Below are 122,738 nucleotides of genomic sequence, written 5' to 3' on the forward strand. Positions count from 1 at the left end.
TTTATTTGACATTAACATAAAATAGGCAAAGACTGGGAAATGTTACTTGAAAATTCTCATTTACTGAACATGAACCACCTAGCATGTACACTGCTCTGAATGTGTGCCACTCTGTCAAACGTATATTTGTCAGTTGTGTAACCAGATACAGAGGAGGAAATCTGGGCCTGTAGTTCTGTGATGAAGATAATTACATTTGAACTTCTGCAGAGTATCCCTTCAGACATAACACATTCAAGATCAGGTACAGAAGTACTACGGACATCCACATTCCATAGGGTTGAATCATTCAATCCAAGAACAGACATCATTGGGCTGCAAAGTCAAAGGTTTAATTTACATTAAGGTATGAAGTTTATCACAGTTTGTCCCCAGATGGGAAAGTGAACGGTCTAATCCCAGGCTCTTCATGGTCAATAGCCTACTTCTTCTTTTTTCCTTTTTTCGCTCCTTTGTTTTTCCCACTGTCTTTCCCTGTCTCTTCCTCTCCACCTGACATTGCTTTGATTCTCTTCTTTCCCAGAGGTGTTTTAGCGTACCATGCCTGTAATCAATAAACAGTCACAGTTTACATGTTTATGAGTCAGTTTACAAGTGTGGAAAAATGGAAGAAATTGTCTATTTGTTCCCTTCATTATCCTTCAAGTCAAGAGTAGTAGAGAGAATATGCACAATCTTCTATCTACTGGACAGGTGCCTACAAAGGAGTGTTTTCTTATATGTGTCTCTTTGTCAGCAGTGGCTGAAGGTATTGGAATATGATGCTATACCGTCATTACTGCTCAGACTAGAATGGGAGCTGAGCTAGAGAGATTAATACCATAGGAGCCACAAACCTCACTGTTCCCTTCAGCTAGATGATAAAGTGGAGGACTTGACTACAGGCTTGGTTGTAGATGAACAACCTAATAGCTTATGTTGTTACAACTGGTTTTAAAAAAACTGAACAAAGTTATACAGTTACTAGTAGAGTAACTGTGATTTTGAGATATTACGGCTAGGAGATAGAATGCTAGATTTCTGAACACAGTGCAGGAACACCAGAGAGAATGGTTTTCAGGTCCATACCTTAAATGCTTCCTCCTCCTCCTTGTACACAGGCTCCTGCCGAGACAATGAACCAAGAAACTCTGATGCTACAAGAGGCTTGCGGGGGATCAGCCTTATCCGCCTGTCGTTCAGCACGGTCTCAACTGCTTGGACTATGTGGCTGGGAGTGAATCCATCGGTAACCTTAGCAAGAGCGCTGAAGTTCAGGGAGTTGGTGGCATTGTCCACTTTCTGTATAATCACGTGCTTCCACAAAGCTGAGGAGGAAAAAGAGGTTTGAACACAGGGTGGCTTGGGATAAAAAGTTGGCAGAGGATTAAATACCAGTGTGGCTTGCCTATGGTCAGTTTAAATTATTTTATAACTTTATTGGTAACTGAGTAATTAGAGCTATGTGGATCATATGTAATCTGGGTGCGTGTTCAGGCCAATAAACTGGTTTGTCTGTCAAGCGTGTAATGCATATAATTCAAATAGTAACATATGTTTCTTGAATACAAAAGATACATTTTCTAGAAAATAGAAATAATGTGATTTTTGGTTGCACTACATGTATTATGTATAATAGATAAATTATTTTCCTGGAGCAGACCCACAACTCCAGCCATCGAGGGCTGCAAACAGACTAGGAATTCTGTATATCATTTTCTAAAGAAATCATTAAAGTACTTGTTTTCAGATACCTGTGCTCAGGCTAGCAGATCCAAAAACTTGTTTTGCAGCCCTCTTAGAGTTGTGCCCCCACCCCCCCAAGAGCATCTTCTTACCTAACCGTGCTGCATAATCCGGCCTTGGGATCAGAACGATCTTCTTGTATATTTTACAGAAAGGTTTGATTTCAGCATCAAATGGTCTCAGACTGGTTCCCACAATAAGGATACGATCCTCCGATTTTAAAGATTTCAGGATTTTTGGAAGATCTTTTTTCAGTCTCTTAGGGTCAAACTGTGAGAAGAGTAAGGGTGGGTTGTGGGAAAGGGAAGGAAATAAGAGAAAAAAGGTATATTAGATACCATGCAAGATGTTATTTAAAAAGATGAGCCAGAGCTCAATGGGCAGCAAAATCAATGCCTAATGAAGCTCACTCTGCTTTGGAAGGCTTCCTTCAAGCACTCTTTTATCTCGAATACTTCTGTTTCTCTTGGTTAATTTAACCGTCAGACACCAGAGGGCACCAAACCACTGAAGCAGAAAGAATGTCTTACATCGGGATATTTACTAGATTGTAACCCGTTTATGATTTAAGAAGACAGCCTATAGAACCGAATCAACAGTTTAGTTTGGAGCGATTAGAGTTATTGGGCCAGAAGCAGTGTGGGTGTTTATATCACAGCTATCTCTACAACATAAGAGTTGCCGGTCTTAAAGCAGAAAAGTTACTTTCATAGGAAAAGTGACTTACCTGAATTAGAAGATCAATTATATAGCTAGCATTTGATGGGGTATTCACAAAAAGTGGAGAATATGGTATTTTTTAAAAACATGAATAAGGGCCACCTTGGCGAATCAAAATTTGGGATGAACCCTGGTGATTTACATGCAAAACCTATGCTTCAATAACTACCAGTGGTATTAAATCGTTTTATTGTCCGTAGAGCTACATGTTGCACGGCACAAGATGGGAATAGCACACTATTAAGGGTGAACAGTAGAAGTGAAAATGTTAAAATTAAAGGATTTCATAAAACATTATTTTAAAGGCTTATAGCTTCAACACCTTCAGTGTAAGACTCCCTAATGAGCTCTACATAATGTTTCCATGTCGGGATATTAACCACACACCGTGCAAATAATAGCATTTATGGTAAGGTAAGTATGGATAAGCATTATGTGGGAGCCGAGAAGGTTTATCTAACATCGAAATGCTTTATTGAGTGACTTCTACCAGAACAGGCAAGCAATTTCCCAGAAAAACGCCTAATTGAACCATTTCAAGAACCTGTTTTAAAAATTAAATCATACATGAACATGTATTATACTGGAATACTTACTAGATCAGAACCAGCTTTTAATTTTAGCAGGTAGTAGTCACTTGACAAGCGTTTTATTATTATTTCTCCATAACCGGCGCCCGTGGCCCTCTCTTCCCAGCAGCCCTTTTTCACAACTTACCAGAAAACACTGATATGTGGGATCTTAGTAAATAGGCAGAGTTTGAAGATCATGTTTTTACATATAGACAGTAGAATACCTGTACCTGTTTCTCTGTCTTTGGCACCTTCTTGTAAAAGGTTTTCTCTGCATCTTCAATCCATATCACTGATGGTTGTAGCTGGCGTGCCACCTGCGTGGATCACACAATTACAGGGAACATTAAGCAGGCAAAGCAGCTAAAAGGAATTATCCATACAATACATATTTTGTAATAGAAACCATTATATTTTATTATCGCCTTGGTGGAAGAAGGGCTTGGCAACTGCTAGCACCCATCTATTGTTTGACTACAACCCCTACCACTCACAACCTGCCAGAAGCTCGCTGGGAGATGGAACCAAAACTGAAATTACTCAACTATGTGTTAAAAACAAATACGCACTGCTGTATATGACCCTCTTGCATAGCATAATGGTATTACTAGAGATAAAAGGGCCCAATTGCTCTGCAACTCTTTTCCAGCAGGTGAATTGTAATGGGTAGGCTCCTGGAGATTGGCCCCATAATGGGTAAATAAAGAGCAATGAAAGGAACTTTGTACAAGTATTAATTAGTAGCCATACCTATTAGGATGTGTTAAGGTTTTGAAAACAAAAATCATAAGCATAACAGCAATCAGGATGTATCAGGAACATGATTCACTTTAAATGAAATTCTCAAGAAGGTCCTTTTATAGCCATTTTAAGGTTCATAAGCACATAATGAATTACAGGATCTGGACAAACGGAGTTCTGCTACTTATTCTTACCAAAATGACTAAGAAAGAACTTGCAATATTGTAACAGAGTTAAAGTTTTGTCCATATACTTTATTATAGTTTATGGGAACGTCACGCTCTTACCTAAAATCCTCCCAGCATGCTATACACAAGTGTGACCACTAGAGGATCTCCTCCTCTCACTTCATTATACTGAACCTCAGAACAAGACACCTGCAACCATAGCCTTCTACTGCTGGTCAACCCTGCAAACCTATGGCACAGCATGGCAAACCAAAATCTAAAAAGTATATAAGAAGGTGTGCTCTAGAATTAATGCTCTTACTAACTAAAGGCTACACAAAAATGGCAGTTACTGATAATAACATAGCTCGCCTTCAATGGAGTGTCTACTGGCCATTTGTTTATGCCACCTCCATCCACTTCTGACACCTCTCCTTCCTCCCTTCACATTCTTTTTAGCTCATTCCTTCTTCATTCCTTTTAACCTCTTTTCCAATATCACATTATTAACACGCAGAATAGGGTATTGTGAATATCACAGAAATCCATAATCTGCTAATAATCGGCTATATTGCTTTTGCACTCTTTCAAACAAAATTACCAGCTGTCTAAATTGCTTGCACTACGAATACTGGCACAGCGTTTGCCCCTAAGAAAACATTGGTGAGACAGCTGTCCTAAACGCAGATAACCCGAGAAGCCCATGTATTTATAAAAAGCATGATACTGCACAAAGTGATAAAGGAATTGTTTTCCTTAAATATAAGTAAATATAAATTACACTTGTAATATGGTGGCAATTTTAATTAAAACTACATTTTCTAAAAGTTATACAGTTAATTATTCCATTGCACTGGGGCCTGATAACCTCCAGAAGGCACAGTTTCTCATAATATTAAGACTGGGCCTGACTGCAGGTCTCCCATACTAAAAGCCCAGGGTCGCACTTCTTCTATGGTTGCGTGTCAGCAGTTCTGACAGAGTCATGACTCCCATCTCTTGTGCTAGATCACGCTTCTTCTTAATATGTCTGCATTTACGTCTGTCATGGACGTAGACTCGTGAAGTAACTCTAACTTGTGGGCTCCATCTGCTAAGGAAACTGTAACCTCTGTTCCTGGAGATCTATAAAAATGAGATTGGTGTCTCTTTTGGACTCCATTGGGGAGAGTTTCACTAAGGGTGTATTAAATAGCAAATTCTATTAACTGGCCTCAAAGATAAACATACTCATACATTCACAAAGGCATACATTCTTCCTTACAAAAACAATCTCGCTGAAGCATTTGGGGCTGGTTGCATTGAATCCATGTCTGGCTCTGAATTCCACCCCTCCCCAGAATTTTGGGGTTCCTACATTCATAGGTGTTGCTCACACATCTGTGTTTTCCTGATCCTGGCTGGTCGGCGTGTATGCTGAGAAACTGTACATCAGAAATGCCAATGGAGTTACAGATCACCCGTGACTATGGGGCCTATGACACTCTTCTTCAAATAGATGAATTCAGTGGGACTACACAGGGATGGACCAGTAGTGATATGTTCTCCTCCATCTCCTAGTTACATGTACTGTATCTTGCTGGGTAGCAAAATGTCACTGCATGAAATCTGATGTCTTGGGGTCTTGATGTCAAGGGGATTTGAGGGCACAGATCCTGAGTGTCCAATTCTCTATGTTGATGGATTAGGAAAAACATTTAATTTTAGAAATAGAGCAACCAAATACATTGAGTTAAGTGGCATTCCTTATCATGGGAGCTATAACGTTGCGTGGTTGAAAGATTTTGATGCTATTATTTATGAATAATCCGGGAATACTCTGCCCCAAGGTAGTCATGTCTCAATATGTCGCACCAGATCTACAATTCCATTTGTACTTCTGAATATTTTTCTAATGAAAACTGCAATTAAAACAGTTTGATTCGTGCAAGTTTGTTTCTGCAGGGTCTGATTCATTTTTAGCACAGGCTCATAAAAAGAAAATCGGGCCTCCTAGAGAGAGGGCAGTTGTGCTCTTTGCACGAGATGTGACCTCTGGATAAGATGTACTAGGATCATGCAGAACGATATAAAGCTTTCCCAGGTGCGCAAACTTCTTTGTTTGCTAGGGTCATGGAATGTAACCATGGTGCTCCAGGAATTTACAGATAATCTGCAAATTCTCAATACTCTTTACCAAAACGATGTCTTTAGTGCTATATATTTCAGCAGTCTAAATTCACATTTTATCCATGGAAGCAAACCTATGGAGATGTTGGCACTAAATATCTTGCTAGCTAGCTGCATAGATGCCACTCAATATACCGTATAATATATTACAGGATTGTAAAGGCATTGAAGATGCTTGAGTGGACAATATAATTGAATATTGCTTCTTTGTACATAGATAATTTGGTGTATTCATTATTGCGATACCTACTGAGTGTTTGCACTAGTGTTGTGTGCACAAACTTTGTGTCTAGATAAGTCTCCAACTGAGTACACCTCACATACACACTTTAACTTGAACATTGTTCGAATTTTCATTTTTTTTATGATTTATGGCAAGCATGTCTGCTAAGTGTTGTCAGATTTTAACTTTGTGTTATTGGAGTATTGTTTGGGTCATGGACATTGAGCAATGAAGGACTGCTAGAGGAAGAACAACAAAGTAAGCATAGATTGGGAGGAATAGAAGAGTAATGCAGCAGGAGGGATGAAGGAGTATAAAACATAATTAAGGATTAATGCTGAGGTGTGTTTATGGGATAATGGAGGGTAACATGGACAGTGATAAAGGAAGAAGAAATAAATTAAAGACTAATCTGTGATGGAGGAATGAAGGAGTGACGGAACAGAGGATAAATTAATACATAATAGATGAAAAGAAAATAAGCTGTGTCGGAGGAGTGAAAAGAGGCAGATGGAAGAGTAATTGAGTATGGATGAATAGAAAAAATGCAGAGAACAGATTAAGGAATAAAGCAGGAGATTAGATGATGTGACTGGGGTAAATGGATGATGAGTGATGGGAAGAAGGGATCAAGGAGTGGTTCAGGTGAACGGATGAAGGTGAGATGAAGAAAAAGTAAATGAAAGACTGATGGGGAGAATGGGTGAATGAATGATGCAGGTGAATAAATTAAGGAGTGATGGAGAAAAATTATTAAAAAGAGGGATGTAGGAAGAGGTCAAGGCATGTGAGAGTGATGGGTAAAAGTAGCAGGATGCAGGGATTGTAAAGTATTAGTTAGACGGGTTTATATTATCACTGTGGTCTAAATTGTGCTACATTCCATGAAACAGTTTCTTACTGGCCAGATAATGATCTAGTGGTTATTTGTAAATATAGGAATGCTTTCCCAATATAGTGAAAATCCACATTCCTAGTTTGTTTTGGAATCCAAAATCAAACTATTTTCCCATAAGTATATGCAAGTGTAAGATAAGATAAAACTCCTCTATTTTCACTGCATTATCAGTTTTAAATTCATTGCATTTTTGTTGTAATAATTCTGTCTGTATTCTCAGTCTTTGCCTGTGATGTCACTGTATCTCATGCCTGCACCCTGCCTGCTGTGGGATCACGTTCCCATCTGGCAGATAATAAATCAGGACTAGTATTTGCCGGTGATGAAGCACACATCTGCTCCAGGCTGTGTTTGGCTAATTAATTATCCTGAAATGTTATAGTATGCAAAACTGGGCATTAAATAAACATATCCATCGTGTTCCGGAATACTTAGTAACAAAGATCCATGAACTTAAAGCATCCTCTGCCTGTCCAGTGGGTGTCATTAGGTTAGGCCACCCCATTCATTCTAATGATCAGGTATGCCTGCCATGAGTGTTTGAGGTGTGTGTGAGAGGATGGAGGCTGTTCGCACTATTCTGCGTTGCTAGTGTGTAGGAGACATTGATCAGGCTGTACCTGTATATTTAGGTGTATTTATCCGCATCCTCCTTCCATGATATGTTGCTTGCATGCGTTCTAATGCTCATGTATCTACTAGTCTTCTTATCATACTGCCTTGCTGTAAACAATAGACTGTCTCAGTCGTAATCACCCAGACACTGAATCTGACTAATGAAAGTCTATGGAGAAATGGATTTCCCTCGATAAACAGGACTTTACCATTCTTGTCAGGAATCAGCTCCGTTTGGTGTCTGAACAGGGAAAGTTGTATACATGAAATACCACATGACCGACAAGAATGAAACCTCCAGGTAAAAGAAGTTCATTGTCTAATGTTAAAATACATTACTGTATACAACACTGTATTAAATTAAGCATACTCTTTTCAGTTGTATACTATTAATTGTGTTGAATGTTCGTGCTGTACATACAAATGTGGGTGAATTTAAAGCTTTGACATTCTCATATTGCCCAGGTTTTTACCTATTCTACCTTACATTGCTCAATGTGTAGGTTTGTGTCTGTACTATAGCTTTCATATTAGTTATTTGCGAGAAAAGATTGGTGCTGCCCAAGCCATACTTGTACTATATATAAAATATCCAAATTAATGTTAGTGTATTTAGGTGGGAGTTAAGAAAAGAATGGCTGTAACCAGCTTGTGTGCTTAGAAATGATGCATAGGAGGTTGGCAATAAACATCAGGTAACTGTTTTGTCTTATTTTAATGTGGATGAATGAATAGTTACCTTCACTCACCAACTTGTGCATTTACAGGTGGGTAAATTGTTATCTAGTAGTCCCATGTAGATATCCCAATCTGTGTTTACCTGTGTGTAAATGGGAGGCTGGCACAGTCTATGCTGGGAATAAGTTTACCACTATTATTGCATTGATCCTATAAATTTATTAACCATATATCTTTTAGTGACCAAAAGGAAGCTGGAGCTGCTGCCAGTATTTATCAGGTCTGTCCGCTTGTATGAAGTACATTTTACATGATAGGATTTAGACAACGCACGGCTCTGCCTCTTTGAGGAGGATATAAAAAGGCTTTTACGCATCCTAAGACATACCTTCAGCACCATGTGTAACATCATCTGCAAGCCACTCTTGCCTGGGTATTTGCCTGCAATGTTAGCAGGTGACAGGTTAAATAGGTTGGCTCCGGTCTCATTACAAATGGCGTGTACAAGCATCTTCTTTCCCACTCCAGCTGGTCCTGCCAAGAGTAGGGCCTTCACCGGTGGAGCCTTCTCATGCACTGAATCACAGCCTGTGGCATTGGGAATAAACAAAAAAGAGATCTTACAAACTCCCCCAAAAAAACATGCTTCAGGCAATGTGTCTTCACTCGAACAAGCTGTTATGACAATGCTTACAAAAGTTTGGTTTAACTCTGATCCCCAAAGGAATGGAAGCAGAACACAAGTGTTGGATATCCCAGCTTGAACACAACTATCTCCATTCAAAATGAATTAAACAAAATCTGCAGCTACCACTACAGAATCACAGAATGTACCATTTTGACCAGAATGTTTTCTAACTACCCTTTCACTTTTAACTGTCATTTCGACACACCTATCTAATACAGAGGTATGTAGTCTATCTGCTTCAAAGTTTGACACATAATTTCAGTACTTATGGCCTTTGTCTCAGCTTTAACGTCTAGCCATTCTGGCTTATTTCTCATAAAAAATTTGTTTTCTCCCACAGAAATACCCCCTTCATTTTAAATGACCATCACCTTTACCACATCACAACTAATGGAGAAAGCATTGTTCATGTGGTGAAAGTGCATGTGTTATGCTTTATACAGTTGAAATTGCTCAACATATAACAGTTACATGCATCTAATCATTAATGCAGGTCCTCTCCTACAGAGCAGCCTGGTAACACCTCGGTTACATGATAAACATCCCGCTTCACATCTCATGTGTTTATTAGCTGCACCGGCTGACACCGGAGAGTCACATCTGCCTCTCATTATCTTGGAAATGTCAAACAGGAAAAATACACTAAGAACTGCTCTCTGATAAAGTATAATATCCCACCCACACCTGACCTGCCCCTCACCATCCACCCCACACCCATGACCCACCAGGAGAAGAGACCCCAAAGCATTCATTTATATAATGATTTGAGCCACACGGATAAGACTTGACACTTTAACTAGGACTTCACAGCACACAAATTATCCTTGCAGTTAATGCAACTGCTGTGTATCAAATAGGGTGTGTATAATGTCAGTACTGTGAGCAAGAATGAAATATTTTTTGGGGGAAAAACACATTCCTTGATTCAGCACATCAGCTGTGTGTGCCAAAATATGCACTTTCAATTGGAGCAGTATGTAAAAACAAATGCCTCCTCAAAGTAATAAATGGACCCTCTGATATGAAGTGGACCTGTTTCCCAGTAATTGCCTTACATTACTTGGCAGAGCATAAGAATATTGTATGTTGGGTTTATTTTTTACTTAAAACTAATTTGGAAAATCACTAAAGTATTATATCAACAAGTCAGATCAAGTGGTTGGTCTTTGCTATCAGACAAAAGTGGAGACCTTTGTAGAAGGAGGGATAAATAATGTATCTGTACAAGGATACTGGTATCCATTACACGGTTTGTGGATGTTCTGGGTGAATAAGAAGCATATAGTTAAAAGTTCTGTTTCTAACACTATTGAGGAGTTTACAGAAGTCACTAAATGTTTTGAGCATTTTGTCTGATGAGCGGATGAGGAGATGCCTTGACGTGGCATCATCATCAGTGATGTCACTGGCTATTACATGTTCATCCTTTAGATGTTGGGTAAGGAGAAAATACAATCAGAAGGTTTGATCTGGGGTGACTGGTGTGTGTGTGCATTAGTATAGTATAGTAAAGTGTATTATCTTACATTTTTATTAGTATATGTGGGAACTTCCCATGGTAGGATACCTAGAGCTCTCCATCTTCTAAGGGATAGCTTCAGGAAGGTGTGAAGCTAATCACACATAGGCCAGGGCTAGCCCAAGAGCAGGGCTAGCGTTTAGTAGGAGAGGAGGGGCAAATAAACATAGGTCCCTGTCTGGAGAAAGGAGAAGTGAAGCCTGTGTCCAACTGAGAGAGATCCCACCCGTGTTTAGCAGTGTACAAAGATTAAAGGTGCAAGCGCCGCCATTTCGGCAGAATTTCCCACTGGGTTATGTCCGCGAAGATGCAGATAGATTGAAGAGAGAAGAGAAGACAGAACAAGGGAGAAGATAAAAGATAGAAGATGAAGAAGGAGAAGATGCGGAGGTGGTCAGTGGAGAGGGTAGAGAAAAAGTGAACAAGAATGAGAGAGAGACAATGTATTTCGGACAAAATTTTACTTTTACCCAACATGTTTTCATGTTAAATATTATTGTGGGCCTTCCATAGTGGGTAAATGTAATACCATACTTGGATAACTTGCGTAACGTGAAAGGCTCACCTAGAGGAAGCACTCCGTATAAGATTAGCAGCTGTTTGACATCGCTTAGCGAAGGCATTGGTTCTATGTCAGCCAGACGCAGGGTGGTGCCCAGGTAGCTGTATTCACCTGCAGCAAAAACAGAAATGGTCAGTGTACAGGGAAGAAAAGAATTGTTGGCAGCTTAAACCGGTTGATCTTTTACTTCTTACCAACGATATCTGACAGCTTCACTGGCCTTGGTTTTATAAGAAGGCCTTCTGTGACAAGCTCCTCGTAGAGAGAATCAATGGTCCTATGACATAAAAATATCACTGGAAATCATGTCAGATCATCTTTGTTTATCTTTATGGCAGGAGACGTTTATGTTCAAAGCAGTGGCAAATCCTGGCATAGGCTGACTAGGCCTAAAGTGGCAGTTCCAGGGGGGTATTTCCAGGTGCAGATTGTCCTATTGGGTTATCAGGCTCCATGTGCATTATTGAAGTCTTTGTCCAGCCAGCACAGCCTCTGTAGAAAACTTTCCAACATGCATGCTTAAAAATTTAAATGCAGCATGCCATATCCCGCCGCTCAGCATAGAAGACAGCAGCTGAGAAGATAAATGTTCGAGGATGGCCAAAATATGCTACTAGCCTGAAAATATTGATTGCTGCAGCTTGCATTTAGATAAATTCAACCTTTGGGACATATATTAAGGAAGTACTTACTAACCTGGGAGTCTGCAGGAGAGTTAAATATTTAAACATTAAGATGGGTCAACAAAACAGTCTGAGTTCACCGTACAATATCCAGCAGAATGTTCAACCTGACCTTCAAAAAAGCTTCTCCCTTTAACTGTGGATATCGTACGGCCAACATTGCTGGCTTTCTGGCATCCATGGCTTTGGTGGAGTGAAGCATGGTGCTATCAGGAGGTGAAAAGTTTCTCTCCTCTAAACTCTACAGCAACTTTGGGTTTAGTGAATACCTATTAAACTGTGTTTGGAATTACAAAAACATGGCTTTCGAGTTAGATTACACTGAATGTGCTCTATAATGGGTAGTGAATGATGAGAATGTAACTGGTCTTGGGAATGTTTGGTTTTCAGGTCAAAAGTGTAAAATATCCCATACTGAGACACAGTTGATTTTGCTACAGAGTTTTCAGCTGCATCAGCAAGCTGGCTGACAAAAGTATTACTTTTTTTGCTAAACACAAATTCGACATTTGCAAACAATAACTGCATCTAAAAAACCCACGCTTTTTTGTTTTTATTTAGGTCTGCGTATCTTTAAAATCGAATAATAAATGAATAGCAATAAATTAATATATTCGGGGGGAAAAAAGAAAGAGTTAACAAGAGAACCGTTTGAAAAAATAATTTACATGCCACTTGGTGGTAAATGGAACTGTGAGGATGTTTGGACACTTTGGCTTCACAAAAGCAAAGGTTGTATTCAGCTCTGTGTGAGAAATACAAGGCTTTCATAATGTAGTTATCTGACTAAGACTTGTCTTCAAGATAATAATAATAATACTGTGTGTTTCTACCTGTCTGGAGTCAGATCCTTCTCCTTCTTTTTCTTCTTTTTTCCACTCTTTTTACCTTTCTTTTTTTTCTAAGAAACAAATTGAGACATAACGTTGTACTTTTCCTTTTTGTTCTAAAATGTAATAATATTTTATATACAGTGAAAACCATACTACGACAGGTGAGATGGCTAGTCTGGTAGCTTCTGCCATCACTAGTGTTATATCAGATTGTGTAGGGGCCAGGCCAACAATAATATATACCTGACATATATATATTATATATACATACACATGTGTACACACACTGCTTCCTATGTCTTACCTTCCCACCTTTCTTCCCTTTTTTCTTTTTGTTCTTCTCCCTGTCCACTGCCAGCTTCAGGTTCTGCAGCTCCTGTCTCATCAATTCATCAACCTACAGATGAAGAACCCAAAACTGATGATTATGGACAAGGTAACTTCAATATGCACACATGATTTTCATGCACACAAACTATGTGTATTGTACTTTGTATCATACATGCCATAAAAAAAAGAGGAATGTCAGAATAGAAAAGACGGGCCAAAGGGATTTGGATTCCATAGAAGAAACAGTGACATGTAGAAGACATGGGCTGAGTTCTTCTGGCACACCTGTATTCTGATTTCCTCCTCCACTTCCTTCCGCTTGCTCTCTTTGATGAGTTCCGAATCATGCGTCTGATGAAGGTTCCAGGATTCATCACGATGTTGCCACACATCTGAGGAGAAAGAGCTTGTCAGCATGGTGTATGGGGAACAACAAAGATGATGACTGAAGGAAAACAGAAAAATAGAAGATGAAAGTGGCACACTGTTAAAAGAAAGTACCAAAGAGACCGTACATAGAACACATGAGAAGGCCAAAGAAAAATAAAAGTGAGAATTAAAAGCTTACGAGCTTATAGTGTGTTCCATATTTTTCTATACAGAGCACATCTCCCTCTACACATTAAGGTGTTTACTTAGGTTGTTTATCAGACCAGTACAACCATCTCTATACCATCAATATTATTTTCTAAGACTGAATCCATAAATACATATACTGTATCTGCAAGTATATCTTCTGCACTTACCCTCATATGTCTGGTTTGCAGAGGTAATGTTGGGCAGAAACTGGCTTGGTTTCATCCTCCATCCTTCATCTGCTTCCTAGAGGAGATGGACCACAAAAGGAAACTATCCAGTATGCAATATTGTTAAATTGAAAAACTGTCCATACAAATTATCGATACAAACAGTGTGCATCTGTTCATTCACCAACGTGCTTTTGTGATACTGATCACGAAAACAAGCAGGTTGTAAAAACACACAGACACATACTTCTACTCTACATACATGTCCTGTGTGTCCAAACTGCTATTCTAAAGAAATATTTAGTTTTACCTATGTATTGAGAATAGTGGCTTCAGAATTGTTGAAGATCGGTCCAGTGGTGCAAACGTCACGGTAACTCCCTGAGACTGAGGACATATGGGGGTAGGTTTGAGTTTTGGAGGGGGCATAGCAGATTCATGGGGAAGCCTTTTTCTCAACTTCCTAGTTGCCTCTTATGTCTAAGTCCCCCTGTGCGTATGGGAGGCCACAGGGTGACCTGGGAAGCCTGTCTGATCAGCCTAGTCCAGACTTCTACAGACTAACTCGCTATGAGGGCTGTTACGAGACTGTCCTTATCCGCATTTCCCGCTTGCTGCAATTGCTCCACCTGCTGGCTGTGTCGGGAATTGCAACTTACGCCTGACCGCAGGACAGCAGGATTCCCTTGGAACTCTCAGGCGGATTGCGAATCAGCTCCGGTCTGCTAAAACTTCGAGGGGTTGTCACTCCCCCCTTAAAGCCTCTGATTTCTGAGAGGCAAAGTTGAGAGGCATCCAGGGATATAAAGGATTTTGGGTCGCCCTATTGGGGGGACTGGGGAGACCCTGTTTTCTGTATAGTGGGATAGGGGGAGCAACAGATATTATATTTCTCGAAAATGAAAGATGGAAAAGTGCTGAGCCTCTGCTTCTTTATTCTAGATATTATATTTCAGCACGGTCTATGTGTATAATGTCCTGGAACTCAATAAAAAGTCTTTGTTTTTACCCTTCATTAAGTCTCGACTGATGTTTGGGCGATGAGCTATTTTTCACTGAATGCTCTGGGCAAAAACGAGAGACTTTGCTTGAGTATTGGAGCTCCGCCATAAGTCATGACTGTGCCTGTCAATGAATGAACGTGACTTTCAGTTATTTCTTTAAATATCTCTTGGCTTCACATTAGGATTGAGCAGCTCCTCCTGCCACCTTGGTGTCTCATTAATGGTGTCCAGAGAACGCTACAATTGCATGAGAGTCTTGTTTGGGTTCAAAATGCAAAGCAGTTCTGCTGATTCAGCTCCTTGGTAAGCAATAACGCCATGAAAAATTAGATAGGACTCGCCAAGATTGGGGTATTTTGTCATAATGGCAAGATCAGCAATATACTGTATGGCCATATAATGTGATAGAATCCCCAATATTTATGCCTTAGATAAGTGTTTTTTGAATGGTATTCGCTGGAGTTCTCGCTTTGTTTTGTTAGCTTCACATGTGCATGCCATTCCTAGCACTTAATATCTGGTCCTATGGTGAGCCCCTTTGTCCACTCCATCTGCATATAAGAATGAAACCACCTAGGGCAGTCCAGTTCTTGAATGCATAGCAAATTCTTCATTTGCAAGAGAACCAATAAACTAGAGTGCGACAAGCCAGTTTCACATTTCTGTGCTTTGTTTTGAGCATTTGATGGTTCTCTGTCTAAAATAAAATAGAATAATCTGCACTTTCTTACTCCCTGTGCCTAGAGGTGGACACAGGTAGCGGTATATCACCAACAAGCCCCAGGACCATGCAACATTGGGACTGTTGTCTTTTTTTTGCACAGATTACATTTGCTTTGTGCTCCGGCTCTGGACAACCGATACCGATGGACATGTTCTTCTGTTATGACACAAGTGTCCATTGCTCCTCAGCTTTGTCTCAGCTGGGCCTGCAAATATTTTACAAGCTTTTTTCATTTTTGTCTCCAGCGATTAAATGTCAATAGTTGGCTTAAGTTGCTATTATCTAGAACTAAATGTGACTAAATGTGAAAATACATGGTGCAAATTGCCATACTGGCTGACCGCAATGTCAAAGTTTCTTCTCTAAGCTTAGACTGAATAGGCAAACTCTCACTGATCTTCAGTCTCATAATACCTTTTTCTTATTTTGCAGTCACTTTATAGCAACACAAATAGAACTAATTGCCTTATTTATAAGTACCCTTTGTAAAAATACTTAATTCAACAGGAATATATCTACATCCTGGAAAGGTCTAATGTTGGCTACCCAGAGGCAGGAGAGCATAGAGAAGAGCAATTTGTTAGAACAGTTTAGTAGCTAAAAGCAGTAAGATATAGCCCAAAAGAAACCACACAGGCATATGTGATGGATTGAGCTATAACAGCATTCACGGTGTGACCTGACATACAATTATTTCTAGAAGAAAAAAATCAAATATAGCAGAATTTGTATGGCAATCAGAATCCTAATCATTTTTCAATAATACCCCTCCTGTGTATGGAGCCTGTATTTTGTTATTACTGGGGCCAGAGTGAAGGGAGGTTGGTGTGAGGATTAGAGGAACATGTTGATTAAATGCATATTTCTAGAGATTACCATCAAACTGTAACCACATCTTTTCTCCCTGACCTGCGCGGCCCTCTCGCTCTTTTAGGTGCTTTGGCTCAGTTTCCTTTCACCTCCCCTGAGTCAGCATCTACTCTGCGGGTAGTTTATATCATTAACCCTCTGTATGGCAGACAGAATGCGATGTTATGCTTAGCTGATTGCAAGGCACAGAATGGCACCATGTCTTGCATAGTTACATTACATGGGGAATTATAAACACAAGTAAATATCAGTTTTCTTATTCTTCAATTTGACACAATATCAACATTTAACATTTAGAGGTATGTAACTTAAGAGATTTATTTTGACGTGGTTGTCAAGGATGTTTTCCAAGGAAAGAATGATCCATGTGCTTTGGGAATTTTTACATCGGATGTCTCCACGCATTAAGTGACTTATCCTCACCTCCTCCTTTCCTTTTCCCTTCTTTCCTTTGGATTTATCCTTCTCTTTCTTTCCCTTTTTACTCCCCTTCTCCTTCTTGTTTCCTTTATCCTTTTTTTTCTTGGCCTTGGCTTCTTCCTTGGCAGCAATTTCTGCAGCAACCTGCAAAAATGGAGCGAATGCAAGAGAAGAAGGTGACCGGAATGAAGGTTGTGACGTGTGGCATTAGTATCCCCTAGCCAAATAGCTGTAGTGCATAAAGCATTATGCGGTTTCATAGAATGCAGAAACACAATCAATGGATTCAGACTTCAACTATGCCTAACAGAACATGAGTCCTTCCCGACGGCATGCCTTTTTCATATAGCACTCATTGCAATACTATTATAACTGTATCAGCCATAGCATTGCTCTACTCCAATTTCAAATCAAATGTCACCAACAACCAGTACACAAGAGTATGTTCCTGTAGGTCGTGCATTCTTGTAAGAATGTAGCTCGAGTAGCTAACTCGAGATCCAGGCCCGATTTATAGGTTCAAGTACAGTTCTATCGCACAGGAACCACTTGGGTTCTGCCCCTGACTGTAGGTTGATGGAGAGCAGGCTGTCCACAAAAGGATGCTCTACCACAAAGAGGGAATTATTTGCTGACCTTGCTTTCTGTAAGGTAACACGAAGTACATTTACTAGCAATTTATTTGCCTGAAGAAGAGATACTTGATCCCCTTTAATTAAAAACAATTGCTTCTACCAATGGGTTATTGTGACAGATATGTTGTTCTATGTAAAATGCAGGATATAACAGCAGCAAAACATGGAGGTAACACGATAGTCTTTTTTTATTGGTCTGGACAATTGACATTTGTTAACATTTTTCACAAACAGAATAAAGATATCAAAACCAGAGTCCTAAATCAAATTTTATGTAGACACAGGAACTGGGGTTTCAGAGAAAGGAGCACAATCCTGTGGAGAAGGTTGGACTATGGCTCATGTGGGCGCCTCGGTCCCGGGCTGCATGGTATAATGTGTCACGTTTAAACATTTGATACTTATTATTGCTCCAAAGATCAAACAAAGAACCGAAGTACAAAGACCAGGCAAAAGCGGGACAGGGAGATTAGGATCTGTTTCCATGCAGCAGGAGATCCAGTGACAGGAATAAAAGCACAAAGAGGAGAGCGGTGACTGCAGAAGCCGGAGATGGAAACATTACCAAGTCTCTGGCCTCATTTGCAACCTTTTATTGCACAGAGATACAATGTGACTGCTGACAGCTGCTATAAGGCTGAAAAAGATCAGCTCCTCATAAAGATGGAGACCTACCCCCATTCTGCAACTCCTGGGACTAGGCACAGAGGTGTGTGCGGTGGAACATAGTGGGACTGATGTTGCTAAAAGCTTTTTATAATTTCATTTGTACTTTGATGTTTATTTCCAAGGATTCTGCAGATTTATGCAATAAGGAGAGACGCACATTAGCGATACATTAACATCAGATGTCTGTACCTGCTCTGGAGTCTTCTGAGCAAATATAGCACTGGAACCACCATCGTCTTCATCTGGAAAATCAGGGAACTTTCCTGTTGCATGCCTAAGGAAAACAAAAATGAATTTGGATACTGATGTAGCATGTCACATCCCTGGAGTGGACACCTCACCAAAATTCTTCATTCAAGCACCTTCCATATATACAACATGACTCTCCCTACAGATAATTTATCACTTAGCTTGTTTTATACATTTTAACTGCACTTGTATGATATATATATATATATATATATATATATAATGTATTATGATCATATCTTATTATGTGTTCTTAGCTTTTAAGTTACAACTGGAGAGAGACACAAGCAAGCATGGAGCTTCAAGGCTGTGCTTCTAGTGATGGGGACAATGCAGCTTGTATGTCTCAAAGAAGAAGGTCCAGAAAGTTTAAAAAATCTCAACTATTGTATAGGAGAAAATATATGTCTGTTATACCAAGTGCAAGAGGAGAGATGTCACGTGTAGGCAGAATGCATGTTAAAAGTCTGGTCATTAGGAGGTGAAAGTGTTTGACATTTAGGTCTACCATGATGGATCTACTGGTTGGAAATGCAGCTGCATCCTTGGCAGGGAACCTTTATTAATGGTTAGAAGTGACCTAACATGACTACGAAGACAGTAGTGAATCAGAGGGTATGCAAGACCCTGGGAGTCCCCTTACTAATTGCAGGGTTTGACATAACATGGTCTGTGATCTGCTGCAGCCCATCTGCTTTCCATGGGAAGTTAGAGGCAAAAGGACAAGAGAGGCATCATTATTTATCATCACTTCAATCAGCACCTCCCATACTGATCCTGAACCAACATTCCTATTTGCAGTATATCATACTCCTGATAAGGTGGCTCAGTTGTGTGCTGTTTGAAAAAAATAATGATTCACTTTATAGAAGAAATGCATCATATACATATTGTAAAAGTAATTATGTATCAATCTTCCAAACAGAAAGAGTACTGCAAACTTTCAACATGTAAGATGAGAAATGACCCATTGATTAAGATGCACACGGCACCACCCAGAACTGGAAAATGCTTTACAAATGTCCGCTGGCTTTAGTGGGAATGTTGTCCTTTATATATTATAGGATCTGTGGAGTGGACACAAGTTCCATGTCAGGAACTTGTAACTGTAGGTCAATCTCAACACTGGCCCAAGTCACCATCATCCATCCAATGCCACCAGCGAAGGTGCAGCCTACTGCAGCAGGGCGATGCATCCATCACTGTAATGCTAATCCCACACCAACTAATCCTGGTCTGGATACTATTCTGGAATTTTAAGATGATTGTAAGTAAACTTCTTAAGAAAAATATGCGTGGGATTACTGTGGTCCAAAGGTTAGGCAGCTTCCTATAATTAATTTGACTGGCATAACCGAATAACAGGTGCTGATAAGTATACATTTGTAACCGTTTTATGCAACAAACTAGACAACAACTGTGTTGTCGACCTAGATCCCCCCAGCAAACGATTCATCTGATATACAGGCCATGTTTATGTTGAATATAATCCGTGTACACCATAGGCAATGAAACATGCTGTAATATACCGGTAGTTTGTTATTTAAATAGAAGCTATTTTTTAAAGATTGAGAATGACGGGGAAAGACAGAAATGAGACAGGATCTGAGTCTCCCTCCACCCTGTTAATGCTTGAGGAATTACAAGAGATTAAGGGAGATACCTATTATAATCACCATGTTCCCTGGATGATTCCACCCCACTGATTGCATGCAGGAAGCAAAAGGTTTCTGATATAGATCCCTGTGCCATCATCCCCCCTACACTAATGGAGTCTTGATTTACTGCAGTTGGGTTTTTGTACATCTCCGTCTTGCACTGAGATTTATACTCCGTCTGTCTCTGAGGCCTGCGTTTCTTTTCTTGGGATTAGAAACCTGCCCCGGGGTAAATCAAACATGTGAAGAGCGTGAGACATTTAAACTCGAAATTTGATGGAAGATAAGAAGCTTTCGACTCACTGGGGTTAACCAAATTCCACTTGTGTTTTCTGCTAATCTCTATCACCGATAGTAAGAGCTGGGAGGAAAGAGTGCCGGACTGAACTTTTATGGAACCAGTGTCCTTAAAACAAGACATTACATTCTAAGACTGGGCGCAGAAGTCATTCTTTACTGAAACTACAGCCTCTAGGCAATGGTGGTCAAAAGAAAATAGATGGAAGCAAAATAAACCTTAAACAAAACCCCAACAAAACAGGATATTAAGTGTAGCCGTGGCTTTGTGGTCAATGGGGAAAGTGATATCAGGGGTGGGCCGCCTGCTCTTTTATTCGTGGTAACTTTCCATGTTTCTGGCTTTCCCTATACAAAGAGGATTAGCGCATTGGTTCCACCTCGTATGGTATACTGAAAACGCAACACAGTGAAAGCGCTCACCCACATAACCCTTTCTGTGCAACATCTCAGTTGAAAACACAAAACTAGAGAAAACAAGAGGAGCAAATTCCAAATAATTCTCCAACCACAGGTGCGGCTCTTTGCAAAACCCACTGCTTTTCTGAAAAGGCTCGATAATACCTTCTCATTTCTATGGTTAACTGAAAGGAAAACATCCCCCTGGATTAATGAGATTTCGTGCCACGTCTGGGGCATTTCCTTCCTTCTGACCATGGCTTCATTTTTTACTTCACTGTTCATTAAACTCACACCTGTAGCAGCCTCCTTCCTGCCCTCCTGGAGCTCTGCACAGGAGGGGCCACGTGGCTAGAAGCCCGGCACGCTCAAAGCACCACTGTTAGCCAGTTCTGGGCCAGAAATAACACGGCTTCATGCATAGCGCTTTTATCCAAAGATTAAATGTATGCTATGCATATAAGACGCACACAGGTTTCTGGATGCCCCCCAATTGACAAATTCTGCATAGAAAGCAGTGTTTGGTATGAAATTCAATATTACAGAAACATATGCGTAAAAATGCTTATCTGTATGAAAGGTGTCTGCTAACTTCTTATGTAACAAAGAGTTCATTTTTGCAGAAGACAGTTGCTGACCAACTCCCATTTTACTCAGCCAACCCGTACCCATACCTTTTGTCTGTAAATCATGGGAATTTGATTTCAGTTAAAGTTAGACAGCTACCTGCTATATAGCAATCAATCACTAACTGCTATTGGCAGATTACAAATAACACTCTCATCCCCAAGTGTATGTGGCAGAAGGTGGCAACGAGCGCTCATGGCTTTGAATGAAAAAGCTGGTTTTGTTGATATTTGGGACCGTCGGCACATGTGTAACATTGTATTGCATTCGTGGAAACAGGATAAAGCAGGTAGCCACAGCAGTAGAGCTTTCCAAATGGCTTTATTTATGCAATGAACTCTTACACATGCAGATTTACCCTTTGTTATGCAGATGCTTCACACGCACGCTGTACTTTCCCTGTGACACATTATAAATGGCGGTTTCTTAATGCATAAGCATTGTTAGAATGCTCCATTGTACAGTCCACCTGCTGTTATCACACTTAATATATATTTACAGTGACCCAAGCACTGAAGATTAGTTTCATGAATCTAGAAACCAATAAGTCACAAGATTCTGTAATCAAATCTCAAACATATACAGTATTAGGGTCAAGGTGATGGACTTCAAGGATATGAAGCTTTCTGAAGAGAAGGTTAGAGGAAGCTACAGATGTCACAGCGATTACATCCAAATGTTTACTAAGGAGATGGAGGAACACTGATAAATGACCCTCAGGGCTGAAGGTTCACTACTCATTTACACATCTGACTTAATCATTCTGATTTATCCCTATCCAACTGAGAACCTAAACAGAGGAACTTTGGAGTTTCCGTCTGGACCCCAACTAGACTGCCCCGACCTGTTCATTAGTGTCAAGAAACCTATAAATCTTGATTCACAGAAGCTTCAAAAGGGTCCCTTTCCACCTACAAATCCACTGTCACCCCATAAAGGGCATTCAAGCCAGATGTTGGAAATTCCCCTTTGGGCTAGCTTTAGAAAGTTAAACGTCCCGTTTGTGTCACCCAACCAAGATGGTTGTCGTGCTAAATTTTAAAAGCTTCTTATTAGACGTGTCTCAGAATGTGTTTTGTTCTTGCATCTAACAACCAAAGGGATTTTTAAACGATCAAATCTTGAAGAGCACCTCGCTTCAAAATATTTGGGGTGAGCCACAAAGAAGAATTCTTTTAATAACTCAATTTCTAAGACTTGGATACAACTGTATATTTCCTTTTGTGGGTAATACACTGCTGCCTTTTTAAACTATATTACAATATCAAAAGTTTACAATGTAACCAAATAACTCTCGCCTCAACCAGCGGAATGTCTGAAAAGTCAGGCATTATACATTGATGGAAGTAATTGTATTGCAATGTCAGTATGATAACACATTTGGAGCTAATAATGAATAGAGATTTTTATGAACTTGTATACATCATTAAATTAATGTAAAAAACAAAACAGAATTACACAAAGTACTCTGAAAGGCAAATAAACATCAATTTACCGGTATATTAAATAGAGGTCCTACATGCTTTCCATGTGAAATGGAGCTTCTCTTAAAAATGCTACAAGTAATAATATGTATGGCAGGAAAAACAATCATAGCTGGAATTGGAAGAATTCAGTAGCTCCCCGACTCCAAGAGGTCCTAAACCTAATCAACTCCATAAATTCATCCGAAAGAGTTTTTTACAACGTGTATTCCAACTAGTTTGGAAAACATGGCTCAGCATGTCAGACGGGAGTACAGTCCTCCAAAAGGTCATACTTCTTTTTCATTCTTTCCTTTATTGTTCACTTTAATGGGAGAATTGTAAAGTTTGAATGCAATTTGTTGTAATCATTCATTTACACACATCCCGTAAACAAGCTTCCACACTCCATTCTTTTCTGTACCCTAATGTGTTTTTATTTACTTGAAAAAAGCAATAAAAAATCTATAATACCAAAAAAATGCTACATGTAAAGACATTTATTCCTTACCCGTCACGTGGAGAGGGTATTGCTGGGTACACTAGGCAGAGAAAATGTACTGAAATTACATTCAAACACTGCAATATGCTGTGAAAAGTAAAGTGGCACTGTAGCATTCAGATCATCATTAATATAAGGCATAGCAGCGCCCCTTATTTTGTGTATTTCACCGTTATAAGTTGTTCTATACCCGGAGTTTAACAGAATAAGCTACTTTGATTAAACGCATAGAACGGTGTACCTACAGATGAATACATCCATCTGCACTGTGTAAGAAGCATCAATCATCAGTGTTTTGTAAAGTTTTGTTTACATTTAAACACCAATTGCTATTTCCTACTTCAAATAAGTGTCTATTTGCACAAAACCCTATGTTTTGGACAGTTGTATTTAAATGATCTATGAGGCTCAGTTTGAAATTCTTGTCTCCGCAGCCCACCACCACGATAACTCTCTCATCAGCACACTTTACTGTGTTTCAAAACAATGGGAGGTTATGATAAACATGAGTTAACTTCTACTGCTGAATACTTTCCTCCAGGATTGTCAGACAGCAGGCCCGTAAGCTGGATGTAGCTACAGGGCTATCATCACTTTCAGCTTGCCAATGAACTTTACAGCCTTCTTCTGTGACATCATTGTTTTAATTTGATCTCCAAAACCAAATGTTTATCCAAAAAAAAATAAAAAAAAGCAATGCTCAATGAAAAAAATGTCTTATCCAACTGAAATTGTGTTCTGGTTAAACCGATCATGATTTAAGACAGAATGTTTTCAAGGAACTGCCCGCCATCCCTCTTGAGATGAAAAATAGAGATTTTCCTCTTTTATCATTATCGATGAAATATTTTCATTCTGTGATATAACAATTTTATAAAAAAAAACAAAAAAAAAACTGAAACACAGATATGTGTGGTGGGGGGAAAAATACAGTATAGGCTACCAATTTTTCTAGTAGGGGGTTTTATTGAGAACTTTTCCACATCATCAGATCAGACATCTCAGAGAGCTGTCAATAAATATGCATATTCAAATTTCTTCAGCACTTATTGGTCATTGTGAGCCAGCTGATCACTATTGGCTACCAAGTGACTTCCATGTTTTCCGATATGGCCACGGATAGTTATTGGATCAACCCTGGTGGAGTTAACTGGCTTTGTAAAGCCAAAAACCCCATCTATTTTGTGTACACAGCCATAGCCACATTCTCCCTTCAACAGAATTTTTAAGTCAGATCGCTTCCTAATTCACATCATTTTGGTTTCCACTGACAGATGCTAGGTCCGTAAGACGTTGAGGGATGTTCTGATGAGGATTTGCTAGACATGCTTTCATTAACCTACGTAACTAGGGCAGGACCAGACATTAATTAGATTTTGAGCTAATGTTCTCCAAGGACATGGGGTACTGGATCTTGAATTTCTCCCAGCATAAAGTCACATAGAGGAATTAAGTAAACATATTTGAGTGGCACCTCATTAGACGGGGCTGGCGCTGTGCTATCCTGTCTCGCTTATTAGTAGGGGGTAGGCTATGGGCTATCCGGGTTCACTCATTAGCTCTGTACACTAGCCAGCTGGGACATGCATTATTCATTCATTAGTCTTTTCCATTTATAGAAACATGTCAGGAATTCTTTCTCTTTTGTCCTGCGGTTCGTGTTTTCTTTTGCATGAGTACCTATGTAAAACCTCCTTATTATGCTGTGAGTGTTGGAATAGTTTCGGCATTCACTACATCGTTAACCCTCCAACTGACAAAAATCCACATGTACCAATCTATATGGATATGTATAAAATATGTAGTGAATATATTTTTTTTTAACAAAAAGAAGGGCAGAGGAGAGTTTATTAGTTACAAAAGGGTCATTGCTATACAGCTGTGTCAAATTGAGTTCAGTAAAAGTATAGAGAACTATGTATCTTTATTCCCCAGATATACATATGAATGACATCCTCCAAGTGTCTGTAATAATGTGGATTTATATCCAGGACAGAAGTATATTATTGTAGTGTGCAGAGCTGTTTCTGCCTTGGATTTCACATAAAGCAGTCACTGCGATTCCTTGCATTGTCCATTCATAACTCCAACACAGAAAGCATGTGGATATGGTTTAATGGTCTTTAGGTACTAAAGGTCCAAAGGTTAGGTAATTGAAGGTCTAAAGTTCTGATCACCTTCTCCCCTTTCACTAACACGGAGCGCTGTACATGGTGCAGAGGACAGAGAAAACAAAGGGGAATTGTGCAAAAAGCTGTCAGAGATACGTAGCTAAACTGAAAATGGCAATAAATGACTTTCCCCTTTTACCCCTGATAGTGGTAGGATGGAAGGAAAATGTTCTCTCTTATTTTCCCCACCGCTTGGAGAGTTGAGGTGAGATGGCCTTATGCATGTGCTCAATGCTTGGGCGGGGAGCTCATCAAAATGGAAGGAGTGAAACCTGAATCCAAGCCATGGCCCCATTTTGAGTTTGGTTCTTGTGAACTAGTCAGGCTGTGTTTATGAGCCACTCTGTAGGGTGAGCATGGGATATGGCTCGTCCCTGCTTTGACTTGTACTATGTCATGGCTGACTTACCCCCATAACTGGCTATGAGGTTTAATGACTGGTCTGCATGACTAGCAGATGCCTGGGATGCTGGGGATGTTATACACCTTACCTCAGAAGCCAGGAAGTGGGAAAATGGAGGCCCAGTAATGCTGAGTGCAAATTGATTTGCCTACCACTGGGCAGTTTGTACTAGTAATCGGCTGGTTTGTGCATTGGAACACGGTGTAGTATGTTTTGAAATCCAAGATGTCCAGGTTTCTGGCAGTGTATGTATGTTGCACAGCAGGTCACTGCTAGGTATTTATTTAAAGCTGCACAGGGTTTCTGTGGATTTCTTAACATCTAATAGATGTCACAGCTCTCAAATACAGCTTCAATAGTGGCCAAATAAAGGTATTTTAATTTATAATGATTACTTAGGTATATGGAAACAGAGGGGCTGGGGAGTTGTTTCTCTGAAGCTATGCCCTAAGGTGGAATTTGGACCAAGGACTGTAAATCAGAATAACATGTCCTTGCAATCACGCCAAGCAGAGATTAATGGAAACTGGAACGTATGTTTCCCAAAAAAAAGCATCCACCCAGCCTCATAGGAAACACTTAACCTTTACAGATGTCCTAAAACCAAAGAAGAAAACAGAAACTTAAGACGGATGCTAAGATCATCAATAATTCTCTGTTTCTGTAACACAGGGATACATGTAGCAAACAGAACACTGCAGTCCAACTGGTGGCCCGTGGGCAACATTCAGAAGAGATCTTTTGATGGCATCCACCCTACATGAAAAGGTACACTGGGTGTACACATGAGCTTGTCTCTAGAGCTGAAGCGTATAGTCACTAAGCCTGTCACAGAACTAAGTTTACAGATAGGACTCCCAGTGTTTTTTGTGGAAAAGCAGCTTGGTTCATTGACAAGCAGAGACACTGAACCGAGGCCGATCTGCTTCACTGTAGGGACCACTTTAAAAGAAAAGTACTTCCCCGTTAAAGTTCTATTACTCTTGACATGCACTCTCCCTCTTCCAACTAATGAGTGCCATTCTGCTTATTCACATCAATACCATGACTGGTGGTGATTGGCGGGGGGTATTCCATGGTGTGCCGGCCCCATGGTATATGTGCCTTTAGCAAACTCTGATGACTTGAATTTATCCCTTTGATTTTTTTCTATGAAAACTGTAATGCATGTAACTGCACAGCAGGTCTGTTTATAATATAAACAGTCTTTGTTCTAGTATTTTTTGTATTACAGCCCTATATGCGGCTCACAAATCATCTCTGATGGATGGCTTTGCGGTAAATCAGTTCCCCTTGCTCTCACCGAGCCTCTGCAAATAATCAGAAAGTTGATTGATAATTTATTATTCGATCAAATGTTAACTTTCTACATTATGATATGAAGCCAAGTAATGCGAACAAAACTGCTTCCTTTGAAGTGGGTGATATTTTCATTAGTTAGAACTAGCCGTACGTCATTGTGATTCCCTAAAGTTTCCAGTTGTTCTTAGGCAATAAAAAGCCAGTGTGTAATGTCTTTAAGTCAGAGGGTATTTTAAATGTTCTGCATGTATTGCAGTGGAGTCTATTCACTAAAATGTGCGTGTTTGCAAGTTGGAAAAGATATGCATCAATTGGACAAAAGCCCACTTTGCAAATCCACTAAAGCCAACTTGCATTAAGCACTCGTAAAAAATCACCCTCAACTTGCATGCACTTGTTGAGTGGATGCAAGTTGTAAAAAAGTAAGCAACTTGTAGTTCACAACTATGACCTTGCTTCTCCCAGTTCAACCCCTGCATACAAAAAATGTACAAAATGAAATGAAAAGTGGACCCAAGACCTCTATTAACCAAAGGTAGAGCCAATGATTGTACCCCTCTTTCCCCTTTCAGTTTGCGGTGGGGTAAATAAATCAATCTATGGGTATGTTTGTTAAGTGTACCCCTCTTCACCCCCATCCCCTGTCTAGATGTCCCAACTTGTGCCTTCCCCTCATCACACATTTATTTAAACGAAATGTGCTTCCAGTGTGGGCATGGAAGTTTTCATCCAACGTGCATGCACATGCTGTTATTGGAAACCTGAAAACTGTAAAGTTGCAGGCACTCGTATGCACTCACAAACAACAAGCATTTAAGTAATCATGCAAGTTGTTTTGAAAGTGTTAGAATGTGACGGCATTCAACCACAGTCAAGATTAGAGTCAAGTTCTCAGTGAACAGACCCAAATGTCACCAAAACGGGGGCAATATAGTATGTTTACAATTATGGCCTGGCCTCTAGTATAAGCCATTATGCTTCACTTGATCATTTCTACCTCTTGACCTTTAGAAATAGACATCAATTCCCACTAATCTTTCACTGGCTCTCATTCCATTATCACTGATTTAAATCGTTAAAATCAAGTGGTAATGAGTATGGCCAAAATGCTAGTTATGGCCAGCACCTGGAACTCATAGATCTTTTGCTAAGGGCAAAAAAGGAATAAAAAGGAATTGAATGCACATGATTTAATGTTACCTGCACTCAATGAACCACTGCCGAATCTGGTCCTGTAGAGTCTCCTTCATGTCTAGACCCTCTGTCTCTCGTATGGTGTCTTTTATCTGGACCAATGCAAGCTGATACTCTGCCTCATGCTGTTCTTGGACCTCGGAGCGTATGGTCTCTGACTTCTTGGCGATAACCTCTGCTAAGCTCACCTTGTGAAAGTGAGGCGGTGGCACCTGGAGACAAGCATAGAATGAATAATCAGCTCAATAATAATTATTTTTCTGGTTCCCAATACATTTACTTTTTGCTATGTTATGAAGCCAAACTCCAATACTTTCCTCATGTAACAAATACCAATTATCAATATCTTACTAGTTATAACACTATTTCATGAATCTTTTTAACCAATTTCCGCAACTTTGTCCTATTAAGTCATGCCCAGGGTCTAGTAAATATTGTGGCGTACGACCCCCCTGGAACAATTCCACCTAACACATGAACTCATAGCACAAAGCAAGTTAATAATGTAGAAGGACAAAAGACCTTATACATATAGAGCATCAATACAATTCTTGTCTATTGATATGGTATACGTGGTAGAAGAAGACTTGATTATCTCATTTTTTTATCTACCGTATCGGGTGCCCATAGAAAACTTGTGGTATCTGATCCTAGCCTTTAGGCATGATCCATGCTCTGGGTGAATCCTTTCCACATTTACCATTGGCTTTTAAGCAGGGCTGTGTGTGCTGCGTATAATGGCCAACTCTGCTCAATGTGAGCTCAATGTGATATTGGCCAAGAACATGTGGTTAAAAGTATCAAGGAGGCCAAGAGCTGGCATTATGTGTCTTGTATTTTTCCAACCAAAGAAGGGGGCTTGTTCTTCTTTCAGATTCACAAGGGCCATACTGCTGTACTTTACTTCTATATATGATAATGTCTGCCCATGTAAGTCATAACACGTAAGCAGAGGCGGATTCATCAGGTTAATATAGTAGGTTCACCAGAACCAATGTTTGTTGTATTTGTGTATGGACTGCACCCTTGGGGGTCCCAACACCTACACCATAATGACTTAAAGGAAGTAGTGACACAAAGGTTTAATAGGATTATTGGTTCCTGATGCACTGTTGTTGTTTTTAAGTTTATTCATCCTTTATTTTGTTGATATTTATTTAATCACCAAAGACACCTGCTTTGTAAGCACAATACTTGATTGTCTAGGAGGAAAGCAAATTAGCAGGGAGCTGTAGCAGGTACAGATTCCTCAATCAGGACTCAGTTCCGCCAGCCTTCTTCTGTTCCAAGTGGGTTTGACAAGGAACTGAAAGCTTCCTAACATGTGCCCTTCCCACGGCTCAATCACAGATCCACGTGTTATTGTCTGGATATCACAACATTCATTGCCATTGCTTTGTCCCTGGTTTCCTGATATACAGATGGCTATGACTGTGCTGCCTACTCTTCCCTCTGTGCGCAGCTAGGGGAAAAAACACAAAATAATAAACACGCATTGGACGCATAGCAGCGGCTGCTAATATAATGAAAAAATAACTAACAATAGGACGGGGGACCTCCTCTCATCATTGTTTAAAAGCATGAATTCCCACATACTGTTTTCAGATCCTCTGACATTGAAATTCTCTTGACAGGAGCCAAATTTCTGCATCCGACAGAACGTGGCTAAAGTAGGTGCCAGAATGAACAGCAGCTCTGGTCACAATGGGCTTCCATGAATGAGCTGTTTATATATTGTCTTTGTAAACTGTATTAGGACTTCATCAAAGATAAAAACCATAAATGTGCTTAATAATGGCCATAAATGAATAAAAATGCACTATAAATCCAAGTAAAATAACATATTTGAAATCCCATTTTGTTACTTAAGGCATAACGTCATAATGAAGGAGACTGTAAATCTAAGGAATAACAGAGAATTGCTCAAATAAAAAACTAATGTAATTTGACCCCGAACAGGATCAGGAATAAGACTATTTATACAAACTGTTGGCCCAAACGGAGACACATCAGAGATTAATGCCAAAGTGGAGATACCCACTGATTTTCTCATTCACACACATCATTTTGAATGCGTTCATCTAACTGCTTTTCTTTTTTACATCTGTAACATAGTTCTTACATAGTCATCTACCCAGTCCCTTAACACCCTTGAATTATTGTTTTAATAAAACCCGCTCTCCAGTCTCCAAAAAATATATAATAAAGTTTTCTTGGCCGATACCCGGTGAGGCGTATAGCGTCTTCTCAATAAAAAGCTTCACATGTAAAATTTATAAATCTAAATATATATCATTTTTTTCATTGTTTAACTTTACATAATGTAAGCTCGAGGAAATGTAACCGATCATTGTATTTCTATATTATAAAAGTATAAAACGGACAATTTGAACACAGAACAGCAGTGTTTGCTTGCTAAGTTTATTTTGTAACGTAGTCACAGTCAGACGGGGAATCTAGAACCATTTCTTTCGACTCCTTTTCCCAGAATATCCGCCACCACCCATTTTACTAAAAAACTGTGTGTTTTGTGTAGAAAAATAAGCACAGTATAATCTGTATGATTTATTTTTTGAGAGACAGCATGTTCGCCGTACATGACAAGTTAATTCTTATCCTTCTTAGTGTATTTTTACAAACATTTTTTGCACCCGCATTTCACAAACTAAATGTCGGATCCAGTCCATAAAAGCATACGCCGAGGACGGGGAAACATGAACTGGGAGGCCGTTTTGGTAATGTTTAGCTAGTGGTTTATGGAATGCTGACTCTTTTTTTTGCTGGTTCCGACATTCTTCAATGTAATTAACCTCCTCTTGCTGGCCATTTTTCAATACTCTCATCAGTATGTGGTGACCTAACCTATATAAATTAAGACCCGAGGCTTTATATATTTTGTAACCGGATACTTTGTATCCTGTGCATCCTTTTTCTCCCCTCTAATCTCCGTGAGGACTGAGATTAATCTTTGCATTTTATGGAATCCCTGACAGTCACGGAGAGCTGCGGATCTTTGGTAGTTGCACACGACTCACTATTTATGTAACATTTTTATAATTTAGAGGACTGGCACAACGAATAGCCCACTGGAATTCATCTAATGTCCCAGATGGGTCAAGAAAATCCACATATTTATCATATAACAGCAGTGTCAGCGTTTCTTTAAGCATATTATTTTCACGGTGTGGAAACCAAACGTATACATTACAGTTACATATGACAACTAATTTAAATAGATTTAAAGATCCAGGTTTTGAGTAAGATCAGACTCCTTTCTATCTTACTGAAGGTAAATGACCGAACAGCCAACAAACCAAGTTTCTTTGTTGTATTACACATGCCCTGTAGTAGTACTCGGGTCCCGGTATATTCATCAATCCCGCTAATTAGATTTGTGATACTTTGAGGAAGACTGGAAACTTTATCCAGTGCAGGACATACTTGGGTACCCCGGAGGAGGAGAGCCAGGTTGCAGGAGGCACGGATAGCCACAAGGAGGCATGGCTAGTTGTGGATAGGCGAGAAAACATTCTGGAAGTAGGCACAGGTCAAGTTACCACTGCAATACCAGACAGTATATCCTATAATAATAACAAGAGTGACATCGTAGAGGCAGAAGTCATCTGCACACCTTATATAATTACTTGATTGGATAGTTACTATGTTTTTTTTAACTATATTTTTAGAAAGGCATGACATACAGGGCTATAAATAGAATTAATATTTTAGAGCTTCTTAACCAAAGGAGAAATCCAATTGACTTTTGGAGTCAAGAAGGAATTTCCCCCCCTGATGGCGAAGTAGCTTAATTAGGGGGTTTGTTTTGCCTTCTTTTGGATTAAGAATAGGAAGGTTAGGTAGAAGGGTTGAACTTGATAGACTTAGATCTTTTTTCAACCTTATGTACAATGTAACTATGTACTATAACACATGCTTTTCCCATAATTATTATACCCCAGCAGAAATTAAATTGGTGGCAGATGGTGGCAAACATGCGTTAATAAAAGTTTACCTGTTATTTCTTCCCATCTAAGTCATAACAGTCATACTCAATACAAAGGAAGCAGTAATAATGGTGAGGAATAATCACAGGTAATATTTGAGAAGTATGTGATAAGAAAAGGTAGATCATTGCTCTATTGGTATAAACATTAAATCTTAATCTAGAAACATAACTCTACTTATTAAGTTTTCTGCACTGAAACATGTAGGAAATGGAAAAATATGGGATTGTGGCCAGTTTGACACCCTATTTATTTACTCAAGCCTTGGAGTCTTATCTTCTTCCTCAAACATTAAAAAGTAGACAGCATGGAAGTAGACAGCATGGCATGTGTTGGTATCATAATTTCCCTGAGAAATAACAATTTCTGTGCCAGTATAAATATTATTCTACACTTTTTGAAATATTATTTTTTAAATATTATTATTTTAAAGTGCTTTTTTTCTAAAGTTTTTCTTCTACATCACGATGACTTCTGAAAGTACAGATTACTGTTTGCTCAAAAACTTTTCTGCGCTAAAATAAAACGAGACTTGTCCATCTTAATTTCAGTAAGGGCTACCTTCCTAATTTTAACTCCATGAGGAATGCAAAGCCTGCGAATGATTACTCTAGTGTTTACTAAGCCAATGGCACTGACCGTGCAATGTTATAATGAAGATGGCTGAGCATTGACCTGGATCCTGTAAGAAAGAGAGGCAGTCATGCCACATGGTGGAGTATTGCAGTGCGAGACCATCTGTACCATCCTGTGATTACATTTCTTTACAGAGCGCCAGTATGTGACTGATATGGAGAAAATTACCAACAGCAGTGAAACTGACAAGATACAATTTGACGTTACGATCAACATGTTAAAACATACTGGTACAAAAGGAGAAAAGGGCCCCTTACAACCTACTGTAAGAAAACACCCCAAATGGATGGAGATTCTTGGACAATAGGGGGATATTAGAGCATCACTCAAGTGCCTTAAGACAGGATGTAATAGTCCAAACACGATTTCTCAAAGCTCTCCAGGCATCCCTGAGTCCTCTGTGCAAAATAAATTCAGTTTGCTTAACAAGATGAGAAATGTTGAATGGAGTTCACTTAGGTTCACTGCAGTCTGAGGTTGCAAGAGGTCTCCCCTAGCACTGGATGCTTCCCTTCAAGAAGGCACAAGTTGGCCCTTCTAATGCAAATGAAACATCCAGTGCCTTCTCATAGACTCTTTGTAAAAATAGGGTTGGAGACACAAGAGAGGGAGCGACCTCAAGAAAAAACACGATTGTATGCAGACTAGTTAAAGGGTTCATTCTCAAAGATCATTACTGAAAGTAATTAAGATTTATTTAAGGCCGACAAGTGGGTTGCGCCTTATTTAAAATGAGTTCACAGACTTTAGCCAACACTTACTCAATGTACTGATATGGCACAGCTGTGATAGCACTGCAATGCACACTTTATTATATGTATTTAAATATATATTTAAAGATCTACAAAGAAAACATTTCACTCTATTTTACAAAAAAAAAAATGTATGCATACAAAAAAATCAAAACTCGAGTTTGCTGGTACAATCAATAATTATATCCAGAAATCTATCCAGTAATCAGATAACTATATACTGTTGTATGGACATTTTGTTCTGTAGGCATTTGTTAAACATACAAACAGTATTTAATTACCCATTAACTGGGAAATACTCCGCAATATGCGGTTCTATTAACAGCGACACATCCTGGGTAATATATCTGCTTGAATGAATGTCATATAATGTTGGCAATATGAGCAGACCCCTTAGGGAGGGTATTAACGAGCATGAAAGAAAAAATGAAGGATCCACATTTGCAGCACTGTCAGAATGCATTCCAAACATCGTAGAATGTCTCTGTACCTCTCAGGGTAAGAGCAATAGACTCTGCAGATGTTAACCCTAGAATCAGTGGGAAAAAAACATTCAGACCTTCTTGGATTACGACAAGGACCGGGTTTAGACAAATTAATGGCGGGGAAGTTTTGTGAAAAATGCATATTGTATATTTGTATAAAAAAGAATACCGTGGGTTTAAAATTTGTTTCATATGGTCTAAGGAATTTAAAATCATTTGCGTATCCCATAACATTTGTAATGATTGCATGGCTAGACTGGATACCCCTAAAGAATATTGTCTATCTGGCATCCTTTCTTCCTGTGAATCTACAGTTCATAATGGAATGAAGAAAGATTGGGTAAATAGAATCTAATCTTTAGCTGTGTTATATAGGGTTATATAGGTAAATATGGAATCAGCTGGGCATCATAAAGCATCAATGGTAAATAGGCATGTATCATCTACAATGAGAGCTGAAAGCACATGGGACGCCATCGCAGATACTTAATGTGCTTCTGTATAGAAAGCAGCGATTGGATGTGCTGGCTGGCCAATCACTCATTGTGAAGGTACTATGGTGCCCTTTAATTTCATTGCTGCCCTGGCAAAAGCAAGCCTGATTGTGAGCCACCGTATCAAGAGACACTGTTGTAGATAATATATTCCTAAATTTGGGACATTGTTTTGTCCGTATCCATATCAATAGATACATTCAAACCAGCTATAGTGATTTTTTATAATTTTGATATCCTGTTGAAATAGATGATGGATAATAAGGAATAAAACAATGTCTTTTTTTTCCAAGAGAACAGATAAACTGAAGACCCCAGAGAGGTTCCTCCAAAGAATGATAAAGTGACCAGGAAGGCAATTTGTGAAGAAAAATATTTGTGAGAATTGGCCTGGTGCATTAAGTAAACGTATGTGGAAGCGCTATGCCATACATCATACCTCCCCACCGCTGCATGTAATGGCTGGAGAGGTGGGGGGGACATGCCGATGCGGGGTGCATGTTAATGGACATTCTCCAAAGTGCAAGCCCAATGCTACTCTTGCATCCGTGGGCTAATGACCCAGAACAGCTGCTCAATGTGCGTGCTGGGCGCAGACAGAGAACATTAAACAGAAGAAGGCAGTTATGGAGGCACATCTCTGCACAAGCAGGAAGCAGGACGAGGGGAACGTCAGGGAGAGATGAAGCCCATTAGCTGTGAAAGCCAAGCGATTAATGCACCCACAGAGACTTCATTAATAAAGCATCTTCAGCCCAGATAAGCCATCCTTAAAACCTTCGGGGCTGTGTCATAGTGCAGCAGTGTCAGACACTAACAAACGTGCTCTATGGACATAAGCTGGCCCCTACAGACCCACAACCAAGTGCTTCTTTCTTATCTACCTCACGTCCTTCCCAGTGTCAACAATTAAAATTGCTATACATTTAAGTGCAAATCGTTCAGAGATTACAAATAGCAATTAATTATTTGGTAACCTTAACACGGTAGAACTGCGTCAAGCAACATATGCAAGACAAAAACATAGAAAGCATCCAAGATCGTGCCACGAAGATTTGTTTAACGTTCATTGGATTAAATCAGCAATTACTGTCATGATACGGCCAAAATCTAAACATTTGTCGAGCATTACGAAAGAGTTGTATTAAATACTAGCACGGAGGTAGCATCTTCAGGTCCAGCACAACTTCATTACTTTGTACAAAAAATCCTTTCCATAGAGAAGTTAAAATGTTTAGCATTCTGTTACTAATCAACCTGGCTTATGCAGCCAATCAAGTGCGACTATACCGTATCTATACATTTGGTAGCTATTTCAGTAGCACAATGTATATATACACATTGTATTATACTTGAGGTGTAGATTTTATGGATCACAGGTCTACTTTCACCCACGGATATATCTAAAACATGATTTGGTTTCTGGATGGTCTTCTAAAGGACAGTGCTAGTGTGGAAGGCTCCATATCTTAAAATCCATCTTACAGAGTCATTTAAGAAATGATCATTACCCTAGTGGAGCCAACTACTATATACTCTGTTATTATTCAGAGTGACATTATTTAAGTATCACGTTAGCCGACACTAGTCCATTACTTTAAGATAGCCGTGCGTGCTGACCTGAAGACTAATTGTTCCTGACTTTATTCCCCATTAGAAATTGTAGATAAGAAGCCCGGGGCAACAAAGAGCTATGGGAAGTAAGCTACTAAAAAAAACAATGAAATCTGCTTTTCTGGGGATTCGCACAGACCCACAGGACTAACATCAGAGTTCAGCCTGCTTAACTGAAATAATGTTACATAATGATGTTTAATTAAGTCTACCATTACTTATTGCTTAGGGGTGCATTTAATTATTTAAGTTATTGCTTAGGGGTTGATGAGCTGATAGAGTGTGTAGGGGATCTCATGTAAAAGAGAAAGTAAATGGTAAATCCAGAGCAGAATTAGCAATAGGATGTGATGTGAAATGTTGGTTTTTAAATGGGATGGCTCGCACAATAAAGTACATTCTAGGGTCACATGAGGTAAAAAGCCTGTAGGAACATGAGGAGCCAACATGTTTCCAAATCTAATTAGAGGCAAAAATAAAAGAACATCCTGCAGATTATCTCCAGCTACAAGATTCCAACAAAATGCTTTACAGATCATCAGGCGGTATGGCATTCCAAGAGAAACGTCCAAGGATCAGCATCAGGTATATGATTCCAACGGCAAGCTCCATAGAGTACCAGGTGGTATATGATTCCAAGTGCAAGATCCATAGATCTCCAGGTGGTATATGATTCCATATCAGAAACCTCTGTTGTTCATCAAGAGGTGTAGGATTCTAAAAGAAACCATTAGCTATAAGATTGTAATATAATGCGCTACAGGTTATCATGAGGCATCAGAATGCTAGCAGTCTCATTAGATGGACCTGGTTCTACTTGGCTCCTAGGCTATTTGCATGTGCTATCAACATTGGTTATATCCTATAGCCACAGTAGAGATCTGCCGATTGTGGAAAAAAACAGCATCTCGAGGAAAAAGCAACTTCTTTTATCAATAAAGTAAATACTTCATATTGCATGGTCCCTCCAGCATCATATGTACTGTAATGCATATGATAGATGAGTGCCCTCTTTCCATTGTAACTTTCTCCTCCTTGTTGGAGTTGATTTATGGAACAGTAAATGCATCCTTTAAATAATTTATATAAGTATTTGATTAAAAAAAGTAAATTTATAACAATAACTTAGAGGTCACACTGCAGTCTTCTTATAAGTATTGCCCACAACTAAGACACAAACCAGAAGACAAATGGATCAGCCCAGGGTCATAGCAGTAACTCTTTAGGTAATGTGTACCACCAGAACGGGCAGCAAAACTACATCAGGGAGGAAAAAAACAATGCTCTCCAGAGCCTCAAGAGCCATAGAACACCACCAGAAACTGCAAATATGATTTGAATGTTCTGCACAATATCAGTACAAAACAATCACTTGGCACAATTGATATTTTCTGCAGAAATTCATAATAAAAAAGAATACCAACTGAAAATGACAGAGAGCCCCAGGAGACACGCTGCCTGACTAGCAAGCCAAGAGAAAGTTTGGCTTGCACCATTCTTAAACATTTGAGCATCTGCACAACACGATCTGTCCACTTATGGGAGAATGTGCCACAAAGATAACCGGAAAATGCCTATTAACATAGAAAAAAATGTTATCTGTTCCCAGCTTCATGAGTACAGGGTACAAAGATAGACAAGAATACACTTTTTGGACACAAACAACTTAAATATTCACTCAAAACAATTTTTACCCTTCAATAGTATGTTGCTGGACTAGATATTTATAGATTTTACACCACCCACCAAACAATTAACGCAGCTCTTCTTACAGTCCATACATTCAAAGAGAACTGACCGACAAAGACAAACCGATACATTAGGTTAATAGGGCCCTGCTCGCATGTTTAAGGTTGTTTTGGAGCTCCTAGAGCAAAGGGACAGGAGGATTTGGGGCCAAACTCCCTTGTTTCTTCACATCCCCAGGCATTGGTTCTTCCTTTCTCCGCCAGCAGGCCAGATATTTTATCAGGATGCTAGCCTGGTAGCCCCTGTTTCCTCCTTTGGTCCTGTAGAGGAGTAAACGGCTGTGGTCCTGTTGGCAACAGGCCACAAAACTGATGCAAGCTCTAAGTGATTTCACTATACTATACCTGGCTAGATTAAAGAATGGCGTGAGCCAAAAACACTTTATGCACTAAAACGTTTCTGCAGTGTATAAGTGTGAAAGCGTATAAGTCTGTGCCTGGCCCAACTACCTTAACCAACAAAGGTCTCTGGCTACAAAGCATGTGGAGGTCCTCCAGATGGAAACCATATGATATTACATAATATCAATTTTAATGGCCTGTACATAGCTAGAAAGTTAATTTGTAGTACACAAAAAAGCAGGGGCTTTTATGATAGAGCGTACCAGTGGGGGGTGTCACTCTTGCACACAGAGGTCCCTCTCTCTCCTACCTTCTCAGCCAACCGCTTGTATGTTCCTGTCTCTTTTCCCGCAGCTTCTCTTCTCCTTTTGCCTTCTTTTTCATCCACTTCTCCCCGGTATCAGCTCTGTTGACCAGGCCTCCTGGAATACTTGCCATGGTACGCAACAATATGGACGGAGGGCGTGTACGGAGGCTCTGCCTTTTTGAGGAAGCGCTCAGTGAGGGCTGGTTAGCAAAGCTGATATTGCGGAGAAGTCGACAAAGAAAGAAGACAAAAGAAGAGTGAGAGAGAGTGAGAGTGCCAGACAGCATAAGAGTGAGTGAGAGTGTGAGCGACCGTGAGGAAATTTGAAGTAGGGGGCAAATATAGGATGTGCCCCTGGTGCCAAATACTCCAGGTACACCACTGGAGTATACCGCATTCTTTGATTCCCTATATCATCATATCCACACCGTAACTTCTTTCACTGTTACATAAAATCCAATTTCTTTCCATCGCCCTAGGAAATGTACACAAGATTTTGCCAGCGGAGGAGTAGTTAAGATGGCCCAGCAGAGCAAGGAGAGGGTCTCTGCGTGTTATCTTTAAACACGCAGTATTTTTTGATATGTGACTTTGGCTCTGTTAAGAGCAGAAAGTGGGTCATTAAACATAACATTACCCTGTAAATCAAACTGTTCTTCCCCCATGCAAACAGAGGCATAAATATTTATGCAAAGTGTCCATAACATCTAATTTATCAGGCAGATTGTACAGATATAAATAGAAAGTATTCACAAAGGCTGCAGAACTGGAGGGGAGCTCCCCGGCTGTGTACAGGCCCATTATACACAGCGCTGCTGAGTCTCTGTCATTTTCTACTGAAGTGACTATGTATCACGCTATATTAATGCCACACACTGAGTGCTTTTCTATTACATTCTGAGCTGCTGCATTAAGTGCAACACATTAGTTTTCAGCATATGCACATCATTTTTTTCTTTTCGGTTTATATCCCACATATCAGACGGTGAAAAATGATGTTGAAAGATGCAGAAACAGATAAGAATAATTACTGTGCAAGTCAAGTAACACTTAGTACTTATTATTATTATTTATTGTTTTATATAGCGCCATCAAATTCCGTAGCGCTGTACAAAGGGTAGACAGGACATAACATGTGGTATGTAACATAGCAATTTGACTACTAACCTTCTTCAGTCCTATTCTATAAAATAAATACCTGGGGGTTATCCAATAAAACTTTAATTCACCCCAATTAGATACATTGGAAGCTTGTTTGAGCAGTGTGCCTTCACCCTTTTTGTTTCTGGAAGTCCAAATGATTACGCACTACTTGGTGTTACCATTGTACAGCGCCGTGGAATACGATGGCGCTTTATAAATCAATATACCATAATAACGAATGGATGACAACCCTATTCACTAATGTGAAGTTGGATGCAAGTTGCATGGGATACTAGTAGGTCCACCACCTGGCTGAGATCCCTGGGGCTCAGCTGTGCTGGATGCAGTAGGGTTGTGCGTTGTCAGAAACGAGCTCAGCCGAAGAACGTCTTCGTTAACACAGTAGCACAGAGTACACCCGCAGTTGGTATGATTCAACACAGAAATCAACCTTAGTACCTGGCTACTTCGTTTTGCTCACAGAAACCTGACCCTAGGACTCTTATCAACAACTGTGAAGGCTTTCATCAAAGCCCTGCAAGAACATTTAGCATCTGAATACAAAAGCCATTGTTATATGTATTAATAGTAAAATAGAATAGAGCAAAAAGTTAAAATATCACAGTATTCTTAGATTATTATCATATTAGCATATGCGTCAGACCAATCACGTGCGTCCCAAGAGATCCTTTTTAGACCAAACCATTGGAAGTGTTAATAAAATCCATTAGTCTTCTTCTAAATGCATATTCAGCAATATAAATAACTATAACACGAAAACATGAAAGTAACATGAAAAGTCTTGGTAAACCTCTGCTCTCGAGCCACACTTCCTTAATCAAGGTGTCCCTCTTTGGCCATTTGAAATGTCGGGAGGTATGCAATCAGACGAAAGTAACGCTGCAGCTCCGCGATTTATTGCCAAATGTGTAGATATTGTTTCACTTTTTTTCCAAGTGACAGATTACAGAAATAAAACCAACAGCACCAAAGCCGAAAACACATCCTGCCCAGAAAATATCTGAGGCGGAAAGGGGCAGTTAAATAAATAAGTATCCACAGATATCCTCATTCAATACTACAAAAAGGAACAACACAAAAATGTAAAAGGGCCACACAGTTATCATATGCTTTAAAGTGCAGACAGAGGGTGGAGGGTTGTTATAAGTGATTAAAATAACCATTAAGCCACTTTTCTGCACAATATCTCAGTGAGAACAACCATCTAGAAGATTTGTGGCAGGATTAGTATGACTACGTTTTGGGAGAAGTCATGTTATTATCTTTAGAAGAAGAACTGGGGAGAGGGGTGAGCTAAGGACAGCGACATAATAAGGTATGTACGTTATACCATACATACTGCAACTTAGCTACGCTTAGAGATCGGGACAAACTTTGAAACTGACCGAAAAACAAAAAAGGAGAGTTTGTATAACAGTATATAAGGGAAACTCCTAATATACTTTCATATCAATTTGTTATCCTTTACAAAAAAATTACTGAAGTAATACTGCAGTTCTTTGGACATGAAAAAACTGCAATACTGCACTTTTACTGCACTATTACTGCACATTTACTGCACTTTTACTGCACTATTACTGCACATTTACTGCACTTTTACTGCATTTGTACTTCACTGTACTTCAGTTTTCCTGCAGTTATTTTTGTACGGAATTACAAATGCAATAAAGCTGCAGTACATTGAAGTACAACTGTAATATAAAAAAGTACAGTAAATGTGCAGTAATACTGCAGCAAAAGGGCAGTACAGTGAAGTACAAATGCAGTAAAACTGCAGTAAATGTGCAGTAAAAGTGCAGTATTGCAGTTTTTTCATGTCCAAAAACTGTAGGATTACTTCAGAAAAACTGCAGTAATTTTTTCGTAAGGGATTGTCCTATTGTTTATGTAATATTTGTTGCAAACATCAGATACATAGTAACTTTATAATTGATTTTTACATTTTATGCAAGTACCTATGATCTTTTGCTATTTAACCACCTGGAAGGATCAGAACATGGTAGTGGTGTACCTCGGGGGGGGGGGGGCATGAGGGGCACAGACCGACCTGGGTGCCACTCATTAGGGGGCTAATGGATCATCCTCTGTATCCTGCTTGCTAGCAATGCGAGCAGGCTTCTGATGTTGAGCACTGGGATATGATGTCATATGCCCCTGGAACATGGCACCGATTATATCACACATGACATAGTGTGCAGCATAACGAAACAAAGTACATATTGTCACAAAGTAGTTTGGCTTCACAGGAGAACCTCCTTAGTACAAATCATTAGCTACCCTTCTGACAATATAAATATGCCATACAGGACAAAGAGGTGTGAGATTCCCATTAAGGATGCCAAGCGCTCTGCACAAACTTCACAACTCTTCTATTTATTTCAAATGATCATTGGTCATAAAATAACCTGGCCTCGATCGCCTATCAGTCACAGAGATTTTAACATTATACCATAACATTATCTATTGATTTATATAGCGCCACCATATTCCACAGCACTAGATAAAAGGTAAGGAGGGCTCTGCTCTACATGTACCATGATTAAGGAAGTAATACTCCTAGAGGGCCGGCACCACAGCCCGCACAACTGAAAGTTAAAGCAACGCCAGATTTAAATGTAGCCGGGCCGTCTGTATTCATTTGGTCTGACTGCCAGGTGAGAATCTGTTCTCTGACATTTTTATAATAGGCTGAACGGGTAATCTGCCGAGAAATCTAACAGGTTTATGAGGTCTGCGCGTTTGTCACTAACCCTCACATTCTATTGAATTTTATTGTTGTAAATGCAAATTATTGTTACTTTGACAGAAACTTGGATTGTGAGACACAATATAAATCACCGCCAATGACCTCAAAATCAGAATATACAAATGTGTTGAAGTAACCATATTTAGCTCGCCACAGCCTGTTATACATTATCCTGAAATGCTTCAGTCCGCACGACAAACACGGAACAAGATTCTTTACAGGGGCCTTTTTCACGAGTGTGCAGAACAGGCACGCGCTTTTAGGACACTTTTAGCTGACGTCTGATCTGCAGTTCTTCACAACTATCGGGAAGCACTAAATCAAGTAACACCGTAATAATTACAGCCTTGTCTCATAATGCAGGCCACATGTAATACTATGACTGTACGACATATTTCATGCCTTCTATATTCCTTACCTAGTCTCTGTTTGTTTTATAACATGTGTTGACAATATTACAGTTATTTCATGTGAGTCCCTACGGGGTTTCCCATTTTGAAACATCCCCCCGTAGTTTCTGTTTTATTGCAGCGCTGTTCTCATCTGCGGCGTTAAATATTTCTAACATACGTGTTGGTGTTAATTCCAAAGCAACCATGTATTATTTTTTTTTGCAGTAACACTTGCTTACCTGCCCCCATTTTGCCTCAGTAAGTGTCAGTGAAAAAATAATTCCACCCTTTTAGTATAAATAACACCTTCGTTATTTCTGCTTCAATACCTCAGCACAAGAAACATAAAATAGTGTTTGGCCTTCTGCATATCACACGTCCCCCACTTTTCTTGCCGTCCTCTCTTTCTTCACTCCCACCCATTGCCTGTCAGAGGAGATTAATAGCCAGGATAACTCTTCCAAGCAGAGTACCTGGACTGGCCGAAAATGTCCCTCATTCCGGATGAGGTGTGTGATGGGACAGATTATCAGTAAAAGTGGAGCAGCTGACTCCCAATCCATCATCGCACACATACACACACTCCTCAGATATTGGCAGCCTGTTATGTGCATCCCACAGGGTTTCTGTTAGGTTTATCTCGCAGCAGGGAGGCTCATAACCTCAGGATCAGCCTCCACTCACAGCTGCCAAACCACTTTCCTCTTCTCACGAAGGCCTCGCACTGGACTGTGCAGGGAAAAGCCGAAATAGTTTAAAATCTGAAGCCTAATCTACGGCTCTACATAAATAAAAGAAAGCACTCAGGCAGGCAACGCTCTTATAGTTATAGTTTGTCTCATAATGTAGGCCACATGTATACCAATGAATTCAAAAACACACATGTGAGCATGGAGGAAAAGCTCACAGACAGATGTATCCACTGTTACCTTCAACTTTTTGTTGCCGTGAAAAGGTAAAAATCCTAGAATTCGCGGAAACCACAAAAAATAAAGGCTCTTGACTTGTGTTTTGTCAGAGATCAAGAGGCACCGGGTATTTTGTTTCCAAAACGAAAGCAGTAACAGTATAACAAGATGGCGTTGGAGCCCTGTGAAGTAAATGAGTAGTAGGTATAAAACTCACGGGCTACTTGAGGTCTGCAGGTAGAACACTCAGAAGCCTTTACCAGACGTACCATTGAAGTGTCCACGTTCAGCCATCATATCTCTTACCATAAATTGTGTTTTTTCACAACAATAATTATCCTTTGTTTAAAATGTATTATACTATGGTTGCTATGTCTTGCTTAAAAAAACTTTTTAAAAGTTATAGAAAAGATGGAGCACAAAAAGAAGAAGCCAGTTGGGCTGGAAGTGCAGAACTGGTTACTAAATACTTCCAGGTGCTTTCGATAAATGTGGAAATGAGTGTATAAAGTTGAAATTGCAAAGCAATACTACAATACGTACCAACCTACCCTTTCAAGTGCTCTATAGTGTCTTTATAATAGAATTACTATAGTGTGACACAGAAAGGGAGAAAAGGCCAGAGTGGTTGAGCATAGATAATTTACATTTACATGGACTGTTGGAAAGGCGGGAATAGTATTGGTCGAATGCCAACCATAAAAAAGGCAATTCATTTATACAGGGGCAAGTAAGAGGAAACACTGCACATGTATGCCACAAGGGGCTACAAATATATTAATAAACATGTCTTAAAATAACACTCTCAAAATGAGCATATGTTGTTTTAAATAAAAAAAAGGATATACTCCTACTGAAAAGAAGAGATGTTTATAAATTCATATATGCAACCATATTCCCTGATGGGGTCAGCCCAGAAAAATTTACAAAGTCCATTCACTAGTCTTTCAATAAATACTTGCTTACAAGGCACAGAATGATAATAATGGGGTCCAACATTTCTTACTTTGGACATTGGAGGAAATAATGTTCCTCTTTGACTCAATCAACATGAAAAGGAGAAAGTGAAGCGTACGTGTGGAGCATGAATGGAATGTTTGTGTTGTACTTGGACACTGTAATCTTCATCTACAGAGGCTTGGCCTCCAGTCAACCTACCATGCCCAGGAAGATCATTTCCTCTTCTCTGTGTTGCTTGGTTTTCTTCCTTTGGATATAGCCTTTCCAGACCTGCGGTGCGAACGGAAAGTCAGTAAGAATACAGCAGTAATGGAGGCCGTTTCCTGAGTTGCCACATGAACAAGGATGTCAGAACACGCACAGGAAGGGAATGTGAGGTGAAGAAGGACAGGGATGAGGTTGATTAAAGAAGCATTTTTCACATTATGCTTCCATTATACATATTTTTTTATGAAATGGGTTTATATTGTTTGTTGTGGTTAGCTCTTCATTTGGTTCATGCTTTTAATGTAATAAAACGCAAAATAGACAGTGGCTTCCCCATTCTCTACATCACTAACAAGTCGTTGTATTGCAGCATAAGGTGAGCTGTAAGTTAAAATACACCTTAGTAGAGCCACATTTACAAAACACTGAACCAATGAGTCATTTTGGGTTATTCACTTGTTCAGACTTTGCTGGTGGGTTATGGTTTAATTTCACCAACTTCACTATAGACTGTCAAGGGCCAACCCCAGACAGCTTTCCTTGCAAGAAGGGTTGAACTCTAAGGTATAATTGGAGAGTATAATGAGAGATTCCTTGAAAGCCATCTGATATAACTGCACATCATCCTGAGCTAATAGCCCTTAATGCGGGATAAGCTCACTGGGGTTGGCCTGTCGTAATGTATAGTGAAGTCTGGCAGTTGCAATGTTCAGCCCTCCTGTATGCCCCAGTTTAATGAATAACTCAAAATTGGGCTGTTGGAGAAGCCTTCTTCCTTTAGACAAGTAGACTACCAGTAATTGCTCAGCTCACTCATGAAAGGACACTGTTTTAAAAGTTTTCATCATAGAAACACAGAAACATAAAGTTTGAAGGCAGGTATGAACAATTTGGCCCATCTAGTCTGCCCCAAACCTTATTTGCTCCTTGGCCTCACCTTATAATCCCCTCACTGTATTAACATCTACTACATCTGCTGGAAACCTGTTCCACTTTTCCAACACACTTCCTTACGTTACATCTAAGAATCTCAGCCTCTAGTTTAAGACTATAACCTCTTTTTAGAAGATCAGAACATTCCAACTGCATACATGGTTGGTGAACAGCGGGGTTCTGGCCTACTGCTGCTGAGAAAAGCAATAGGATTTGCACACCTGTCTCTCACTCTGCCAGTGAACTCTTCTCCACTCATACACTCATACATTCCACACATTCACTTCTGAAGTTTGGCTCTCTAACCTTTGTATTAGGTCCCCAGTGGGCAATTATATGTGAGGATTAGGTCAATTAACCATTTAATAATAATAATCATAAAAATCCCACTACAGGGCTGCCATCACTCTTAGTGGGATATGATTTAAATATCTGTAAAAATATTCACACACTAAGCTGCACATGGCACGCGCTTGCTCTCAACAGCTCTACAAAAATGGGTCCATTGTATGTCAATGGAAAAATAGCATGACACTAGTGACTGACAGAGGGTTATTGCTGCTGATACAACGTCAAAAAATGAATGAGGTGAAAAACACATGCGATATGTAACACAGAGTGCCAGAGAACCCGTCTCACCTTCTGGATGCGCTCTGCAGCCACCTCAGGGTCTAGTGATATCTCTCCTTGCAGTTTGGCAAGTCTCTCTCTCTTCTCTTCTTCTTGTATTTCCTTCATGAACTTGGCTCTCAGACGCCCCTGACGAGCCCTCTCTGATACCTGGATAACACGTATAGCTTCTTCCAGAGACATCGCCTTCAAGGCTTTCACCTGAGAAAAGGACGCAGGAGATGTAAACGCTAATGCCAGAGACCACATTCACAATCAGCCATATCGTATAAGCTATGTAAGAGTCCAATAAGAGATTCAGGCACAAATATCTCCAAAGAAAGAATTGTGTGTCCCTTAGGACTCTATCTCTGGGAAGGTAAGAGGTAGGTCAGGTATGAGTGGTATGTTGCCTTGATGCCTACATCTTTAGCTGATATATGTACATTAGTTATGGATTGAAAGTACATTTGTCTAACACACTGTATGCTACAGATTATTTTTTTGATAGTCTTGTGTAAATTTTGAAAGGCACTACGCAAATCCTTTGTGCTACATAAATGTAATGACAATATTATTAATAATAATCATTATTATTTATAATATTGTATAATTATAATTATTGTTTATAATATTGTATTAATTATAACAATAATAATAGTAATCATATTAAATTAGTATAATAATTATTATAAAAACAACAGCGATAATTAAAATAAATTATCATACATTTTAATATTTGTATAAATTTATAATAAAAGCACATAATAGAAGTGAGAATTAAATACAAGTAGCTTTGAGAGACGTGGACATATAATACCCATAATCAGCCACCAAGAAGCATGTCTGTACACACCTTTTACGTCCGTTAGGAAAAAAGCAGAACGTCTATTTATGAGTGTGTTAGAAGAGATTGATTTGGTTTTTATTAGGACTTGGTTTTATTAATCATGTTTGCTTCACTTCTCATTTCACCCTTTCCTCCCAATAATAAAACAGTGGAAGATATTTAAACAAACTGACACAAAATTATAAGGAGCGCCTGGAAGATCAGGGATCAAACCGATATTTCCTGTCTTATGCCAGGGGAGTTATTAGTACATAGGATTCCTGAAACAGCGGAGAGAGGATTAATGATCAGCCTGCTTCCCTGCAGTTACAAATCTTTACAAGGAGTCTCACTGACCTGGGCTCCAGACCTCTTTAAACCACTTAACCCCTGCACCACCAGGTGAATTAATGGCTTGTAAAGCACTTACCCATAAACCTAACTCCCTCTTTTAATGAAAATGATTAGCTCATTTAAGAAAAATGTCTCCCGTAACGTGCCCATCAGTGGCACAGGTCTAAACGCAAGCCCCGTTAACAGGACCTTATGCATCTCCCATACCGTACATATCTCCTGCGTTCATTGCCTGCTGATAAGGCAGTATGATTGGTATGTGCGTGCTGGTTGTTTGTCTTGCAATGATTTTTATTGATGGTTTTTCACCACTATAATAGTCTGAGCTTCTGCTGCCATGACTATGCTGGCCATGTAGCTAGGAGTTCCCATTGCGTTTTGTGGCGTGTTAGTTTCACGTATGTAATCTTGTTTTTGTAGCTTGTTTCTGACGATTTTCCTTCCAATATACGGTAATGATAGCCTGCAATGTCACTGCCCAACAGCAAAGGCTCCCATGAATTTTTATTAAATGCTGGTAACTGCGAGGGTTCCGGCTGATAATGAGCACCAGATGGGAATGGAGTGAGAAAGTACTTGGTAATAGACCTGGAGGTGAGTGGGCTCTAGTTTTACAAGAGAACTGGCCGGCAGAAAGTCTAGATTAGATAATTAGAGGTATGTACAAAAAATGACTTGGGAAAGAGGTCTTATCACCACAGCCTAGTCTGTTTTATGAAGAATTGGACTGATTGCAGTTGTGGAGGAGAGTCACTATCTCAGTGGGCCAAAAGTAAGCAATCCCTGGTACTCTAAGTCTAAAAACTACAACTCACATCATCCTCCAGCAAAACGGCAAACTACAGTAGTTGCCGTTTGCACAATGTCAAGGTCAAAAGTTGCCGCTAACACAAGTAAGATATAGCAGATTTCCATCATGATTTACTCAAACAATGCTGGCTCGTAACATATACAATGTGAAGAATAATGATATTATGCACATTCTGCTTATATTTCAAACATATTTGCTACCCTGCCAGTTTATATACAAAATGCAGGTTTTGGCATCACACATATGCTTTTAGTATAAAGGCTATAAATAGGTTTTCCTGAGCTTTCTACTACAGAATAATAATAATGTGCATCTTTACACTTCCAGCGCTCTTATTTCATTCCAGCTTTGCGGTTAGTTCTCTGCAAGCTGTTATCTGTTAGTGGCGCGTGCAAAACAAACCTAGCCGGCAATTAAGTTATTCACTAATCCTCGAGCTGGTCTGAGTTAACGTCATGATGATGAAAAATACTTTGCACCCCCGGTGACCTCATACTTGTGACACTGAATGGTCCCTTTGACCAAAGCTTCACTGGTTTAGTTTTTACGGAGAACATTTGATTACGGGTGAACTTGGTATGAACTTGCTTCTACTGTGTTCACTGACAGCTTTCTTCCAAGTTCATCTTAAGAGACATTAAGATACTGAATTCATCAGCAGAATTCCTATTGATCAACCAAAATCTGCCCCCCGAGGACAGCATCCTGTTAACCCTTTATGCGGAAGAGTTTAACGTTCTAAGCACCCCTCTCTGGCCCAGATTTAGTACCAAGAACATCAATCTTCAAGTAGAATGCAATAGTGGAAAAAAATGAGATAAAAACTGAAATATTTTGAAACAGATTAATTAACTGACTTAAATGTATCACTGCTGCTTGTTTTAATCTCATTTTGACCACTGCAATCTACGTAAGGATTGCTATTCAATTAATTTGGATCGAATGCCACGAATTTCCTCTGCCATACAGAAAATGGGTAGATGTGACTTTATGTTGTATTATAACGTCTCAATCTGGAATCTGATGAAGCTCTGTAACTGTAATGGAAGGTAGGCACATATTGTACCATTTAAGTAGCTACCACTTTGAGATTATAATAATCTGGAGAACATCAGGGACAGAAGGCATTTGGGCCAAATATCAAAAATCTGAAAATCTAAGACAGGTGGTATGCATGCACCGGCAGATCTGGAATCATTATACCAATTTAATTTATGCCTCTCCAGCAGGGAACATCAGTAAGGTACAGAACACATGCTTCTTCAAAGCTTTCCCTGCGGCATGGATCTGCCCTCCAGCATAACACAAATGTGGAAACACAGAAGCATCCCCCATTAACACACATAGTTTTCCATCTAGTGCATAAATCTTCCCTTTAAAGGGAAACTATCACCTTCACAGCTTTTTAGCATTGATGGATGCTACTCATAGTTTGTGCTTTTTGGTTTTTTTTATTGTATTTTTATTTGTATTTGGTTTAGAAGCATTGAACAATCTTTCCTGTGAAAGATGAGATTTGTGGCATAAAGGGGCAGGTTTAGCATATTTATTTTCTATCCACTCAAACCAACCACCTACCACCAAAGAGGAGCAGTAAGTTTGCAAAATGGAATCAGATACTTTGGGTTTTGAGAGTAAATGGAAACCTTTGTGGCCGTTTTAACAAAGAGTAGTTTCTCCAAAGCCAGAAGTACCTTTGAAAACCTCTGGGGATTTCCCGCTCAAACTCTATAAAGGCCAATTTGCTTTGTTATCCAAATCTTGTACCCTAGTGTGCTGTATCAGCGTTGTGTGAAGCTCAATGAGCAATCAGGGCTGTGTAAAGAAAATATGGCGACAATGCTATATATCTGTAGCTATATATTTGAGCAGCTTAACCCCTTAAGGACAATGGGCGGTCCCTAAACCCATTGAAAACAATGCATTTTGAGCCCGTACATGTACGGGCTTTGTCATTAAGGGGTTAAGGAGCTCAGTGGGGTTATAAGATGTATTTGTGGGTAAACTTTGTCAATGGTCCATTAGTGTTTAAGTAGTTTGATTAATATTGTTGTTACCACTACTCAATAGCATATATTATTTATTTTCATTACGCTATCACTCGTATCAGTACCTCTAGACCAGATGCCCTGAAGGGTTTTGTACACCTTTTTTGCCTGAAAAGACCGATAGGTTTATTTTATTATTTACATTACAAATTCAAAGTGTAATCAACTGCATTCGCAGTCCCCACACCCTGCTCTAAAATGCTATAAATTGTACTGTACATCATAGAAACATAACATTTCATGGCAGGCCAGAACCAGTTTGCCCAGTCTATGCCCTATAACCCCCAACCCTTAATCAGTTCTTGGTCTGGTCTTGAATTCAGGAAAGCTTTATGCCAACTCCATGTTTGTTTAAATTCTCTCACTGTTCAATTTATTTACCACTGTCTCGGTAAAGGCATTGCATAGGAGTCTGACCCTCTAAGATTAGACTATGATCTCTTGTCCTAATGTTTACACTCCTTGGAAATACACTTCACTCTTATACTCAACGTATACCAGATTGTGAGCTACCAAGAGCTGGTGCCTTTCTCCTCTTCCTGCACCAGTATCTATCTATCTATCTATCTATCTATCTATCTATCTATCTATCTATCTATCTATCTATCTATCTATCTATCTATCTATCTATCCATGTTAATATTCACTGTCCCCTTGTAATAAGTGAATCTGGTGACACTCTATAAGTAAATTTAAGTTCAATTTAAATGGATCTGTTTATTGTATTTAAATGTCATATCAATTTGACTCTATCCTCCCCCAAGCTATTTTGAGCTTATTTAGTCTTTCCTAATAAATTTTATCCTGAAAGCCGTTTCAGCCGAACTATCTCCAGAATATTGAAATCCTTCTGGAGATGGGGTCTCCAGTACGATACACAATACTCTAGATAAAATCATTGCATGACAGCACACAGATGCCAACCTGAGCTTCTGCATGCTAGGTGGACCTAAGCCTCCGGTGGGACAGATACTCTTCCATATACTCTGGTCCTCCTTGACTGTTTCTAGCATGATGTCACAGGACATAACTTTATCTACTCCGTTCCATTATTCAGTTCTGTCCCAGCAGTGATATGGGGTAGAGATTAGAGTGAGAAATCATGGGGCCCACTAAAGACTTTCGCTCACTTACTACATAGCTGAATACATCAGAAAAAAAAGAGTTTGTTTACGTGACTGAGAAGAATAATTATTTTTATTATTTTTTAGCTTACTGCGTCCACGTCCTTGGCTCCATTCCGCTCCAGGATCTGGGAGAGTATTCGTTCTCGATCCCTTAGCACTTTCATCTTTTCTTTAATGAAGTATCTTGGGATGGGAATATCAAGACATTCCTGGGGGAAGCAGAAAGAACAGGGCTGCCGTTGGTGCAATAGTAAATGAATCAAGGGAGTAAAAGTTGCCGCAGGACATGCCAGTGCATGGACTTCTGCGCGCTGAGCTAGATTATTGCTATTATAAATTTATGGAGGTTGTATTGAAAACATGATGAAAATAGAACAGTAGCCTAGAAATTGGCAAAAGACATGGACTACTGCTACTTTTTCAATATGGGATTCACATCATGTCTGTCCAACTAATTAATTCCCATTCTCTGTTTTGTGAAATTGCCTCAAAAATAATGTATACAATATATATATATATTAATAATTTATTTATGCACAGTTCCATTTTTTCATTACTTTGCTGTTCTTTCTAGCTGAGCTGTTTCTCAGCCTAGGGCCAGCCATAAGGTTTCTAGTCCCCTGGGTGATCTATATCATGCCCCTCCTGAACACACTTGCCTGAAAAGCTATAAAGATAACATAGTAGCTCCGAGCTGTCCTACAGATGTGGGAGAATACAACTAACCCCATTACAACAGCTGATGAAGGGGGAAACTTCATACTACAAGATTATTTAACTCAACACTCACAGGTCCCATTTTCAAATCCTGTAGAATGTCATCAAAGTACTGAAACTCTGAGATCTCCAGCTCCACCAGCTCATTCTTTAATTCCAATATCCGTCCCATCACACCATCCAGCACAGTCCTAATCAACCGTCTCTTCTGGGGATGTGCTATCTGATCGTGTGCCAGCTCCAGGTTACGGAAGATCTGCACATATCGAATGTACAGGGTGCCAAGCTGCTGGGCTACTGCCATGCGATCTTTCTCTGGCTTTGCGGGCACAGCTGCCATCTCCTGCTGGAGGAGCAGCCCGAGGTCCTGCTGGGCCTCAACCCACATCTTGTTGTAGAACCTAATGGCAGAAAGACAGAAGTTGCGGCTAAGAGTATGCATATTAAAACAGAGATCAATGTTTTTCAAAAAAACTTTTTTTGGTTAATGTTTTCATATGCCTTGGTAGCTATGGCTCAAGAAATAATACAGAATAATGATTTTCATATTACACTATTAAAGTTTATCTAACCAGTTTATATCCAACTTGTAGTTAAAACTGCTTATCTCATCTTACTCTGTATGTGACTTTTATTTATATGCTTTTTATTTACCGTATATGCTTCTTAGGAAGTGGAATTTTATAGCACTCAAGTGCCTCAAACAACTGTACATCTCTGGTTTAGAAACCAAGCCCTGCTATCCTCGGTTGTCCTTTTGATGTGAGACTTTTGAGTCATACTGACTGTGTATGCCCTGCCTGGTTAATCAACATGCCTCATATGCTAACGCATGCTAACATTATATATAACAGGCATCCTTTGTTGCACATTTAGAAAGTTAAGGGGTAAAAGATTTCATCCATCTGAATATTTGGGCCAAGTAAAACTTTTATTGTCGTAACTGGGTATTTTGTTCTAGGTTCATTTGTATTTCAATGTTTGCTATAATTTTATACATTGCTTCCGAAAGTGTTATTTATTAGGCTTCCAAAAACCTTATTCTTCACAAGAGCTTTTATTGCATGGATGGGAGTTTATAATCTGGGGATAAGAAAGAACAAATCATACATCTCTTGGGCACACCATGGGGGTATGCATGACTGCTAAGCCATGCACATTAAGAAGTCCAATGTCCAATGTGCCATAAAAAGGTCCATAGTCCTGTTCAGGATGGAACCGTGTGAAATTGAGTGTGACCGCTTGCATGATTATTTAGTTGCATGCTTACGGAGCACAAAGAAGCACATGTGAAGATCTGTGAAGGCTTCCCAGGCACATGCATACAGATGGTTCATTCTGGCAGCAAATAGTTACCCCCACTGATCTGCTGGGACATGCTTCAATGAAGAGCTGGGTTACTACTTCACTTTTATGTCATTGACATTTAAAGGTTAAAGATGTCAAGTTTCTGAAGTGTAAGTGACCCTTTAATAAGGTCAGCAGCCAAAAACAATATTTGAACTCCATGTCAGGTAACTCTTTAATCCAGCCTGCAGTTCTGGCCTCTTTGCCACTTTATGTTTGATGGACCTAGGCAACCCTTGCTCTACACATACTTTGCTTAAAGCAATTCACATGTACTCGCTGCCAAATTATATTACCTTCTCGTTATTTTGGTTTCAAAAAAATAGAGCTGCTCCCTGTTTCTTACTTATGGAATCACACTGCTAATCACAATAGACGTTATATAATTCTTCTCGGTCTGGTTGGTTTATGCAATAAAGTTCCATGTGTTGCGTGCATCCCAGCTGTATCTCACATAAGACTCCACCGCCAGACATTGGGATGACCATAGAATGGTCCGACTAAATGTTAATTCGCTGAACAATCTGTTTAATGTAATGATAGACATTTTATCACAGGTATATAACTGAGCCCTAGGTGTGATACGGTCTTACATCAGGAGGAAAAAGAGGGTCTCGGGCATTGGAGCTCAGGAGCTGCCACCACTGTGTACCTAGAAAGAATATGCCACTGCCTGATGATTTATAAACTCTGCTACTGACCACAGGATGTCATCAAAAAAGAAGCACAAAGAAATAATTGCATTTAATATTATCACGTCAGATGCTCAAATGATTATTTTTCTCTTTTTATTCTAAATCTATATAAAGGAATTAATATAAACAGCAATTTGGGCCAATGGCATTTATTTAATAATAAATCCACTTAAACGTATGAGATTAAATCCTGCATTTTGGCCATAAAAGTTAAACGGGGCATAAAGACAAAAAGACTAATACAGATGCATTGTGCTATTGTGTGCGATTAGTGCACATGGCAGCTGCACATATCCGAACTCAATAGCTAGGTTGGAAGGGTAATTTATGGGCACTAAACATCTTGTGTTGAGGGGGGCTGAGAACACATATCTGGAATGGGCCCTGGTATCACCATGGCACCAGCTTTGTTTAAGAATAATAATTAAGCTGGCACTGCCTCAGCTAGGAGGGTCTTTGGGCAGCTTTAATGTGAAGACAACTTGCCCTGCCAAACACCTTCTCTCTTAGCGCTGTGAGGCCGAGAAGGCTGGCTGCTTCACCTCAACGTACCCTGGCAGAGGCGACCTCCTCGGGCACTTTGGATAAATCTTTACCAACATTTGCCCGAGAAGACAATGACATGATTAAGAATACATCCACAAGTGTCACCCTAGAGTCATCTTTCAACTGAGCTATTTGTTGAAGAAAATGGTGACAAATGGCTTAATTCTATGCAATTAATTTTACAAGAACACCAATGAGAGTGAATATGCAACATGTCTTTTCATAGTGAAGAATTATTTATAATTATTATTAGCCGTAGGATCACTTTGTAGTAATTTAAATATGGGCTTTTTTAGCAAAGAAGAATAAGTAGTAAAATAATTCACTATGAGCACAGGATTAGTTATAGATTGTTTATCCAGTGAGAAATCAGATTGCCTTTTGAGGAGCATTTCCCCATTATGAGACACAATTGTGAAATTGGTTCAATGGGGGGGCTTTGCCATCCTCAGGAAACAGATCAAGGTTGAACTTGATGGACGTGTTTCTTTTTTTAACCTAAATGACTATGTTACTAAGTAATATTTAAAGAGACCAGGCTCATTCAGTAGGGGAATAAAGTCAAATGCATGAAGAGATCTGGATACTGTTGTGCAGGGAGGACATGCTACCTCTTGCCTTGGGCCAGTGACGATAGTAACATATAAGCATTCACATACAAGTTATACACAAGAAGCATCAAATTATTTATCAGTAATTTGTTTTGCGCAAGCTGACCAACAGAGGACCCAGAGAAGTCCTCATGAGGTCCAAAACACTCTATGGCCTATTTCAATATAATATACCTTGTCCAAATGTATAATTGTCTTGGGCTCCTACACCAAGACCCAGGCTGATATAAGCCAAGGTCCAGCCAACCATTAATGGTATTCACCAACAATATTTCTGAATTTAACATTGCATTTATGAGCACAGCTAAGCACTACCAGACAGGGCTGAGTTTCACAAAGAACACCAAGGCATGGAGAAAAGCTTGACTTGTGGGTAAGTAACAGAAACCACACGGTAGGAAGGAAAAAGGCTTCAAATGTGGGATTTCAAGCCCGGCCAGGAATGTGCAGCCTAGCGCGTTCTCTCAATGCTTTTATGAATGCACCTGCTTGCACAGAAGGCAATCCGTGCCACGCCGTGGAACCACCAGACTGTCGGTGCAGTTACTGCTGTTTTAAAAGTATTGGTTTCATGGCACTAAAACCAAGTCGTTATCACAGAAACTTCTCAGATTACCCATGTTATTGACAGCACAAATACAAATACTTAAATGCTAGTAGTATTCCTGACTTTCACGGACAGGATCAGACACAGATGCCAGACATATAAAGAAGCAGTAAATGTTGGCATTCTGTGATTCGATCCATATTATGTTCTGGTGCTGCTGATCCCACCCCAACTCTGTCAAGCTTATACCTCGGTGAACCAGTCCTGGCCACGAAACAGGAGAGGCACAAGCCAGATTGCTGAAGATGCTATTCTACCTACCCATTGTACTACCATGATTCCTTTAAGTTTCACGAAATAATTATTTAATCAAGTTGGGTAAATGCTTTAGGTCAGCAGCATGGGGAACATGATGAAGCCAGCTTGCTTCCGGCGAAACGCATGTCAGGTTTATGGTAATAATCTCCGGGGTTAGCATAAAAAATGTAATATACGGTCTTTCCCACCCCAGAGATGAAACACTTTGCTTTTTATTAACCTTGGCAGACTGGATGTAGAGCCGAGTTAATAGTATATATTTTTTGCCAGAGTTCATGGTTAATGTCGTTATATTGGTATATAAAATGCAGAAATTTATTTACATAAAATGCAAAAATCTGGTTACAAAGAAAAACCATTAACCACATCCCTTGATCTTTTTAAGCAGCATTATAGCCACGGATCAATTGCTAGTCCTTTGTGTTTTAATAGCGAATTAATAAAAGTACATTTTTATATTCAGATTTTTCTGTTTGTTAACGGAATTCATTTCTGGCATAGAGGTTTATTCACTAAACGGCGAACATCAGGTGAAATGCCGTCCGATAAAAATTCTTTACCTAAGCGTATTAACCATGAATTACAAAAGGCAAACCCATGACCTTTCTGTGGATTTGGAGAAAAGGTGACTCTGCATGGACAGAACACAAAAAAAGAAATTCCTCCGGATATTGATATAAATAGCCTTTTCCTTCACGTCTATAAATATAACATAAAATCGTTAGACATTTACAAGCTTCTGCTGCTTTTCCAGAGGTGTTTGTGAACACAGATAATGTAAGCATCGTTATCTCCTGCTAATTATTCAGTAATAACTTCAGTTGACACTTCCAACATTTGCCGTCAGCTCAGAGCCAATATACATTAATCATGATCTTGTAAGAAATCGAAATTATTGGGGATTTGCAGCCTTTTAATACCATAGACAGCTTACCATCTATGTAAAATGTTCAAATGTAAGATGTTTAACATCTATGTAAGACTGCGAGGCCAAGGTCATACTAATAATATGCAATTATTTCATTATCGCACTTATAGGGTATTGGTTAAAACTGATGTTTTTTTGAATAGTTAACTTACGTTATCGTTTATTGCCCCCAATGTCTAGGACATTATGATGCAGTTACATTTTGAATCAGTATACACTTCGGCTTATGGTGTATGTGTGTATATATAATACGTATGCAGTTATGTCCTTTCCAGCAATAAAGAAGTAATAAGTACCTCTGCATCACTGCCTATTATAACCCATAGAAAAGAGCCGTTTAACAGTGAGTGCCCTAATGATCCATAATTTCTCCAGGTTAGACATAATACAAGGCTTATATGCAGGGAAGATTAGTCATAAAGGCTTAATCTACTGATTCTTGCCTATTAAACAAATCTGGCGTGTCGCGGAATTGCTGTCGAATAATGAGGCAGAACGCTCCTGATCGCTAGACACATTTCACCTTTAAAAATAACTCTGGCAAATCTTTCTCGGCTCTCGTTGAATTAATGGATGCAGCATGCGTCCCGTGTTCAAATCTCCTCATTCCCAAGAAGGATGAGAGAAGAGTGGAGTCTTACGGAAACATAACCAGCGTGAAGGGCAATGAACTTATTAAAAGCCCCATTGAGGAGTGTGGCTGCAGCACATTAGATCCTCAAATGCCCAGAGAGCCTAGTGGACGGTGTCTGCTCAGTGAAACATAATGTTTTTAGATAGTCTGATAAAGTGCATCAGATGGTTATAGAATTGAGTGATTGTCAGTATAACTCTATAAATCACACCTGTACACCACGCTAGGCTGGCAAATTCCTACCATGGAAGTGAACGTACTCTCTGTTCACAGAAGTGTGTCAGAGGAGATGAGATTAATGATCATTGGATTTCTTGGTCCAAATGTAGTCAATCTGTTAGGCGAAGGTGCAAAGTGTGCATATGTAGGGACTAATGGCCCAAACACAGCAGTTTAGTCTACTTTATGCCGTCAACACACGACGTTGGTCAAAAGGATCACAGCTGACACGAGGATAGCTTCATACCCAACATGACAGCATCCTAAAGGGATCATTGTCTCTTTAAAAAGAATGGTTCTAGAAAATCTTAAGTGAATTGTTTGGCTATACGTAGACCTAAGGCACATACCATAGCTTAAGGGTCTCTGTGTTCCCTTAAGTACTCCCTTGGGACTTTTTGGAAGAGCCGGAATCTATCTTGCTGCCCCCAAAACGCATGTGATAAATGACAGCAACTTCTCATGAAGTTACAATTATCCCAGCTCCTTCCGCTACATGGTCTTTGTTACACACCAGTCTGCCCGTTCATTCCAAGGGCTGTATGTTCTGAATGAAAAAGCAATTTTCCCATATTATTTATCTGTCATCATGCAGGACTGGAGTGTGTAACGTACGTGATGGAATGTTAGGAGAAGCCTGGTGGAAAATGATGTCCCAGATCATCAGTTACCCGTAAATTCACATCTCTGGCACTAGAACGTCTGCTCTCAAATGTCAGGCCAGCAGACACAGAAGAAGTTTAAACTTTTAATCTTGAAAGATAGACATCAGGTACCTCTATCCCAAATCTAAAACAAGACCAAGGACTGATGACGGTCTGAGTCTTTCCATCAGGAAAATGGGCAGACCAGATGGGCCAAATGGTTCTGTTTCCATCTTACTAATGCCATGTGGATTTCTTTATTTAAAGTTATGTTAGTAAATTCAGTTAACCGAGTTATGAAATGATGGGAGCACAGACAGGGCCCAGTCAGGGCGTAAAAGTGCATGACCATTTAGCTCTACACACATAGTGGTTACATACAAAACTATGGTCTTAGGCTAAATATTTTCAAATTGCCCTCTTTGCCAGCCCTCCTGTGCCTGGGACCTCCAGTGAGCTCAAAATCCCTTTAATTCCATGCTTTGTGAGTAGCAAATGTATCAGTCAATTTTATTTTTAAATTCTCCTTTTATTTACGTTTACAAATAATTCCATAGAGGACTGTATACAGTAATAGAATTTAGTATTAAAGACAAGGTGCTTTTATTACATCTTCTTCCAATAAGCCTCATTTATCCGCTGCCACCTTTTCTGTGCGTTTAACTGGCAGTTCCACATACATCCGCCAGGGTTCAATACCAACACGTTAATTGGACGCTTAATCATTCTATAAATATAAACCAAGCATATAAAGTCAAACTTATTTTTAGTTCTCCTATCAGTTAATGACATAAATGTGTATTTAAATAAATGTGTATATGTTGTAACATAAAAGGTCACACATGATTGTTTCAGGAAGATGAAACACATAGAAAGGCTTATGCTGTGAACTATAATTCCCATCATGCTGGAGCTTTACTAGCCTAGACGTTTGCTTTCCTACTAATGAAGTTGTCCTAAAAATGGATTTATAAATAAAATACCATTGTGTACATTTTTTTTGGCCATCACTCTAATGATGCATGGCACAAACTATTTTTGCTACATTAATTTTGTATTACAATACCTTAAGGGGACAGAATATTCTACTTGTGTCTTTTCAAAGTGAAAGTTGTATAAAGTGTATAAAAATAATAAGACATTATGACATTATAAGACATTATGAGCTGTTAGGAATGAAATACAGAGTTGGACTTTAAAGCTGAAAGCTTCTCTAAAACATATAATTACAAAAAAAGAAAAAAAGTAAGGGCATGTACTTACCTGTGAGACATGGCTTCTGCATTAGATTACTCAGATTTCCAGGAAAAATAATATATCAAACACTCCAGCTTCAACTGATGAATAAAAAAAAACAACAAATCAATGCGGAATTATGGAACTTTTCTATAAAACTCCCAAAAATCGATGTAATTTATTGTTTATAAAACAGAAGCAGTGGGACATCGTATGCTTTTGGTATCACTGTGCTGCTGGAGTTTGTTTGTTGGTTGCCATGGAGACAGGACTCTCTTTGCTAATTAGTAGTACAGGCAACCACAAGGCATTGGAAGGGGCAGGAACGTGATCTATGACTTGGTACACCTTGGTAGTCGTATTATGGGCGCGTGGGTATTATTATGGGTGCTGTAAGATAGGTGATTAGGAAAGGGTTAACTGTTCCGATCCTCGGACTTGGAAGGGTTTTAGAAGGAAAATACAGTGGGGATCGTGTGAATATTCTGCTAATGCGATCAGGGGCAGATACAGTAGAATAGTAATAGTATATTTTGCGTTTATATGCCCTTCTAGAATGCTCCATGTTTTCTTGTATAGCTGTTAACCGGGAATTATTCGGATACAGATCGGACCCGAAGCATTATTGCGGAGTAAACAGTGAATTACGTGGTGTAGTGCCTTAAACTGTACATGTTAGTAGTTGATGCAGGGATCCGGACCAGGTTAGCTACGGAAGTCTCAACCTTACAGTATGCGATCAATTGCGTCTAGGGGGGTGACTCGGCTTACTGCGCATGCTCATTATGGAGTTACGAACTGTTTCTATGGACTCTTTTCCCTTAGCAACGAGCTGGGCCTAGTTAAATTACTAATAGGGGACGCTGAAATGTCACTTTTTGTTTTGCTAACTAACATCACTGCAGAAAACAAGTGTTTTGTGGCATGGTGTGTATATTTCTCCTGTGGGCAGAAATAGGAAACAGGGGACTTCAATACAGAGTTCAGTTTTGATCAGTTTTATACCAAATTTTTGTTTTAAATATAAAATGAATATGATTAATGAGTCTGAGTTTGTAATTTTTCAACTGAAAATGATGCATTGTTCATAAATAGGGTACACTCCATACTATAACTTAAAACCAGCATACGTTTTTTATTCTAATACCCATAGAAAAAAAGAAATGAAAGTTTTAATGTAGTATTTTTTACATCCCTCTCGATAGTGTCCAAAAAGGAATACTTTTTGCTGTGGCCTTATGTGAGTTCCTGAGAATAGCCGGTTTTATAATTGGGGAAAGGCATCTGGAAAAACGGGGTTTTTTTTTACATAAATGCATTTATTAACATACGCTACATGCTCTTTGGTGTTTATGTGCACTTTATTGTGGTTGTTAGGGCCCGGAGACACTTTGATATACATTTTGAGATTCTCTGCTTCAGAAGGAGAAGAGACAGTCGATTTGGTTGCCAACGAGGAACTGTACATCTTAAAGTGGTGCACTCTGTGCACATAAAAAACAGAGAATCTGAGGTAGAAAGAGGTACAGAGCAATTTTGTTCCCAAAAGAGGGTCTTTCCTGATTTTCAGGCACCCTCCTGGTGTCTCTGGGGTCTGTTCAACAGCCCCACCTTTACAGGCAGTGTGGAGCATGAGCCGGGTGGGGAGATCCTCTCATGTGGCCCGACCACCCAGGGAGGTAAAATTCAGTGGAGGTCTGTGCCTCCATTGAAGCTCCCTCTTGGCCTCCTCGCAACTAGCACCATGAGGTGGCTAATTGGGTACTTCTGGGCTGAAACTTTACTGAACCATATTATGCAATTCTTACAAACATCTCCAGTGTAAGGGGACATATGCGTTCCCTAGGGATCGGTTGCTTCCTAGTACTTGAAATCTAAATTTATAATTGTATAATGCCTCAAGTTGCTTGTCAGTATTGGTATTGCCATTATTGGGCACACACAGGGTCGTGTCATTTTGGTTGGAAGATCACATGCTCCTCGTGTATTGCTTTAGTTGGATCAGTGGGGGTTCCTTCGAGAGGAAGAATGAAAGCCAGAGCTGGCAAAACCAGCTAGCCCACTCCCAAGTATTGCCTATGGTAATTTCAACAGCAGGTGTTAATTGCCGAATTTGTAATTCATATCAAAATTGGGTTTCTTGGAGATCTGCATTCTATGGTGAATTCCAGATTTCAGCAGTATAATAAAGGTCAAAAAGTGAATGAAATACTGTTGAAATAAAACATTGTATGCACAGCAGATTGCAAAGATCTTATGAAAACACTCAGTGAAGAGTGTACATAACAAACTGTGCTGTAGAGTGCATCATAAATTATTAGAACACCAAATGGATCAACACAAGACTTAATGAAATCCAGGATAGAGGACGTGAGGCTCCAGATGTTCCGTGTGGAAGACAAGAGGCTTTATGCTGAGCATAGTCGATGGATGGGTCCCAAAACATTAGCAGTCTTAGAATTACCTGAACCAATTGGATTTTAGATCATTATATCTCTGGAATGTGCCGTGGACCCATCCTGGCAGCAGAACTGTTTCAGCAGCTATAATTTTCCCTTTGACATCTGGAATGTGGAAATGGGTGCTTTTGGAGAAAAAAAAGTGAGTCTGCTTGCCAAGTTATACATGGATTGCAAATCCATTTTAGCGGTTTAGCACTCCCTCTGACATTTTAAAAACTTCAACACAATATAAGATTTTCTTAATAGCTTGTACTATAAAGTATGTTTAATAGCTCATAAAATGTGGACATTGAAAGGTACCCCCAAAAGTTAATGTCAAATGAAGTGATACTCAATCATGGCTCTGTAGGGGGTAAACAAAGGAAAATTTTTCATCTATATATAGCCTGGGACAGTGTGCCCTGCTAGCACCCCACTTGCGCTGATCTGTGTCATCAATGATGCGTTATAAGAGTTGCAGGCTACAGGAGCTGGAGTGTTATGAATCACTGTAGTCACCAGGCTCTACCAGGCTGACCACATCAATCATGTTTTCTGGTCACATATCATTTTCATATATCGCTGACCAACACTTGTAAAATGCTGCCCTGCAGCAGGCCTGGACTGGCCATCTGGCTCACCAGGCAAATGCCGGGTGGGCCGCTGTCCATCATCACTCTATACGCAGCCGATATGCTTCTCTGGCTGGACATTCACAGCTGCATGCTTTGTAAGCATAAAACCATAACATGGAGTCTGTAATATCCAGCGATTGTCTGCATTTATGTCATTAGGTGCCCAACAGCCTTATTCCGAGTCCTGCCCTGTCCAGCAGTATGCAGGTTATTGTGGAAGGGAACCAATTACTTCACTTATGCTTTCAACACCCTGCAGGGCAGCACTTTATCTATGCTGGCTTCAATATGTGAAAGATATATGAGCATACCTTGTAACTTCCCAGGTCACGCTGCCCGGAGCCCTCACTTTTTCGAGGAGCGTAGCTTTCGATAGCGGCCACGCTAGCCCCAGATAGCTGTATGGGATTGGGTGGGGAAAAGGACAGGGACTCAGTGGCCCTAAACGTGAAGACAGATCCCAGGGACATGGAGATCCATTAAATTAGCACTTTGGAGAGTTCCCAGGAGTGTAGATTCCTGAAAACAGCTGAATAGCCTGCCCTTAATATTGGGATAACAGTAATACCTGGGAGCTCCCAGGGTTTGAGACAAGCTAAATTCCCATAATAATCAGAAGTAGCTTAATTTGGGTGGCAGACAGCACATTTAAGAAGAAAAAAATAATTTTGTAGCTAAACGGCATGTTGGATTGAATGATGGATTAGATCAAATTGAACAGCTAAAACAATAAAGGTCTTTAAGGTCAACTCAAAAAGTTTTTTGGGAGCAGGCATGTACCTAGAGTATTTGGCACCTGGGGCAGATCCTGTATGTGGCACCCTCCCCCTTTAAAACTGTCATTATATACTGTGGCAGACATTGATGGTGGTACAGGATAACTGCCATCATTATAAACTGAGACTACGGTGACCACATCAGCCATGTTTTCCAGGACACATACAATTTTTACATATTGCTGACCAGACCAGATAAAGTGCTGCCCTGTAGAATGGATGATGTATAACTGATGGATTGGTTCCCTTCTATAAGTCTATACATCTGACATTCTGCAGGGCAGCATGTTACCTGAGCTTGTCATCAATATGAAAAACGTATACATGTACTGGAAAACATGGCCGATGTGGTCACCGTGAGACAGATATTGATGGTGTTATATAGTCATAGGAGTTATGCTGTACCACCGTCAACTAGATTGTAAGTACTTACTAATGCTTTCTCACTCACTAACTCACTCTCACACACACTCTCTCTCCCTGAATGTCTCCCTACCTTTCCTCTGTCACTGTCACATTTCCTCCTCCTCCTCTTTGTTCTTCCTGTTGGCTCTCCTTATTCTGTCTTCTTCTGGTGCAGTGGGCGCAGCTTCTGCATCATGACATTAAATCCTGACGCACAGCATCAGTTGCCGGCGCACATCGCAAGGGAGCGGGATCGGAGATCTGTATTAACAGACCTCCCACTGCCTTGATTGATTTTAAGCTGGCTAGAGGTAGATCTTTTGATCTACCCAACTGAGCCTGCTCCTCAAGCGGCAGACATTATAGCCCGTCCCTGAGGGGTTGCACAACTGGTGGCACCCCCCTGAAGAGTGGCACCCAAGGCGGACTGCCCCCCAATCTCCCCCAGGTATACTACTGTTTGGGAGCCATCATCTATGATATGTTTAAATATGATCAGTATTTATTGATTGAAATAATACCACCATACATTTTGGACTTACAGAAAAGGCTCTGCTCCAACAAGCTTACAATCTAGAATCTAGTTATACAGTATTATTATATTACATAATATCATATTATACATACTGTATATTATATCATTTGTTTGCAAGAAGTTTCTCTTTTGCATTTGAGTTGATGGCCACAGGGATCAATGGAGTTCTTAAGCAATTTTCTTGAGGTCTTAATTGGTAACACAATCTATCTAAGAAAGTCGTAAGCATGAAACTGGAGGTTGCGGTCCGCTAGAATCGTCAAAGTCTGTATGTTCGTCAAGAATTCAGAGCCTATGGAATTCTAAAGTGAAGAGAATTAACCGCAGAGGAACGTAGCGTAGTGTAACTATAAGATTTTGTTCAGTATTATAACAATAGATGCTAAATAATACAGTAGGGGATGGTTGGCAGCTATGAATATTTCAAGCTCCTTGCTTTGTGGGCACTATTATTCTCTATAAATAACAGAAGTGTACTGTGAGAAAATAAAAAGGAACTCATTTAGTGTCAGGTGCCGGAGACAGGATGTTTTTTGGGGGGATTTTTCCTGTTTCTGGTAAACATAAGGGAAGCTTTTGTACAGCAGATGTAGGAGAAATAGCAAAAGGAGGGGGCTCATTATATTGTTTGAACACCTGCTCTGCTCATGAATGCAAAGGGAAAACTGTAATCCCAGTCCATTGACATTATTCAAACCTGAACGGGAGGGATTGAAGTCTCATGATTAAGAACTTCACAGTGGAAACCGCTTCAAGTTTTTAATTATTCTGTGATAACACAAGAGAGAAGAAAAATGACAATAACTTCCTGTCTTTTACGGCTTCCTGGAGGGTTCCTGTGCGTACAACATTCATCCACAATACTGTAACCAGAACTGCTGTGTTATTTACGAGGGATATAAAAAATAAACGTTATGGAAAACAGAATTCTTGGCCTATTTGAAATATAAAACACGCGCAGTTTTAAATCCTGAAAAATAAATATATTATTAAACGGATTTTTTCCGTAAGGTGAATTTAAATCACGCTTTCTCCATATAGAACAATAGATAATATGAATTAATTCTGGGAAAACAAAACTTGTAACAAATATTAAGTGGATTTCCATATTACCATAGATTTTTTATTGGCAAATTTTATTTTTCCTTACGAATAGTGTGCAGATGTCAATATATATATATATATAAATAATATATAAAACAATGTTATTAAACACAATTTTAGCTTCAGTGCCAGAGGGGATCAGGTATAAAGATTTAATTTCCGAAATACCAAGATTGTGCAGTTGTAAACCTTTCTTTATTAAGAATTTCACCTCCTTTTTGTTGCCAAGAATGTCTGTTTATTAAAAATCTGATTGAAGATTCAGCCGCAGGTTCCTGAAAAAAGGTTTCTGCCAATGTCAGGCGTTGTGTCTCTCGTGCAAATAATACATATGTCATGTTGAGATAAAGAGGACCGTTTTCGGCGTTCTACATCCTGAGTTCTGCCTTTCTTTTGATTTAGGCCTTTTTTGATCTTTCAGTGCTCACAATAAAAAAATAAGTATTGCAGTATGTGGTAATGCATTTTTATTGAACTAACATCTAGTTTATAGGGCAAGCCTTTTCACAATGAAAAAAAAATAACTTGAATGCATCTCAGGGGTTGATTCTGTTGCCATCTAGTCATTTTTTTTTTATTACAGAAGCCGGGGGTGCTGGTGCTTCATTTCATGTCCTGCGAAGAGCCACAGCGTAAATTGGACACTAAATTTACGCTGTGCACTAAATGTAAAATGTCCTAAAGGAGGCCCCGGTGCTTAGGGTGGCATTATAAGAATGTATTTTCCTCACCTGCCAGCCAAGGAGAGTGGAAACAAAAATGCATTGAAAGTCCAAGTACATCCCAAGGACACACAAAGGGAAGCTCCGCCATGTTGGATCTCCCTGTGGGCTCCAGAATGCACCTAGGGCTTCATGCTGCCTCGCCCTCTAAGCCCGAGTGAGTTTCCCTCTCTTCCGGGTAATACACTTGATCATAGCCTAAACGCCAAGAAGTTATTTTTTAAAACCTAATGGAGCTTTATTATCCACATGAAGAAGTGCTCAAAAAGCCATAGTGGAACCCAGACCGTGAATTCTTCAAGGAGAGATGAAGGCAAAAGGCACCACAGCCAGTTCCAACAAAATGCTGAATCTTCTATGATCAGTATCTACTGTGACGTTTTCATTGAACATTTAAACCGTGTCTGTGTCTTTCAATACCGTGTGTCTGATTAAAAGAAAAAAAATACATCTGTCTGGAGTTGTTTTTGTCATGAGGGATGTTTTCCTAATGTCATATCCTCTAAGCGTAATAACATTTTTTATATTCTTGGAAGAAAAGTGTTCATTTATATGAATTGTGTTTCCCATCTTAACCTAATCATCTTAATCATCCACGATATTAGTACAAATATTGTTTTTAGTCCATTATCTCTCCCCCTGTAGCTCTGTCCACCCCCATCTTGCCCTTGCACTCTTTCACTATCTATCTTTCTAGCTTTAAATCCCTATTCAGACTCCCAAACGTGACTTACTACTGATTTTAGAAAGGTAAAGATGGGTCAGCAAACAGCCTGCGCAACATTAGCAAAGTGACGTGTTTTAACCCTGTTGCTGATGAATTTAGAAGTTACATAGCAGATAATGGGCAATTTGATACATTCATTGTTACTCTTTAAGTACAAAGTTTCCTGCCTGTTTGGATTATAATGTATTTTCCATGCCTGCTTCTCCCACGTTTACCAGTCCTCGCCAAAACAGATTGGATTATGCCTGATGCCAGGGACTTCTGTAACTCATGCGCAGAAGCTACGTGTAGGAGCTGTCCATGCCACGTATCTCCTTGCCCCCACCTGTTAAGCCGTTCACAACAAATATATAGAATTGGGGGACCCCAAATGTGTCCTTGTTCCTATTATTTACCTTTATAACTATGTCATGCTAGGTATGGAGCAAAGATAGAGAACATCCAAAGCCAGAACATGATGTCCTTGTATCCTCCATGAATGGGCCTGGTTGGTTCATGAATGACAGAATCCCCACACTCCAATGGTTTGACAACTGTGTTTTATTAAATCAACAAGCTTTATGACGGATGTATATAGCCGAAACATAGCCATCTATTTGATGGTGTAAAAAAGCATTGTTGTCTCAGCACTGGAGTAAATGACTTCATTGTTGTATCTGAAGTTGGAGGGGTTGGCAGATGTCACCCACTTGGTGGCTTTCACCTTGCCACTCAGTTGATGTGATGTTTACTCCTGAACATGTGGTTATACTTTTGTCATCGCTGGACTGAATAGGCAGGTAACTATTTGCTTGACAAATGAGAAGAGTGTTATAGAGGACTTACTATGAAAACCCCTTGTTTTTCTTACCTTTAGAAAGTTCATCACTCCACATTCTTGTAGTCCTTCCCCCTACCCTGTAAACTTCTATCAGATCTACTCAACCACACAATTCAAATAAAACAAACTGTTAAAGTTTGCATATTGGTTGATTATGCGGTATCTGCGTGATGGATCCACAGTCCTTAAACTTATTCTGTCATTAAACATATCGAGCTATAAAACAAGACTCTACAATGCAATGTACAAGGTTAACTAGAGGTTAACTAGTTCCTTATGAGAAAAAATAATATTGGCAGCTGCCTACATCCCTTCAAAAAACAAACACAAATAATGGTGATAATTACTACAGAGCACCACTAGTATTTGTTTATGTAGTATGTAGTACAGGTTTTTTTATGTTCAAAGTCTAAATAAAATGTGATACTTGATTACATACCATCAAAGTAAACCTAGTTTGGGGTCTATCTTGTAATGCTTTAGTATGTTTCCAAAGAAAGTGTCATTAGACAGCCCAGTATTATGTATGCCCTTAGCTTGTAAATTGTGAACGAGAACACACTTTTGTTGTTAACCGGTAATTTAAAAAACCCTCTGTTTTAGCAAGGTATGGTTGGCTTATCTTAAACAGATGAGATACAAAAGTACAACTTGGATGATTCCTTGGAAGCAGCGTTTTTTAAATTTACACCAATTAAACTGAATAGCAAAGTTTTTTATGTGTGTTTTACTGCCAGTTTTTAGAATGTAAAGAACAATAGTACAGTGTATAAGAAAAAAGATACAGGCAAACAGACTCTACAGCTACAACAAGATGAATGAATGATCCCCATGGGAACAGGGCTTATGAAGTTGGTCATTTTGTGAATGCAAACATATGACAGAATTCCACGCATCAAAAAGAAGGATAAAGATGAGTCTGGGATTTGTGTCTCGGTATGACATGTAAACAGGTTTTCAGACTAAAGATTTCATTGTGCGCTGGACCTACAGCCATTACATCTCCAGATGCCAGACTTCGAGACTTTTTACGTAGCTCTTCTAATGCACATTCCTTATCCCCACTGTTTTAATTCAAGCCCATTTGTGTCATGCATACATATATATGTTATGAAACATACCTCTCATTTGGCATTTCTTTAAAAAAAAGTGTTTGTGTGCAGTACTGCGTGTGTTTATAGCCTGCCATACTAGGTTTATTTTTACATGCAAGACTAAAGACGGGACTCTGCCAGTATGGAATTAGAAAGAGTTTCATGACTGAACTCAGTTGATGAATGTATATGGCCTTCACCCAAATTTTACAATTCTACGATAAATAGAAATTGCTCTTATACAATTAAAATATTTGTGAATTCATATTTCTTAAAGTTCATTATAAAGGTAATGGATAAATCTATATAATACGTCATTATATAGAATAGACTGTAACAGAAAATTGAGATAACTGTGATTAAAAAAAAAATATTGGTTCAAATCCATTAATGATACACTCAACCCAGGTACCCGCAAGGTAAGGGCCCAATGTGCATGCGCAGATACTTGAGATTTTAAGAGGGTCTTAATTTAATAATTTTTTTTTTTTTCTGGGAAAAATACGTGTAAAAGTATTCACTAAGTACTTTAATATGTTGGTGAGGCTGTTTGGGGCAGTAGAATTAAGTGTGCTAGATTGGATCACTGATTTATCTTTTTTTCCACTGCAGTCTACAGGAGAATTGTTTCCAAATATATTGAAGAGTTGCTCGCTCCGAGTAAATACAAATGCAGGGGTTTTTTTTGGTAAATCATCAAAAACAGTAGTTTCTGCACTCAGCGAGTATTCCCAAAAAATAATAATATTATAATATATATTATAATATATAATAAAAATATATGTTAAACTTAGAAGTATCTGCAGATGTAATGAGCAGACTCCAATAATTTGGATAAAATGAAAAGAAAAAAAATACAGTGCAAAAATATACAATTGTATCAGAAATGTTTATAGAATGGATTCAAATATAACTGCCAAAAATTGCCCTCTGCAAAGCCAGTAGGGTAATTTATTACAGTACCTATAGTAAAAACATGCAGCTTCCAGCATTCATGTAGTAGAATCCAGATAAAGAAAAGATAAAAAAATAAATACAATCAAAATAAATTTGAAGAAACAAAATCCCAAACGTATGAATAAACAGCTCAATAAATCACGCATCATGTTTTGCCCTACTTTTACTACCGTACTACTTGTGTGTAATACATTTGTTTTCTACAATTATATTGACCTATAATATTCTTGTTATTTTTCACATCTGCTGGAGGACTATTAACCTATCGGCTTTGAAGGGCACAATAATTGGCGGTTATATGTGAGAGCATTATATAAAAAAACACCTATTTCTGGTACAACTGTACATTTTTGTACTATGTATTTTTTTTCTTTTCGTGTGATTCAAATTATTTGAGTATGATCGTTACACCTGCATATACTTCCAAGGTTAATATATACTTTTTGGGAATACTTACGGAGCGCACAAACCACTGTTTTTGATTATTTGTATATATTTTTTGTGATAAGGGGCCACCACGGTTCACGGTGCAGCTGGTGGAGAGTTAAGCGCCTTGCATTGTTTTATTTACTTTTATTGGTAAGTGTATAAATGCCTAGCACCTACCCACATGCATATGTGATTATTCAATATTACAATCATAGGAATTTGATTAAAGAGACAATCAATCGTTACGGTGAGAAAAGCTTAAATCCATTCAAACAAAAAAGTCCCTAAATCAGATAATCACAGAAATGTACATCATTCTTAAAGTTCAAAAGTGCCTCAAAGGCACATTTTTTTGATTATCTGATTAAGGACTTTTTGGTTTGAATGAATTTAAGCTTTTTTACAGTAATGATCGATTGTCCCTTTAATCAAATTCCTACAAATGTAATATTGATTGAAGTCCCTCAACTTTATTTTTGTATATATAGGGATTCAAAGATCGAGTTACATCCAGCCTAGTTAGCGTAATGTATTACATGATTTGCATAAAGTAAGTAACGGCTTGGATCCTTTTATAGACAAGCGTCTCAGACTATCGCCGATGCTGTTAAAAATTGAGAAAACAGGTAAAATTGAGGTGCTAAAATTCTGCTTTAAAGTAAGCCCTGTTCCTTAAATAAATTATCTTAAATGTGGAGATACTGGAGATCATCTTGGTGCTGCTTACTCTTTATTCCATCTGTTTTGGTTTCCATACAAATCTTGTCCTTACAAAACTAATCAGCTATAGACATTTAGACATTCCGCACTCAGGTTTGGGAACATGAAAAATCGTGCCCACTATACATATTGCCATGAAAAGGGTTGACACAGAAGACGTACCGTTCCAAAATCCACTCTTTGTCCTATCATTTACATGGTCTTCTACAGCGTGCTTTCTTACCAGCACAGTCTACCCAACATTTAATGTAAATGGGTCACTTCCAGAGGGCTCTGCGTGCCCTATACATTGACAGAGTAGGAAAACAATATTCTTAGGACTATTGTGTGTCTCTTTCTCTTTTTCACATCACAAGATCCTAACAGGAAATACGTTAAACCATTACTCATTTGTCTAAATTGCACCTTGTTAAATGAACTGAAAACACACATTTTTCACAATTATAGTCCAGTTGACTTGTATCCACCCCCTCCATTCCTATACATATAAATAATAGCTACATTTGTCATGAAATGTTGGCACGATTCCAAGACCAAGAGAGGACTTTGTTGATTTATATGACACATTTTGATTGGTACACGTGGAACAGTTATATGTTCGTGTTGATAATAGTACTCTCAAAGCTTCACTAAATATATATTTTATGCTGCTTTCTAAAACTCTAGTACCTTATGTAAGACACTTACCAAAAATTGGGAACAACTCAACTGAGCACAGAAAGCCACTAAATAGCGTTACATATAGTGTGTCCAAGCTCAGGAGCATCCCAAGTTTTACCCTAAATTGTGCCATTACACGTGAGCAAGGAGGACCATGTCTGGATCTCCCTTTTGACTTGGGGTGGACCACAAGAGGTACCCAAACTGAGAAGAGACAGCTACCTAATAGCCATATATATAGATGTAGATGAGGCAACTGTGAATTGTAGAAGACTCAGCTGCTCGGAACTAGGTTGACTACTTCCACCATTTAATTACTGCGTATTGATGACCAGTCCAGGAAAAAGTACTGCCGTGTAGCATGTTGTATGCATAAACTCACAGAAGGAAATCCTGGAGGGCTGCCCTTTACAGGTGATAGTCAGCAACATTATTTGTGTCCTGAAAAACATGGCTGTTGTAGTCACCCTAGTCTCATCCACTAACCCGCGTTTTAGTGGTAAGTAAACCAGGAGATGTATGCCTCCATCTTCAAAGTTTTCTTCTTTCTGCCCTCATTCTTTCTACATGTCGTCAGTCTCTAGCTCGAGCCTTTATTTTTTTATGACACAATCCTAAAGGCTGACACCCTGGGTACAATAGATGTGACACAGACATCCTTGACAATGAGTTTCTTATTTAACAGCTTTCAAAGAACACGTTTAGCAAGCTCCAATGTTTGTTTTTACAATTCTTTTTTTTCTTCTTTTTCTTACTTATGGTGTTTCCTTTTCATCCATTTCTTAAGTCCTCCATAATTACAAAACAAATAAACATATATATATATATATATATATGCCATATATAAGCCATACTCTATTCCTCAAATAAAAAAAGGCCAGTAACTCATTAAAACAGTTCCTGTTTAGTTAATTGAAGATCTTTGTTCAGTTGCAAACGAAATATGTACAGAGTTAATAGAACACAAGCGTTCTTTGTCTTGTAATGGGGGGCATTGTTTTTAAAGACACCTAAAGAAAATACAAAATCTGTGAATGCAAATGTAAGCATATTGTATTATTGAATAGACACTAAGCATTTTTATCATTGCGTTAATGACATTAACCCTTTCGCTCATGCACAGGCATGGCATTGTGTGTGTTTGGTGGTGAAACTGTTAATGTGTAAACTCATGCAGCTCCTACGCACAAGGTGCAGGTTGTTCCCCCAATCTCTTTCTAACCAGCACCAGATGGGAATCACCTGGAACAGTGATTTATTCCTCCCTCACACTCTTACACAAAACCCCAATTTTCTTTTTTTTTTCTTTTCATTTTATACACTATTTTTCTTTTTTGTTACGTAGAGTAGACATGTAGAAAAGGTGCAATTGCCTGATTGCCCCGGGCTGTTTGTCCTTTTCTCCCGGTGCCCGTGTAAGTCGTCTAATCATAACATTATTGCACTAGATGATTGTTGCGTATTTATTGTAAATACTCACAGCAATGTGAACCATTCGAGAGTCTGAATATTCTAATCTGATTGGCTAAACTCTCAGCCCATATGGTTTTTATATTCAAAGTTGGCGGTTAGGGGCTCCCTTCGCATATTATGCCGTGACTCACACATTCTACTTTACAATTTATCACATTAGAGGGTGCAGGTGTTTGAGGTTTAATAACTCTTGGAAAGCACTACTTTGTTCAGCCCATTGGCATAGAAAGTATTATACAGGATAATTATACCCTGCTTCACTTGGCATTGATGGGGTAATTTTCATCATTTTCCATTAAATACACTCAGTTTTGTAGATCGGAGCCTTATTTTCACTAGAGGAGGGGAGCCAAGCTTTGAACGGCTCAAAATACAGCCACGTGAGCGATCCTGGGTATTTTAAGAAACCAAAATTCACAAAATATAGTTATTTATAATTATATTTAACAATTTTGGTCATAATACTTACTATTTGGGAACTATTTCACCACGCCAAACCCTACCTTATGCCTGCTTGTGCCCTTTGCCACAACAGATGCCCTTTTTCTAGAGATGGGCATTGGAGGGCACAGAAGATCTTGTCTTTAAATGTACACAAAGTATAAATCTTATTTTTACTTTTTTGTAAATTTCTTTTATTAAGAATATTTTGTACATTCATTTGAAATTCTGTGAAGTCTGGCTTTTTGGACAAGTCCAATCACTGTCTTTGTATATATATCAGCCTCTTACTTGGATGGATGGAAGTATTGTGGTTATAAAGTAGACATATCGGTGTATTTGGTACAAGTCTTAAGTTGATGCTACAGCGTTATTTAAAAAAATAGACAGTCATTGTGTTTCACAGACTCGACTTAAAGCTTTTCACACGTCTACCATATGCATTTTAAAACTAACGATGACAGACATTGACTTACATTGTCCTGTATAGTACTACAATGCCACACATTACTTACTTACTTGGTGACCATGCTGAGTGTGACTTCCTGGGTCTTCAATATGTGGGTAGGTATGATATCATGACTCACTCTATCCTTATTCCATGGCCAACTGTGTGACATCATAGGGTGTCCAAAAAGATTATTATGCATACAAAAGATAATGGCAGTCCAAAATGTATGTGGTTAATATATTTCATTAAACACCAAACACCCCTGCTAATTTAATTAAGGGAAACCCCATATATTGATCCTCACCAACGTGTCCATTCATACCGAGGCCAATACACAACATAGATCAACTATAGCCAATGTATTGTTCTAAAGGTGTCACAAATGAGGTTTTGATTGAAATCTTTTTTATTTAAACAGAAAAACACAATGTCAAATGAAAAATGCAATATCAATAAAACATAAGATTTACATAAATTAGTGATATGAGGCAGAGCACTTAGCACACAGTAAATACCCCCAATCATATGGTATAGCCAAATTATCAATAAAAAGAGATTACAATAGCATTTATTATTTGACCCACCAAGAAAAGACTTGGAGAAATTACACTTTATGTGACAGGGGTGAGGCAAATAAGCTGAAAAAGTGAGTGAGCTAAAAGTGGAGCAGGACTATTTCTTATCCTTCTCCGGACTCTCTATATTATTATCATTATTATATATTGTTTTATATATCGCCATCAAATTCCATAGCGCTGTACAATGGGTAGACAGGACATAACAAATAGTATATAACATAACAATATGACGTACAGAAACAACAGGTGAGGAGGGCCTTGCTCAAAGGAGCTTACAATCTAGAGATGGGATGTATAAATGGAACTACCAGTATACAGACTCATTTGATCCTGTGATGTAAGATGTGATAAATGTTATGTCATGTAGTGGTTAATTTGTCAAAAATTGATATTTATATACTTTGCAGTATGATTTTTATACTTTTTCACTCAGTGACTTATGTTTGGTATATATTAAGACAAAATACGTTACAAAGCGCTTTACAAATGATTGCAGTTACAAAATAATGAAACCCTTGTAATTATTATTTCTGATGCATACTATAGTACTTAAATAAATACTGATACACACACTGACAGCCATGTGCACACCCATGTTAACATACATACATACACACAAACCACGAAAATAAATACGCTGACATGCTTATCCATACAATGACACATTAATACAAACACACTGACGTGTACAATTTATACACACCCTGATGTTCATAGTTACACATACACCAACTCATATACACTTATATAGTCACGCTGACCCTTATAATACACATATAATGACACATACATATGGCAGCTTTTTAGTAATGAGGCTTCCTCCCATTTTTATGTTTTTTTTTCTATTGAAGACGGTCTTCTAATGTGGGCGATAAGTGGTGGGGCGGCAGGAGAATTGCACACAGTTAGCCCCCATGGTACCACAATATGTTAGCCCTTACAAGGAAGAGCAATATGACATAATATAAGCAAGGTAGCCCCCAGGAGCCTATAGGTTCCTCCGTTATGCCTCTGATTTAACATTGTGAATATGGTAATTGCCATAAATAAATTGGTTGTCAGGTCTTCAGTCAAGAATATTCACCATTTACATGATCTGTTTCTAGTTAGAAATTAGACTCGCCTTTTCTGAAACTTACTCTTGTGGTATCTGATTAAGTGAACTACCTGGGGAAACACATCAGACCAACACACAGCATCAGAATGTGTTTTAAATAAGACTTTAAAAAAAAATGAGAAATAAAAGGTAGATGTTATATAAGGTAAAAGCTGCTTGCATTACTGTATTCCTGTATCTTACATCAGACCACTTTAGAATACCCTGAGTTCCACTCTGGTAGGTCTTTAGATATTCATCGAAAACTGAAACCATGTTTACATTTCTGTTTTCAATGAACTCTTTGAGACAGCAAGTATGATCCTAATCTCATTTGTCCCATGCATTCTGCTTTACAAAAACAATACATTATTGTAATAGTAACAATACAAAAAACTCAACCAAGCAACAATGAAAAAAAACCTTTTTAATAAAGGAAAAAAGAATGTGGAATGTCTACAGGAACAGAAAAAAGCTAATTAGCCCCACAAACCAATTCACTACCTGCAAGAGGTATTACTCTCAGCCGCTAGCACACCTGTGTGTCCCCCCAGCCAGGGTCAAGCCAGGCTGCCTCTAGAAGAATGAACCATAGGGGTATCTAGAGTGGTAGATAAGGGTCCTAGATACATGAATATGCATCTCTGTAAATATAGGCCTTTGTAAATACCTGTCAATGTCTGGTGGACGGGCATTAACTGTAATGTGTTCTTGTGTGCTTAAATTGGGGGGAGACGCGGTGAAAATTATACAGTGCAACATAAATTATATGTATCTGGGAAACTGAATTACAGATCCAGTCTTTTACTGAGCAAAGTCCTTTGTGCTAACCTAAATCCAGAAATTTATTGGAGATGTGATCGTGACAGTGTCAGCAGAGGGTCAGATCATTTACACCTCTCTGGGTCAGACATTAAGATGCATCAAGTCTAACTCATGACAGGCTGAATAATAGTTGCGGGGAACACCCAGAATTCCCCCTCAGGCCAATTAAAGTTTAAGAAGTAAAGAGGGATGACTGCTAAACGAGTTCAATCCAACCTGTATAAACATGGCCAACAGATAAGATCTAAGCTTCCTGTATCTGGCATTCCTCAGCCTGTTCCCCAAATCTCTCCCTGACCTTGAACTGTGCCTGCAGAGGATGGTGAGGTTAACACTTCCTTTACTGGACAGACCATTAGGTAGACAAATGATCTAGTAGGGATAATCTTTGAAAACCTCTGAAAAGCATCATTGAACCTTCTGTAGTGTGGCCTCAGGACATCGAGGACACCAATATCTGGGATGTTTCATCTCATTTGTAGACATCTCTAGATCATGACTGGTTCTAAGTATCTTCAAGATCATCTCTAGAAAGTAACTGTATCAAAGTAGAGCATCTACCAAACATACTTGTTTGCTAGTGTCAAAATCTTGCCCAGCTCCACTTGTTTTTATGTTAATAGACACCTATTCACCATTTTCTCCCTTTTTTATCCGTCAAGCAAAATATGTTATTCCAATCCACCTCCCATCGTTGCTCAGCCTCAGAATCTCCCATTATACTATTTGCTGGAGCCCTTGTAACTATTATCTTTTAGAACATTCCTCTGTGAAGGACCCATCTCCTAAAAATTTCCAAATTTAGGACAAGATAAAGAAGTTAGTATCTTTTGAAATAGATAACTACTTTCCTTTTTTAATACTACACTAAATATGGCTGGGACTAGTGATAACTAGTGCCCCTCACTGCCCTACAATAGCCCTATTCACTAGCAGACCCTGACCTGCACCTTTACCCTTCATTGATGATGTCTACATAGTGGCTGAGACCTATAGCCCTGTTTCTTATTTATATGCTTTATACATTCTGTGTACGTGACCAAATTCCCTTATAGCCAACTTCAGCCTTGGACTGGCCATCTGGCATACCAGGAAAGTGACCTGTGGGCTGCTGGTTGACAGTGCCTCATACTCACCCAATGTGCTACATCAGCAGCTGATCGGGTACCACAGTGTGGGGCCGCAGGCTGCATATGCACTGCCACACACTACACGAGCATCAAAATGTAACATGCATCTGTCATAGTCACAGGCCAGATTTACATCATTAGGCCGTCCCCGGGATTTAATTGCCAGGGCTCATCTCCCCAGTCCAACCCCGGTCAACATATGTAAATAACTAAGGTGCCATGGTCCAGGCCAAGGGGGTATATCACCTTCAACTGTAGCTTTCCCTTTCCATGTCTATTTAAATCCACACTTAAATCAGTTTTGTCCTTTTGCTACCCAATTCACCTCTATGCCCCGCACAAAATGCAATCTTCATCAGGGGAGGTTGGGAATTATCGTTTGTGTTGGTGGAACTGTAAATTAGAAGTAGGTTCTGCTAGTGTAGGAAACCTAAAAAGTTAAGACTTAACTTTTATTAATCATTCTTAAACCGCTACAGAGCTTAATTCTACCATTAGTATTAACTTAAATGATCCTACATAAAATAAAACTATCCGTATAACGTGAACCACACAGAGGGAATCATGGTGCATTATAAAACAAATACCTTCTTCCCCAATGTTCTCAATGAGGACTACAATTATACCCCCTTTCTTAAATGGGATGGCCAGTAATAGTAATTTTTCACCAATCTGTGCAAATGCGTTAAATGCACATAGGAATTTCTGTACTGAAAATTGATTTTTTTTCATTAAGTATCATTAAATCAATAACCATTAATATTTAAAAACATAATCATGACTACTTGGATTTGAGTTTTTTCAGCATGATCTCTTTTTCATTGGTGAATGAAATGCAAGTAACAGACTTTAGCAAGTCTGTAGCAATATTTAGTGAGCTATACAATGTATACAGGTAGTTTTTATTTTATGGAGGATCAATTAGGGTTAAACTCTGTAGGAGTTTTAGAATGATTAATAATTAAGTGAAGTCTTAACTTTTTAGACTTAGAGACTTAGGCGTTTTTTGATTATGAAATGTTCTAGAAAATATGACTCCCTTAGTTCTATAAATGATTATAAATCTACCAAACAGTTCTCTTGCTGTCTCTGTAAAATCAGCCCTCTTATTTTCAACCATTCTTTTGTGCACTCGTTACGAATATGGGGCATGGGAAATGCCAAAGACCCCACGCCCAAGAGCTTGGTCCCATCAGCATGTTTAAATAAGTGACGTTTGTTTGTACAAACTTTCTGCACAGCACCGTGGCACAGGTTGGTGCAGATACATCGCTGAAATAAAAAATGATAAGCTGATATTAGTAGCGTATGAGATGGTGTGGAGGAATGCTTTCATTAAGACTTTAGCACTATGTAATCTTTAAAACTTTTCTTTAAAAAAATCTGTGTATCAAACCCCGATCCCATTTGCCAAAGGGTGACGCTCGGGGCAGACAGCGTGGGATGAGAGGCTTACATTCTTTCGCAGCTCCCCTGGCATTTTGCAAACTCCCAGTGACAGCAACACAAAAGACCAACGTGAAAACACAATAGCAACTTAACACAAACATAGGCCACTCTACACCGTTCCCCACAACAGAAACATCTGCGGGAATTCTGTTTAACATTCCTTGGCAAATGCAGGATAACACATATCTTTACATCTACCTTTGAATGTAACAATATTGTATCTTCTTCTTAGTACAACATTTTAAAAAGATATAGAATTTGACACCAGATAAGCACAACATGGCCGGTCCACTCTGCCCCTTTCCTTGGATGGTATAATAGCCGAGACCCTTTGAAATAGAATCCTATTTGATCTTTTGTTTCCCATTATATTCAAATAGACATATATTTTCCAAGCATGTTGAATTACTTCGCACTCTGCTTGGAGTTCTCCAAAATGATCCATGACTTTTGACAAATGTTTGGAAGTTCTGCAGGCTTGATAAGTTCACTGGAAGACAGAAAAAAGAAGTGGGTTCCTTCCCAAGGTCATTGAGAAACAAATCCTTTAACCTTTTGCAATGGGCTAAGTTGAGATGTCAGGTCAAGGAACCTAACACCCTCTTTGATAACCTTCTTCCAGCTGACCCCATCTCTCTGACACCCATAGTGAAGCAACTTCCATTCTTCTCACTTTTTTGAAACAACTCACAGCTAGGATTATGTTCTCCTTGCACATCTGGAGAAAATATGTTAAATATCCATCCATTTTCTGTACAAAGTTTGTACTTTGGTGCACGGCACTTTAGAGCACTCATGTAGACACACCCTAATAAAAAAAGTGGTATTCACAAGTTCAATTAATGAAATTGTCATTGAATGCATATATTTAGCACTAAAAAGAGATTTCTTTTTCTCAGTAGCTATATGTATACCTACCAAGAACCAGTCTTTAGGAAGAATAGCTTCTCTTTGCGTCCCAGACCATTCCGCTCCACTCTCCTCCCCTAGAATAATGCTTTGATGACATAACGTGACCCCGATACCAGGTGACCCCAGTATGTTCCTGTCTCACCGGGCCGGTTCAAAATAGTTTAGAAAGGGCCCTTCTGACCTGGACTGAAGCGGTCCAGGTCGGAAGGGCCTTTTTATGAACAATTTTAATCCCGTGTGAGGAGACAGGAACAAGTGGTCCTAAGGGTCTCCCAGGACCCCTAGAGGCATGGGCCCCATCACAGTTGTGACCGCTGTGACCCCTGTAGCATAATGTATAGAAGCTCAAACACAACTCTCCCTTTAGTGAATAGATCGACAGTCACAATAAAAAAAAGAAAGCTATGAATGAGAAGGTGTACAATCACACAAGAAAAGGTGCCATGTCCATAGAATAAAAAAGTCAGGATTTTGCTTGTAAAATATATCGCTTGTGATGTATTTTTCATGCAAAAGCCTGAAAATTATATTCCTGATAGTATATGGTATTTTTATATAGTATAAAGTATATTGTGATTTTTATACATCCTCCCCACTGGTTCATGAGATGGGGCATCTATACCCCTCTCCCTTTCTGTAATTAAAGACAATTATTTAACACTTTCCCATCCAGACCTTAATTACAGTTATGTTCAAATTTGTTTAATTTTTACTTTTTTTGCATTTGTAATTAAAAAGGGTTTTCTTGCATTCATTACAAAAAACGGTGGGCCTGATAGTGTTAAATGTATAGACCTGCTTTCCCATGGGATGAGTTATTGGCATGGAGTAGAAGAGGTCACTAGATATTTATGAGCTGACTCCAAGCTTGGGATTGTAATGTCTGTGGGAGAGCTGGGGATTTACCTGTGATTCGGCACCATTGTACCATGGAATCTTTTATGAGCAGCTTTAAACCTTAACCATGGAACATGTCAGCCCCACCCAATGGTTTTAACCCTGTGACCTCAGGTTGGGGCCAAGTGTTCAAGAATGTCAACCAGTCCTATGTCTAGTAAAACTAAGACCCTTGGTGATGCTCATCCTGGACATATTTGAATTATCCGTTTACACAAAATACTGAAAATGCTAAAATAAATGTTTAAAGGGAAAGTCTGGTTTCCTTGACAGCCGTACCAAAGAAGAATGCATATTAAAGTAGTAATTTTAATATGCATTCAGAAAGGAGACAAACTTGCTTGAAGTAGTCAATCAGTGCTGCCTCTTAAGGCTCCATCCCCTCCAACAACTACCAGCCCTTATGTGGAGTAGAAGGACAGGGTATCTGCTGGAATACGGGGTTGTGTCAGGTTTAACAATATGCTGACACATACAGAGTTGTTACTTGTCCATGTTTTGTTCTCCTTAAACTCTAGTCACCCTCACTGCTGTTTACAAACAGCTTGTCCTCGAATACTGAAGATGTAAACCTTCCCACAGAACCCTCCACATTCCAACCTTGGAGATGTAGGATTAGACTCACGCAGCATATTTCTGTGCCAGAAAACATGTAACGCTCTCATAATGCGGGCACATCAGAAGCCCCTCTCAACATTATGTCGAGTTGTCTCTATAATATAGAATGTAGAATTCACACTGTTGCATGCTGATTGACTCATTAGCTTTGTAGAATCAAATAAACCAATACTGTATCTACCATGTATCTGAGGTTATCTTTTCTGGGGAACTTCTGTGGTAGAAGAAATTCCAGTAGACCCAAGCACTGTTCCTGAGAGTCTTAACACAGCGTACAGTGCATGCGCTGCTATATTAGTGGAATGACTGCTTGGCTGGCTGACAAGGTGCATGCCAGCTCCTCTCACGCATGGCTGGTTGATGCACCCCCATGTCATAGGTACAACACTCGGTGTCAGAGATTGAGAGAAGTGCAAATTTTGAGGTATGTCATAATTTTTGTACAGCTGTGCAGAATATAACTGCACTATATAAAACAATAAATAATAATAATTATAATAATGTAAGGTCAGGAAGAACTGAGAGATCTGTGGGGTTCGGAAGGCCCTAACTACTCAGACAAAAGATGAGTATTTGTAAAATCATATAGGACAAGCTCATACAATTTTGGCCCATCAGTCTGCTCTGTTTAGGTCTGGCTTTTCCTCTTGATCAATCATATTTCATGTGTGCTAAGGTCTCAGAAGCATGTATGAACCTCTAGCTGTTTATATAGGGTACGTTGTTGGTGACCAGGTTCTGACCCAGCAGAAAATAAGCATGGTCTCCATGCCAATAAACTTTTTTGATGTATCTTTTGAAGGATGGGTTGAGAGACATAGAAAGTGGAATATATACAGAGAGGCAATGAGTTAAGCTAGGGGGACACAAGATCACTCCTTTGCAAGGTTTGCTCAGCCATCCCCAGATCATGAGGTTACTCTGCTGTTTGAAAGGTCCTATCAAACTCTGAAACAGACATGTCAAGGCTTGAAGGACCAGCAAGAAGAAGGTAGACAAATCCTGATGTGTGAAATGTTTTGTATACACAAGGGAGGTCTGATTAGCATGTATATAAGGTACATAAGTTTAAAATAACAGCCTATATTAGCAAATAAAAGCTTTTTCTAATGCTTTATTTTTCTGTCCAAAATCAGATAACAGTTTTTGTTAAAGGGCACATTCTTACCCAAAAATTCTGTAATTGCAAAATGTATGCTAATAGCTACATGATTTATACTAGGGTAATAAACCCAGAGTATAAATGACTCGGAGACAGAGCAGTCCGTGACAGACAGTGGCCATTGATGGCTATAGGGGTTTCACTGTTCTAATGAGGACAAAATATTCATTGCCATCTCCCACTGAGGTCCCACCAATAAAAAGCCTTTGATTTCAGGGGATGGCGTCAACTGACATTACACAAAACCTCTCCTGTAACTCAAGAACTGGCAGATTGACAATGTATATGTTTTCACTCTGCCACCAGACAGACTGCAAGGTCTGTGGCATAGAGAATTGTCTATATTGTAACACGTTAGAGGGATAAAAGTAGTAGTCATGGTCAGATTGTCGTCTTATTGCAGACAAGGCGAGCTTTGAGGTTCCATTGCTTACTTCCAAATCATTGTTAAATTGAGCTTTAATAACAAGCATAATAAACTCAAGATGGTTTGCCTACACAGGCCAAGGTCAACCTGTGAATGAGCAAAGTTTACATAAAACAAAAATGTTATTTAAATGCACACACATCCACATCCATGTTCACACACAAACACACATCCATACTCACACACAACTTACTTTTCCTAAAGAAAAATGACCATTAATTTGTAAGATAAAAGGGGCTTGTAACTACCCACTGGCCTGTCAGAAGGGGTGAAGGTGTATTTCCGCATCCAAAGTAGCCTATGCCATTTCTAAATGTGGAGAAATCACCATGGAAACCATTAACTTCTATGGGCCCAAGCAAGGATTCCAAATGTCTTCATCCTTGAAATGTTGCACGTATGGGGGAGCACAGTCAGTATGGATGTCTCTGTACTGATTCTTGACCCTTTACGTGAAAAAGAATGGCTCAACCACTCTGTTAACTCAATAATCAATATCCTTAGGTCGGAGGTGATGAGCTTTTGCCACCGTAGCTCCATTTTTCTTTTGTGTTATGGAAAACGCTCTTAAGTGTTATTTTACAAATCATACGTTGAATGTATATCCCAGACGTCCTATCTCTGTTGTTTTAATCCATTGATAGAGATGTGTCTGTCATGCTGAATCACCACACTCTCTACCACCGTGGCATTTCTAAAAACTTGGGGAATCTCTTCTGCGTTTCACTCTTCTAATGATTTTTTCAAGGTCACAGGAGACAACCTTGCACTGATTTTTACTCATTATGTGTCTTATTTCATTATAATCATGTATTTATATAGTTCAAAGAGTTTCTTTCTACAGGGCTGTGCAATTAGGTTTTACCTAAAAGTTACATTTTTAAGCAGAGGTGAATTTAAAATGAATATGCTTATAAGATGTGGAAATTAACCAATTATTCACTTATTAGTGTCTTACAGTCTCCTACATCGTTTTCTGTACCCCTGATTATAGCGTAAGGCATCTAATCCCAAATCCCTCCACAAAATGGCTTCTGTGAACCTGAAAGGAATAATGTAGAAAAGCTTTCGCTGATGTGGTCCCAAGAGACGCTTTATCTGATGGTAATCTGACCCCTGCAGTGCCTTATTGAATTATCATCATTTGTGACTTTTCAACAACTTGTTAAAACCCAGTTACAGATCATGTTGTCCAACCAAGTTATGTTTTACCCCGGGGAATCTGCGCTGTTCCAGCAGTTTGTAGCGTCTGAGATCTGAACATAAGAGAGCTTTGTAAGGGATGCAGGCACTAAAAACAAACCCGGAGTGTCAGATCAAATTAACTCCACTGAAGTGCATTACAGAGCCATGTTTCTGGGACAATAATCTGCAGAGCTACCTTAATAAATTGATATTTTCCTATACACGCAGGTAGTCATTACATCATGTATGCAGGGGTTAGCACTTCAGAAGTATAAATTCAGAACCGAATATATATATTTAAGTTAATAAATATGCAACTTTATAGATGTCATTAGTTCGTTGGTTTACCCACCAAAGCAGCTCTAGAGATCTAAAATAATTAGCGTGACAAAACTCTCCAAACATCCTAAGAGTTATAGTTGTTCGTACACTGAAGAAATTTGTACGAATGTGAAGTGGTTTCATGTGCAAGGAACACCAAGGTCACATACGTTTTATGGGTTCCTGACCTTGTGCCAGCCAAATAATGAATTCCATGGTCAGGGAATATACCCTAGACTTCAGATTGTGCATTTGGAAAGTAAAGTTTGGAGCAGCCCCTATTCTGTCCCTCAAATCGCCTAGTACCCACTTTTGGGATTTCCAGTCAGACGTATCACTACCAGGTACACTACTCTGTGGATTGCATTATGCTACAATCCATTTAGAATACATGGGGGGCCAAAAGGTGTCAGTTTCTGGAGCTAAAACCTTCTGCGTCTCATCTTAGAGTGAATGACAATTACCAAAACTATACAAGAGTTATCTACACAACACTCCTGTAAGTCAACATTTGGGACGTAAGTATGGAAAGTCATTTTGTTGGCAGTGTTTAAGGCAAAGATGATGGTTACAGGGAACTTGCCAGGTTTAACCCCATGTTGACAGCCCAGTGCCAGCTAAAGGACATGAGAGGGATTTTTCGTGATGAATTTTCACTTTTCATCTATCTGTATTATGCACATTTGCTGGGGGAATGATCACAAATGTAAACTTCATTCAGGATATGGTAGCTCCACACGCCAAACCCAGCCAAGTTTATAAAATGATTGTCACAATATGATAACCTATCTTCAAAGAGCCTCTCTGAAGTTCAAATGTGTCATGTTTACACGCGGTCCAAGCAGGAAGAGAAGTCTATATTAGAAATAAGCACTGTCTGCGTCTAACGATTGTTACAGCTTATCTTAGGTATATAAATAGCAACTGTATAAATGACGGATTGGAAACTGAGAACGAAAACTAAAGCAGAATGGATTCCATTGTTGATGGCGGCTGTTTTTTCTGGATGACTGTGTCATGTCCTCTGCCTTGATAATGAAAGAGCTGTTTCATTACACTGTTTATGCACACGTGATCCTCCGTATGGAACACTTCAGAGGCTGCTATCGAGGTTCCCGTTTTCACCTGCACTTGACATGTAATTAATTAATTAATTAAAGTACACGGTTACGCTGCTGCTATCTGCTAAATGGTTGGCAGATGGTTGGCGGATGGTTATTCCCCTAATCATACCCCTCCTGGGTCTGCTCAAACCCGTTCTACCGGTCTACCCATGCCCCTAGACGCCTCTGGCCACTCACCCCGACCCAGTCCCAGTATAAATCTCTTCTCGGTTTCAGCTTGTGTGCTAACTGATATGACCGGCTTACATCTCTTAAAGTTTTAACTCATTTTACGACTTTGCATCTGCAGATGGCTGATGACATATATGACATCACCAGAATTGTTTTAGACAAATGATGTCAGATGACACTTAAATACATTTTAAATGCATGATGAGATAAGCCAAGTAAAGAGAGTAGAAAAGAGTAAAGAGCGGGAAAAAAAAATCAAAAAAGAAAGAAAGCAAGAAAGCAACACTGGAAACATGTCAGCAATTGAATCTGATGTATAAAAAATATTTTCAATAACTTAGCCTGTTTGTGAAGTTACAGAACATGGTGAATAAAAAGCATTGATTTGTGTAGCATTTGTCTGGACCACAAATTACAAAAAAGTGTTTTTTTCTAATGTTTATTAACTATTTTTTCACAATCTTTATCCCCCCCCACACCTCCGAGAAGAGTTCTGCAGAAACAGCCACACACTAAGAAACCCAGAAGCACACAATGACACACAAACGCATACATACACCGACTGATAATCATCTGCATTCATATACACTGTGATTTACTTAAACAGTGCATACGTGTACAAAGGGACACTTCTACATATGCATGCTGGCAATTGACACCAGCATTCCTTCAACGCCAAACAAAAGCTCAGCTTTCTCCTCTGTTTGGGGCATGATAGAACATATCCCCACTTAGGGTAGGCCTAGTAGAGAGCCCTTTAAAAGGGCCACAATTAACCCAGGGGGGGGCCTGGCAACTTGAGGGGAAAGTCAAGCGGTCTCCTAAAAAAGTAGCCCAAACGCACTTGGCAGACGGCACATTAAACGTACATGATGAAGTCCTCTCTTAAACGCATTTACTCAATGGTGCATAAGAAAAAGGGAGCACAGAAATGATCCTTCAGCAAGTAAATGCTGCATAAGGTTCTTGTCACCCTCTATGGTTATTTCCTGAATTGCAAGTAAAAGTAAGGTTCCAAAATAACTGGACTGTACCCCAGTATCCCAACTGGCTGGAGGGGCACTTTCAGTTCAGGGGGTGTGGTTAGATTGTGCCTGGAGGCGGGGCTTTTCTAATGCCATTTACGTTGCTGGTTGCTCTGTATGTAATTGAACTGAGAGAAGGAGAGGGGGATCCAAAGAGGAAAGGTCCTTCATATAGAGGGGTACTTCGGAGGTATGATTTCTCGGGCACATGCTGCTAGGAATCATGGAAACAGGCGAGATGAAGAACCGACTTGTTCAAACTGAGATGAACACCTGAGGACAAGGATGCTACATGATAATAATCTGATATCTGAAGATGTGATCTGTCAGGTCTTAGAAGTTGATGTAACCATACGTGGTATTCCATCAGCATGGTGGCCCAACACAAAACTGTTACAAACTTCTGGGCTGTGTCTGCTGTGGGACCAATGCACCAGTGTCCATTGTCATGGAATATACATTAATGGCTGATTTTATCCCGCAATCATTGGGTTTTTGAGAAATGTTTGCTAAATTGACTTGTGATTTATTACAAATAATAACAAAGTGAATGAAAACAAGCAAACAGAAAAAAAGACATTCTGATACTAGTTATTCTATTGCTGTACAATGTTTCATCCTGATGATTTTTGTTCTACAGTTTATTCACTGAAAGGGGAGTTGTGGTTTTAACTCTCTCACTTCTGCATCCATTATGAAGGGCCAATATTGTCAGGTTTCTGTGGGTTGAAGGGCTGATCTGGCTCTGTATAATGCATAATTCAATGGGTGAGGAGACTTTGGGAACTCTCACAGTTTGACTATACATTATACAGGGCCAGCCAAACTCCTACCCCAGCAGAAGCTCACTGACAATGGATCTTCATAATGTATAGTAAAAAAGGAGCTGAAATACAACAGACCCAAGTGCTACATTACAAAGGATAAAGTAGGGGGTTTCTCGTTCTGTTATTCTCTTTAGAACTTCCTACGCCCAGACAGACCCATCCCCAGTTTTATTATTAGTATAGAGACTTGCTCCCAAACCACAGGGCAGACGGCAGTGAGAGGGGCTAGCGGACAGATACCCTCCTCCTTCTTAACCCGGTTTAGCTGCCGTGCGGGATAGCTCCCCCTAGCGGTATCGCGCTGCACCTACTATATATACACAGGTCAGGCCGGCTGCGTGCTCATAGACACGGGGCAGCGAGAAGTGCGAGCCGAGCGATCCTGTGCGCACCGCAGACCACGAGCCGGGTAAGCAGAGTGATGATGGACACGAGTGGGGTGCAATACACCCGTGCCACTTTACCAACTTCTCACCCGGGCATGGGCATCACAACTCCCATTATAATCATTCTGTCACCGTGATGATGGGAGTTGTAGTGCCATTACTCCCTTGATGCCTCTGTTAGTTGTGAAGTTTATACGGGAAGAGTTAATCATTTCGTGCCACAGGGCAGGCGGCAAGTGGGGCTTCAGGGAACAGGCGTTGTTCACCCCGTGGGCAGCAGGGGCAAGTGGGGCAACAGGGGCAGGGGGTGAATCGATTTGTTATTGATTTGTGAGCGCGGAACGAATCTGCTCAGCTACCTGTCATTATATACATGTGCCCGACTGTCACTAGCCATCTGCATGTACACGGCTATCTGCCACTGTCTGTTACTAGCCATCTGTATGTACACGGCTATCTGCCACTGTCTGTTACTAGCCATCTGTATGTACACGGCTATCTGCCACTGTCTGTTACTAGCCATCTGTATGTACACGGCTATCTGCCACTGTCTGTTACTAGCCATCTGTATGTACACGGCTATCTGCCACTGTCTGTTACTAGCCATCTGTATGTACACGGCTATCTGCCACTGTCTGTTACTAGCCATCTGTATGTACACGGCTATCTGCCACTGTCTGTTACTAGCCATCTGTATGTACACGGCTATCTGCCACTGTCTGTTACTAGCCATCTGTATGTACACGGCTATGTGCCACTGTCTGTTACTAGCCATCTGTATGTACACGGCTATCTGCCACTGTCTGTTATTAGCCATCTGTATGTACACGGCTGTCTGCCACTGTCTGTTACTAGCCATCTGTATGTACACGGCTATAAGCCACTGTCTGTTACTAGCCATCTGTATGTACACGGCTATAAGCCACTGTCTGTTACTAGCCATGTGCCCGACTATCAAGTATCTTTCACTTCTAGTGTGTGCATCTAATCACATCGCTCTATGCTGTGGCTATGCTGTGGCTTGTGGCTTGTACAGCTGTCACATGTAGTATGTGACGTGTACATGGCTACCTCTGTCTCTACTACGTGATATTTACTGTTCTGTATATAATAACACAGATGAGTAACTCCAGGGCTTTACTCCCGAGACTCTTTCTTCTTCCTCTTGGACCTCCATGTCCCCAACTCCTGACACTACAGGTGTGGAACGGGTGGAGAGCGGACTGGTGACAGCAGTGACACCCGCTGCCCTCCTCTGTCCCCTCACACGGGTCACGATAATCTCTCCAGTACGTCCCTTATAAATGAGACGCGATGCGGCGCTCCCAATACCTTCATTATTTTCAAGGAAAGTGCTCATCCTTGGCCGGTGAAATTGTGTGTATCGGTGTTACCGTGAATGTTGCCCAAGCATTATACTTATTCCGTTTTCCATTAACAATATTATGTTTGTTGGTTTAAAGTTTACAGAAATTCCATTCTCACTTTCTCTTACATATATCTCTATAATATATATATATATTGTAGCCGTTATCAAACCTCAGACTGGGAATAGGCTACCTCTCCATGTCAAGGTTTTAAGTACAAGAGAGATAACCGGAGAGTGTTCTTGTATTCTATAGATTTCAGGCTATTTGCCAGACTAGCCGATCCCGGTCGGTACACATCTATATGTGATAATAATCTGTGATTACCGAATTTACAGCATTCTATGTTTATTAATAGAGCTTGTAATTAAAGAGTGCTTTGGCCTCTTGCCCCTATATGAAGAATATGATATAAGATACATATGATATAAGGTCTTGTATATTAAAAGCAGTTTGATATGGATGCATATACAGCGATAATGGTATACCGCATAATGACTGAATATTAATATCTATATCTCTCTCTCTATATATATATATATCTACGGCCGTATGTTTGCCATATCTAGTTGCCCATGTTCACGTATATTTTTTATCTATACACCGATTAGTGTTTTAAGTTCGGCACACCCAAAGAATAATGTATAGAGCGGCTATGCAGAGTGCTTGTGTTTTGAGAGCTGGGTAAGCTCTGTGGCTGAGTATCATGGGAGTTGTTTTTCAGCAAGCTATTTGGGCTACCATTCCATTAGAGTGGCTAGTCAATCACGTCTGTTAGATCAACACACTTAGTGGATTTCTTTTCCGTGTTGCATTCATTGTTCAGTATTGGAAAATAGCTCTTTTTGGTTAAAGTTGCAGAGTTGTAGGCTGCAGAGTTTTTTGAGGAGGGTGTTGGCGGTCACTTGTTAGTTCTTTGCTTGGAATTGTTTTGCGGGGGTCTCGGAATGTGTAATTGGCTGGCTATCAGTTTTTTGCAAGGTCTCCACGCTCTTCACACACAGGGCGACGCTGGAGATAGGGTGACAGGTCCTCGTCGTGCGAGGTTACCGCGGCTGTGTACCTGGACAAATTGCTTACTAAAAGACCTGATAAGGGTCCGAAACACAGGAAATTCTGGAGGGTGGCGGGAGGTCGGAGCAAATAAAGGGGGGGTTTCAGCTCCAAAGTGGGAAAGCACTTCTCAGCCTTATAAAGACTACTCCATTCAGAGATTGGATCTGTTGTGTGTTGGTGAGATGTGATGAAGTGAGCGGGCTAACTAGAGAGGCCAAATGCTATTGTCTGAGTAAGTCTAAATATTTGGACAGGTAAGCAGGAGGGCTGCAGTTTGCCTCCGTTAAACTATACTGCAGGTACTTTGGGGTCATTAACCGGCCTCCCTTCCAACCCAAGCGTTGATCACCATGTGAAAGAATGGCCTTTGTTTTGAGTTTATATTGTCCTTCATTGTAAGGTAGATGGGCTCTTTGTTCGCTTACATGTTATATACAAACTTGCGAGCACATGATCACACGTGTATAGAAGCCGGGCGCATAACTAGGTGCTAAAGAAGACTGAATTATACATGCTCCGGTGTTGGCGAGCCCCAGGAGTCCTGGCACCTTTTGATTTCACAATAGCCCATTATCACGGTTTATACGGTGTCGCAAAAGCCCTGGAGCTCGCAGCAGAGAGAGCGCTCGGGGCTCCGTGCGAGATCACTGCACGCGTTTATTTAACACTTCTTTGGCCAGAGGGGCCCGTAACAAAAAAAAAAAAGGCAATTTGAATGAAAAAAAAACCCGGAAGGAAGATTTTGGGGACAAATGAAAGGAAAAACGGAATAACAAGTGCAGAGTGGGAGAGGCCAAGAAAAAAAAACCTAAAATGAAAGAGAGCGAGACAGCAGGGGAGAAAGCCGGAGAATAGCCGCTGAGTTTCTGGGAGTTAATAGATGAAATGGACTTCCCCAGGGTGCCTTATTACCCGAGTTTCTGGGAGGATCCGCTTCTAAAGGGCAATTAATGACATTTTAGAAGTCGATGTAGAAAGGTAAAGGAGAAATTGCTACAGAAACACACCAGCGGGGTCTTTAACCCCTCGGGTACCAGCAGATCCATGCACTTTGAGGGTGATCTATAAAGTTTCTGCAGGCATTAAAGCGGTTAAGTCACGCCAAAAAAAATGTGTACAAAAAAGTGAATGATCACGCAAAAAATAAATAAATTCCATTAATGGAAATAAGAGTTTTTGTGACAATTGCAAGAAAAATAATCTGACTCCCAAAAGGCTGCCAATTCTGTTTATTTTTTTACGTGCCATTATTATTATTATTTATTGTTTTATATAGCGTGCCACAAATGCCTATATAAATCACCCCATTTTATCACTTTATGGCCCCACTTTATGGCATTCAAAGGGCTGACATTATAAACGTAATCTATTTTCCACATTTGCAACTATATTTAATGTTTATAAATAATACAAATTTATTTAATGATTTATAACTTTTTTTTTCATAATATTTGATCAATTCCATACAAAGCAGAAAATGTTATATTTGTAACACTTTTCTATAAACTGAAAACAAGTCCGTCTGATTGCAAAAGCTGCTGTAACAAAGCAGGGATTGTTCAGGTTAGGTGGTCACGGCGTATCCTAAACTAGCCATTACCCAGGGGGCCGTTCTGCTATCGCACAATGATTCTTTTCCTCGTCCCTTCCGCAGCTGACAATTATTTCCTGGTGTCAGACAAAGCAAACACTTAAATAAAGAGGTCGGGTGATGACGGTTCTGTCTTCTGAATCGGTAGCCATTCTGCTGCAATTACGCAATTAAAACTATAACGTAAGCCTCCTTTAAAAAGAGACTGTTGAGCCCTCTTTCTATTTTAAAAGGAGTATCCCTTTATATCAAACGTTCTCTGTTTGCGTTTAGTATTTCAGGGCTGCTATTTTGAAATGCTGTTAGAACAAAGGATTGAGTTGTGATCTCTCGCGCATGTGTGCACATCCCAGAGACCTCAGTCGCTCCGGTTTATTTTTGTTTAGAGATCTGTGTTTTCCGAGCAACATTTCTGTGCAAAGTGCCGTTTGATGACTTATCGAGTGGTCCGCCTGTGCCGTCCGTGTTTAGGAAAATGAACTTGGTCGGACGGCAGTGAATTCCTAATCTATAGTGTTCCTCCTATAGACGAGACTATCGTTTATATTGATTAATATGGAAAAGCCCACCCTATGTCGGATCAGGATGCCACCGGCCCTTAGACACCTCCCGGCACCATTAAGGACAGGCAATATTAAGAGGGCACAGTGGTTGTTGTGGCCCGTGCGGCGGGGCCCTCCACTTGCCAAGGGGGCTTAGCCGGTAGTGATGGTTGTGCTGTAGATAATGGCGCTGTCATATGCCTATATTTCTCGTAGAGATGACATGTTGACTAGTAGTTCGGAGCGATCGGCATCAGGGGCATAATGAAATTGTGGTTAAAGTCGTATAGTATGAGTTAAGGGGAGTTATTTCATTATTTACTGATGCGAGACACGAACATCTTTATGTCTGTAGCATATAGCGTTTTAGGAATGGAAAATCTTAGATCATGGCTGGGATTTAAAGGCAACAGGGAATAAGAATTATTAGAAAGGCACGCAAACTGCCTGATGAATGAAACAATAGCGCGGCCAGCGCCAGGAAGCACTTCATTTCAAATGTATTACAGGTGAAATGGATTTTATGACAGCCTTTGTTTGCAACACTTCTTAGAACTTCTATTAACTCTTACAAGGGGTCGGGGGCATTACCTGTATGAACATTTAGGGTAACAAGCTGAGCGAGAGGATATTGGTTATATTTTATAAATCGTATATTGCGTGATGTGCTGCGTAATCCCACATTGTGTATTTTTCGGCGTTGTGCGTAAAGGCGAGGGCACATTTTTTTAGGCAATGTGATCTGGTCTGCCGAGTCTAGACACATTTATGTTGGGTTTAGGATAGAATGAGCAGAGGATTCCTTTAAGCAGGGATACGTATAAAAATGCTTTATGCAGGGCAGTAATGTTTAACACAGTCCTGGCCACTGGGTTGAGAAGCCATCTGGTTTAGGAGCCGGGAAAGACTGCATTCCTGCGGACTAATGCAAAGTAACGCTAAACAGTAGGCACCGGCAATAAAACTTTAAGAGCCGTGGCTCCTAGGATATATCCAGCCCCGGTTCCTAAGTCTAAGGGGAAATATGGAAAACCCAGTAAGTCCTAAAACAGATGAACATCAGAGGAAACGACCTTAGTGGGCTACTTCAGCCTCTCCAGCCTCTAGCTGAGCGACATGGTTTAGTACACGCGTGTGATAAGAAGGGGAGCCCTTAAATATTAACATTTAGAGCTACAGAGAACCTGCAAGGCAGCAGATATCTCCTGCACGAAAGCTATGCCTGTTCTTTTTTCACGTGGTGTCATTGACTAAGGACACAGGCATATGGCACCATATATTATCACCCTCAACCATAACTACTGGCAGTGATGAAGAGACACGTACACCCATACACTCCAGATGCCATTGATGAATGCACAGGTACCCCCCATTTACCAACCAGGTAGGGTAGGGTGACCAACTTGTTCCAGGACTCATATAATTGTCCATGAGTCTATACATCCCACATACTGCAGGGCAGCACTTCACCCGTCCTGATCATCAATATGGAAAACATGGCCGATGTCACCCTGAGGAAGGGGTCTACAGATACGTAGATCTAGATATTAACCGCTTCCCCAACTACCTTGCCCCACTTTGCATTTATCCATCATGGGGTCCTTCACATTTCAGAAAATCAAAAATCTAAATCCACAAACGGCCACGTGATCCGTATCATTAAGATCTGCCTTGTTAGTAGTCATTTAGGGCTGAGATTCGGCTTGTGTGCCTTAGATGATTGCACTGTAGAAATCTGTTAACATATAATGGGAATTGCCATCACACGTTTTGGGTATTCTAGAGATTAAACAGTAATGAGCAATAGCATAATTAACCCCACCGCTGCTCCCCTCGGTGGGCAAGTTGCAGGATCCTTTCTACTTGTAATGGCCAGGAAGAATATAATCTAAAAGGTACACAGTATGCTTTCAAGATACTATCACGCTTCCCTAATCTAATTTGGATAAACCTGTTTATCTGGACCTCTTTTGAAGGTCACTCACACAATTTGATCATACTTAGCCATTGCTGGCAGATCAGCTTTCCTTTGTCTATGAAACACCTATAATCCCACCTGTATTGTTCCAATGCATTGAGCTTGTGCTACAGAACAATCTGATTGCATTACCATAAACCCGTCCTCTCTCTCTCATGTTAACTATGAATTTCCTTTTCTAACGATTTCCTGATTATTTATTTTTTTAATCCACTAGCTAAACGTTTCCGATCATTTGCACTTTGTGTATGGATTATTTGATATGGATAAAAGTGTTAAAAGTAGTCATGAAAGCTAAATTATCAGTTTTCACACGTGTGCTTTATTTTGAGGTCCAGAAATTAAGATGGACACCCCCGAAATTAGGGGATGATTGTAAAAAATAAAAATGCATTGTGCAGGGCAAATTACTGTAATACAGCCCTGTGGTATGCATTTTCTATGATTGTTCCCATTTGAAGGAGCCATCTGGTGATGGAAATGTTTCTTGTAGGGTTGGCTCAGCCATTGCTACTCGGATAAGGACACCAAGTGGTCACCCTGCCAAATATACATGTTTTGTCTTGCTAACATAAACCAGATTACAGTACTAAATGCTAACTAAATATCTGTGGTCTTTACTGCCGCCATTTATTTTAATCTTCCGTTCTACACAAGTCCATGTTGACAATGAATTTCATAGTCTGTTGGACCTCAAAAGAAGAAGGTGTGGTCCGGCCACTTTAGCAAATAAATAATAATGGAAGCCATGGTTGGAAGCACTCAGCAGGCACCTCCGCCATTAAAGCTGCTGTGCCAAGCCGTGAAATTTCTCGCTCTCTTCTCTTGCGCTGGAGGTTTATCAGCAGGCTATGTGTCAGGTCAGGAACTTTGAATACCGGCGTGACTTTGCCTATTGGTGTCTCCTTTTTCCAAACATTGAGGAGTGTAACACCTCCCTCCTTAACCAAAATCTCTACTTAATAAAGTGATAGAGGGGAAAATACATTACCATTAGGTGCGTGTCTGAACGAGAATATTATCTAGCACCATCATATTCCACGGCTGTGTACAACGGGGAACAAAATCATAAGTGGCGCGGCACATATAATTCGGATTTACAGAAACAAAAGGTGACCTATCAATCAAACAGGGGAAAGAACAAAATATATCGATACAGCCATACCGCTGTGATATAGGGACCATGCTGTTAACACATTGTATCCCAGAGCATTATTTTCTTCCTTTGATATGATGTAATCACTATACAGACAAGGATCTGTAATTAGACAAATCACCTTTCACAGCCTAGATCCCTTAGACAATTGCGTGTTTGTAGGGGGGGTGTTCATTTCTATTGTATGTGTGCGAAGAATTAATGCCGCTGAACCCCCCCACGCCTCCCTCGCTTTAATCTGAGGCTTTCCAAGTCAAACAGCTCTTCTTCTCTCGTAGAATCTTTCAGGACCTAATCCACTGGGTACACAGGGTGAGGCTGCTGAGGATCTGTCGCTGGGGTTGAAATTTTAGGATGCTGACAAGAGATATGGTGGATCACCTCTTGCCAGGCTTCAGCTATACTGCAGACCCTTTATAAATGCTAGACATGAGATCATTACCTTTGGCAACGGTTCATACAGTTTAGTAACTTGCAGACTAGACAGGTCTATAGGAAATCGGGCCACTGTCAACAGCAGAAAAGGCATTTCAGGTCGCTGTCGGATCTTGGTGAATGGCAGCTAAGCCATTTATACTGATTTTAGCACCTATACACTGCATACGAATTAACCCTTTCCCACCTGGGTGAATACCCCATACTCCAGCTCTTGATGTGTACTACATGTGTTTCTGGTTTGGGGGATGGTGTCTGGAGCTGAGGCACATATGGTTATAGATTGTTTAGCCATTAAATGACACAAAAAAGCAGATCTGGGCTCATTTTAGGATTATTTCCTTTACTTGTGATTTTCATCAGTGCCGAAATAAACCGAGGGAAGATGCTCTCTAATAGAAAAGCTAACTGGTTATATTATTTTAGCCTTTAAGGGTACTTCTGGATGCTTGCAAACCTATAGTGCTGAATCAGATTTGTCTCGATCAATTAACACACAGCCAACGTAAATGATAATAGCGTTACTAGAAGCTGATCACTGCTCGGCCTATGAGTGGCCAACAGCACTCCGGATTCTCTGTCCTCAGGGCTGAGGGTTCCCCTCTGTGATTGAAGCATATATTGTGTGGCTTCCCCAGTGTCAGTGTTGTGAAAGCCAAACACCATGTCGGTGTGAGCCTGGTTCCCAGCCAGCAGGGGCAGCTGTAAATTACGAATGTCGAGAGGAGGTGGAGAGGCTCGGTTTTTTTTCACATTGTCTTTCTCTTTGATGTCAGTCTGAGGTGAGCAAGCGAAGAGGAGACAGGCTGTAGGGTGTGTGTCTGTGAGTATGTCTATATTGCCTTTAACGTACGCAATCTGAACTTATCTGTGCACTAAAACACTTCATAGATGGGACTTTAGTGGACTGCACACAGTGTATGTTGTGTGCTCAAAGGTTAGGGACACGAGGGGTCATGGATTGGACTTGCAGGGTAGAAGAAGACTGAATGGTAATTTATTACGAAAGCTAATTTTAGAATTGAGATGTTGGGATTGATGCAAATTATCTTATATGGATGTTTTTATGTTGTCTCATGATGCGTGTGATTCCATGTAGAGAATCACTTGGCATCCTGAAGCCCCTCAAACTACAACACCCAGGAGTGCCTACAGCACCCAAACGGTCGTAATGTTTACCAATTTAAACTGGTTTTGTTATCAGACTGGAGCGGTGTGTAACGGTTGAAACAATATTGGTTTCTCCATCTAATCTGCCCGCGGCATTTGCTGTTTTGTATGTTTTGCACAGTTGTTGAGACGTTTCTGGATATCCCCGCAGACACATCTATGGGTCCGCTGTGCCTGTAATATTTGTGTACGAAGCTTTGTATGCATCAGAAATTTGTATTCTTTAAGTAGTAGGTTCTTCTGGGCTTGCAAAGACTCCACCTGACGGCAGTCTTACAACGGGTTAAATCTATTCATATTAATTCATACACTAATTTATATATGTGTAATTTCTTAAAAAATTGTAAATTCTACGACTTTTCCTGCCATTTCCATGAGAGTTTTTGAATATTGAGCAGTGCTTCTGAAATTATCAACTCCCAATACTTAATATTCTGCCGAGATTCTGAGTTTAAAATTACAATTCTGCATTGATGTTCGCTGTCACCTGAGGGTATTTATGTCACTTAAGGATTATTGGTATGTTAAAGTTTCCTGTGAAGAATGGAAGTTCTTCCGGTAACGAAACACTTCTTTTTCTTAACAATTAACTTTGTGTCCTTTAAGTCATGGTATGAAATTGCAAGAGGGGTCAGTGGTTAGATTAGGGGGTAGTAGGGTCATGTTCCTTGGTCATTGTCTTAACATTCATTATTTCTGTATAGTCTTTGTTGAGATATACTTGTGCTTTAGGATTTATTTTCTACGGAATGCATAGTCCCAGATAAATAGACCTGTAACTATTTTTCCTTAGTTGCTGCTATGGAGTGCATGATAAAATATAAATGCTGCTACGTTTTGCCCACCCGCTTACATTACTCCATACATATTATCCACAGTGTATCATTCTTACAATTTATCTTGTTTTTCCACAGATTTTTGTTTACTGAAGTGCTGCAAAAATGAGTACATTCGAACTTGCAGCAGCCATGGACTATTTGGAAAGCACCAACTCGAGTGACTTCAACCTGAACTGTACTAATGGGGATTGCATCATCCTTGAGTCCTTGTCCTGCCCTGGCACCGTGAACAAGAGCGCTCTTCTCTATACCCTCGCCATCGTCTACATCTTCATCTTTGTAATGGGACTATTGGCCAATTCAGTAGTTATCTGGCTCAACCTCCAGGCCAAATCCACCGGTTATGAGACTCACTTATACATTTTCAATTTAGCCGTGGCAGATCTGTGTGTCCTCCTCACTCTGCCTGTCTGGGTTGTGTCCTTGGTCCAGCATAAACAGTGGCCAATGGGAGAGATGACGTGCAAAATAACTCATCTGATTTTCTCCATCAATCTATACAGCAGCATCTTCTTCCTCATGTGCATGAGCGTCGATCGTTATTTATCTGTGTCCCTACGGGGAACAGCTGGACAGTATCGAAGAAAGATCATAAGAAGGCTGGTCTGTGCCCTTGTCTGGCTCGTGGCATTTGCTGTATCCCTTCCAGATACATACTACTTAAAAACAGTATCCTCCCCAATCACCAATGAAACCTACTGCCGTGCCATGTACCCCGAAGATACCTTCAATGAATGGCTTTTGGGAATGGAGCTTCTTTCTATTATGGTAGGGTTCATTATTCCATTCCCAGTCATTGCAGTTTTCTATTGCCTACTGGCTTGGACTTTGTCATCTTCATCATCTGCTAGTGACCAAGAGCGCCGAATCAGTGGACGGGTAATAGTCTCTTACGTGGTTGTGTTTATAGTATGCTGGCTGCCGTACCATATGACAGTTATGTTGGATGTTCTGACTTTTCTGCAGCTGATTCCATTCAGCTGCCAATTAGATAATTTCCTTTATGCTGCCCTTCACATCACACAGTGTTACTCCCTCCTCCATTGCTGCATCAATCCAATCCTTTATAGCTTTATCCACCGGAACTACCGCTATGAGATCATGAAGGCCTTCATCTTCCGCTACTCCTCAAAGACAGGACTTACAAAGCTCATTGACTCTTCCAAGGTTTCTGAAGCAGAATATTCAGCTGTTGAACAAAATCCAAAGTGAAGTGCTACATTCAAACTGTATGCCTTCACCCCAGTTTTTATGGACTGGGCTATATGACACTAAAGTGGGTCAATCTTATTCCTGCCAGTGCTGGTAGCTGAGAGAAGAGTTCTTTGACCCAGGAGTAAGGCTTCACGCCTAAGTCACCAAGAGACCTTAAGCAATACATGAATGATTTGTATCAAGGACTTTTTGTTACTATTTTAAAACATTTGTCACTATAATGTACTCCTAAATTGGGACCAACATTGTTATGTTATTGAGCACTGACACTAGATCTTATCTCACTCACTTTTGTATTTAAAAAAAATCACTGCATGTTTCTTGTTTTAGCCATAAAATGGTGTAATTTAGCACAGTCTGTCTCCCTCTCAGTGTCTATACCGCACAATACTGTAAGCGGAGACCTCCTAGCACAAACGCTTAGATCCAGTGACCTCCCAAGTAATGAGGTCACATAACCCCACAGGGTATGCCCATCTTGTAGATATTGTCAGCCACTACCTTTGTATGATATGTAATATAAAACCTTCTCCAAAGCCCATATATATTTTTCTATAGCTTATTGTATTTAAAAGCCACTTTTTTAAACTGGCGTTACTTTGTATTTGAAATTCAAATAGTCATTTTATATATCTGTATATGTAATATCTATATATATATATTTTTGAAGTGGTAATGATATGCGAGAAGAATTGGAATTGCTACTTTGTTTATATGTTCCTTTGATTATTTGTGAATATCCAAAAGCTCTTTAAACATTAAAGTTTTGTACAAACTTTCACTTTTGTGGTTGTTTGACTGCGGCATGTATGGCGTGTGTCCAAAATAGCAAAGAATTATTCAGCAACCCAAGCTAAGCACCAACAGGAACGTTGTGAAATGCACCTCTGATCACACTCGGCCTCAAATTGTTGAATCCCAATTTAAACCAGCATGACGTATCACTGAGGAATGGTGTATGTGAATGCAAAGTAATGGGACAGAGCATTAACCCCTTAAGGACAATGGGCGGTCCCTAAACCCAATGCATTTTGAGCCCGTACATGTACGGGCTTTGTCATTAAGGGGTTAATAAATAATTAATGAATCAATTGCAGAGGATGTGCTTGCAAGATGTATCTGTTTTTTGACTATTAAGACAAGATATTCATCAAATGAAATTAAATAACATTCACTAAAGAATCGATACAAAAGATGTTGCAATGGCTACTTAACCCCTTTGCTCCAATTCCAGCCTTCCTTGGGGCACCGTGATGATAAACTCTAGGGATACATGTTGCAAGCCAGAAGATGTTGACTATGGATTCTTTCCTATTTCTGTAAAAATCTTGTTGGAACTTCAGTGCATTTTACAACATCTTTCATTATGCATAGATTCCTTCCTTATATGAGGTCAAAAAACAAGACTTTTCTCATTTTCCTCTTCGGCACTGGAGTCAATGCTAAATGACTTACTTGTGCATCTTCGTTATATGCGGGAGGATTTCTTTAAGAACAAATCTAAGACTTTTGCCCAAATATGCCATATTCCTATACTGTGGTAATTTGTTATGCTTCCAAAGGATGGCTATTCAACATATCCCCCAGTTTTTCAAGATGGGGATATCAACAGAGAAGTAGAAGTGAAGCATGGCTTACCAGTAGTAATCAACAATTCAGAGAGAGCACTTCCACTAAAGTCTGTATAAGAACAAGTTACAGTGTTCTCTGCAGTGAGATAGATGTTATCACATACAGCGATGAAGAATATGATGGTGATATATAAATTAATAAATCATTTATTATAATAATACAGTTGCCTGCGTCTGGCAGGGATTTAAAAACTCATGGGCACACATGAGGATTCATTTAATCTCATTTATTAATTGATTTCTGAAAACTAAGTTAAGAGGTTGTTATTAGGACCCTAAAGTGGAATTAATGCTGGAAGGATAATGTAAGAAATGATAGCGGAGTCTTTTCCATCTACGTCCTGTCTGTCGCCTTGCTTCTTGGTGTTTGCAGTAGCTCTTGACAGCCTCATATACGCAAGTCACACTATGCTCTGAGTAAATAGACCCTGCTTGTAATGTCTGGTTCCCCGTGACCCTGGAGCACCTTGCTCATAACTGGACTTGCTGGAACAAGGCTTCTCACTCAGACCTGCTCCCAGCCCCCTCCCTAGTAATGAATTCCAGACGGACAGCGGGAGACAGAAAGGGTGGGGGAAATAACACACACCTCACCCCACCTCAGGCACTAAAAGGTGGGATCTGCTGGATGACATCTAGAAATATTTTGACATGGACGTTGATTGGGAAGTCACAAAGTCATGTTCTGGGAACAACATAGGGTGCACGGAATGCACCTTTAAGATACTACGCCTCTGTGTGAGGACCCCTAGAGAGAAGGAAAGGGGACCTCGCAGAATCTAAGGGCATTTCAATGTACGTGATCCGATGTGCCCCATAATTAGGACTAATAAAAGTTCATAGACAGTTCATAGAAAGCTTTGTTTAATGTTCTTTGAATCAAATATGTGCTGAACATATGCAGAAAAACCATTGCCCGGTATTGCTAGGATTGTTGATGGTTCACCGTAAAATATATTTCAGTGCAATTATAAATTCAACCAATTCTTAAAGCCAATATGAGATTGAAATAATAGAATAACTACGACTATTTTAGGATGATGTCAGTATGATATAAATTATGGCCAGAGCATAGGTGCAATCACTAGGATATGCCGACCCGGACAGATCAAATGATCAGAGGGACATTAAGGATATTATGGAACTAGAAAGGAGGGCTAGAAAGGATTTTAGTTGTGAAGAATAAAAACATTGCATTTATATATGCTATATAGTGTAAATATGTCCTAGGCTAATATAAAGAGCTCTCCAATCACCTGCTCGTTAAAAGAAATGAAGAAAGAACAAGAGGTCATCCTCTGAGACTGGAAGAGTGAAGATTTCATACACAACAAAGGAAGGCATTCTTTACAAAAAAGGCAATAAAGATATGGATTTTACTGCCAAGAGAGTTGGCGCTATCAGATACGATGGATACCTTCAAAAAGGGTTTGGGTATACTTGTATTAGATAAATATTAAAATAATAAAGTGCAAAAAAGAAAACTGATATGATTAATCCCAGATGAGCTCTATCGGCTCTTAAACTTCTGCAAAAAAGTAGAAAATATACCTGCAGCAATAAAAAAGCCCAGTAGGAGGGAAGGCAAGAGTTTTATAGAACCCTGAATGCTTTGTCAGGAAGGGTTTTTAAGGATACATGAAGAATTTATATAGACCACATGGATTAAATGGGGGATCGTCATGGCAATTTAACACCAGCCAAGCAATCCATTAAATTCATTTTAAACTCCTTTGAGAGCCCTCCAAACTTTTTGTTTCCGTAAATTGAAAAGGGGATGCATTCTTTGTTGTGGGATGGCTTCTAGTCGTAGAATGCTGGCGCTATATGAATCAATAAAGAGTTGTACATATATACATATAATCATGCCTGGCATGTATAGTAGAGTGTAATGTGTTTATGGTAATCTGTGTAAAAATACTTACCTTACCTCACCACCATTCGGTCCAAGGCCTAATTTGTGTTCCACACTCATCCTTGTACCGAGATGTACAATGTCACCTCCCAGCACTCCTTAGCTACCAGCCCACTGTTTTACTACTATTCTAAAAAAAAGTGCACACATGCCATTCAGACTTGGTAAAACATGGCCATCTCAGTCAGGCAGATGGCCATCAAAGTCAGGGTGACCACATTTCCTAATCGTGGCTCAGGGACAGGGGTGTAGCTTCAACTGACGTGTATCAGCCATGATACAAGTGAATGCAAATGGAAAGTAAAAGAAAACACTAAGTACTGCATGTTCACATTATACCTTCTTAGTTGAATAGATGGTTGGCTCAGGCCCCAACCTGCTTTCTGGCACATACATACATGTACACCCTCTCTCTCCTTCATACGTTACTACACTCCTTTGCACAAATACATGTATACATTCTCCCACACGTAATTATACTTAGACTGTGGCAGCAGGGGATGCGTGTATATAGCATATATAGTTGATTACAGCCAAAAACAGCACAATACTTTTGCCGGTACTTTACACCAGAAAAGGTGGCAACTCTTGGGACCTTCTATACTCTTGTATGGCTGCTTCGCTGTTTGATCAAAACTTTTCATTTCCAGGCCCAATAAATATTTGTGGAGACAAAACCTGGAGACCCATTTGGTCCAGGTTTATTGAGTGGGTCCAATGGCAATGCAACTGTATGAGTTTAGCTAAATAAGCTTCTCCATTTTCTCATCTTTTCTATATGAGCAGACTACCTGGGCCAAGTGGTTCTTTTTTGCTGTCAGATTCCATATGTCTATATGAACAGTTGACGTGGGAATATACAAATATGCCGTACCCTATTCACATCTCCCAAAAGTACTTAGGAGGCCCACAGAGATACACGGTGGGATGCATAAGGGTTATATCCCCCCACTTTACATTTATACGCTTACAAATGCAGAACATTGATAAGCCAAGGTTTGAATCAAGTCAACTGTGTTTACTATTTAATTCCAGATTAGCTTTGGTACAAATAAGTCCCTGAAACAAAAAAAGTGATTTCACTAGTATGTTCGCCCATCAGGTTTACAAAGACATATAAGCAGCTACATGTTTTTTTTCTTTAGATGTGTATCTACTAGCTTCCAGCAGTAGGATAACTGCTTTGACCGAGGTGGAGTACATCACTTCTGGTAATGTTTGTTGCTTGGTGCTTACTGATGCACAACAATCCATTTAATCCTTGTTATGAGCTACTCCAGACCGTGCATCACATTCTTCAGTCGTTTTGGTGGACTTCTCTTGGTGCTTAACCTGTTGAAATGTAAAGTGGAAAATACATCATTAAGAAGTTGTGGATACAACAACAATCTTCATAAAAACAATTTTTGTGAAAGATCAATCACACAACCTGTGCAAATCTTGTAAACAAATGTTTTAATGTATTTTCTTGGCTTCTAAATTCCTCCCCATATACTGTTAGTAAATTATATAGGATTAAATATCCAGTACTCCCAGTGCTGTTTTATATATTTATATTATATATATTATATATATATATATATTTATATGTATATATACAAGGGTAAAATAGTCCATGCTTTTTATAGAATGTTGGAAAGTAATGTACTTTAATTAACGGTATTGATGCTGTCCAATGGAATGCTACATACAAGAGGTGACCCTGTCCTCAAAAAAGTCTTTGAGCAGGACCCTGTGTCTTAGGGTCCCAGTGACTACAATGGAATCTTAGTGATAGACCAATAAAGGGTTAATATCTGAAGGGTCTCTGGGTCAGCTCATTTAAGAAGTTTCCGAGTATGCTCAAGGTAAATGTTAAAAAAAAGAGGTGGGGGATTGTTTGTCATAGGGGATGTAGTGTTTGTGTGTGAGTGAGTTGTGTGTGTATATGGGGGTGGGGGGTCCTTTGCCCAGATGGTTTTTGTCCTTGGTCAGACCTAATACAGCACCCCATACAAACACTCAGTGCTGTACCTAAAAGCGGTATTCCCTCTGCTACTTGTCCCTGCACCTTAACATAGCTGTCATAGTATGGGGGTCACATTTACTCTATGATCCATTTGGGCAGGGGCTTATAGTTAAAGGAAGCAGACATGTTTCTGCTTTTAGGCAACGGATATTAAAATCATTATTATTTATCGCTTGTTACATTTGTTTTTTAATGAGTAAATGTAGTAAATAGTAGTAGGTATTAATTGGTTTCATGTCTTGTTATCTCCCAATCTCATTCTAAAAATCCAAAAGCAGCCAAAACCACCAAAGAGATGCAGCAAGGGAAGAATGAATGTAATATTAATGTTCATGCATATCTTAAGGGAATTCATGCATCATACAGACGTATAATTTATATTACATTTCTATTACTATAATGCATCAAATCAAACAAGTATTGTGTCTCATAACTTATGTATTGTTATTTTAAACACTTGTATTATATTTGGTCCCATTCCTGCTTTCAGGGTTTGCGGGTTTAAACTGGGCCCTTGAGTCCCATCCAGTAAAGAGCAGACACTATAGTTTTGGATCTATTGTATTTAATGCACAAGTTTGGTTTATGATAACCCATGGCCACGTCTAAATGATGGGACATATACCTACTACCCGGGGCTCACAAATTCCCCAGGCCCCCGTAGTGGTGTTCCTGTGGGCCTTCTCTGAATATGCTGTTTTCTTTCATTTTATTTAACTGATAACCGTAAGGAGACTGTGAGTGTTTGGCGGCAGAAGTCAGGTACAAGCGGCATTTTATATGAGATGCAGTTCAGAGTAACAGAGCCATAGGTACGTTACTAAATGTCATTCCCATGATGGTCTTGTAGTGGCTAGATGGGGCAGATGTTTGTGGCAAACAATAAAACGTCACAGCTTCATGTTGAGTATGGGGAGCTGTGCCCAGGGTTAAAGACAGACATGGCTAGATCGTTATTTTTAGTGATAGCACTATATGGAAACTCCCTCCATTTTGTAATTATACTTAATTATGAGGCTGGGTGCACAACTTCCTCCAGTTGCAGAAAAGGATGCTACAGGTTATGGTTTTGTGCTGTGTAGCTTCAGTCATCACCCTTACGCCCATGGCTAATGGATCCCCACAAGGCAACCCTTAAAGAATGCTCATTTCCTGGCCTGGAAATGAGGACAGCGTTAGCAATGGCTGCAGGAAACCAGTCATTAAATAGGCAATGGATGTGGCCAGGACTCTTACAAAGCTTTTGTATGGTTTGTGACTCCATGGTATGAAGACATCAGATGGTCTTTCTCCAGGGTCTTGGGTGAATAATTAGGTTTGTAATTTTCATCAGCCATTAAGGGCAATACGTTATATATATATGTATATATATATATATATATATATATATATATACAGAGAAACCACATAGATTGTGTCAGAACCTACCCCCTTTTACACAAAATCTGGATGTGGTTATAATTATTAAATGAGCTGAGTGCTGCCATTCATTATGATTCCTAGTCAAACCTTGCATGAGATTGATGAGAATTATTGTCCACTAGCGACAGGAATGACTTGTGGATATTTAATGTTCACTCGGGTTGCTTTCACCCAGCCGCAGTCAATGCACATTATCATAGCTGTAAAATAGGAACTAATGGCCAGGATGAAGGAAGGAGGCAGTTTCGAATCCAATGTTCCTTTGTACGCCTCAACAACACAAGCTAAGAAAGAAACCTTTGTTATAAGTACAGGAACATTTGAAACCTATTACTGATGATAGGTAATGTTAACATAAAACTGGCAGGAGGAGGGGGCAGGAAAAATTCCCAATGTTAATAAAAGTGCCAGGAAAAAAATATTATGGTTAGAATTTGGGGAAAAAAACATTAAAGAGATAAATATACTTAGGCTTGAGATCAATAGCTGGCATGGGCTTGCAGATCAGAATCTCCTTTCATCCTTGGGTCTTTACAAGGGCTCACGGTATCTGGAAGTCGAGCTTGGCTCCTGCTTGGCTCATTGAACAGGGCAGGAGTCTATTTTACCTAAAGCTTAGTTTATGCCATGCTTTAGCCCGCTCATCCCTTCTAGACAGAAGCATGTTTTTTACAAAGATGCCCATTTTATACGATTTAATATTGTATTGTTGCTCACTGTACACATAACGCATATATGGCACAGATTGTTTAATTCTACCATAGCTGACATTAGTCGTTTCTGTGACGGTCATCTTTATGTGTAGGCACTGTGTCGTAATTACACTAAACTTTCCAAAGAAAAAGGAGGCCACACCAGTACATACCGAATTGAATAGAATACACAAGGTTTGTGGCAGGGGACCCATTATTTGGGCGTTTTTCAAGGACGCTCTATAATGTGTTTTTCCAAGTTCTCAAAAAATTAAAAAATGCATTTGCACTTCACTTTCCAACCTCTCTGTTCATTGAAATCTCTTAATCTTCAGCCAGTTTAGGAGTAGTGTTTGTCACTGTGAATGGCCAGTACTTGCTGGTGTGTAGAGGTTGTGATTCTTACTCTCTGCCGGTCTTCACCCCACGCCATTAAGGTCTGCTCCAGCTTCTCTTTGAATTTTTCTTCTTCTACATAAGTGGTTGCTGATGTTGTTTTTATGTGCTAAATATACATGGTATTTCCATCAAGGTTCTTCAGATGTACCAGTAGACAAAGAAGTGAGGAGACTTAATTACATAGCATATAAACAGAAGGAGCCATCGGTGAAGAGAACAATACTTACTTTCTCTTCACGTTCCATGCAATTAAGTTATTGCATGCTTGGTTCATTATATCTGCAGAATATAAGGTCCTATGGCACTGGCAGCTAACATAGGGATATTACCTTCTACAAAAAACATTAGGATCATACTGGCATAAATGTAACACAAATGGCACGATATACTACATGAGATTGTGGTACTCATAACTATACAAAAATGGTGGACTTTCTTTTCCCTTTAGATGTACATGCTGTACAATTATTTATGCACATCACTTAGCAATAAATAATGTTTCTTCATGCATTCTTATTTTGAAGAATTTAAAGCATAGGGCTGACCCATTTCAAGGCAGCAAAACCCTTCCTGTATTTTATAAGGTGGCCTCTGCCTCTCACCAACCCATCCCCTGTCTCTTGCCTGGGGGCTAATTCATCTCCGAGTTACTTAGTAACTGATAGATAAATGGGACTTTTCTGGTATAAGTGTGTATTTATTCATTTTCTTTAAATACTATAATGTGAAGCACATGCCAAGATCCCTGGCTTGTCTTTAACCCCTTCCTACTCCATTTTTGTTGATTTCTAGTACAAGATCTCAAATAGGGAGGTATACCCAGGTATACCAGAGAGGCAGATAGGAATTGTTAAACCCTTATGAGGGCTCAGTGATGTGATCACCAGGAAATGTTCAAATCCTGACTATATGTAGAAGTCGCCCATTATGTTCAACACCTCCTTGGCCGTCGATAACAAACGAACCAATTCATGCCCCTTCGTCCTGACTCGTGTGTGTCACGTTGTTACTGGTGGTAATGGTGCATTTTGGAAACTCAGGCTGGCCACCCATAGGGTCCCTGCAAGTAGGATATAATGCATTGGAAGGGCATACATTTTTGCATATATGTACATTTAATCATTCTGCTTAAATAAGAAATACTTATTGCTCCTAACTTAAGAATATTGATCAAGAATTCTCGATGTTTTGTCTTGACAAATATGACCTTAATGTTTTGCTACATGAAAGTTTTATGGTTCATCTTCATATCTTTCCTTGGACTACACATATAGACTTTCCTAAGACCCTGTAATATACCCATCTGAAACCGGTGTGAGCTTATTAAACTCTGATTCATTCACCTATTCATATTCCTTATCTTGCGCAATATACATAGGGCTGGGTTAACATAGTGCCCTAGGCAGGTTGCCTAGTACTAATCCCCAGTAAATATGCTCAGCCATAATTGTCAGGGCTTTCTGATATTTAGGGATCCTAAGCGGTAGGAATCTAGTTAAGCTGAGTGCTGCCAAAGGCATTCTTATGTGAGTATTCACAAGCTCCTTCAGGAACTGCCCTCCTTACACAGCTTATTTACTGCTCCTATGGATGTCTGGATTACTTTGCAATGTACAGCACCAGTTAGGAGGCCTCTACGGAATTCTTTCATAACTTAAATGTAAATCCAGCCTTTTTTGCCCTGACATTTCTGCGAAAAAAGAAAACTATGCTTCCACACTGAAGTCTCAATCAAGCCATATCTATAACTCATAGAAAATATACGTACATACAGAAAAAAAATAATTATTCTTAAACCAAAAAGTCAGATATTCCTCAAAAAAACAATAATAAAAAACAGACAAGGCCAGGAAACGATTGCATTGATTCAGTGAGATGAACGTCTGTAGGATATTAGAATTCTCCTCGTCGGACTGGCAGAACCACCAAATAACTACTTCTCCTGACTGTATGTGTAATTTATTGCCTGGGGCAGGGCTGAGGATTAAGTGAATAGTTACCTAAAATTCTTTACTTATGGTTATGATGTGATTCTGCTGACTCTCTCTGTCGTTATTTTGGCTCTGTAATTCTCATCTGCCTTCCTCTATTTGAGGCTGTTTGATTGCCTGCCAGCTGTTTCCAGTAAAATAAATCCATCATTTGATCTCAATAAGGAGAATAGTATGGTCCTGGGATACAGGAGCTGTTGGTAGCTTCATTAAAACCATCTGAACGGATGTAGAAGGCTCTCCTTCTGAGCTGATGAAATGTTCCTGGTTCAGAGCCATCATTTCTGGGGAGTGGGATGCCAAGTGCTTCGGGAAACCAGAATGCTGGTCAGACACTACAGATCTTAGATCTTCTGGACTACCAGGAACATCAAGTGTGTTGTTGAATACGACTTTCTTGATCAAAAAATATCATTGTTCCAAGACCCAATGACTTTTGAAGTTAAACATCAAGGACTCTTTACTTTTTAAGAGCTTGGAAATGCTTCACCAGTCTAAAGATACAGTAATGGATATAGGGCGATGACTGTAATATTCATGTTTAGTGTTAGGACATTGAATGGAAATATGTTAAAAACAGCTGTCTTTTTTTCATTATGATAATGATTTCATAAGCTTCCATGCAAAAGCTGTTTTTATGTATTATATTTCAGAAAGCTACATTTTGTAGACCTTCCAAACCGTACTTGTTCCTGTATATAAAACCTCCCCTAACGTCTGTGGTGAATGATTTTTTTTCTTTCTGTGCATATGAACACCTATTTCTTTCTGTGCATATGAACAATATTAGAAAAGCTGAGCTCTGTTGCAGAGGTCCAGTGTTTTTAAACATGTTGATGAAGAGCACATATGTGCAGCATTTTTAAATAAAATATCTGATGTTTCTAGAGAACCAGATATGGAAACGCAGTGAGTTTAATCACCGCAGGAATCAACAATCCCTGATCCCTGCATAGCAGCAGTGATCAGGCTTTTTTGTTATCAGCATGCCAAGCAGTTTCTCTCATACTAGATCTGCTGGTGGCACGTGGGCATTTTTATTCTTATTTAAACCACTAATTCGGCTAATCTGGAAGATTATCTTCTGTTCAGAGAACATCAATGAAATGCGCAGGTTTCCTCTTTAACATAAGTCTTGTGTGTTCTGTTATTTGTGTGAGACTGAGGTCAGGTGTGTGACGGTTGGCTCAGGAGCCTTTCAGTAGCCTTCTCTACCTACTACATAAATGTTGTGGGCTGTGTAGCTCTAACCCTTTTGATCCAGCTATGTATCATGTACATACTGCAGGTGGCAATCAAAGGGTTAATCTCTAGCCAGTAGCATAACAAAAAATTATTTTGCCCCCCTCCCCACTAGACATATGGTTGAGTCCCCGAAGCTCATCCTCCACACACAGACACAAACAGTAACATACTTATACATACACACACTAACATACTTACACACACATACTCTCACACACACTCAGTAACATACTAACATACTTACACTCAAACGGTAACATTTTCAAACACACACTAATATTTGTACACACTAACATACCCACAAAAATACAGTCACATTATATACATTCATATAATAGCTTAGTTAGGCTTTTTGACATCTTTTGGATCAAAAGCAGGAAGGATAAGTAGAAGGGTTGAACTTGATGGATGGTGTTTTCAACCTTAATTACTATGTTACTATACCTACACACACAGTAACATACTTACACACAGTAACAGACTTCATATCCCTCAGACTCGGTGTGCTGATCTTGAGGGACATGACAATTAAATATTTGCGGCAAAAATTATGAAGCAGACTAAATTCTATTTGAATAAGGAATTCTGGGAAAGTTTTTCTAGGAAAAGGTTCTGGACATTCAGCACTAGAATGAATGCTGTATCTAACCATGCGCTTATTTACAAAAGTGTTAATTCAGCAGACACACTTCAAATAAATCTAGAAGAAGACAACATTCCTTAATATAATAAACTGAATAGGACCTACTGCAGTCTGCATATAATATAGCAGGCAAATATTTTTACAGTAAAATGTTGGAATAACTGAAATTCTAGCTTTGTAATTTTGAGTTCCTCAGTACATTGTGTATTTTTATTCCCATTTTAACAGGATTGTGGGCATGGGGTTTTGCTTCTTGGTATATCAGTGTAAGTGTACAGGTCACGTACTGAGTGAAATTTGCTGTAGATTCAATCTAAACATTTTGATTGTATTTGGTATATTAAACACACAGCATGTGGAATTGTCTTTATTTCTATAGACAAGGATGATATTTCTTTCCATTCCTGTATATTTTTCTTGAGTTCCTCTCTATCCCATATTCCCCTTTATTTAATGCCAAATGGTGTGAAAGGGTGTAACAGTGTTATGCAGCCTGTAAAATCCATTGCCTGCTATAGGAAATTGGAGAACCTTGGAAAATCTGTGATGTGCAGAAAAAAAAGAGTATCCACTATCCATGCAGAGTTACTTTGGTTTTTTCTCCATGTGATTATCAATGACGACTTTGGAGCAAACTACATGCTTTAATAAACCTCCTCATCAAACTTATATGGCAGGTACAGTCCCATCAGTTACTCTTCACCCCTCTATAGGCTGTATTCACTGTGCAAAATTTGTGAAATGGGTATTAGCCATGCGGAAAATGGCATGGGTCACCATACCTGGAAAACTGAAGCTCCTGGTATAAATTTATTAGAAAACATTTCAGGCAGCCTTTTATCATTGGTTCATGGTTGAGTTGTTGGCTAACACCGCTAGTTCCGGCTCTCTTCCTGTTTATTTAGTGCGAGCCCCAGCCATGCTTGTGACTCTGGCCATCTCCATAACCTGGCCACAATGCCTTCTATAAAGAGCTAGAAGGGGACAGCACCAAGATAGCAACCATTGGTAATTTCTTAGTTATTGGCCTAGAAACCTGAACTCAGGATCAGATTAAGAATGCGGTAAATGTGGCTTTTTCCCTTGTAGTAAGGGCCCCACTTGCTACTTACTTGCTGCAGTGTCATTTTTGTGTTCATCTGTACCATACAGCATGAATATAGTACTTGTTGTGCTTTTTTGTCAATCTGGGAGGCCAGATGGATAGCCCACTTGGGGTATTTGCAGAGATGCAGACAAACTCCATTGTGGGAATATAATCAGTGATGGCAGAGTGAGGTTCCTATTTACTGTTGTAAGAAAAGAACCTGCTAGCAAGGAAAAGCAATACTCAGGGCATGATTCGGAAGCTGCAGGCCTGCAGCTACAGGAAAAGAAGTCCTCTGCAGCTAGATCTGCTTGGATCTGTGTGTATTGAAGTCAGTGTGTATGTAGGTGTGTATGACTGTATGTGGTGATATCTATGAATTAATGCATGTACCTATAGAATATATCTCTTCTTTTCTAAGTATTATCCCAGTGCCCTACCTGACCTTGATCTGCCCTTGTCTGCATTAATATGTGATGATTTACATGTTAAACTAATTCAGGGATGCTGATCCTATGTAAACATGTCTAAGGATATAAAAATAATTTTTATTGGCATGTTTACCTTCAATAAACTCACAGATGATTGATATTTGCGAAATTGTTTTCAAATCAATATAGGTATCACGTTTCATAACACTGAAAGTCTGTGATTGTTGCATTCTTTACAAATTACACATGCTTAGAACTCTTTGACCCTTGATTCCGCTGAGCAACCCTATTGAGGCTCAGGAAGAGACCTGATTCACTGGAAAAAAGTAGAACGGGAGAGTATAATAATATAAACAAAGAAGCAAAGAATGCACTTTTGTACTCAAATATGCACTGTGTTTTATTGTGCCGATCAAATATCTAACAAAAGTTTGTGGGCTTCATTTTAGCTATATCAGATACCCACAGCACTTCTTTATATGAAGCCCAGAATGGTTGTCACGCATCAATGTAATGCTGCGTTCTGTTGTATATGCATGCGTGTATGTATGTGTGTATGTGGGGATATGTCCGTGAATGCACAAGGTTATGCATCTGAAGTGGCTGCATGTGTTAGCATGTGCCTCCTCACGTCCTAACAATAATAACAATAATAATAATATGCATACCACACAAAAACGTGGTAAGTAACATTCAGTTTTATATTGAATAAGGTTGACATTTCTCAGTTACTGAGTTAATTTAAAAGAAAAAATCAATATGAAGTCAGTTTAGTCTGAAAGGCATCAGATTACTCCTGACTTTTCTATCAACGTACAAAGCCATATGTGTTCTCATTGTTCAGAAATGGTACTAACACCTTCTCAGAGGGAAATTACACCTTAACTCAGATGTCTTTAAAATGTGCCGTTCCTTTTGTTCTGTTGAATTTTAATGTTCTGTAATTAGATGCGATATTAGATACATTTTCCTAGTACTGCTGAATGCCTGAACCTTTCCCAAAAAGGATTATTTATCTTTTTTCTAAACCAGAGGGTACCAGGCCATCTTGATTTGAGTTGTTACTTGTTGATCAGTGATATATATTAGAGTGAAGACGCAAACATCAGATGCAATCCAAATTTTTTAGGTGTTAATGCTACATGATCACTCTCATGGAGTGATTGGGCAGCAAGGCAGGGTCAGGGCCTCTGGCAACTGGGACGGAATTAAGCCTCCATAGGAGCGATCAAAGGCTTGGGGGGGGGTTCTTTTTTGCTGTTGCTGGTCTGCCCAGATTTCCAGTGAGACAGCAGCGGCAGATTCCAATCTGGGGGCATTTTTCACCCATGACTTATCAGACACGTCACTGGTCTTCTAGGAACATTTTTGTACCTGGTATTTCTTCCGTTGACAAGGAGTTAATTATACATGATAAATACAATATATGCAATAAATATTAAAAACTGTAATTATAACTGTTCTTACGATATGCCCGATTATTGCATCATGTTAAGCCACTGACCTCTGCTTCTCTCCTAAAAAGTATATCCTGAACAATTACACTGAAACACAAATTGTGCGTGCATAGGTAGCTTTCATAATTTAGGTTGGCTATGCCACAAGCTGTTAATGGATTTCCATTTTTCCTTACTTTTTGTTGTTCATACTATAAGATATATATATATATATATATATATATATATATATATATATTGTAAATGAGAATTGTTTTAGAAGAAAGCCCTTGTTGAGGGACTGTTGAATTTATTTACTTCCCCCTCCGTAAAGTAGAACTTCCTTACATTACCTCTAAGCCTCTTACCCTCTATTTTTTAGACTATGACATCTTGGTCTAACATTGGTCTCCTTTCAAATGAGCTCTCCTTCTGTACCTAGTTTAATCCTTTTAGGTATTTCACTGTTTCTGTTGCATCCCCCTCTCTCTTCTTTACTCCAAGCTATACATATTAAGATCTTTGCTGATAATCTCTGTCCTGCAAACCACTTACTATTGTTGTAGCTCTCCTCTGAACTCTTTCCAACGTGTCAATATTCATCAAGAACTGTACACAACACGCTAGGTGAGGCCTGACCAAAGATCTGTAAGCATAGAATGTGTCGGCAGATAAAAAAAACATTCAGCCCATCTAGTCTTCCCAATTTCTGAATCATTTCACTAGTCCCTGGCCTTATCTTATATGTAAGAAAGTCTTATACCTATCCCATGCATGCTTAAAATCCTTCACTGTATTAACCTCTACCACTGCTGGGAGGCTATTCAATACATCCACTATGTCACGGAAGCCTCTGTTACCTGACATCGGCCGATGATAAGCGAGAATTTCAGTGGTCGGAGTAGCTAAGGAAGCCGACTTCAGTGGATTTACACATTCGGGTACCGAGATCCGTTACACGCTACCCTCTCAGAAAACCCATTTCCTAATATTACTTTGAAACATTTGCCCCTTTAATTTAAGACAATGCCCTCTTGTGGTGGTAGTTTTTCTTCTTTTAAATAAACTCTTAATAAACAGCTTAACAGTACCATCTTTGTCCCCAAGCAGCTGACATCTTTGGCCCAAGCAGCATTTCTCTGACATCTTTGGCCCCAAAACAGCTTAACAATGCCATATTAGTCCCAGAACAGCCTGCCTCTGACATATTTGTGCCCAAACAGGTTTACTGTGCCATCCTTGTCCCTGAACGGCTCAATGGTGCCATCTTGGTGACCAATCAGCTTGTCTCTGTTATGTTTGTGCCCAAACAGCTTAACAATGCCATACATGTCCCACAACTTGTCTCTGATGTCTTTGACCCCCTTATCTTTGCCACATGTATCCCCAAACAGCTTAACAGTGCTATATTTTTGCCCAAACAGATCAACAGTGCCATCTTGTGCCCAAACGGCTTGTCTCTGCCATCTTTGCCCCAGACATCTTGTCTCTGCCATGTTTGTCCAAACAGCTTACCCGTGCCAACCTTGTTTCTTCCACTCTTACTGGTAGCCTCTCAAAAAATTAATTCTTATTAAAGTATTTTGCAAGTGCATTCGTTTCTCTGCATTAGGGGAGAAGGGGAGAAGATGTGGCTAGTCCCTGAGCCATGGTAAGCTATTAAATGGTGCTGAGTATATAAGAGAGATCATATATAATACACTGCACCACCATACTATATAACTGAGCCCCGCTCAGGAGAGGAATAAAAACTAATGTAGAGGGATGGTGTAAAAACATTCAAATTTAATTATTTTAATCTATTTAAATCAGTGCTGAGTATACCAGCAGGAGACACACGGTAAAGCACCCTGGTAGCATGATGTAAGCAACTATCCTGATCTGATGTCAATGTACAAAACTGCATTATTTAACAATTCATATAATGCAAAAAGTTGTTTAATTACCAGTGAAGAGGAAATATTTCCCCTAACTAAAATGTAAATCTTAGTCCATGTGCTGCTAAACCTTTAAATAGAGGGAATGCAATGAAATAAAAGCCCTTAATGTTCACAGAGAAGGACCCAAGAACATCTGGTAGCCCAAACCCAGGGACAAAGCTACAGTGTAACCAGCCGTAAAGGTTGCGTCAGAGCATCCTGACTGTGTTGCTAAATCTTCGTCAAAGATCACTGGGCTCCTAGCATGGATATAACCCTGTAAATTACCAAGCCAGTCATGTGTATCATGCATCCACTGATTTCGGTAATTCCAATCATGTCATGTTGTTCGTTCATGGCTACAGTTTCCAGCTGCCCTAATTTACCTAAAAATGTTAATGGACTACTAATATTAGTCATCCTATTGGACTAGCATAAACCTTCTCTTTAACTTTCTGGTCTTGGGGGCCATGTAAAGCCAACTGGCCCCCAGCCCCCCTCCTTGCACACACACACACTTACTGTGTGAAAGCCTGTCTTCAGAGCAGCTCTGTGTGAGCTGCTGTGCTACTACTACTCCTGTCTCTGTGTGAAGAACTTGGATCAGCCCCAAATGCAACTGCCCACCCCGGCTACATTACAGTCTACTATTCCACTTACCCCAGGTTTAAGTCCCAATACGGAACTGTGGGGTAATGATGTAGCATGCAGAAACATTACATTTTAGTTATACGGCACCAGCTACATAGGTCCAAACTCTCCAGGTTTGATCTCTGCCTTGCCAGGTGAGTGTCTCATTTCTCCATTCAGGGCAGCAGCATTTGGCCTTACTGCTCATTGCCCAGTTGCCGCTTATTCCCTGCCTGTTTCCCTGTGTTTCCCAGTATGTCATTCAACATTAGTAGGGGTGATTGAAATGGTGAACCGATATTAGATAAATGTGCTGAGAGCACAGGGACAAATACCCATGAGAGTATAACACCAGGGCCCCCTTTATTATATATATAATACGGTATATATAACAGTATATTGGAAAAATAATCTCACTGTTACATACATATCACAGTTTTGATCTAAGTTCACAGGCGAGTTAGCAGAAGAGATGAAGTTTCATTTCCCTCACCTCATTATTGATTATGAACGCCCAACACAGGCAGATTTCTCCAGCCAGAAGGGCTGATTGTGTAATTCAGTGGGTGAATCTCGCTGATTTCACGATGCATTATACAGTCCAACCTCTCCTACATCAAAATCTCACTGGGGTTGGATGTTCATAATGTATAGAGAAGTCTAGGAGCTGAAACAGAACTTCCTGCAAACTCCCCCAATCAACTTTTCCTTTAGCGAATAAACCAGACATTGGTGATGTAATATACACATCACTCTTGTAACAATATTAACATTCATAGTAATAAAACATAACAAAAGCCTTTAGTTAATAATGAAGAGATGACTAAATTTCCAGTGATGCCGTTTTTGTGCTTTAGATCCCAGGAGCTCAGAGCTTTTGCCCCCCAACTTTACCCCCTATTTGAAACGTAATTGTGTCGTATTAATATAGTAATGTAAAAGGTCTCTTGCGACGTAGATCGGTTTCATGGTATAAACCATACGCTCCAAGCACCGGAATTAATCATGTTACATTGTAACAGTTTTGCTTCTCTAAGGGAATACTGATTGACAGGACTGATAGCCAGTTCCTTCCAGCAGTCTACATCTGTATATGTCTCATCAAGCAGGCATCAGGCACAGGGAGGGTCCATCATGGTGGCATTAGAGCGCTAAATATTAGTTTTATTATATTAATTGTGCCCACTTAAATGAATGCATCCCCGTAGATCTTAATACAGCTCTGTATACTTTACATAGCGATTCCTATGTGATTGGTAAATTAGCATATGTTTTTAATCTCATGGCTTTATCTGTATTTAGCGTATAACATTTTCAAACACATGAAGATACCAGATGGCAGAATGTTAATTTTGTGGTTTTACTAGATTTGACACGGTGTCAGTTTTATTTTGCATTAGAATACCTGATAATATTGATCTTGATTGATTTTGATGGACAGTCCCTAGCTTGGATCTTTTTTTCCATAAACAGCTGTTCTGGCATCTGTCCCAGCTTTATGTCCGGCTCATTTTGAAAGGGTTAATAGGTCATACGCTGCACATAAGGGAGATGTATAATGCTATTTTTTTTTTTTACTGAACATGTTATATAATTTAATGATTCAATCATTTTTTTGGAAATTTGAGGCGTATTCACAATATACATTGGTTAGCCCCTTCCAACACCCTAGCACTCATAAGAAAGAATGTATGATCATAAAGTGAGAATCAAAGGCATACAGAGAGGCTACCTAAACAAGCCACCAATGCGAAGTAAAATAAAGCTGCCAATAAACAGACATATCCCATGTTAACGTACACAATGGGGTCCAGAGCATGTACGTTATTTATCTGTTCTCATGGGAATGGTTCTGCTGAAACTAAGTCCTTACTCGTGAGCGTCCTTAAAGTAAATGTCCGTAAAGCAAGGTATGGCTGTAAATAGCAAGAGAGCACTCACAACACTGGTGTATCAAATAACAATCTATTCAAATAAAGCAATGGGGTGCAAGGCTTGTCATGTTGGTGCCTCCAACACCCACAAAATAACATCCACAAAAATCCACAAAAATATTTTATCTCATGATGAGATACATCCATTGGGAAAGGCGCCTTGGTGCTATGTATGACTTATACTATGAAGTTGTGTAGCATGAGAAAAATATATTTTTGTATCTTATACCTTTATGAGTCTCTTGGCTTCATTTGTGAAATTTAATCTGCACCTTTTTTACCTAAAACCCTGGCCACATCTGGAATTAGGAGTGTTAAAGAGAGAAGAAAAAACACTGCTAACCTTGGCCATTTTTTAAGCTAGAACATTCCTGGGCACATGCCCCTTGAGCAAAGGAGGGCTTGCAAGTGTTGAAGGGGGCAAATTACACCAGGATGTCCAAAGAAAGAAGGACTTTAGGTTACCCCCCACTTTCAAGATTTATTGTCTATCCATCATTTGGCTTTGTTATGCTTGACTTAAGTAAAAGTATACACAAGAATTACTAGTTTGTTAACTTGTGCAAAAAAAACTATTTAAAAAAATCTGTTTTTAATTATATGCTATCAATGTAATGATACACTTGTGAGTGATAGCATGCAGAGATGTTATCAACTAAGTCATGCAGAGCAAAAGCGAGTGTGAGGTTATAAGCCTGAAAAACAAACTGGACTAATGTGGGGTAAAGTGAAACTATTTTGATAGCCGTTTCTGATCATTTACTTTCCCTTGCGCAATCTATTCTCAGCAACTCGACAGCAAAGAACACATTTGAGAATCAAATTAGGCATATCTGTCACCGATCATGCAAGTAAATAGAATTCTTTATGTTAATGCACAATGTAAATGTGACAAAGCAAATACCCAATATTTTAATGCCATAACTCCATGGCACACTATATAGTCTTCTTTTATGGTTTACTGATTAATGCAGAAGCAGAGCTGGCCCCAGGATCTCCAGAGCTGGCCCTAGGTGAACTATATCTGAAGCACCCGGTCCTTGGGTGTTCTGGCTTACAAACCTAGCAATGAAGTTGATGGCGGCTCTTCCTAACAAACTACTTGGACTTTAGTCTTTTAAATGATGTAGCCAACCCTGACTATGATGAAAGGGTGGAATGACTTGAGAAAATGCAAATTAGTTTACAGTGTACATTTCTACCCATATATATATATATATATTACATGATCTGTACAGTAAGTAACTTATTCTGAGTCTGTTACAACTGTTGGTATAGTTTGGTAATGACGCAAACATGTTGGTTTATGTTGTGTCCATTCCCACCCTTATATGAATACGAGGTTTAGTCATTTACAGTTTTATATGCTTTATTAATATGTGGGGTTGGGAATAATAATCTGGTTCCCTTGCAACATCCGTTATAATTCTGGTATAATGTACACTTGCACACTATGGTTTTCACATTTGATGACATTTGCTCTAATCTTGGTTTTTCTGTGACCCTGTTTACTGCTCACCTCTAGAGGCTGCATTATTTCTGGACTGCATTTGTCTAAAACCGAAATGTTACCATTTGTACCCCTCGCTCTTTGAGCCACTGAGTGACATACAATGTGGCCTAGAAGCTCCCGGTGCCCGATTGATCTGTGTGGGTGGTCTTGCATGCGTTCTGTCGATACCCCGGTGTTCAACAGGCTTGCTTTGGGAATTCAGGACTCTATTGTGGAGTGGAAGAGTCAGGCAGAGAGAGGTGCTGATTAGGCAGTCATAGAGACGCACCAGAGCAGAAAAGGACATAGTCCAGGGCTGGTGTTACCACCATGCTGCTGGAGGTAGAAGGCATTAACCTCTTCTGATGATAAAAGGATGCTTAATTACTAACATCTTAAATAATCTCCTGCACTGGGATTCTCACACACATAGAAACGGAAGGATTGTCAGAAGAACAAAGACATTTCTACTTTGAAATATATCCACTAGTGATAAATGGACACTTTTCCTTTAGAAAGCCAGCCTAAGGAACTTCTTGGAGGAGATGTTTTTACTTTTCGTTGTTGTTGTACAATTTTTATATATAATTACCAATGTGAATTTACAATATACACTAGTTAGTAAAAAAGTGCATGTTACCTAACACAACTATAAAACTGTCAGGGAAGAGGATCTATAGTTCTGATGGAGCTCATTAACCTCAGAGAGTATTAAATAATGAGTAAAGAATTTTAAGAATTGTGTTAATCTGCAATGGTAAGTTTGTTATAGACTTTATCCTGCCATGTAACTGAAGTGCACATTTTACTACGCCTTTTACTGCTCGCAAGTAGACAAATGTCCATTTATTGGATTTGCTCAAGTACCTGCTTCTTCCGAAGCCAAATTCATACTTAATTATGCTGTAAAAGAAACTATTCGTACTATTCCTCTCCTAAATGCATTTGCTGATGTAAATAGAGCTATCAATAGGTAATAAAGCCACATTAAGGTATCACATAAAAAGTATCACAGCCATGTCTCAATACCCCGTAAAGTTACACTTCACCCATAATATGCACTTAAATGCATATGATAGCCGAGAGGGGTCTGTTCAGACCTCGGTGCACGTGCGCGGAATGCGTGCCCATTTAATTTCATAGAGAGCCTTGTCCTGCAACCGATTGCAATCAGCATTTAAAAATCATGGGTCCGAGGAGGAGGAGGGCAGGTGCAGCAACAGGGTTGCAGCTTCTACATCAGGTAAGTGCTTTAGTTTTTCCTTTTGGCATAATAAAGTATACACTCTTCCTTAGTGGGACTGTCAGGGACAAAAAAGGCATTTGCAATCCGAGAAGCATGCTTAATGTTCTAAAACTGTCATACAAAAATGTTAATTTTATCAGTGGAAGATTGACCCACAAGTCACATGCCTAGGGGCCCCTGAGCCTTGGGGGCCCTGTGCTCTGATGGATAGCAGTACACACAGATGCTACTGTAGCAAGGGGCAGGCAGGCAGTCAGTTGGGTCACGTTATGCATGGAGGCAGTAGAGGGGAGCTCTAGAGGTGAGATGTAAGGAGATGTGGGTGTATGTGTGTATGTACGTGGCTCTGTATGTTTGTATGTGTGTGTTCCATTTGT

At 39.5% G+C, this 122,738-nt stretch overlaps 2 protein-coding genes across 3 annotated transcripts; one reads left to right on the forward strand and one right to left on the reverse strand.

Annotated features, from left to right (window-relative positions):
* Positions 1-310: 310 nt before the first annotated feature.
* Positions 311-60,597, reverse strand: IQCA1 (IQ motif containing with AAA domain 1). Its single transcript, XM_053471377.1, has 19 exons — positions 60,396-60,597; positions 52,717-53,044; positions 52,016-52,135; positions 46,788-46,979; positions 45,207-45,278; positions 28,463-28,668; positions 18,381-18,465; positions 16,891-17,031; positions 13,870-13,945; positions 13,409-13,515; positions 13,098-13,190; positions 12,794-12,861; positions 11,472-11,554; positions 11,281-11,388; positions 8,897-9,096; positions 3,248-3,334; positions 1,818-1,995; positions 1,069-1,307; positions 311-544 (listed from the first exon to the last, which is right to left on the reverse strand). The coding sequence occupies exons 1-19, from the start codon at positions 60,404-60,406 to the stop codon at positions 422-424; spliced, it is 2,517 nt and encodes an 838-aa protein (XP_053327352.1). The 5' UTR covers positions 60,407-60,597; the 3' UTR covers positions 311-421.
* Positions 60,598-88,775: 28,178 nt separating this feature from the next.
* Positions 88,776-101,021, forward strand: ACKR3 (atypical chemokine receptor 3). Of its 2 annotated transcripts, none has more exons than XM_053471464.1 (2): positions 88,776-88,914; positions 99,101-101,021. In XM_053471464.1, the coding sequence occupies exon 2, from the start codon at positions 99,128-99,130 to the stop codon at positions 100,235-100,237; it is 1,110 nt and encodes a 369-aa protein (XP_053327439.1). In that variant the 5' UTR covers positions 88,776-88,914; positions 99,101-99,127; the 3' UTR covers positions 100,238-101,021. The 2 variants fall into 2 exon arrangements, with proteins under 2 accessions (XP_053327439.1, XP_053327440.1); XM_053471465.1 differs by lacking the exon at positions 88,776-88,914 and adding an exon at positions 97,524-97,839.
* Positions 101,022-122,738: the final 21,717 nt, after the last annotated feature.

Source organism: Spea bombifrons, chromosome 7 (genome assembly GCF_027358695.1).
Source record: "Spea bombifrons isolate aSpeBom1 chromosome 7, aSpeBom1.2.pri, whole genome shotgun sequence".
Classification (NCBI taxonomy): domain Eukaryota; kingdom Metazoa; phylum Chordata; class Amphibia; order Anura; family Pelobatidae; genus Spea; species Spea bombifrons.

Excerpts from the sequence above, each read along its gene's own strand:
- IQCA1 (XM_053471377.1), bottom strand. Across the intron at positions 13,191-13,408 it reads AGGAGGAAATCAGAATACAG|GTTGATGAATTGATGAGACA; the intron begins GTGTGCCAGAAG and ends CTTCATCTGTAG. Across the intron at positions 1,308-1,817 it reads GGATTATGCAGCACGGTTAG|CTTTGTGGAAGCACGTGATT; the intron begins GTAAGAAGATGC and ends TTTCCTCCTCAG.
- ACKR3 (XM_053471464.1), top strand. The coding sequence starts at position 99,128 with ATGAGTACATTCGAACTTGCAGCAGCCATGGACTATTTGGAAAGCACC.